Source organism: Bacillus rossius, chromosome 5, assembly GCF_032445375.1.
Source record: "Bacillus rossius redtenbacheri isolate Brsri chromosome 5, Brsri_v3, whole genome shotgun sequence".
Classification (NCBI taxonomy): domain Eukaryota; kingdom Metazoa; phylum Arthropoda; class Insecta; order Phasmatodea; family Bacillidae; genus Bacillus; species Bacillus rossius.
In genome coordinates, this window is record NC_086333.1 from 43,835,843 (window position 1) to 43,947,701 (window position 111,859).

The 111,859-nt window shown below is 37.2% G+C and overlaps 2 protein-coding genes across 3 annotated transcripts in view; one reads left to right on the forward strand and one right to left on the reverse strand.

The window, feature by feature from the left end:
* Nucleotides 1–3,037, reverse strand: part of LOC134531744 (5'-AMP-activated protein kinase subunit gamma-2) — an 810,162-nt gene extending 807,125 nt beyond the window's left edge. For both annotated transcript variants that reach the window (XM_063367618.1, XM_063367616.1), the window contains exon 1: nucleotides 2,571–3,037. The gene's annotated coding sequence lies outside the window, so the exon portion shown is untranslated. The remainder of the gene's footprint in view (nucleotides 1–2,570) is intronic.
* A 54,576-nt stretch (nucleotides 3,038–57,613) lies between these two features.
* LOC134531746 (polypeptide N-acetylgalactosaminyltransferase 35A) lies at nucleotides 57,614–109,924 on the forward strand. Its single transcript, XM_063367619.1, has 11 exons — nucleotides 57,614–58,461; nucleotides 61,983–62,121; nucleotides 65,624–65,790; nucleotides 67,731–67,861; nucleotides 69,891–70,135; nucleotides 80,248–80,365; nucleotides 81,956–82,108; nucleotides 87,276–87,518; nucleotides 89,558–89,659; nucleotides 94,144–94,275; nucleotides 106,716–109,924. The coding sequence occupies exons 1-11, from the start codon at nucleotides 58,065–58,067 to the stop codon at nucleotides 106,851–106,853; spliced, it is 1,965 nt and encodes a 654-aa protein (XP_063223689.1). The 5' UTR covers nucleotides 57,614–58,064; the 3' UTR covers nucleotides 106,854–109,924.
* Nucleotides 109,925–111,859: the final 1,935 nt, after the last annotated feature.

Consider the following 111,859-nt stretch of genomic DNA (forward strand, 5'->3'; position numbering starts at 1 on the left):
CTGTAAACAAGAAACAATTGTGCACGCACGCCACAGGAATGCGCTGGTTTTGTGCTGAAATTTAAAAATTCGATATCTCCTATAGTATTTGGAATTTCTAATCTCCGCCGCTTTTAATGAAAAGAGGAATTTGAAGAGCATATAATAAAGGTATTTTCGGATTTTTAACATTTTTTTTCGCAAATACCGCTCAACTACATATGAAGAAATTTAAAAATTCGATATCTCCTAAAGTATTTGGAATTTCTAATCTCCGCCGATTTTAATGAAAAGAGGAAGTTGAAGAGCATAAAATAAAGGTATTTTCGGATTTTTAACATTTTTTTTTTGGAAATACCGCCCAAGTAAATATTTACCCTTCAGCTAATATACTATAAAATAATAAGGTTGCGTTAAATTGGTTACACTTGAGAACGACGTTATTTGCCTTTTTCGTCTTTCGTTTATTGGATTTTGCGTTTCTTGGGTAGTTTATAAATTCGGCTTCAATGTTTACGGTAACTCTTAAAAAGTAAGTTTTTTACGCGTTGTGTAATTTTTATGGTACAAGGAATTGTCGAAGGTTGTGTTGCTTTTCAAGAAGGATATGTTTTGTCGCTTTTTTTTCGTGAAGTCTAGGGACCGCTTGCAGGATTAGGCAAGTAAAACCTAAGCAAAAACTTTGCAGGTTAATCGTAAGGAGAAATATTTTACTTTGCCTCAAGTCACGACTGTGCAAGTCAGCCTACATGTTTGCACTTGTTTGTGATTATAACTAACCAACAGTTGAAATTATTTTACAGTATTTCAATGTAGCCAACCTAACCAACCATAGACACTATTTTTAATTTTGTTTTGAATAGCTAATCTAACATAACCAACCCTCCACACTGTTTCGAACTATTTAAAATGTACTTAATCTAACTCACGATATCACAGATTTTTAGTATAATAATTCTGACATAACCACTAATTAAATTTGAATTACTTTAAAAGTGTCACAACGTCATGAATGATTCAAAAACATGAAGGAATATTTAAAAAAAAAATGAATTCCCCCCCCCCCCCCCCGATAGTGGCTCTCCTACAGAATAAACGAAGTACAGAATTACGACCTGTACGTTATTACGGCACAAGAGCGGGAATATGGCGTTTTGGACGGGAAAGTTTCAAATGCTTGTTTTGCACAATATTCGTCTGAGAAAATTACATTATGATACGCAAAAAATACATCTTCGGTATCGTCTAGAATAGGTATTGTTGTATTTAATATAGTATAATACAGTTACAGTTATGACTGCATACCATTTAAAGCTATTACTAGGATCAAAATTTAATGTTTTTCATGTTGTCTATTTTTAAAGATAACATTTAATGTAGCAAGTGAAATGACAAAATATTCGTATTTTTTTTAAATAAAAAAGCATAACTTTAACTTTGATAAATATGTGCGAGTGAGTTCGGGAATTTTTTTTCGGGGGGGATTAATTTTTTCTTTCATAAATTCAAGGTTGGAAGAGGACCGGCCACTTGACTGTGATCGATTTAAAAAAAAAAAAAAAATCTATTTTGCGGGATAAACAAGCAAGCACTCAAAAAAATATCAGGAATTTTTTCTTCGGTAAAGCCTCTGTTCACGAATTACTAAATCTTACCATTAACACACGCGCACGCAGAAATTACAAAATCACATATCCATTTTCTAATATCTCTTAAGAACCCTGAATGTTTCATAGAGAAATAATTGCAGGGAAAATAGGTAAAAAGGGACACGGGTAGTTAATAAATAACGAATAGATTAAGAAATATAACCTGACCTAGGCTCATAATGAAGAAATGCCAATTCCGCATGATTTCATTTTCTGTCCCCGTATATTATCCACATGTAAACTAGAAAACTATTTTCAGTTGCGACAGTAACTCAGGACGAAAAATCCTGCACAGTATGGAGTTGGCCTATTTATATCAGTAAATGTAGACCCACGAAAATTTAAAAAAAAAATAATAAATAAATAACATTCCATCATAACTTAAGGAACATTTTCCACCCCTCACCCCATATAAACCCACCACCTTCACCCCCATATATAATGCTATAATTGAGGTTCCCATTTTACGTCAGGGTACCGGTACAGACGCTCCATGTCACGTGCAGAGATTATTTTTATCTTTTCCTTGGCATGTTCTTAGACAGTTTATACACGGCTACAACTTCGACGCGAAGGCGATTCCTCTCGAAAGAATTTGAAATCGAAAGTGGTGTTTCTTCTTTTCCGTCCCTACGTCTGGGTGCGTGTGGCTAGCCGGGAGAAAGTGAAACGACAAAACAGCTGCCAGTTTGACACTAGCGGCGTGAGGTTAGGCCTAGTCTCGCACACGCAAGGAAGGCGTGGGAAGATGTGCGTGTATAATAAAATGTATGCATTTTACGGGCTGCGTTTATTCACAAATTAAGAAAATTTCCCAGCATTCTAGTAGATAGATAAATGCCCAAAGGCATCAATAGTTCATTTTTCGTCAATATATGCAATTTTAAAAATAGTGCACAGTATATCATACTTAGCAGATTATAAAATAGCATGCCTACTTACACGTGGACACTGTCTCCGCAAATCTAGGGTCCTTCGCAACCAGCTTGCTGCCACGTCTGTTGTAATATCCGTTATCCACAAACAAAAGAATAGAAAACAAATTTAACTTTCACAACAGAACCACCGCTATGATTGGTTAAAACACGTAGGCATGACGGACACTCGAAGGTAGGTTACTATTTTTGAAGAAAACACTTTGCCTTCCCTTTTGATGATAAACGCTGTCACGAACCGAATTGGTAAACAAATAGAAATAAGAAACACAAACCCGCAAAAACAGCTTCGTTCACTTGTCACACGACCCGAAGTAGAAACCGTATCGAAAGGCACACGTTCCGAACTGAAAATACCCGTAACAAAACCACGTGTAAAACTAAACGAAAAACGATCCGAAACTCGGACTGGGTACTCAATCCATTTCGCACGCACCAGCTGCACCACAACACTGAAGGAATGTGGCCGCTTGATGTGCAGCTCACTTGTTTACGTGTTGCAGAGTTGCGCCGCTTGAGAGCGCTGAGAGCGGTGCATGAAATGTTGCCAACCGTGAAAATAATTTCTATTCAAGACTCTTGTGTCACTTGAACGTAAACATAATCCAGTATGGTGTGTCGCATGGGATCAATTATTATACTATCCTAATAAAATATATTAAGTGTAATATACGTTGAAAACATACGAAAAGCTTTTTTAAATATTGTCAATCCGTATAATGTTACGAATTACAGCTTTTAATTCTCAGTCAATAAAATAACTAAGCTTATGTTTTAACGCGACAATATCTTAAGATACACAATTTAATAAATAAGAGAAATAATTAATGTTTTATTAGAATAACATAAGCCAGCGAAAAAATTATCTCTAAAAAAACTCTAAAAGCAATTCTACATTCAAGAAATTATAAAAATAATTTTTTTTTCAAACACAGTTATTTTAAATTTGAGTACGGTATTATTTCAAAAATAGTTCCCGCTAATATAACTTCGCAATAACAAGATAATTAAAAAAAAAATTAAACATTGCAAAATACCACATTAATTTTAATAGCTTAGCCTAAGTATGGGGGCTTTCACATAATATTGATCCTTAATTTTAATTTTAATTTTAATTTTAACTTTAATTTTATAGTTTAAATATCGTAATTAAAGTATTTTATTTTATTCTTGCAGATGGTTTTAAAAATGAACATGGTCAGTAATTACAAAAAAAAATCATCATAAATATGCATCGTATATAAATATACGTTAAAATGATTTTACGATATTATTCGAACGAAGTATATAGGTACACAGGGCCGCTGAGAGAATTTGTGGGCCCCTGGGCAGCTGGAGTAGTAGGCCCCCTTCCTTTTATTTTGCATAGGCTACCACTACTTCATACTACGTATACCATAAATATATATGGTATCGTAAAATTGCAACCTTCATTTGAACATACATGACGATTTCCTAGTTACGCAAAAAAAATAAAAGAGCATTTGCATGTATTATCTCAGTGCACTTTTACATTGTTAATCCCATCAAAATACAAATAATAATTAATTTTGATGAATATATTGCAAAAAAAATCTTAAATGGTAATCAGAAAATGCATGATTATATGAGTGTTTAAAATACATAAGTATAATGATTTATTCTGAATATAAATATTATTAAAATAATTTAAAGTAGTAATAAATTTTATTACTTCGAAAACATCAAACACATTGAACCACGTTCATTACATTGAAAAATTTGTAATAAATATTAATAATTTATGCAAGTTAATTTAATACCTTTAGTTCGATGCAAAATCATAAATGACATGCATTTTAAATATTAATGATAAATATTTTATATCCTACTAAAACACAACAATTCAAATGTCATATACTACCTATATAAAAATGTCTAAATTTAATAACACTTCAAAATAACACTACATTCAAAATAATCATACTCTGTAGTATATTAATTAACATTTTAAACATATAATGCATTTAAAAGGATTATGCTACTCAATAATATTGATTTACAAACAATTAAGTAGTTCATAAGTAATCACAACATTCTGTTTTCCGTGCCTTTTTCAAAGCAAAATCGTTAATTGCATCGTCGTATTTCAATGACCGAGCGAAATCAGGCTCTAAGGCAAGCAAGGTGAGCCCACTAATCCTTTCCTGAGACATGGTTCAGTGATGTACATTTTTTATTTCCTTCATTTTGCTGAAAGACCTTTCGGCTTCGGCAACTGTCACGGGAATTGTGCAGAACACTCGAACAGCGATACACACGTTTGGAAATAAACTATCCAATTTTAATCTCCGTAGTGTGTTTAAAAGCTGGATTGGTTTCAACTGGTTTGGACCAATATTTGAAACATGAATTGATTTTAGATGTATCATTTCATCAGATATCTCCATGACACCCCCGCCAGCCAGGGCCGATCACCGCATTCTTTACTTCAGAAGGGGGAGTCTAAATGGCATTGACCCCAAGTGTAGGGGTGTACGGGACCAAGCAAACCTATTGTGTCGTACCTGGCGTTCCCATTTCTGCTACTACGCAAGTATTTTGTTGTGAACAGAATGTTACAAGTACTGCTCGGTTAGGTTATTGGTTATCGACTGTAGTTTTAGGAACCCACAAAACACACACACACACACACACACACACATATATATATATATATATATATATATATATATATATATATATATATAGTACAAGATGTTTTAATAGCAGGAAAAAATGTTTTTCCAGCCATTTATTTTCCACTTTCCAGCCGGCGCCCGGGCCCCTAAGGCTACCGGGCCCCTGGGCATTTGCCCCTTTTGCCCCCCCCCCCCCCCCCTCTCGGCGGCCCTGTAGGTACATGCCTTAGTTTGATAAAATACTATGTTAAGGCCCCTACAGCTGGAATTTCAATATTCCTTAAAATAATATTCTTAATATAATAGTAAATATTTACTGGCCAATACTATCACTAAATGTATTAATACGATTAAAAGAAATTGATAAGGAAAAAATTTATTTTCAAAGAATTCCATTAATATAACAAGTTATTTAAATTAAAATGTAGCCTTATTTATATATGCCAATTTTATTTTTTGTACTTCTACCTAACCGGCATTATTCTCTTTTTATAAAGTTGTAGATGGCATAAAAAGTGATGAGGAACTAAATACTTTTTGATTATAATCACATATGTAACCAATTAACCTATAGAAAAATATTACGGATATACAATTAACAGTGAAAGCATTTTTAGTGATAAATCGGTTGGAAAAGAAACTGTAAAGAAAGGATGTGAATAGAAATAAAAACTTAAGCAAAACTCACAACTCAGAAAAGGGATCTATATCTTAGACTTATGTAGCCACAGTTACTAACTTCTACTTGGCTTCTGAGTTGAGGCCACTTCTCTATAATTAACGGTTTGCCCAATGTTTCGGCGTCCCTTGTTGCAGCATCTTCAGAGGTGATCAAAGGCGTACGCAGAATTCCATTTGGCGAGGGATGGGAGGATATGACCACTTTGCCCAATGTTTGCTTTAAAATTCTTTCCTTTTGTTAGTGTGAATGACAGATTTTTATAAATATTTAGGATTTCAGGTTGTGGGGAGGATACAGCCACCATATCCCCTGCGTGCCTGCGTACGCCCTTGAGGACGATTGCAACTGCTTTTGAAAATGGCCGCACCAAGGCACGCCGAAACGCCGGGCAAGCCATTAACCATCATAATTATCATAGACGTCATAGACAGAACATAAATTTACCTATTCCTCTATTTCATGAAACAATTTCACAGATATATTTAAATTTTGCTTCCAAAAAGTGTAGTTATTCTGCCTGAAGAATTGAAGGAAAAAAACCTTTTTCAAATAAAGAAATGTCAATTTTTGCTGAATAATTCAACTGATGAAGATATTTATGTAATATTTTATTGGGGTTTAATATACTGTAGTAGTTTATGTAATTGTACTTTTCCTATAACTATTATTTTTTGTCTTTTTTATACATAGATTTTTTTATGAAACAATGTTATACTTTATCTTATATTTAAATTAATTGCTATTTTTAACTCTTATTTTAATAAAATGTATATAAGATTTCTTTAATTATTTTTATTTAGGTATTTACTTGTCAATTTCTACAATTTTTAAAAATTTTAGATAAGTCAAACAACCGCACGTATATTAAAGTGACTAGATGCAGTTACACACAAGCTTGCTTTTGTGAGTACTAAATTGTCCTGTTTAATTTAATGAATTGTCATTAAAATGTAAATAAAAGAGGAAATAAAAAGTTGTTTCATATTATATAATTATACAGGTGTGGTCTCAACCCAGACGCTAAGGTTTAGTCACAGAAAGGAAATACTAGATAGACTTGAAACAAATTAGTTTTTCAATAAAGCATGCTTTTTATTAATTTAAAATCTGCATATACTAAACGCTGTTCACACGATACAAATAATATTTTATAGTTTTGACTTTGATTAGGATTCACGTCCATTGTTTTACAAATGTGTACGTGTGGCTGCTTCCAGTCAGCACTGGAATCAGCCTCCAAATGAAAGCCGGCTAGAGACAGTTTAAAATAAATCCTTAAACCACTAAATGTTTGTATAGGATTATATGTAATTTTTTTCTCACAAATAATCAACCTGATATATTCAGTGTATTATTTTCTTGTTTGTATACTGGCTTACTTTAATTTTTTCCCGCCAAATACGTCCATTAAAAAACCTGCAAACTTAAGCACAGTAATAGTTTAGAAGTTCGCTGAGAGTACGTAATTTTTTTTCTAACGTGTCATCTGAAATATGGACACACAGAATTATAGAAAATTATATAAATTATTTATATAAATGTTATTATATATTATTATATAAATATAAATAATAGAACATTAGAAGCAACAGCTAGGAAAACACATGTTGGGAATTCACTAAATTGAGCTATCCCCACCACTTTCCATGTTTGCGCATGTGACTTATTTATCTCAGCCGTTTGAAAACAGCTCAAAATATCATACTTATGTGTAAACGAAGAACATTGAAGAATTCGTTGAGGGTGGATAAGCAGTTCTGTCCTGTTTCTGTATTTAGTTTTGAAACTGTATTTAAAGAAAAATGAAAATGGCTAATACGCTTTTTTCAGATAATTTTTTAGGCATGATAAATCCTGTACGTATTCTTGAAAGCACTCAAAGTACTTAAATTACACTTTATTAATTTATTTATTCAATTTTTGTTCTGTAGATCCCATATGGAGATAAGGACTCCGGGATATAGAAAAGTCATTTATTACAAATATATACATATATATACAAACATACTGTACAAACACAAAAACTAAATATAACAGAGTACTTTTACATTTCAAAAGTAAGAAAGAGAGAAGAAAAATAACATGGTACATAAGAAATGATATAAACTCAAGTCTAAAGCTCAGAGCGAAGAGTTAGTTTACAAAACTCAATATTTTTCTCCTCGTTTTGTGATGGATTTAAATAAGATTTACCAGAGTTCAGTTTTCTTATCTGTTATTAGGTCAAAGAATTCTATCAGGGAGTAGGAAGGATGTTCTAACAGAACTTGTTTGATAGTTATTTTGAACATAGATAAATCGGTTATATTTGTGACATTTTGTGGCAATAAGTTGTAAATTTTTATGCCTTTTGGATTCATTTCACCGTCATTTAATTCTATATTTACCAATCAGCTTCATAGTTGTATTGTGTACGACGAGAAGACTGCAAACACTTCGATGTGCGAACCTTCATGGCGATCGGTCTAACGATGTTGGAGTTTATCGACGTCATACATGTATACCAACATCCAATTATTTATTTATATATTAGAGCAAATAAAGGTTTTGTTAGAGTGTATAAGCTATGGCAAGAATTGTGTGTCTTTTTTAATGTGCTGCAATGAACATTCCAGCTATATATTTTGGCAAATATTTAATTATATTTATTTATATTTTGTTTGTTTGCATATTTACATGTTTTTCTTTAATTAATTACATCATGCACAGAAATGGTTTTCATAAGCGAAAATGGCTGAACTTAAGTGTTATCGCTTTAATTTATCTTGTACTTTTGCTTCCTGTTATAACATGTGCGAAATGATTATTACAGGAAAGGTTTTATAAAGTGTGCTTGTACTGTCTCTTAGTATGACTATGATGATACTCGTCTCGTTTAGGGATTTAGGCTATGCAGGCAGTACAAATTTAAATTTATTAAAAAAGTTTGCTGAATTTTCAGGAAACGTTTTTTAAGGTATCTAAGACGATATTTATTTTTAGATAGATTCGAAGGAAGACTACCTATTGTAGCCGTTACCATGGCGCGACTTCTGGAAAAAAATTTATATAGTTTTTTGTTTAATGGTCCATAGACCCCAAAACCATCGTCAACTCAAAAGTGTGTGTGTGTTTTGTGTGTATATGTATGTGTGTGTACAATAATTGTATGGAAACAATAACTACAGTAATTTTGCACGAATCACTTCCAAACTGATACATAAAATAAAGTAATGTTTTTTTTTTATGAGTTCGTTAATGGGCAAAATTCCCCCAAAGGTAGAAATGGGGAAGGTTTTTTAAAATCAGAAAATTCGCTATAGCTCCTATAATATGATAAATATCGCATCTGTTTGAACGTATTATAACTCCTAGGAGTAATTCCAAAAACATTTGTACAAATAAATTTTTGATACGACCAACCATAACTACAAGAGGTGGAAAAAACAAGGGTTGGTGTACAAACAAATTCATAACTACCTTAGTAGGTACGCTTTCGAATCCGTTAAATTTTTGTAAATTGTATAATTTTTAACTATAATGTTTGTCTGAAACCATTTTTAATAAAACAAACCATTGCAGAAAAGGGATGAAAAATTAGGGTGGAATAAAAAAATCATAATATCCGTACCACGTACACTATGATATCCGTTATCGTTTATAGTTAAACCTTAAAATATTATCTACAACTTTTGATCGAAATATGTTTATATCCTACTACCAACCATTATAGCAAGAGGTGAAATAAAAAAGTATTGAAGGGCAAACAAATTCACAACTACCTTAATATGTTATAGTAAATCCGTTCAAATTGTTAGTAAATCGTCTAATTATTGTCTTATATTTTTGTCTGAAAAAAATGTTTGATGAAACTAACCACAATTTAAAAAAATTCATAATTTCCGTATCTTGTATACTATGAAAATCCTTTCTTATTTAATGGAAATCATTAAAATATTATTTACAACTTTCTTCCGAAATAATTTTTCATACGACTAACTATTATTGCAATTTAATAAGGGATTGAAAAAACATGGGTTGGAACAAAAATAAAAATAAAAATTCCGTACTATCTACACTATTGAAACCGTTCTTATTAATTTCAATTACTAAATTTGGTCTAAAACTTTGGTCTAAAGTAAATTTAGATGTAACCAGCATTACTAAAAAGGGTATAAATAACAAGGGGTAAAAGACAAAAAAATAATAACTTTTTTATTAGGTAACCTATCAAATCCGCTATAATTTATTGTAAAAAGCCTAAAAATTATTTTAAAATATTGGCTGAAAGAATTTTTGGTGAGATGATCTATCACAGAAAAAACATAGAGAGTTGAAGTAAAAAATATATAAACTTCCTTAATATTAAATTTGTTCGAATTTATTTTAAACAGTGTTAATATTATCCTAGGAAAATTTTTATACAACCACGTATTAGTGCACGGGATAAAATATAGTGTTTGATGATCTAAAAAATTAATTACTACTTCAGTAGGCATAATACTAAAAATCGTTCTAAACTGTTCAATGCTGGATGCATTGAGCTTAAAACATTCGAAATATTTTCGGTCCATGGAATATGAAAAAAAATTTATTAAGTTTTTTAAATGTTTCAGAAGTTTATAGAAGATTCCATAACATTTCCAGAATAAGAAAATACTTCGAAATCTACCTACGCCTGTAGGCTGTGCTGAATTATTTTTTTCCGTTTGGATCTTGGCTGTTTAGGTACTTAGCATTTAAATTTCTGACAAATATGAGCTAAATTTGTAAGGAAACGTTACTTTTTGCTTACAAGGGGATACAAAATAAGCCTTTACTGTGTATGAGCATACACAGTAAAAATAATTGTGTTCTTTTACAGAAACGTGTTTGAAATGTAGTACTTAAAGATAGTTTTCGTTACGAATTGTTTGTTTCTAATGCTGCTCAAAAACGCAGTAAAATGTTTTCAGATAAATCTTTTCTCTAAAGTAGCACATTAAGGCAGTTTTGATTCCACACTAACGTCCTTAGTATTTTTTTTATTTTATTTATTTTCTGTAACTTAATATCCACGGTGACATAATTTGATTGGTTTGATTTACTCTTCCTTTTTTCTTTATATGCATGATTGATATGCCCTGCTCAATATGCAATTCATATCTGAACGAGATTTTTTGAAAATTTGCCGCGAGTTCGTGAGTGAACAGTGATAAAGTATACTTACTTGTGGGACTGCCGAACTCAAGGTATCTAATTTTTGCTGTATATCTCTTTCTTATAACCACGATCCTTTTCGGTATAAAGGAGTGTTATTTCACCTTTTTAATTAATTGTCGTTTATGATCAGGGAAACCATGTGTTTTTAGTGTTGTTCATTTGAATCTCGTACAGTGGCGATTTGATGGATGGGTGACACATAAGCTGGCTGCCCTGAGCGATGCTGTGATTCAGCTGAAATTTTTCAGTGGAATGTTAATGCAAGGCCAACGACTCCTTGATAAGTAAGTTTCCCTCAGTTCCTGGGAACTGTGAAGGTAATCCTCCTGGTGAAGGGTGTATTTGATATGTGGCGAGGGGGGATAAGGGACAGTGCAGTTGCACCTAGAACATTGTAGCCACGCATATATCAGACATGAAATATCACATGAACCACGGGGAAGGAATTTGTCTTCTATTGTTTTGCAATTTTGAAGTTGTAGGGTTAGTGACGACATGAGATTTTCGTGGTTTAATTTTCTTGCATTGGAGAACCGTGTGGAAAGAGGTGAAGATGTCTGCGGTTATTGTTGATGTATCATTGGTATTGTCATTGGTGTGCCTAATTTAACAGATAAATTTAATGTGTTAAAATTTTGACTGCTTCTAGTTTCCCCGTTTGACCACAACAGTATGAGTAAAAACGTTTACGCGGGTAGCGTAAACGGGATAGCATTACGTGTCCTAGTTGTTTCTTGCTGTGATGGCTGTCCCGTTTTGTCTACACTGTTAGAAATTACGGCAAATTCATGGACTTTTCAACGAAGAATCAGCCTGAAATAAACGAAAGAGTCCTTCGCAATTTCAGATAACTGGTTCTTCTTAAAAATGAGTTACAGTATTTCATCTTGCACGTTTTGTTTATGTGGCATGAACCGGGTAAAAACACACGTGGAGGCAATACTTGTGACTGGGCAGTAGTCTGAACAAGTTTATAAATGATTTGCTTATTATACACCATTATTATCCTCGCGGACTCACGTTCGAAGTGATAACTTGTTACCCATAATTTCACGAAGCTAACGATGCATTTACGAATATCCCTGGGTAATTAGTAACTAGATATCTTCGCAAATTTAAGGTGAAATATTTTTTAACAGTATAGCTACCCGTGTAAGCGCTCAGTCAAACCAAACCCGATTTTTTTCCTTCTCTTCTTCCATACCCGTCTCGATAAAAAAATTTCATCAATAATGTGTGTACAGGCTCTAGATAATCTCGGTTATATATATATATATATATATATATATATATATATATATATATATTTTAATTTATACTTCTTTAGGCGCGTTATAAAATAATGAGGAGAGTGAATTTTTACGATGCGCGCACACCATGCAACGAAATTTTCACATGTTGAAAACAAAGCTACATATAAATTAAAATTATGTACGTGCCTTTAAATCTAATACTTTAGTGATTGTATTGAATACTGGTCCATATCATTAAAAAAACATTTATTTATTGTGAATATTAGTGATATAAACCTTTTAAATTGTACATTCGTGTGTATTCATATAAATGAGGTTATGTATCTGTAATTATAATTATTAGCATTATACATTATTAAATTATTATATAATTAAAAATAATAATTTAGAATAAACAATTATATTTATTGATCATTATTAATTTAAAATGATCTCGATTATTTTACAATATTAAATAATTAATTTTATACACGTGTTTATAGTAATATTGAATACTTAGTATTAATAAAAATATGTTAATTTATTTTCAATTTATACTTTAACAACCACAATTATAATCTCACTCTAGTCCTTTTATAATTTTATTTCTATTAATTATTTGCATGCAAAATTTAAGTTAGTTTTTTGTTACGCAAGTAAGTATAACTTCTAACGCGCGTACGTAAGTACATGTACCCTTTTTTTTCTTCGTAACATCTCGTTAACGTGATCACTACAGGTCGTAGTACACAGCTACTCAGCACAGCCATATCGATGAAGGAATCAATAATGGTATATTGCTATAACCATCTCAGCCTTTACATGAGACGGTTCTGGGAAAACATTGGAAGCCGAAATCACGATTTCGGATCAGGATCAGATCAGGATCCTTTATACGGCGAGTCAATTTTCCTACCACCATACCACCTCGCTCCCCATCCAAATTTGAATCATATATAAAAAATTTGTTCATTCCAAAAGAAATAAAAATACAAAATCAAGCGCACATTAATGCGATTTCAATACCCTCATTAGAAGAAATGAAATTTAAAAAAAAAAAAACCAAGGTGTCATACTTAATATCCACAACATAAATCGATTTAAAATACTTATATTTTCGTAACGAGTATCTGCACAAAGAATGTAAACCATGAATTTAATGTGATCTATTTTAATTTCGAAACCAAAACTGCCGGCACAATACACATAACATAAATTTGGCCAATGCTTATTCGAAAACCAAGATGGTTGACACAATAGGCCCTCCAAAACCTGACAAGACTACTCATGGGTACCCACTTGTGGACTCTAAATTACAAATTCAATATGTCATATGTCATAAATAGATTTTCAGAAACCTCTACAAAAATACGTACATTGACACACTTTGGACACAAAATGCTTATTCATAAAAGATAATGCTTGTCTCGAATTTATAAACCCCCTTTTCATAAATATGATGTCAAGGTCATCTCATTTACAGAAATTAAGCTCAAATTGATAAGAGGTCAAGTTCTAAGGTTAAAGTCTGTCCTAGAATCGGCTCTGATACACTAGTACTAAAGTCCAAAAAAATCTTCACCGAGTAACCTTGGCATTCCGTAATCTCATATTGAATAATGCGCGTAAATATATTTTAACATTTTTATTTAAAGAAACGTGTTAGTTTATCAAATTAATAAATCAATTAATTAAATTAATTAAATAAATAAATCAATTAAATTAGTTTATCAAGTTAGTAAATCAGCATGTTACGGAGAATTAAAAATCATACACTGAAAAGTGTCACGACTAGTTGATTTGTCTATAGCGAGTTTAATTTGTCTATAATGTACATTTTCTTTCTCTTTATGTGTTGATTGTAAAAAAAATTTGATAGTATACAACGACAAAAAAAAACATTCCAATTATGATGGAATTGTCGGAAACTCATTGCTAACATATTTAACATTTTAAATATTACTCATGATTCTTCCTTTACTGCATTTACTGCAAAAGCATATTTGAATATTCAGATTTCTCTAACAATATTTCATTTTTTATTAAATAAAAATAAGTGTCATTCTGGTTCCTGGAGCTTGAATGGGGTTAGTACAGAGGGGACAAATGCGTACGCGGAGAGGGTGATTGGAAAAGGTGGGAGGGGGAGGGATATTCTCCTCTCCCTCCAAATAACTAATAGTACTAACAATACTATCATTCACACCAACAAAAGGAAATAATTTAAAAGCAAACAGCTGACAGAGACGTTTTATTCCTCTTCCCCTTTCGGAATTGAAATTCTGTGGTCGCTCTTGAGATGGGATACCTGACTTAATGCAGCATTAATTTTTAAGTTAGTTAATTGAAGCAGTATAGTAAATATAATACTGCAGTTTGTTGACTGACTTTCCCCTCCACCCACCATTTCATTGTTTTCAACATGACTTGTAGCAAATGCGAGTTTAACTATACACCTGACTGACAGTTCTGTGTTGAAAAATACATCTCTGGCAACCACAACTTCTTCTTTTCAGGAATGTAAATTCTGATACGTTTAATATTTTATTCTTTTTCATAAATAAACCTTATTTTTCATGACCCATTTCTTGCATTTATTGTGTGGGACATAGACATATGCATTGCATCCAAGTTCTGAATATGAGATATTTTAGATCGCATCAAAGCTCAAAGATGTTTTACTTCTCTCTGATAATGTCCCTTTTCTACTTATTAAGTAAGTGAACGTTTTTACTGCTATGTCCAAATAGTCTTACTCAAGCTGGGTATTCTGGTCGATTCAAGAATCGTCCGCATTTCTATTCATTAAATGCAGCGCGATGCTGATACCTGCCCCATTTCAACCTAAGGCCAGAGGGCCCGTAATATATATTAATAGCATGACAACATCACCATCAGTCACGACCATGTAACCACTTATACATGTTGCGATGCGCCGAGGCTCCAGGACTAGACAGGTCATGTCTCAGGCAGCGCCACGTAGGAGGATCGCGTACTAATAAAAACAATCATACCGGAGCTATCATGGTAGTAATTCGTTAGTTAGTAACTTTTATTTTTGGTATAGCGTTCCCGATGGCAACAACAGCTGGGGTTTCTCTGTCGGGCCACCTGCTGTCTACCAGCCACGTGGCAACGATATGCCTCAAGAAAGAGTCTAAGGTATACCTGTGGACTAACTCGCAGGCCTGCAATTCAAGTTAGTTGGCACCCATCATCAACATCAACATCACCATAAAATACATTACGGCAGAAGGTGGCAGGTCGTCAATGGTTAACGATATTGGATAAGGTATAAAAGGGTATATGCGATTATTTGCAGAGAACTTTGTGCTGTATGGGGATGTAGAGGTGGGAGGATTGCAGTAGGACTTGGACAGATTGGAAGAATGGGCGGAAAGGAACGGAATGAGGATTAATGTGTGCAATAAAGGATGGTCCGATTAACCAATAAATAAATGGTGATTAAGAGAGATTATCATTGGGGGGGGGGGGGGGAGAGGTGACAGGGGAGACAGAAAGTTATAAGTATCTGTAAATAGTGCTCCAAGGAAATCTAGGGTGGGGAAGAGGTGGGGGAAGTTGTGAAGAAAAGCAGTAGGACTTGGGTATGCCTGGTTTGTACTAATGGGAGGAAGTAGTGTGCTGAAAGGGAAGGCCTAACACTTCTATGGTATATGCCATGCTCGAGTATGCGGAGATGGTGTGGGATCCTTGTACAGTGGTACTTGAAAGAGAATAAGAGAGAGTGCAGAGGAGGGCATCTAGGTTGGTGAAGGGGAAGTAGAGGAGATTGGAAAGTGATGCAGCCTCTTTTGTCAACCAGTGCCTCTTTTCTATCACCCCTACCACATGCCTTGTACTAATATTTCCATGATTTCCCCTATTGCTGATGTTAGACTTGCCGAGTAGTATAGGAATGGTGGTCCGGGCACAGGCTTCAGGCTGTGGTGCCTGGTGCCGACCGCCATCTTGGATTTGTGATGTCACAGCGGAAATCTTGGATGGCCTTGACCTTTGACCCGGCAGACATTATGGATTCACCATTTTGGATCCACCATCTTTAAATTGAGCGCCCCACTCACTTATGATGAAATTTTCGTCACAGCCACCATATTGATTTTTTTCTGTTCCGCTGGAGGCCACCATCTTGGATACCGTCGACTTTGTTTCTGCTGTTTGATCCTAGAGAGCACCGGTGTCGCTCTGTCTCATAACATAAGGTCGATGTTCCATTACCTACCATAGCTAATATGGTCCTTATCGATATATTAAATTTATATTTTTATGCGAAATACATTGGAAGCGGTGTTATTCGAACCATCGCAGCTCTGACCTCTAGGTTGGGAAACATACGCCTTTGACCACACGGCCATCGAGACATTTACCAGACTGAGAATTAAATAAGGTTTATATAAAAACAACCAGCATATTCGGAATTGTAATTTTTAATTTGAAGTAATAATAGAATCGCCTGTTTGAGGCAAAACCACCATATTGTATAAAGATGTACCTGTTGCAATTATCGTTACTGGTGCCATCTTGAAAATCTTTATTTACTATCCGATTTCAAAGAAAAAATTCTGAAATTGATAAAATAATTATTGATTAAAAATTAAATAAAATATTACTTAAAAATACCGTTGCACATATCGTTACGGTCGCCATCTTGTATTCCATAAATGTTGCATGTTTCGTTACACCTGCCATCTTGGTTGAGTATGATGTCATCGTTAAACATTTTTTTACGCCCACCATATTGGATTCTAGGTCGTTGCACTTTTCGTTACGGCCACCATCTTAGAAAACCGTAATTTTTATTCTAGAAATTTAGGAAAAATTTCAAAAATTATAATAAAATTGTATTAATCACATTTTAATAAAATACTATTTAAAAATGCACTGAGGCCTTGAAGTTCTCGGTTCTAAAACGGTAAGAGAAAAAATTAAAAAAAAAAACATCTACATATCCTCCCTCCACGAAAGTCACCGGCAGACTGACCTCCCACCACCAATACCAAGGTTTATATCATAAGCTAGTATGACATCACGTCCGCCATCTTATTTTCGTCTGCTGGAACCACCATCTTGTTTTCGACTCCTAGAGTGTGCCACAATCATGCTTGTATAATTTTTACCCGCTAGAGTGCAGCAATCATTTATTATTACTGTGGCACTCACCATCTTAACACTTGGGTGCCATCTTAGAATTGTGTATTTATTTAGCTAGAAATTCGGGATAAAAGTTCAAAATTCATTAAATAAACTTGCAATCAATATACTGATTGATTCGACCAGTTTCTGTCCTTGTTTCGATCCCTGGGCGTTACAAAACTAACATTAATTAAAAATACCACAAAAGTGAGTGACAAGTTCGCGAAATATAACACCGCAAGTTCTTTTACAAACATAAAATTTATTACATATATTATACACTACTACAAGTACAGAAAACACAGGCAAATTACTAAGGTATTGATAATTTCTCGAATTAAACAGTCTTCTTAGAGTACGAAGTAAGTCCTTTACATGACTTTAAATGTATTTTCAGTCTGTCAGACCTACTCATTGGTCCACCTTATTTTTCACATAGAGAAGAATTATCGATTTCATTAAAAGGACAGTAATATATTTCGTGATGTTTTGCACTTGGAATATTTGCTAATGTTTTGCCATAAATAAAATATACAGCTTGAATCTAATGTATGTTCATCCTGTCCTTTGCAAAACCACATGTGCCTTTTCAATTTACCATGGTGTATAAACTGTCTAGAACACACATTGCACTGATATTTAATGCGTTAGAGTTATTATTAAAATTGTGTATTACATAATCACGTAATTTCAAGTTTTTGATTTTGTCACAGTATGTACAGTTTGGTGATGTAACACCGTTGGATGCTGCTTCCTTTATTAATGTCACTGGCAATGTTGACAACCATTGTAACACCGCTTAAATATTAACTTCTGAAGCCTTCGAGGTCTGCTTTGCGGAAGATGTTACTCACGTCGAAATCTCCTGCTGTGCTGAGAGAGTAGGTGTAGCTGTTGACGACGTTGTCATCGGGCTCTGCACTGTTGTTGGTAGACCTTCCATTCAGGTCGGTGTTAATAGTGGTAATGATGCCATCGAGTTCTCATGAAAAGCTAGATACTGGTATATTATGTTATGCAAGTCTAACTATTCGATCCGCACGGCACCGCGGCCAGAGGTGAACTGAGGGTCCAGTCGTCTGAACCTCACTTAAATATTCTCATTGGTTGGTTCAATACATGTGTCAAAACAACAACCATGATATTATGCTTGCACTTAACTTTCTCGGAGAATTTTTTATAATGACGATGTAAGCTATCGAGACGTGAAATTAGTTTATTGCACTTGTTGCACTGAAATAGTATTCTTTGAGCATTACTCGAACAACCGCTTCTTTCAAGTCTACGCGCACTTGAATTGGTAGTGAATGATGCACCACAGTATTCGCACTGACGCGTTGAACGCTCGTCATTCATTGATGTCTGCAATGTTCAATCGATGGAACAGCACAAGTCGGTACCGTTATCACAGATTGCACCGATATGTCTGCAGTTGGTGGTACCGATGACTTCAGGATCTCCGCAGCTGTCGACACCACAGTCATTGAGCTCTCCGCTGTCGCTGTAGTCACTGTTGTCATCGTCGGTGTCATCAGCGTCCGCGATGTTGATGATAGATCGTTCATCATGCTCGACATTGGAAAAGTAACTAAATCTCACGAAACTTACTGAAGAGAGACAATCTGTACTCCACCACGGCCAGAGGTGGACTGAGGGTCCTGTCATCTGAACCTCACTTATATACGCGAAGCCTACTGGCATACTACACGAGTATTGACTTTATTTAAATTATTTTTTTATAGAAAAGAAAGCGCATTTGGAAGCACAATCACAAAAAGGAAGCACATTTGGAAGCACAATCATCGAAAAGGAAGCACAATCGGAAGCATATTCAACAAAAAGGAAGCACAATCGGAAGCACATTCAACAAAAAGGAAGCACATCTAACGAAAATGACACACATTTTCATGAACATTCAACTCAGTAGGTTGCGTTCGTTAATTTTACGTTAGGATACAATGCCTCGAACAGTCATTTGCTCCAACTGTCTTTGACTCCAACAATCAATGATGTCAAAAGTATTTGACATCAATGATATCAAAAGTATTTGACTATAAATAGTCTTAGGCCTAGCGTTATTTGACTACAAGACTAGGAGGCTACGAAGATACGAGACTGCAGGACTACATGTCCACATGAATACTTGTCTACGAAGCTACAAGTCTACAAGACTCCAATTGCTGCATTTGTCTTCGGCGGAATTTTCTGTTTGCCCCCAACTGTTCCAGCAGCATTATGTTATAAGATTACAAGGCTACTTGGTTAAGTAGCTACAAGTCTACGAGGCTCCAAGGCATCATTTCAACGCGACTACGAGCCATGAGGTTACGAGACTACGTGATTACTAGTCTAAAAGGTTACGAGACTGCGATGCTACAGGACTACGAAGCTTCCAGAACACACGGTTCGTGGCTATGAGACTACTTGGCTCTAACGGACTACAATAGCACCAGTCATTGGTGAGAGTTAATTTATCTCATGGAAAATAACGTGTTTAAACTAGTGTTGATTCTTTTCAACAGATTACACCACATGTTGCTTAAAGGAAAAAATTATTTAGTTCTAATGTGGGATGCGGGATGCTCACTAACGATCGCAAAAGAAGGATGGCTTAGCTAGACACCAAGGAGAAGGAAGTTTTTCTTGCTTGTTAGTGATTCTCAGATGTCTCAGATCTTATTATTTGACTGAGTAATGGGTGATTATTTTTTGAATTCCATCCGGTAAAAATACTGCAAGTGCTGATTTAGTAGCAGAAATTCACTAATTAAATGTAACTCCGATAAAATGTAAGTAATGTCTCATTAGGTAAAAAATCCTTCATGCAGATATCGGTTTCTCAGAAATAGTCAGAATCACTTGAAGAAACCACAGGAATAATCAGGAACACATGGAGAAAACCATAAAAATATTGACAAGAATAATCGGGAGCACACGGAGAAATCCATCACAAGTTTTCCTTAATACCAGAAAATTTCAGAAAGAAAAATGATAAAAATGTAATTGAAAAATAATTAATTATAAATATAAAAAACAAAAATATTAAACAAATTACAAAAACAGCTTTTGCCAGCTTGTGAACTTCTCCGTTGTTGAGCAAGGATAGAATTGTAGCACAAGCCAGTATTATTTGTAATTTATTTAATTTTTTGTCATAAAAAATATTTACTGATGCTGAAGAAAATGCTTTGATAAATTACATTAAAAAGTAGAAAAAATGAAATGTGGTTTATCTAAAAAAAAAAAAAAAAAAAAAGCATGCGAGAGTTAGCATACAAGTTTGTCTGTGCGAATGACAAAAAATATCCTGAGAATTTGGATGAGCAGCAACTAGCTGGAGAAGAATGGATGAGGGGATTCATGACGTAGCACACTGACCCCGAGACCCACTAGTATTAGCAGAGCTACAAACTTCAACAATTCAAATGTTGGCACTTTCTTCGATAATGCTGAGAGCGTTCATAATCTCTTTGGACCCATTCCACTCAATTTCAATTGGTATTATGACGAGACGGAAGTGTCTACAGTCCAAACTCCAAGGAAAATCGTAGCTTCAAAAGGAATTAGGCATGTCGGAAGTGCAACTTCTGCCGAACGTGGTAACCTTGTCGCACTCACTACAGCAGTCAACGCAAGTGGTAACTATATTCCGCCAATGTTCGTGTTGCCCCGAGTGAATTTCAAGGACAGGATGTTGTTTGGTGCCGGGGTCAGCTGGTGCTGCTGCAGTCTCTGGATGGTCCAACAAAGATTCGTTCTTATAATTTTTATTGCATTTTATTAAATTTGTAAAGCCCTCAAAAGAAAAACGTTTTCTGTTATTCATGGATAATATTGAGACTCATCTGAACATTAAAGCTCTTGACATGGCATCTAACTCTGGGGTGGTAATCATAACATTTCCCTCAGCACACCTTCCACAAATTACAACCCCCAGACTTTTCAGTGTATGGGCCTCTGAAGTCTCGTTATAATCACTTAGTAAGTGCATGGCTTGTCAACCATCTAGGTGAAACGTTCGATATCTATGCAGTAGGAGATGTTATGGGTAAAGCATTTCCATGTGCTTTCACTCCTACCAACATAAGTAGGGAGAGTAGGCTGGTACTGGGACCGATGTAAACATAGAAATGTAAACACCGGCCCCAGTAACAGCCTGGGGGCCGCCATCTTGTTTCATGGGGGCCGCCATTGTTGTTGACATTGGCTACCAGGGCGCGCCACCGGGCGCCGCCATTGTTGTTGACAGTGGTTACCAGAGCGCGCCACCGTCTGCTGGAGGCCGCCATCTTAGTTCAGCCTTTAGTTACCGGAGCGCGCCACCGTCGCTCCGAAGGCGGGAATTGTATACAAAAAAACCAGGGCGCTGGGTGGATTCGATCCCGGGGACGCACCAACGTCGTGGTTACGAGGCGCACGCCTTGACCACTATACCACGGACCATATGAAGTATTGGGAATTAAATAACGAACATATGCTTTAAAGAAGCTATGCTTAAAAGAAGCTATGTCTTTAAAATTTCGAAAAGCACCCACCATGTCTTTAAAATTCAAAAAAGAAATACTAGCTATGCCTATAGACCCCACCACTCCACAACCGCTGCCATGTTGTATGCCTAAAACAATTGACGCCATGATGTATGCTTAAAGCAATTAATATTATGCTTAACCGCCATGTTTAAAATTCAAAAAAGAAATACTAGCTATGCCTATAGACCCCACCACTCCACAACCGCCGCCATGTTGTATGCCTAAAACAATTGACGCCATGATGTATGCTTAAAGCAATTAATATTATGCTTAACCGCCATGTCTTAAAAAATATGCCTATAAACCTCCACCACCCCCTAAAAGAAGCAACCGTCATATTATATTCGAAAATAAACATCTCCAACCCCCACTACAAGTATGCCTAAAACCCCCGCCAATATGCTTAACCGCCATATTGGTAAATTACAAAAATTAAGCTAAAATCAATTACCGCCATATTAGCTATGACTGAACCGTTAAATATCGAAAAAAATATGTCTATAAACCCCCCACCCCACACTAGACCACGGGACCAGATGAAGTATGGGGAACTAAATAACGCACATATGCTTAAAAGAAGCAAACGCAATGTTGTTAAATTTCGAAAAGAAATAAAACACCGCTATGCTTAAATAATACAGTCATTCTAGCTATGTCTATAAAACCCCTCCAACCCCTCCACTACAAGTATGCTTAATCGCAATGTGTAATTCCCAACCACCATGTCCTTAAAAAATATGCTTAAATCAACCACCGCCATATTAGCTATGACTAAACCACTCCAACCCCCCACTACGAGTATGCTTAATCGCCATATTTAAATTTCGAAAAGAAATAAAATACCGCTATATGTAAATTTAAAAAAAAATACCGTTATGTTTATTAAATTACCGCCATACTAGCTATGCCTAAACAGTTAACATTCGAAAACAACCCGCCATGTTTCAGTATGCTTAAAAAAACACCGCCATATTAGCTATGACTAAAACAAACATAACCTCAAAAATCCCGCGCAGAGAGAGCGAGATGTTGTCCGCTGGAGCGTCAACCATAAACTGCGCAATTATAATCCCCACATCATATTATAAGCATAATAAAGGCGCAATGTTGTATGCTTAAAACCCCCGCCATACTAGCTATGCCTATGCCGCCATGATGTAAGCTTAAAACACACACACACACCCCAAGTATGCCTAAAAGAAACCCCTGCCATACTAGCTATGCCTAAACCGCGAAATTTAAATTTCCAACAGCCATATTTAAAGTTGGAAAAGAAATAAAATACCGCCGTGTTTAAATATCGAAAAGCAAGTACCGCAACCCCACCACCCAGCATATGTTTAAAACAAACACCACCATACTAGCTATTACTAAATACCTGAGAGAAACATAACCTCAAAAAGGGGCCATACCAGCTATGTCTACCCCATCCCCACCACCAGTATGCTTAAAACAAACACCACCATACTAGCTATGACTAAATACCCGGAGCAACATAACCTCAAAAAAGGCACCATACTAGCTATGTCTACCCCACTCCCACCACCAGTATGCGTAAAAGCCCCGCCATACCAGCTATGACTAAAGAAACATAACCTCAAAAATCCCGCGCAGAGAGAGCGAGATGTTGTCCGCTGGAGCGTCACTCTTACACTGCGCAATTATAACCCCACACATCATATTATAAGCATAATAATGTCTTTAAAAAAATGCTTTAAGTAATAAGCATAATTAAATTATATAATATTAGGATAGCATAGTTAGGACCCCTGCAGTTAACACGTAGCGTTAAGTAATTAGCTGCGGCACGATTGACATAAGTTACCGAGGTAATAAAAAAAATAGCAAATAAGCATACATAAAATAAAAACTCACCGGAACGCACCCCACCCACCCCGGCGATATGTAACAAATAAAAACGCAAACGAAAAGATATACTACTTTTCGTTGTCGGTGCTTCCAAATGTGCTGCCTTTTCGTTGTCGGTGCTTCCAAATGTGCTGCCTTTTCGTTGTCGGTGCTTCCAAATGTGCTGCCTTTTCGTTGTCGGTGCTTCCAAATGTGCTGCCTTTTCGTTGATGGTCCTTCTATTTTTAATGTTGTTTTGACTCTAGTATTATTGTAAATGATTCTTGATTTGACTAGCGTATTATTCCATCCGGTGCATGTGCAAGCGAGTCCTATACAGCAGGTCGCTCAGTTTGTTACTGTCGACGACGGTGTAAGGATCACCTAGATTATTTCATCCGGTGCATAAGTCGCGTAATTACCTGTTCTTGAGAACTCGAAGGCATCTTTACCGACTTTAACGCCGAACTCGATGGATGTTGTACCATCGTCTACGGGAACCTTGACGTCAGCGACGACAATGGTGGAGCAGATCTCGTTGGCAACGACGACGACGTCAACATTGGAGGAGATTTCAACAGATGTGATACCACCAGCAGAAGAGACTTTAATGCCGGTAGTGCTGGCTGTGTAGGAAAACTCGACGAACTTCGTTTCGCCCTCGATGGAGACTTCAATGGATGCTGATTTGACAACTAGCGAACATCGGTGCTGTTACTGCGACAAGATTTTCTCAAACAACAGCAATGCTCGGCGACACGAGAGGAGCGAATGTGTCAAGAACCTATATCGTAAAATGTTTGTTTGTGAGAAATGTCATAAGCAGTTTGCCAGAAAAGATAATATGAAAACGCACATGAAGGCATGCAAAGGTCCTGCTGTGCGGCAGAAAGTAAAGGTTTCGTCACAACAACGATGCATCGATGTGCATAAGAGAATGCCTGGAAATGGTACTACTGTTGCAACGCCTGTATCTGGATCGGGTCTGAAAGGATCGTCTTCATCACCACGGTATCCTTGCAGCTACTGTGATACGTCGTTCGCATTTTCCCATGATGCACGAAGACATGAGCGGAGCAAATGCACGAAGAATCCTTCTCGCATGAAGTTTCGATGTGATGAGTGCCTTAAATAGTTTACTCGAATTGACAGTTGGCGACATCATGCGAAAAAATGTAAAGGTGGAGTCTGTGCTCATACTGCTGAACTACCTGCCGACATTTCGACTCCTCGCTTTAGATTGGAGACACGAAAGCGTACAACCAAAAAAACAGATGCCCAGCAACCGATTGTTATGACGTCTAAAACATGGAACTAAACCTAAGACTGTGTTCGGAGCATTACAAGTGAACGATAATGGCTTCTACTTGGCGCAGTCTGCATTTCGTGGAACGTTGAAAGACTACTATTATCTAAATACGTTCGGTGAGTCAAAGGACATTTGTAATTTTCTTGACGATATCAGACAGAAGATAATCAATCAGCTTACTGATGATGTAGCAAAAAACGGACCTTTGAAATATAACTTGTGGTTGGACTGTATATATGGAAAGCCATATCCGTTCGATGACAAAGTGAAGAAGTGTGCATTCAAGACATCGGCTGCAGTAATTTACAGTTCTAACGATGTGAAGCAAACTGTTAAATACGGTATCCAGAAACTCTGTCAAGAAGAGGTGGACTATGTCTGTAAAGGTTCTGGCTGGACTCTATCTAGTATAAACCGATTGGAGCTAAGAATTAGTCATTTCACACCGCTGCGGAACTAAATGATTATAAGATTGCTGGCTTTCGTAAGTGATCCTGTAGTAGAATATATATTAAGTAATAAATATTATGTTTGTGAAAGAACTTGTGTTGTTTTTGTTTTTTTCTCGAACCTGTCACTATTATGTTAAATTGTTATTTTTTTTTTTCATCGTCCAGAATCGTACCAAGGACCTAAGTCGATCTAATTAATCAGTACATTGATTGGAAATTTATTTAATGATTTCTGAACTTTTTCCCGAATCTCTAGCATTAAAATTATGAATTACCAATATGTTGGTGTTGATGGCTTATAGGATGATGATGACAGTAGAGGTTTTAATGTCTCTTTAAGAATGTTGAACATGGAATAATGAAATTATTATTTTTTTACATCAAATTAAACATTATTGCATCGATCGGGTATCGAACCAAGGACTGAAACTGATCGAATCAATCTGTAAATTAATGAGTGATTTATTTAATGAATTTTGGAATTTTTCCCGAATTTCTAGCTAAATAATTACACGATTCCAAGATGACGGCCAAATGACAAGATGGCGGGTGACACAGCAATAATAAATGATTACTGCACTCTAGCGGATAAGAATTAAACTAACATGGCGTCAGCGCACTCTCGCCGACGATAACAAGATGATGATGGCTACCAGCAGACGAAGACAAGATGGCGGACATGACATCATACTAGTTGACCTTGTTATTGGTGGTGGTAGGTTAGTCTGTAGGTGACTTCCGTGGTGGAAGGATCGGTCAACATTTTTATTTTTTTTCGCCCTCACCGGGTTCGAACCGAGGACTCCGAGCTCCGTGTCGTTAACGTATGTTTTTTAAATATTTTTTATTAAAATTTTATTAATTGAATTTTTTTATAAATTTAAAAAAAAATCATTAAAATCTGATAGTAAATTTAAAGATGGCGGGCGTAACGGAAACTGCAGCGGTGACGTCATAATCCTATAAATGGCTTAACGTTGGCTTGAGTTAAGGATGCTTAAGCCAGTTTTAGGAATGTTCAGCCGCTGGGATTTTTAAGGAATAAAATGGGAAATTTTCCCTCGAAACGGGAATTTTTCCCTCGAAAACGGGAATTTTTTTCTTAAAACGGGAAATTTTGAGTCATTTTGAGGCATTTTTGAGGAATTTTGAGGAATTTTTGCCGTCGTGACGTCACAAATCCAAGATGGCGGACACCGGCACCGGCACCACACCCTGAACCCTGTTTCCGGAGCCCCTATTATATACTACTCACGAATAAGCATAGTTAGGACCCCTACAGTCAACACGTAGCGTTCAGTAATACAAAAATAAAATGTAGCTGCGGCACGATCGTCAGAAACAAATTACGTATGTTACCGAGGTAATAAAAAAAATAGCAATTAAGCATACATAAAAAAAACTCACCGGAACGCATCCCGCCCACCCCGGCGACTTGTAACAAATAAATATAAATAAACGTTGAACAAACGACCGTGTAGGGGAGCTGTAAGCCTGTTCGCGCACCGCAAATAAGCATACATAAAGGAAAAACTCACCGGAATGCACCCCGGCGACGTGTAATTAAAAATAAAAACGCAGACGAAAAGATATATTAAAAATAGTAACACCTATATACGCCGTGTGGACAGCAACTCGCACAACCGACAGCGAATAACGATAAGTAAATTTATAAAATATATTACAAAGCGAGAGCGCACGTCTGTACTCCGTAGACGCACTCCTCAAACTGTTTTCAAATTTCCGGTGCGACGAAAGCCACCGAGAATGTGAAAGTTTTGTTTGTCGACCCTGGCCCGCTGTGTGCTATAGTAGCTTGCAGCAGATTTCACGGAACACAATAAAAAACGTACAGCCCAGTGATACATGAAACCGCCGAATGCATGTGACAAAAAAATTACCATAAATAACAAAAAAAAACATTTAAAACATAACAAAAACAATCAAAATACACTCACAAACGCAATACAGCGCAATGCAGTGTAAACTCCCACGAAATAATACTCGCTTATTGAGACACCATGATGCAAAGAGTAAAAAGACATATACGTAAATAGGAAAAATAAAATAAAAACGCGGAACCGCGAGAAAAACAATTTAAAACAATCGACAGCAAAAGCAAGAAAGGTAATAAAAATACTAATTCAGTTACACATTGAGGAAATAAATAAGGACGGACCCCCAAATACCACTAGGCTAAACACAACCCATAAGTAAATCACAATAAACCAAAACCAGAATTTTAAAAAAATCTATCTACGAGAACAATATTATAAAACTACCACACTCTCCAACACACCAAATGGCATGACCCGATAAATGACAACACAAATAAATATCAATAACCATAAATACCTACATAATCAAAATATGTTATTAAGCAACCGAAACATACACCACAGCCCACATAAGGCCTCGCGAACGAACGGCACAACACCAGAGACAAAACATGCTAGCCCAGCTAGTATACATTCATTAATAAATAAAATTCGTTATAGTATTTGTGTAGGCAATAAATAGGAAGTACAAAGCGATATAGCCACAAGACGTTATTAAATATAGTAATAAAGTGTATGTATAGCCAGTAAATAATATATATATATATATGTAAGTAAAACGTGTTATACCCTGAACTAAATACCTGCAGGTTTATACAGTCAAACTTTGTAGGAATATAAACATAAGTCGTTTTAACGGTCTCTGTAATACATATGCTTATCATCAGCTCTGACTAATTTATCTTTCATATAAGTAAACTAGTTCCCGGCTATAAACATAGCATGTTATTTTAATAAACTATGTATCATTATAAAATAGTTATACCATCATTATTAATTAATCACACAAAAAATAATAAGTGTTATCCATCCTTCCCTTTCGCTCATTACATAGAGTGTGGTGTTCTAAATATGGAGTGAAAGAATATTATATGAGTCATGTTGTAAATGCTTATAAGATTATTGTTCACTTCCCATCAAGGCTAGATAAAAAAACAATCTCTATATATGGTAGATGAATAAACAGAGACCAACTATAGACTTCATACTAGTAAATAATAATTAAGGATATATCGGGGTAAATAAAATAAATAACCTATATAAATACACCCAATAAGCATAGGAAGCTCTGGCGTTAATAACAAAACGTAAAATAAAAGGTTACTGGTTCAGGTAAGAATATATATTCTACTACTATGCATTCCATTAAGCATAAGAAGCACTATAACCCCATTCCGACGAAACCAGAATAGAACACACCAGTAATGTTTGTGAAAGAACACACGATGATATTCATATTAATAACCACTTAGCCAAAATCGTTTACAGACATAGCAAACACCGCTTCGGCGATAGTCCAGAAAACACAAAAATTAGATCTGCCTTCCCCAAGAGACCGCCACAGTCGCCTCGGCGAACCTAGTGAGGTCACCAGTAAGTAACTTACACTTGCCGGAGGGCAGACGGTAATAACACACACGCAGCCGCCCCCGAAAACAAGCCTCCAACAAGAAAAAAATAATATATCAAAATATCTAAAACAAGAAGGATGCCTTGCAAACTATTAATTACACCACCCATGCCTTTAAACCATATATCGTGAACGACGAAGCCCGACAACGACTTTCAAATGACAAGGAGTAAAGAAGGAAATAATAATTACATGTGGTGTACGAATACTCATTGCCCACCAACTATATACTACCTACTAGTGCTAATCCATGTATTGCCAGACATAAAATATCTTTACATTAAAATAAACATAGTGTCAGGATAATACTAATAATAAGTATTGAAGTAACTGAAGCGTGTACACAAACAAAACTGTATAATTCTCATCATAAACGTTCCTTGAAATTCTACCATCACATATATAATCCTTTAATATTATCATAATATAGTTACCAAAAATAACAAGTCAACTCGAAAAAACCAAAACAACGCCTACAGGCATATTGCAACCTACATCGAAACGATCATAAGACTCAAACCCAGAAACTTCATAAACCCACAGAGATGGTCAGGAGAAATTACATTTCATATACTACAGATGCTGTACTAAAAAGACACATGTATGCCAATAAGAACAGGTGTAACCGCCATAACTGAAAGTATTACATAAAAGAAACAATACAATAAATATCACAGCCTCAAAAAACATAAGACAGGAGAATGAACCAAAAGAGAAATTTCAAAAGTCTAAACTGAACAGAAAATTAGGTAAATATTGACGTATACACATGAGAGTACAATTAAGTATAAATATATATTTAAAAAAATACACTACCTAGCGTAAAAAAAAAAACGCATTCAGAAAGATCAGACATCGCTTCCCCAACACAAAATGTTCGATGGTAATAGTCACAATCCCTAATAACATACATGTGAAATAGAAAGAGTTAAAGACACAGACTTTAAAAAGAGAATCACTCGTTAAAGACGTGTAAAAGTTAAAGGACTAAGCTAAATGAATATAATGAAGCGTGCGACAAAACACGTTTCCTATACTAAATGTCACATCCCAAATAAATTAAATTCATTATTTAAAAGAAAAAGGTTATTTTTTTTGTTCACCTAACCGAAATCTAAGTTTAAAAACCCATATGGAAGAGAGATTCCGCATTATAATTAAGTATATTGAAAGGAATTGCGAACTCTTGTTCGCACAAATCAATTTAATTATGTATGTTCGCACACAAGTTGAGAAAAAATGGATTAGTGTAAGAAATTTGATGTTTGCTCAAGTGCTATGTAGTGACAAGAAACGATAAATACGGAATTATGTATATTTAGATACCAACCATACAATTATAACAATTTAAATACGAAACATATAAAAAAATCCTCGGGTATGTCGTATATCTAGAACCATACTGTCACCACTAGTTGCCTGTACACATAATGAAGTAATAATAATAAAACATCCAGTGGTTACAAACATAAATATTACAAAAATATGCACTTAACAATGACTTAGGTTATCCAGAAGCATATAGATATAAATATACAATTAAAAAGCAAACCAAATTACCAATAATATGGAATCACTTCAAAAAAGTAAACAAAGTTCAGACATTTCAAACACAGAAAGGTGAAAAAAACGCAAATAGATCAGTAAGATGAAGCTTCAAAGACCAATTCCCTCGCGGATGAAGGATGATAATCATTGCAGTAGCACACATTGTACCACATATGTATCGAAACACAAGGTTAGATCGTAACACACACACACACACACGACTTCCAGGATGTTTCCACCATCATGTTTGGAACCTTTATACTTATTTTAAATCTAAATTTACATTGATTAACAACGAGAACTGTAATATATAAACAACAGCACCGATAGTAGCTAAACACAACACACTTAATAGAATATTCTCCATCACTTTCACAAACCCATATAAAGACCTTAAACTCTGCCGGCCACCGCAGCGGCCGCAATATTTTTTTTAATAATATTGTTATGAATTAATTTTTTTAATAATTAAATTTATGTTTATTTGTAAATTTATGTTTATTTTTTGAAAATTATCAAAAACTAATGGTTAAAAACAGAGTCCTTTTATAATAAAAAAAATGAATAGATTTTAAAATTTATTATTAAACTATTTTTTTTAATTAATTGAAACCTATATGTTAATTTGTTAAAGGAAATAAATTTATTTTAAGAATTTATTATTACAACTACTTTGTAGATAATTGCTTCCTGATGATGGCGACTGCAATGTCGACCGAAACGTCGGTGAATTTCGCATTAAACTATTTTTTTAATTAATTGAAACCTATATGTTAATTTGTTAAAGGAAATAAATTTATTTAAGAATTTATTATTACAACTTTTTAATTAATTTAAATCTATGTTGATTTGTTGATTTATTATCAAAAACTTATGGTTATATGTGGATTCATTTTATAGTAAAAATTAATATATTTATTTAACATTATTTTAATGTTTTATCTCACATTATTTCATTACCATCGACCGACAAATACTACGTTTTTTTGTTTTCATCGTTTACTTTGAGATATTTTTCCTTTAGGGTTCTTTATAAAAGATGTTGTAAAATATTGCCGCCGCTACGTAATGATTTTCCAGAGTTGACACACACAGAATTGAAGAGCGTATTGTTTCCATTACTCTAAAAAGTTTTCAACCAATGTGTTTGCTCGCGTTAGCACTATCGTTCTATATTTAGATCACTTGTTATTGTGTTTAAGCGGAGGTATTTGCCTTTTGCTCGGGGTTCGTATCCCATCCGGTGGGTACGAGTGGTTAGTTCTGTGTGTAAATGTGGCGGACGTTGCTGTGAGCCTGCGAGTGTTCTCGAGTTGCTCTAGTTTCCCTCTCAAAAGCGGAATGTAGTTGACGTTACAATGCATCGGTGTGGGGGTTATCTCTAAGTTAATTGTATCAATCGTGGAATTTCGCAACCAGTATATAGAGTGAATAAGAGAGATAAAGAGAGAAAGAGAAAGAGAGAGATATGAAGAGAGAGAGATATGAAGAGAGAGGTTTTGTAGGTTTTTCATTAATGGTTTTACAATTGTGAGTTAGCGCACATACTTTTTAATAGTTGTAATTAGATTTATTTTTTAAATACATTGTAATTTTATCCTCCTAATTTTGCTTCACAACGATTATACACTAAAAGATTCCTGTGAGGTTAATAAAAGTATATATATATATGTATATATATATATTTTTTTTTCTTAATGCATGTGGCTGTAGAGATGAAATTGATGGTACTATCTTCTTTCCACCCAATGGTGCTATGATGAATATTTGTCTGTGTGTTCGCTAGCTTTTTTTTAATATTTATTTTTTCTAGTTCAATTGTGATATGTGCTTACTTTCATATACAATGCTTGGGATGTAATGGAATTTTCTGCTTCATTGGGTTAGTATTGAAAGGGTACTTTGATAAATATGTTTTGAACTTTGTGTCTTGTATAGTATTTATCTATCATTCATGCATATATTCGTGTGTCATTGTATCTCGGTGAACTTATGTTTTGTGGTATATGAGTGTTAAGTTGGCTAGTGCGATTTCTTACATTGTATGTATTTAAGGTTTAGGAATAGCTAATGTTATGTTACTATGTTGTCTTCCGGCCTGTTTTCACTTAAACTATGAGATTGCTAGCCTGGTTTAACGTACATGCTTGATTTTTTTTAGATGCGTCTTTTACAATAATTACATATTGGTTGCGCAATGGCAACCCCTTCTGTCTGTGAAGGACACGTCTGGCAACTCGTGCTGGGCTGCGGTGGCCGGCAGAGTTTAAGGTCTTTATATGGGTTTGTGAAAGTGATGGAGAATATTCTATTAAGTGTGTTGTGTTTAGCTACTATCGGTGCTGTTGTTTATATATTACAGTTCTCGTTGTTAATCAATGTAAATTTAGATTTAAAATAAGTATAAAGGTTCCAAACATGATGGTGGAAACATCCTGGAAGTCGTGTGTGTGTGTGTGTGTTACGATCTAACCTTGTGTTTCGATACATATGTGGTACAATGTGTGCTACTGCAATGATTATCATCCTTCATCCGCGAGGGAATTGGTCTTTGAAGCTTCATCTTACTGATCTATTTGCGTTTTTTTCACCTTTCTGTGTTTGAAATGTCTGAACTTTGTTTACTTTTTTGAAGTGATTCCATATTATTGGTAATTTGGTTTGCTTTTTAATTGTATATTTATATCTATATGCTTCTGGATAACCTAAGTCATTGTTAAGTGCATATTTTTGTAATATTTATGTTTGTAACCACTGGATGTTTTATTATTATTACTTCATTATGTGTACAGGCAACTAGTGGTGACAGTATGGTTCTAGATATACGACATACCCGAGGATTTTTTTATATGTTTCGTATTTAAATTGTTATAATTGTATGGTTGGTATCTAAATATACATAATTCCGTATTTATCGTTTCTTGTCACTACATAGCACTTGAGCAAACATCAAATTTCTTACACTAATCCATTTTTTCTCAACTTGTGTGCGAACATACATAATTAAATTGATTTGTGCGAACAAGAGTTCGCAATTCCTTTCAATATACTTAATTATAATGCGGAATCTCTCTTCCATATGGGTTTTTAAACTTAGATTTCGGTTAGGTGAACAAAAAAAATAACCTTTTTCTTTTAAATAATGAATTTAATTTATTTGGGATGTGACATTTAGTATAGGAAACGTGTTTTGTCGCACGCTTCATTATATTCATTTAGCTTAGTCCTTTAACTTTTACACGTCTTTAACGAGTGATTCTCTTTTTAAAGTCTGTGTCTTTAACTCTTTCTATTTCACATGTATGTTATTAGGGATTGTGACTATTACCATCGAACATTTTGTGTTGGGGAAGCGATGTCTGATCTTTCTGAATGCGTTTTTTTTTTTACGCTAGGTAGTGTATTTTTTTAAATATATATTTATACTTAATTGTACTCTCATGTGTATACGTCAATATTTACCTAATTTTCTGTTCAGTTTAGACTTTTGAAATTTCTCTTTTGGTTCATTCTCCTGTCTTATGTTTTTTGAGGCTGTGATATTTATTGTATTGTTTCTTTTATGTAATACTTTCAGTTATGGCGGTTACACCTGTTCTTATTGGCATACATGTGTCTTTTTAGTACAGCATCTGTAGTATATGAAATGTAATTTCTCCTGACCATCTCTGTGGGTTTATGAAGTTTCTGGGTTTGAGTCTTATGATCGTTTCGATGTAGGTTGCAATATGCCTGTAGGCGTTGTTTTGGTTTTTTCGAGTTGACTTGTTATTTTTGGTAACTATATTATGATAATATTAAAGGATTATATATGTGATGGTAGAATTTCAAGGAACGTTTATGATGAGAATTATACAGTTTTGTTTGTGTACACGCTTCAGTTACTTCAATACTTATTATTAGTATTATCCTGACACTATGTTTATTTTAATGTAAAGATATTTTATGTCTGGCAATACATGGATTAGCACTAGTAGGTAGTATATAGTTGGTGGGCAATGAGTATTCGTACACCACATGTAATTATTATTTCCTTCTTTACTCCTTGTCATTTGAAAGTCGTTGTCGGGCTTTGTCGTTCACGATATATGGTTTAAAGGCATGGGTGGTGTAATTAATAGTTTGCAAGGCATCCTTCTTGTTTTAGATATTTTGATATATTATTTTTTTCTTGTTGGAGGCTTGTTTTCGGGGGCGGCTGCGTGTGTGTTATTACCGTCTGCCCTCCGGCAAGTGTAAGTTACTTACTGGTGACCTCACGAGGTTCGCCGAGGCGACTGTGGCGGTCTCTTGGGGAAGGCAGATCTAATTTTTGTGTTTTCTGGACTATCGCCGAAGCGGTGTTTGCTATGTCTGTAAACGATTTTGGCTAAGTGGTTATTAATATGAATATCATCGTGTGTTCTTTCACAAACATTACTGGTGTGTTCTATTCTGGTTTCGTCGGAATGGGGTTATAGTGCTTCTTATGCTTAATGGAATGCATAGTAGTAGAATATATATTCTTACCTGAACCAGTAACCTTTTATTTTACGTTTTGTTATTAACGCCAGAGCTTCCTATGCTTATTGGGTGTATTTATATAGGTTATTTATTTTATTTACCCCGATATATCCTTAATTATTATTTACTAGTATGAAGTCTATAGTTGGTCTCTGTTTATTCATCTACCATATATAGAGATTGTTTTTTTATCTAGCCTTGATGGGAAGTGAACAATAATCTTATAAGCATTTACAACATGACTCATATAATATTCTTTCACTCCATATTTAGAACACCACACTCTATGTAATGAGCGAAAGGGAAGGATGGATAACACTTATTATTTTTTGTGTGATTAATTAATAATGATGGTATAACTATTTTATAATGATACATAGTTTATTAAAATAACATGCTATGTTTATAGCCGGGAACTAGTTTACTTATATGAAAGATAAATTAGTCAGAGCTGATGATAAGCATATGTATTACAGAGACCGTTAAAACGACTTATGTTTATATTCCTACAAAGTTTGACTGTATAAACCTGCAGGTATTTAGTTTAGGGTATAACACGTTTTACTTACACACATATATATATATTATTTACTGGCTATACATACACTTTATTACTATATTTAATAACGTCTTGTGGCTATATCGCTTTGTACTTCCTATTTATTGCCTACACAAATACTATAACGAATTTTATTTATTAATGAATGTATACTAGCTGGGCTAGCATGTTTTGTCTCTGGTGTTGTGCCGTTCGTTCGCGAGGCCTTATGTGGGCTGTGGTGTATGTTTCGGTTGCTTAATAACATATTTTGATTATGTAGGTATTTATGGTTATTGATATTTATTTGTGTTGTCATTTATCGGGTCATGCCATTTGGTGTGTTGGAGAGTGTGGTAGTTTTATAATATTGTTCTCGTAGATAGATTTTTTTAAAATTCTGGTTTTGGTTTATTGTGATTTACTAATGGGTTGTGTTTAGCCTAGTGGTATTTGGGGGTCCGTCCTTATTTATTTCCTCAATGTGTAACTGAATTAGTATTTTTATTACCTTTCTTGCTTTTGCTGTCGATTGTTTTAAATTGTTTTTCTCGCGGTTCCGCGTTTTTATTTTATTTTTCCTATTTACGTATATGTCTTTTTACTCTTTGCATCATGGTGTCTCAATAAGCGAGTATTATTTCGTGGGAGTTTACACTGCATTGCGCTGTATTGCGTTTGTGAGTGTATTTTGATTGTTTTTGTTATGTTTTAAATGTTTTTTTTTTTTGTTATTTATGGTAATTTTTTTGTCACATGCATTCGGCGGTTTCATGTATCACTGGGCTGTACGTTTTTTATTGTGTTCCGTGAAATCTGCTGCAAGCTACTATAGCACACAGCGGGCCAGGGTCGACAAACAAAACTTTCACATTCTCGGTGGCTTTCGTCGCACCGGAAATTTGAAAACAGTTTGAGGAGTGCGTCTACGGAGTACAGACGTGCGCTCTCGCTTTGTAATATATTTTATAAATTTACTTATCGTTATTCGCTGTCGGTTGTGCGGGTTGCTGTCCACACGGCGTATATAGGTGTTACTATTTTTAATATATCTTTTCGTCTGCGTTTTTATTTTTAATTACACGTCGCCGGGGTGCATTCCGGTGAGTTTTTCCTTTATGTATGCTTATTTGCGGTGCGCGAACAGGCTTACAGCTCCCCTACACGGTCGTTTGTTCAACGTTTATTTATATTTATTTGTTACAAGTCGCCGGGGTGGGCGGGATGCGTTCCGGTGAGTTTTTTTTATGTATGCTTATTTGCTATTTTTTTTATTACCTCGGTAACATACGTAATTTGTTTCTGACGATCGTGCCGCAGCTACATTTTATTTTTTAATTACTGAACGCTACGTGTTGACTGTAGGGGTCCTAACTATGCTTATTCGTGCTATCGCTATGGCATATGTTATCTGGTCCAGTACTATTAAATGGTGATCTACGTTTTTTTTTAACTATGCTTATTTTTATGTATTTACATTGTTATAAATTTTAACTATGCTTATTACTTCAAGCATATTTTACGTTACGTTTCTCGCTCTCCTCTGTGACTTTAAAGATGTCGGTGTGTATATGTGGCACTCCATTTAGTCTTAGCCAGTATGGCGGGGGTTTTTAAGCATGGCTGCAAATGATTTAGGCATAGCTAGTATGGTTGGGGTTTCTTTTAGGCATACTTGGGGGTGGGTGTTTTAAGCATACTAGGAGTGGGGGTGGCAACTATAGTTTATTTTTTTTATTACCTCGGTAACATACGTATTTGTTTCTGACGATATTGCCGCAGCTACATTTTATTTTTTAATTACTGAACGCTTCGTGTTAACTGCAGGGGTCCCTTAATACATTCCTGGTCGCACGAGCGGGGCTCTCAGCACGGTGTTTGTACTCGACGTACAGTAATGCTTAACACATTGGCCGAGAGCCGATTACTACACATTGTTTGTATAATATTTATTTTTTACTTGACGTAAAATAATAGTAACTATGCTTAATACTTAACTTTCTTTACATACTTTTAAGTTTTACCTATGCTTATAACACTAAAACATATTCGTGAGCGGGCCGCTCCCGCTTTGTAATATATTTTATAAGTTTACTTATCGTTAAATGCTGTCGGTTGTCTACACGGCGTACATAGGTGTTACTATTTTTTAGTATATCTTTTCGTCTGCGTTTTTATTTGTTACATATAGCCGGGGTGGGTGGGGTGCGTTCCGGTGAGTTTTTATTTTATGTATGCTTATTTGCTATTTTTTTTTATTACCTCGGTAAATTATGTCAATCGTGCCGCAGCTAATTACTTAATGCTACGTGTTAACTGCAGGGGTCCTAACTATGCTATCCTAATATTATATAATTTAATTATGCTTATTACTTAAAGCATTTTTTTAAAGACATTATTATGCTTATAATATGATGTGTGGGGTTATAATTGCGCAGTGTAAGAGTGACGCTCCAGCGGACAACATCTCGCTCTCTCTGCGCGGGATTTTTGAGGTTATGTTTCTTTAGTCATAGCTGGTATGGCGGGGCTTTTACGCATACTGGTGGTGGGAGTGGGGTAGACATAGCTTGTATGGTGCCTTTTTTGAGGTTATGTTGCTCCGGGTATTTAGTCATAGCTAGTATGGTGGTGTTTGTTTTAAGCATACTGGTGGTGGGGATGGGGTAGACATAGCTGGTATGGCCCCTTTTTGAGGTTATGTTTCTCTCAGGTATTTAGTCATAGCTAGTATGGTGGTGTTTGTTTTAAACATATGCTGGGTGGTGGGGTTGCGGTACTTGCTTTTCGATATTTAAACATGGCGGTATTTTATTTCTTTTCCAACTTTAAATATGGCTGTTGGAAATTTAAATTTCGCGGTTTAGGCATAGCTAGTATGGCAGGGGTTTCTTTTAGGCATACTTGGGGTGTGTGTGTGTTTTAAGCTTACATCATGGCGGCATAGGCATAGCTAGTATGGCGGGGGTTTTAAGCATACAACATTGCGCCTTTATTATGCTTATAATATGATGTGGGGATTATAATTGCGCAGTTTATTGTTGACGCTCCAGCGGACAACATCTCGCTCTCTCTGCGTGGGATTTTTGAGGTTATGTTTGTTTTAGTCATAGCTAATATGGCGGTGTTTTTTTAAGCATACTGAAACATGGTGGGTTGTTTTCGAATGTTAACTGTTTAGGCATAGCTAGTATGGCGGTAATTTAATAAACATAACGGTATTTTTTTTTAAATTTACATATAGCGGTATTTTATTTCTTTTCGAAATTTAAATATGGCGATTAAGCATACTCGTAGTGGGGGGTTGGAGTGGTTTAGTCATAGCTAATATGGCGGTGGTTGATTTAAGCATATTTTTTAAGGACATGGTGGTTGGGAATTACACATTGCGATTAAGCATACTTGTAGTGGAGGGGTTGGAGGGGTTTTATTGACATAGCTAGAATGACTGTATTATTTAAGCATAGCGGTGTTTTATTTCTTTTCGAAATTTAACAACATGGCGTTTGCTTCTTTTAAGCATATGTGCGTTATTTAGTTCCCCATACTTCATCTGGTCCCGTGGTCTAGTGTGGGGTGGGGGGTTTATAGACATATTTTTTTCGATATTTAACGGTTTAGTCATAGCTAATATGGCGGTAATTGATTTTAGCTTAATTTTTGTAATTTACCAATATGGCGGTTAAGCATATTGGCGGGGGTTTTAGGCATACTTGTAGTGGGGGTTGGAGACGTTTATTTTCGAATATAATATGGCGGTTGCTTCTTTTAGGGGGTGGTGGAGGTTTATAGGCATATTTTTTTAAGACATGGCGGTTAAGCATAATATTAATTGCTTTAAGTATACATCATGGCGTCAATTGTTTTAGGCATACAACATGGCGGCGGTTGTGGAGTGGTGGGGTCTATAGGCATAGCTAGTATTTCTTTTTTGAATTTTAAACATGGCGGTTAAGCATAATATTAATTGCTTTAAGCATACATCATGGCGTCAATTGTTTTAGGCATACAACATGGCGGCGGTTGTGGAGTGGTGGGGTCTATAGCCATAGCTAGTATTTCTTTTTTGAATTTTAAAGACATGTTGGGTGCTTTTAGAAATTTTAAAGACATAGCTTCTTTTAAGCATAGCTTCTTTAAAGCATATGTTCGTTATTTAATTCCCAATACTTCATATGGTCCTGTGGTATAGTGGTCAAGGCGTGCGCCTCGTAACCACGACGTTGGTGCGTCCCCGGGATCGAATCCACCCAGCGCCCTGGTTTTTTTGTATACAATTCCCGCCTTCGGAGCGACGGTGGCGCGCTCCGGTAACTAAAGGCTGAACTAAGATGGCGGCCTCCAGCAGATGGTGGCGCGCTCTGGTAACCACTGTCAACAACAATGGCGGCGCCCGGTGGCGCGCCCTGGTAGCCAATGTCAACAACAATGGCGGGCCCCCATGAAACAAGATGGCGGCCCCCAGGCTGTTACTGGGGCCGGTGTTTACATTTCTATGTTTACATCGGTCCCAGTACCAGCCTACTCTCCCTACTAACATTGTGAAGGGGTTCAGGATTGAAGGAATTTTTCCTTTTGATAGGGATTTTTTTTTCTGACGAAAACCCTCATATGCCACAGATAGACCTGCCCCGACTGCTGGTATATCTTCTTGTAAAGTAACTGTAAGCCAATCCAAATGGGCCTACTAATACTACATCAGATATTTCAGTAGACATACAAGAAAGCAGAAAAACTGACAAAAGTTAACTGAATGCTCCAGGCTCTTCTGTGCAGTTAATGATCCTACAGAGTGTATACCCAGGAATAGTAAAGAGGTAAGCTAAAGCATTACTCTTCGCCATATCCCAAGGCCAAGGCAAGAGAATCTTCAAACAAAGGAAGAATACAAGGAAAGACAATTATTGCGACTGATTACCTGGTAAAGCTTGAAATAAGAATGAATAAGAATGAATTAAAACAAAAAAAATATATATTTGTAGGTAGTGTCAAAAAAAACCATCCTTAATGCAAATTCAAAAAGTGTGAATACTAAAAAAAAAAAAAAAAAACCTCAGAAAGTAGGCCAACGAAAGAATAAAATGTCAGTTCAGAAAAAGCATCTTCAGGGATCATCATCATCATCATCTGAAGAAGACGATTTTGTCCCCTTCGTTGAAATTGATAGCAGTGAAGAAGAGGCTTGTATTTTTTTGTTATGGAACTTTTAAAGAGGATGCAGCAGGTTAACAATGGATTCGATGCACATCTTGCAAACGATGGGCACATGAATTATGCGCTGATATTAGAACCTTTAGGTGGAAAGACTATCGTTGTGATTTTTGTAAATGATAATCAAACCTTTATTTTACACGAAAGAAAAAAAATGACACAGACATACTTTAAAAAATTGAGCATGTAGCTTGTGTAGCCCATACATGTAGCTTGTGTAGCCCATACATGTAGCTTAATACATATTGTAAATAATGTATAATGATTTATAAAATCATATTTGTATTTGTAGAACTGAAAACAGTATCCTTCACTTATATTTTAAAGCTATTTCCGCCTGTGTTTCAAGGTACAAGAGGGTGTGTTCAGTGATACATTACCATGTTGTACCACAGAACACTTACCATGGCATAATATAGAATTTTTTTGTTATTTAACAGAGATGTAAAAAAGTTAGAAAGTTGTAAAAGGATCTGCAATAGTTATTTCCATTTTTTCAGTTCAAAAATTATGATTAAAAATTAAAAATAAATAAAATAAAATCAGGAACGTGTTAAATGGTACAACAGTGTCCCGTACATATTCAGAAATGTAAACACCAAACATTTCAGAAACATTTCATTAAAAATTTACATCTAAGGTAGTTAATTATTAGGTACTTTTATAAATGTAAAAATGGGTCAACAATCTCTCATGAACACAGCAAACACAAAATATTAGTAAGCACTGATGTGGGCTGGTCTCAGCCATCTTGGATTCTAGAACTTTCTGCTATCTTGTTTCCATTTGCGGGATGCATGGAGTTAGGAATTGTCAGGACACGTCATATTGTGACATAAGTGAAGTCTGTTTTTAACCTCGCCACAGTTATATTGTCCCGCCAAAAACATTTCGGAAATGGTGCTTAACAACTTCTGATGATGTTATGGTAAGAATGAATTAGAATCTCAATCATTAAAAACAGTCACTTTTTTTTTAAAAAGTCTTTTAAAACTATTTCGACACTGAAAACGCTACACTTCAGCCATTGTTTTAGGTGTCTTAACCAATATGGTGTAACAATCAGATGAAGGGGGGGAAACGGCTTTACACACTTACTATGTAATAATGCAGATGTGGCCACCCCCTGACGATGCCACCATCTTTGTTTCTGCTGTTTATTTTTAGCGTGCACCAGAATCGCTCTGTCTCATGCATGTTAAGTTTGATATTACATTACCCACCAATGTTGTTATGACCCTTATTCCTAGCGTGCACCAGCATCGCTCTATCTCATGCATGTAAGATTGATGTTACATTACCTACCAATGTTGTTATGACCCTTATAGAAATATTAAAATTAATTCTTTTTACAGAATTAATCTGAGGAGAGGTGATTCTAACAATAACAGTTTGGGCCTCTGGTACACAAAACTAACACCTTTGACATACAGCAGACCAAGAATTAAATAATAAACAACTGATCCTCGAAGTAACGCTCTATTTCATTCCAGGAAAACAAAGCGCTAATCAAAACAGTGCTAATCGAATACGTTTTTTCCATAAGAGTGCATGTTAATCAAAATAATATGTTTTCCTATCATGTAACTGTGTCTTCTGACTATCATTTTAGCCAAGATGCTGCTTCTGTTAAAATTTATTTACAGTACAAGTATATGTCCAAATACATTTGAAGTATATTTTGAAATTAAACAACCTAAAATTAAATTCAAAAAAATTCACATACCACTTTGTTTAGGTACATCGTAGGGCTTCGGCATAGCATTCCTAAGTAGACGCTAACAACATTTCTGAGTTACAGAATAATAATGTTATTAATATAGGGTATATATTTCAGTTCTAATAAGAATTTAAAAAAAATGCAGGAAACACTTTCTATTAAGATACCCGCGGGTAATACGGCCTGTCGGCTAGTAAGGCAGAACGTAACAGCAATCATATTTAAAATGGCGCTCGCGTTCAACTGACACGCACGCACACTAATTAAAAACAGTAGAATCGCCTGAGTGCCACAAACGCGCGATCCCCCGCTCCCCGCCGCCAGTGTTGAGCCGGAAGTCGTGCGGAGAGGTCGCGTCGCGCGAATAATAAAAATCCATGGAAAACAATCGTAAGTATTTTTACTGATTTTACTGCTAATTATGTAAACATCTGCTCTATTTATTTTCAAATTCACGTTATTTTTATTCTTAGAGTTTAAATTTGGTATTGCTGTGTAAATATTGTTTATTTTATTTTTCTTATGTATACGTGACAGATGGATATTAAGTCCTATCATGTTGGGTCATAGGCCTTATTAGCCACCTATTTTTTTTTTTTTTAAATTTTGATACCATAAATTAAATGCTTAAATGTATTACCAATTTAAATAATAAATTTTTGATTTATTTTTTGTGCATTATTTAGTTACTTTTTGCTTTATTTTGTTTCTTTTTACTTTGTTTTCAGTGTCAACGACCACAATGCCTCCCAAACGGGCATAATGGTCTGAATAAAACTTGGTGTCGGCTGTTAGAGCAATACAAAGGGGTACCCTAAGCATATATAAAGCTGCAGAGAAGTACAAAATCCCTGGAAAAACCATTAGAAACCATCTACAGAGTGGCAGCCTAAAAAAAAAAAAAAAAAAAAAAAAAAAAACATGTAGGTAGAAAATACATCAATTACAGAGGAACTCAAGTCACGAAGGATCTTTTTGAGAAAAAGTAGAAATAAATAAAAATAAACATTAGTTGCACTTAGAAATCAGCCCCTACAAATAATAGATATGTTTCTCCAACTCAAAAAGTGGGGTACTGTAATGCCTGTGAGCATGGGCGTAGATCCCGGGGGGGCCAGGGGGGCCCGGGCCCCCCCTGGAATTAATGGGCCCCTCCTTGGGGGGGCCCACTTCGTGATTTTAAAGTTAATGATGTACACAACATATATATCAGATTATTATTTACAACGACGACAGACACTTTGACATGCTTTACATTCCTACCTTCGAGTTCCGTAGTTATTTTCCCCTACCCCTTCTGCGAAAGCCATGGTATGGAGTTTTCTAGTGAGAACTTTGAAACCCTTAATTCCTAGAAACCGTTCATTCCAAAGGACGAAGCTAGGGTAGGGTTCCTTTAGCATTTCCTCCCCATTGTTACGCACACTACCTTGTCCTCTGAAACGACAGTATTATAGGTTTCAGGTAGTCTGTTTTTAAAGTGGTTTTGCTCTCGTGTGCGCCAGTCTTCTGCTTTCTTGGCAAACATCAACATGGATAAGTTCGTGACGCGGAAGACACGGAAAACAGAATCTGATTCTCACCTGGTAAGCTTGATTGTTTTATAAGTAGTGATTATTATTTAAGTAATATATTTTATTTAAGTGATTATGTAACGTTATTTTTCCCAGGAAATAAACAACTTAATACTTTAACAGTAATTATAACAGAATTTAGTTTATTTACGAACTGAAACTTATATACCATTTTCTGGAATTTTTTAGCTCATCTCCATTATGTAAGGCTAGCTGCTCTGTACGTTACATGTGAATATACAGGGAATAATTTTTTTCCTCGTCAATATGGAATTTAAAATCACTCTCCTTTTATTATCAAACGATAATTTTCACAATTCATGGCCGATAACCACTTTATAACATTTTTTATTTGATAACTGCAACACTGCACGAGTAAACAGAAGTAAGAGTGAGAAAGAAGTATTTAAACGTTACATATCCGTATTTAACTTAATAAGGAAGCAAACGCGTCTCTTTAATAACTAATCAAGCGGCATATTTTAAATAAATAATTCACTGCCAAAATACTGATTATACTAAATATAAGCCGAGAAATGTATGTGGTTCAATTAGCTGTAGTATAAATTTCATAGTTCTATCTCCGATATTTAACATTTGTGTCTTTAAGATTTTTTCTTTTTTACCTGGTTGATGGCTTTACTAAATAAAATAGTCTTTAAGGGTTTTAATATGATTCGATCGTTAATTTTATGTTGATCCGTTTATTAGCTTTGGCGCTTTGGGTTTTTAGGGCGCATCAAACACTGTGAACAAAGAATTTTACGAACAGCACTTGAATCGCAGTAATAATGTGATGTGGCATAAAAAAACCCGACAAAGTGCGAATCGAACTCGCGCACGAAGGGTTCCGTACCATTATCTATAAAAACGGCAAAAAAAAATCATGTCTGTTGTATGGGAGCCCCACTTAAATATTTATTTTATTCTGTTTTAGTATTTCTTGTTATAGCGGCAACATAAATACATCATTTGTGAAATTTTATTCTGTTTTCACTGGTGAAATTGCTCTTAGTTATTCCAGCTTCTTCATGCGAAGTTGAGCGCAGCTTCAGCGCTCTGAAACGTCTGAAGACACGGTTAAGAAGTACCACGACTCAAACCCGTCTCAACTCAGTGACTGTGTGTCATGTCCACAAAAGTCGTTTGGATGAACTTAGTTTACATGAATTAGCTAAAGATTTTGCTTCAAGATCTGAAATTAGAATAAACACTTTTGGAAAATGGTAATGTATGGGTGGGGTGTTATCTATTTGCATTATAATCACGTATAATATTTTTATAGTTTTTTTCATGGATATTTTATGTATTTAGGTTAGCAAATTATTCAAACATGTTTGAGAGATCACTTCTTATAGTCATTAATTAATAATTACTAAAACATATGTTGCTCTGCTTTATTGTTAATATCACGTAAAAATAAAGTGTATAACATACGAGCTTATCATCCAGAGAAGACTTGTTTCGGTTGACCTCTAGCGCAAAATTCTTAAACCACAGAATTCACGGGCCCCCCCTGGAAATCCTACAGATTTGCGCCCATGCCTGTGAGGAGTACAGGATGGCTGACATGAAACAATGCAGAAGATGCGCCAAATGGTATTATTAGGAGTGTGTCAGTTTATCCAGGGGTGCCCACAAAGGGGGGGGGGGGGGGGGGGGGGGGGGTAACGACGCAGACTGCGTCATTAAAATTTCAAGGGGGGGGGGGGGTGGTTAAAAGACGAGAAATATGTATATATAATTTACATAATTATAGCTTCTAATGTGAAAATACGATTCTGGTGTTTGATAATTGAAAGGGATCTTGTAAATCAAATTGGCAACCCCGCACTTTCCTCAACAAAAGCAGTTTGGCATCTGTCGGTTCAGGATGGAAATATTACCTGATATGACCAAAATTATTATTAGAAAATCAGTTTTAATTAATGCAAAATGTGATAAAATATAATACTAAAAAAGTATAATATTATAAAATAATTGAGTAAATCATTTAGAAAATGGCATAAAAAAATTCAGGGGGGGGGGGGTGCATCATTAGTTTAGGGGGGGGGGGGGGGTGAGTCACAGTGTTTGGGGGGGTTGGGCACCTCTGGTTTATCAGAGAAAGATGCTGATGCTTTTGAGTGACCTAATGATGAAGAAATTTAATGATTTGTTATAATTATTGCACATGAAATAACGGCATTTACATTATTATTGACCTCAAGTAAAAGATTTCGTGTATGATTTGATTATTTTGTCAGTTAAAGTCATAGGCTTTATTTACCTGCCATTGTAAAATATGAGTTCTTTAAAAGGTTTATTTTGGTTTTTGTTTATGGAAGAAGATGACATTTTAAGTTTAAATGTTGTTCCAAATATTCTGCAAGAGTGATTAGTAATAAAACATGTTGAATTACAATGATATGTTTGATTTTATTTAAAATCTCCCTTAGCTAATCCTTATTACCCGTCGGTACTTTATTAGAAAGATAATTGAACTTTTTAATGTAATTCCCGACTCTGTTTTTTTCTTTTACTAAATGCGTACCTATCTACAATGATTTGCCACAAGCGCAATTGCCATTAGCGTATCCTAGTAGGTTCTTAGGTAAACTAACCCTGAAAGCTTCTAGCTTTTCTTTCTAGAGCTGCTTCTGACATGTGGGATGGTGTAAAATAAACAATGGCTGAACACAGGGGTGTCGTCGAAGATAAATATGCAATGGAAGCGAAAAGCTATTAAGGAACGAGTAAAAATTATTTTTGATTCATCATATTAATTATTCGTGGTACAGTATTTAATGCTACACAAGTGCCATTGTGCGCACAGGGAAATAAAAATTCAAGTTTAAGAAAACAGCGCTACTTCGAATCTATGACTGACTACTTCAAATCATGCCAAATATTGACTTCGTTACTTCAATATTAATATTATTACGATTTATGTTGGGAAGAAATACTGGGTTAGTAAGGGATAGCTCAATTAATTAGTAAAGTTTTATTTAATACTAATTTCTACACTATAAATTTAATTACTGCACTCAATCACTCCATAAAAACTAGTTTTACACTGATCATTGAAACACTTTTCCACTGGATCTTGGCTCGACAGTGGCTCGCTCTTCAGTCCACACCGTATCGCTTCCTCCGCACACTCACCCACACTGTGCTGCAGTACAGTCCTCAACTATCTCTCGTTGCACCCGACTGGCTCGCCAGGCCTTCTCACAGGTATCGCCTCCCGATAGGTCCGGTTCGCTCACCAAGGTCTACTTGCCCTCTTCACCTCGCTCTCGCTGATCGCATATATGATCAATTGGTATCGCCAGTACCACTCCCGAGGGAGAGACTCTCTCCGCTGCTTCGCTCCATGCTTGGAACTCACTCAGAACGATCGTGGAAGCCTGCGACGTCGCTTACATACCCGTGGCGTCCTTCTCGAAGGGACGAGAGCGGCTGTTACATGTCGCGTCATCCCGGGCCGACCCGACGCCCGAAACACCCAGAACAGCGACACTCATTCACATAACTCCTAGCGACAGCCTCTGTAAGCCCAGAATTCCCAGGCCACTAAAGGTGACAATAGCCCGAGGCGGGACGGTGCGCGGGGCAGTGGAGGGGGTTGGGTAGCGAGGACCCTTGTAATCCAGCTAGGAACTCTTGGCAGCCAGCACCTAGTGGCGCGCGTGGACTAGGAGTTCAGTCAGTTCGTCTTTCTTCACCACCGAGGCTAAACGCATGTTCCACACCATGGAGCCCCTCAGCACTGACCTCTTTTTTCCGCAATAGTTTAAGTATAAAATCATTTTTTGTCGACTGTGTGGCTAGCCCCACTGCTTGCACCAGCCGCTTAACTTAATCATCTATGCCCGCACAAGGGACTTTTTCTTGTAATATGTAATATTTGCCTGGTCATGAGATGCGGTCCAGGCCTTAAGTAATAGACATTACATCATGAGAAAGACATTTGTAACTTCGCCTGCATAGGACCACCATGTTAGTTGAACAGTTCGCCCACGACTTTAACATTTAATATGACTCAAGATCTTTCCTTGCCCTCCTTTGTATCCTGACGCCATACCTCCTGCAGTAGAAAAGCCTGGTCATCCATCACCCCACCAATACCAGATCCCGCTGGCAGAATGCACCCCTAGCCCTCACCCCAAGTCAAATACACAACTACGCAGACGCGGAAAAGAAGTAACCAGTGTTGTGGTAATCGGCAATTTGTTGTTAATTATTCTTCAAATCCCATGTATGCTCGTGCAATGTGCATCAACCCCTTTAGTGCCCACAAGGGATAGTGCATCATACAAGTGTGTTAGCCCCTTAAGGGCACCCTATGATGTGTACACCAGTGTTTCCCCTTCCAGCCTAGGGCCTATCTTAATTCGTAATTATGCTTGTTCACACCATCTTAATTTTCAACCCATCTTAATTATATTTATGGAACAGTTCAAAGCAAACAATGACAGTCTCCAGCTTGACTAATAATTGTATCTTAATCTTAATGTAAGATTCAATCCAAAATTTTTAGACTGCCAGCCACTTAATTTGTTATTAAATTTTTTATTCAAGGAATTAGTTTAGTTTTTAGTTATTAAGTTTGACATCGTGCGGCCGAAGGCCACCCCAAAGCCCAACCTGCAACCGCCAGTACTCAGCTTCGCTAACGGAAAGCACCCCTAGCCATGGCCCACCTGAGTCAAGTGAGCGGACCGCAGCCAAAGGTAGAGAATAGCGAACCATTTTAATTACACATGCAACGCAGTCCCTGTGCCTACAAAATTCCCCACACAATAATTAATTAATTAATCAGAAACAAACAAAAGCCCCTAACTAATAGAGTGCGACATAGGAGTGCCCGGGTCACTCACACGTATTAAGTAAACAATACGTGTGTGAGTGCCCCCCTTGCGGCCTTCAGCCTAATTTAAATACAGCAACTAATTAACATCAGTGTGCAACCCAGTGCTTACATAATTGATTAGCCCCAGAGCGGTTGACAAGAGACAGACAGTCTCTGGTGAGACGTTACAAATTCAAACTTTATTACGTGAAACACTAAATTGCAATTATTTAAGAGAGTATTTTGTCATAACTTGTCATGCCGTCACCCGCGGTCTTGGCTTCGAGACCTGGGCGGGGCCTAGTGGGAAGTGGTGGTGTGTGGGTATGTTCCGGTGGGCGCCAGGCTAGCACAGTCGCTAACCAATGGTTTTGGGCGTGGATACTTTCTGCCCCGGCGTGGACCACTAGGCCTTCGGCTGTGATTGAATTTAAGAGGGGGGTTTTCGTAGAGCTAATTATCCAGTACTCTCCTTACACAATATAGTACACTGATCCCTAGCTGGAGGGGGCAAGCAACACTACGGAAGAACACAATTGATTACGCTACTGGGTTTTATTCGGGGCTGACCCCTTTTACGCTGTGAGCACTGAGTTACACGTTACAGTTCACACAATTTGAGAGGCACTATACTTTACATTATACACTTGAAAGTTCCGCCCTTACGCCATGTCCACTCATAGCAACGGGGGGAAGGGGGGGTGATTGGGGGCGGCCAATCCCGTAAGCTTAGTTCTTAGCAGCGGCCAGGTCACTTGTGTGAGCCGCGGTCCGTGTTAAATTACTTGCGAATGCCCATGAAGTTAGCATCGGCACTTGTGTGCGCGATGTTATTACTTGTAGTAAATTAGGGGCGGGAGTCGGCCCGTACCGTAAATAGACACTGCGCGGTGGACCGGAGTCGCGTCGCCCAGTTTAAGTTGGAGCGGCCGGGTTAAGCCCTGCACCGTAAATGAACGCGGACGCACACGGGAAGCTGAAAAAGGAAGGTTTGGTTAGTGACTATATTTACCAGCGTTACTTGGTGGTTGCAAAGCGACGATGGCTTCCCGTGACACTGAGGACGTCCGGCCCGGTTCGCGAGTAGTTCGATACTGGCGTGCTAGCCTTGGCGCAGGGGAGAGGTAGGCTGATCCCGCGTGCCAAAGTTCGCCGTTTACTGTTATATTTATTTAAATATAACTTAAAGCGATCATAACCACTACAATGTTCACACAATAATTACTAAGGCTTAATTCTAATGGCGGAAGGCCTATAATAATCGTAGTTACATTAATTGTATTTAAATGTACTTAAAAGGAAGGAGAGTCAAGTTGGAGACTGTTTGTTAGTTAACCAACTACTCCAGCAGTTACAGACAAGTTAGAATGGGGGGGGGGGGAAATGATGATGGAAGAGTCATTTAATTATTTTAGGCGGAAGGCCGCAAAGGAAGCACTTGCTACGTGTGATTTCAAGTTCCCCACGGAAGTAAGTGGCACACTCCTACGACGCACTTTTCTTGTGAAGAGTTTGTAAAAATTAGGGTAATTCCTGGGCTCCCTTAATTACTCGTCTTTACGCGAGGGGCACTCGAGCCCTCAGTAATTACCGCAATTTACCTTTGTGGTACGGAGTGGCGGGAAGCTCACTTGACTCCGACCGGGTGGCTAGGGGCGCGCTTCGTTAGCGGGACTAAGTACGGGCGGTCGCAAGTCGGGCTTGAAGATGGCATCCGGCCGGACGACGTCAGTCATTAGTAATAATATTAGGAATTTTAAGCGGCCTTCAGCCTTTTGTAAACATAGTAATTTCCGAATAACGGAACTTGGGAAACTTTGGCGCGAGAGAACGGCCGAGCCCTTCCCTCGCGCCAGGGTCACACGCCAGTTGAGAGCAGCTCGCGGGCCGGAGCGGACGTGCGTTCCACGGGGAGTCATCACCCTTTGTTCACCGACCGAGTACTACTGGAAAATATAGTCATTTAAAACATCAACCTTTTCTTTAAACTCCCCGTGTGTCCCCGGTCCTTTTCCGGTATAGGGACTAACCCAGCCGCTCATTAATAGAACTCCCCGCACCAGTGGTTACGCGGGGCAGTTCAACGTACGGCACGGGCCGACTCCCGCCACCACAGAACTTTAACTAAAAGCCGTGTGCACCGGCACCGGCCACAACGACACTTCGCTTGTGAACCTGATTTAGCCTACCGACCGCGGCCCACGCAAGTGGCCCGGCCCGCAACGTAGAGACGATTTACGGGATTAACCGACAAACAATCAAGCTTCCCCCCCCACCCTCGACTGGCGTGAGGGCTTGATAAGTAAACACACGTAGAGGCACGCATGTGTCCCTCTTAGATAACGTGTGGAGTGTAATCGTGTACGTAAGAGCACCACAGTGTGCAGTTTTTTCAAGTGTAATCGTGTAATAGTGTAACCAAAACTTCTACGTGTTCCGACGCCTTACTGGCAGTCATGTACCGCCGAGTAGAGCTCGCGCCCAATGTGATGAACCAGTGTAAATCGTGAACAATAAAACGTCCACCCCGCACCTCCCGTGCGCGACGTGCGACCCGTAAAACAACCAGAACCGTGTATGTAAATTAACATAAACAACCCAACCTAATCAGGAACCAAATTCCATCACCGCCAACGGTTCTAGCGGGCCACGCTGGGGCAACGAACCCACGACCATCACACGGTTAGACACCGAGCTAACCTGGCGCCCCCCCCCCCCCCCCCGGAACAGAAATCTCTAAAAAAGCCAGCCACCCCGCTAGGACTTGCGCCCGACATCGAACACGAGACCGCGGCTGACGGCAAGTTTCACATAAAATTAGTTTTAGTTCCTATTAAGCAGTTTGAAGGGAGGAGGCTCTGTTCCTCCCTCTCATGCCACTGCCACCTTGCGGCAGTATTTAGCCTTCAACAGGCCACAGTACAGGGGATGCATCGTCCTACAGGGGGCCATCACCATTGTTTTCACTGACTTCAGTACTTCTGGTAATTATAATTCCTAAAAATTTTACTTTTTCCTCTCTGCATGTCCCAGGACCATTTACAGTGTAGGGCTTAACATGGGCGTCATTAGCTTCACCCCCTGTGTGATTCTTCCTCCATATGTTCCAGAACTTATGGCACTGGCCGACACCAGCCCATCGTTTTATTTAATAGTAAAGCATACGTCTGCCGACATCAACAGACTTTTTAGTTACTAATGTGGATTCGATGCTCACCATAGCCGGGCGGAGTCTATAGTTAGTCCAGCAATTTGACAGTATTGGCCGACTCCAGTAAACACCTCTGCAAGACTGTCGCCAGGTCTCATTTAAAGTAACGTAAAATGCCACATGTATATTTTAATACTCAATAACATCATGTAATTATTAACAAATCATTTTTTGTCTCATCCAGTGTATTTGTAACTTTGCCAGTCAACACCATTACAGTGTGATGCAAACACATAACTTGAACTGCAGTGTGTTTGATTAGTGTATTATAGCATATTATTAATGTAACGTATTGCAGTCACCCGGCCTCTGTAGAAGGCCCGGGAAGTACCTGACGGGCGCTACGGACGTTGGGGTGCTGCTGTTGTCCGGGGGGGGGGGGGGGGGGGCGCTAGTGGTAGTGGGACACTAGGCCGTTGGTGATGGGTCGCGGGTACGCTGCCCCCGCATGCCCCGCCAGGTACGCGGCTGGGAATCTACTCTGAAACTCCCTACTTGGCTGTGAGGCCGCTCGGCTGTGCGGATGATGGAATGGTGCGGAATAATCGTAGACGACACAGTTTATATTAAATTGGCTTTACGCGGTGGCAGAACCGCTACATAAGCTAGGATAGTGCGCTATGCGGCGTCTGAGCCATTGTACCATTACACTAACACACGCTGATTACAAAACAAAACACGACACTAACATAACACTGTGAATTTTCCGCGGCAGTCTCGCTGGGACGTGATTACTAGTTCGCTGGAGACAGCCAACGCCGAAAGTTAATTGTCTTAGGAGGGCTCAATGACCGTGGTCCTAAATGCGATTTTATCCTTACGTGAGGTTTTAGCCGGCCGGCGTATGCGCGGTGATCTTAATGAAAACGAGTTGGCCGGAGTCGGCCAGTGCTGTAAATTGCGTGGTCCGCGACGCGGTGCGGAATCACCAAGGAAAAGGTCGAGATAAGCCGGGTCCGCGAACTACACGCCTAGTCTACGTGAGCAGCAATGAATTAAAAAAGTGTGGTTATTAAATCAAGTGCAGAGTGAAAGATCGGTGGAACATAATTGAAGGCTACTCACGTACACACATCTTGATCCGGCGTGGAGTGGTTGGAGAATTCCGAGCATGGCCGCCTCGCAAGGGCGGGAAACTTTCACCTCCTTTGTGAGTCGGTGCCAATATTTATACCAACTTAATTTGCTCTATTATAAGCTTAAACACATTCCAGGTGCTCAATTAAAAGGTAGCACCTGGTAATTGGGTGCTTAAGGCTTAACAACTGTTTTATAGTATTTAATTATTTGAATTGTGGCATCAAGTTGGCAACTGTAAATTTATATACATATTGTTTCACTATGGACTGTTTTAGTTAGATTTCTCTTAATCTGACTCGATCATTGTCACTGGCACTTTAATTTTGGCCAGTGGCCGCGGTGACTGGTAATGAGGTTCGTTGTCTACTACGTGCGTGCGGTGCTCGCACGGAGTAGCTACAACACACTTGTTTAATGCCTGTGATTTAATAATCATGTTCTAATGTCTTGTTCATTAATTGTTTTATGGGGTCGAGCCCCTGTGGTTTCGTGCTCTGAAGTTTATTTGAGTCTAGTGGGGTCACGCCCGAGGCGCTCGCCTGACTCATTCCTGCTGGGCTATGGGTGCGCTCCGAAAACGGGATCTGGTACTAGCAGTGCGGAGCACGGGCTTATAGGCCATGGTCGGGACGACGTCAGTATTATTTAACGAGACAATTTTAATTTGTAAGTGCCCTGTTGTCCTGATATCGCAATGCCTACACTGCGAACTGCTGCCAGCCTAAACAGCAATAAACACATGTTTTCCTCAACAGCTTCTATCATTCAGAGCACCTTTTAAGCTTAACCTGTGATGTAGAATGCCTAATATGTATTTTCACTGCGTATTAAACATCAGTCACTGAGCCTAGGGGCCGATCTCTTACCAATATACAATATCCAGGTAACTTACGTAACTTTAAACAAAGTGACGGTTTAAAACTGTTCGTTTTCCAAAAGCTGCATTCATAGCTCCTTGTGCAGCCACTTTGCAAACTGTGAGTGTAATGTTAATTTGTTTGTGTAGTGCTTAATGTTACCTGTTCTTTCATTTGTATTGTGTTTGAGTGTCTACCATGTTACTTGTCACGAACATGACATGTCAGTAAGACTGCACATTCGTATAATAACACGCGGACCTTCATGTGGCATAACAAATGGGCACACACTCGTTAACACTGCCACACCCCTGCTTTACTTGTAATAGTATACAAATACATGCTCTAGCACCAATACAATATGGGTTGAGTGCTGTGGTAGCACCATGTAAAGTGTTACCTCTTTTGTAATAAATCAACATCGCTTTAGAGTTACTTTATTTCAATAGAAACCAATCACTGCTGTCACCAGTCACGTGGCCGGAACCCTGCTCGACAACTCACCGGGCACAAACTATTAGTTCAACCACAAGTCAGCACATACGACAGCACAATATAAGCTGCGACAAGACCTGGCTCATTGAATAGGACATGTCCCAGACAGCATATGTACAAAAGACCAGTTTGTAATAAATTAATCATTACTTATTTTGTGACCTCTTTAGCATAAGTGCCCCTGGTGGCTACAGCAACCAGAGTTTCTCTGCCAGGCAGCACCTGTTGTTTGCCGGCCATGTGGTGACATAATGCCTTAAGCAGAGACTCAAGCCTTCCTGTGGACTAGCTCACAGGACCTGAAAATAAAAGCTAGTTGGCACCCTCATCAACTGGCACAATACAGCAGGTCGACAACCTTCTGGCAAACTTCATTATGCTGAAACATGTTTGTCCCGCAGGAAACATCAATTTGTGCTACTGATATTTTCATTCTGGCAATTATTAGGTATTCATCAACCTTAAACCTGTTTCTTCAATACTCTCCATGCATGCCTTGGCATTTTTGCGGTATCGAGCCTAACCCGATCCCCTTAAACTTTATATCGCCACACGATCATGCCGCGAGGTTAACTCCTTCCGGGAGTGTCCGAGTCCAGAATTATGTTTTAATGTATAATTCGCGCTTTATGTCTGCTGGCATTAACAAAGACTATTAAATTAACTTAAACGTAGATTTACAACCATAACTGCTGAGTCCAATACATGATTAAATTATCAATGTATGGGATTTGTAGCCTGTAATAACAATCCCCCATCCCTAGTAAGACCGACTCTAGGACACAGTAATTAAAGCTAGGAGTAATTAGCATAACATGTTGCAGTCGTCTGGGTTCTCGTGTTCGAGACCGGGTGTGGTTCCTAGCGGGAAAACTGGCTCTTAATGAAAATGTGTCCGGGAAGACACCAGGCTAGCTCTGTGTCTAACTAAAGTTGGGTCGGTGGGTGCGAATGCCCCTGCGTGGCCCGCTAGGACCGTCGGCGATGGTTGCGGTTGGAGGGGTCCCTGACTGCTAACATGTCACAGGCCCTGTGCAGCATAACACGCTGATTCCTGGCTGGGTTAGGGAGACTCACACAATAACACACACAAATTCGGTTTTGTACTGTCGGTGACACGTCGCGCACGGAGTGTGCGGTGTGGACGTTTTAATCGGTTCGAACAATTACAATTATAGTTTACACTTACACTACATACATTGAATTACTCTACGAAATTACATTAAAATAACACTGAGTGCTCTGACGCACTGTCACTAATCTTAAACCTTCACGCCAGTCGAGGTTAAAGGGGAGGTCAACTGGAGGCGGCCAATCCCGAGAATTGTTAATGCGGTGATACCCGGGTCCACCAGTGTGGACCGCGGCTCGCAGTTAAATTAGTTGCAAGTTCTTTGCATTGTTGTTGCCGGTGCCTGTGCACTCGACGTTTAACAAAAAGTCATTGTTAGCGGGAATCGGCCCATGCCGTATGTCGAACTGCCCTGCATAATGTTTAGGGCGGGGAGTTTATGCTTAAGCGGCTGGATTAGGCCCTACACCGTAAAAAGGACCAGGGATTCATGTGGAGTTTATGCAACGAAAAGGATTTGAGTTAAAGACTATAGTTACCAGTAGTGAATTTCAGTGGAGACAAAGGATGATGACTCCCCGTGGAACGCACGTCCGCCCCGGTCCGCGAGTCGCTCGGTACTGGCATTTGCCTTTGGCACGAGGGGAGGCATCAGCCAAAGTTTCTAAAGTCCCGTTATTCGGAAATTATTTCAATAACAAGAGATTGAAAGTGGCTCTAAATACGTACATTAAATAATAAGGATTTACCTAATTTGCAGATACTCTCTAAGAATTAGATGTAACATGTTTACATAAATTAAGTTAAAATAATAGGAATCACACCAGAGACTGTTCGTCACTCGTTGACTGCTCCAGTGGCGAGTTATACACAAAAAACGGGGAGGTTCTATTTATGTTACACAATACTAAAATTAATTTAGGCTGAAGGCCGCAAGGGAGACACAAATGTATTAACGTAATTTCTCACATGAGTGATCCGGGCACTCCTAAGTCGCACTTTCCTTGGGCGGGGTTTTTAATAAAAGGTGGTGTTACTATTAAATCGTGTCTGATTTCTAACGAACTGTGGTCGAGGTGGCTGATTAATTAAAACATGGCCCTTGATTCTACCTTGTCCTCAGAGGCTCGCCTAACTTTGGTGGGCCGTGGCTAGAGGTGCGTTCCGCTAGCGGGGTCGGATACTGGTGGTTGCAGGTCGGGCTTTGGGGTGGCCTTCGGCTGGACGATGTCAATGTAATGTGTTTAAGAAGTAACAGTGCTACTTTTCGGTGCGAACCACATTTATGTTAAGTGCGGTTTTTGTATTAATAAAACAAATACATTGGGGACTACACTATGTTGATGTCCACTTTTAAGGGTCCCGAATTTTAAGCAAGAAGACTCTCTCCAAGCAGATCCAAATTGATTGAATTTTTACTGCTTTTAAATTGAGAATTTAATGCAGGGTGAAAACTTAGTCATTTTACTCGCTACTAAGAAATTAGTATCCATTTTTTATTTGCTGAATTAGTTGTTTTTGCTCGCCTGTGAGCTTGTGACATAGTTCGTACAAGTAGTACTATAGAGTAAATAAAGGTACCTATAAATATTGTCTTACATGCTTTATTTGATAACTTCCTCCTTGTTTTGTCTAAAATTGTCATGCTGGAGATTCTAGTTAATAAACTTGAAACTTTTTAATATTTATGTTGAACAAAAGTATCTAAGTTGATCTTTAATACTGTATTTTAGCTTTGCTTTACGGATAAAAGAGAATAATTGTCTATATTATAATAATTACGCTGGTGTAATTTTAATTACTTACTGTTAGTTAAACAACCATCTAACCAAATACATTATCATGATTGATGTAACCAACTTAACTTCTTTTGCAATAGAGTTGCAGTGAAAACAATTTTTTGTGTAAATATTGGCAGTTAAGCTTTGTTGTGTTTAAAGTGTTTATAGTCATGTGCTCTGTGCTGTGTATTGTTTTTTGAATTTAAAGTTTTTTAAGAATTTCACGTAACATATGCTAAGAACGAGTTTATTGATTGAGCTGTATAGGACGTTTTTTATTGGAATCCATACGAATTTGAATCGTTAAACAGTTTCGGTGTGATTTATGTTCACAATCCGAGTTTTTATATAATTTTTTACTTATCGTCTATATTGGTGGCGAAGTTAGGCGATACGTCTTTTCTTTCACTTAACCAAATTGAACATTTACATTTCTGTAGATTAACATTGCATGTGAAAAAATAAAATAATAAAGCATAGCAAAATAATTTATTTATTTAAAACAAACTAGAATGTAAACTAAAATACAAAGATAAAAGATAAACAGAAAACTTATTATATAATAATATATTGAAAGAAGGCCATGGCAACTTTAACTCGTTACAACTCATTCATTTTTGGAATCGTTTTCGCATCAGCAACGTGGATAGTGATTTTGTATTTGTATTCAAGACTGACGACTGAACCCATTCGAAAATTGTACCCAAGCACAGCATCAGTTATATATCACAACAACAATGTGCCCTTTGGAGAGTTAATTCTCGAACCACATAACCTAAATAAAGATATTAAACAGCAGTACAATTTGGATAGCAATAATCTTGTTCCATACAAGGATAAAGGGAAGAGTTTATCCTATCAGAGAGCTAAGTACCTGAAAAAGGAATACCTGAAAGAAAAATATTTAAGAAGTAAATACAGGATTAGTGAAAATCTTATTAAGCAGTTGCAGCCTAAATTTTCGAAGTCAGATGGTCAAGGTAATGGTTAATTTTAACATGTCATGACTGGTATGTTCTCTATCATGTATTCAAGTTTATCCCTTGATCTTGAGTGCATGATACTAGGTATCTATTGAGGCTATGGTACATGATGCTTGTTGTTTTAATTTAGTACGTTGAAAGATCCTGGCCAAACAGAAACATTCAAATATCACATTACAAAGAAATTATGGCAGGTCTTGAGGTACCTTTTTGGTAATATTCTTACTGTGTGGTTTTTCCATGATTAAATTCAGAAATTTTTTTTTCAAACACTACAGACGTTCCAATATTTACCCTGAAATTAACATTTCTATGGTCTTACTAGTTTCTGAGAAATTACCGTTAATAGGTTACGTTACAATACCTGCGCATTGATATGGCTGCTACCAACAGTATGGGTCTGTGTGTATATGATGTGGAGAACTTTAGTTAAATTATGAAAATGGTCAATTATGTTAGGTTATCTACATTAAAAATAGTTCAGAACAATGTGGACGGTTGGTTGGGTTAATGTAGCTTAATAAAAAATACTGTGAAATCATTTGAACAATTGGTTGGTCATGATAGCTGCATCTTAAATTGATAATTCCTAAGCATACATTAACAATATTTTTCAGTATTTTTCATGTTGCTATACTAACCTAACCAACCATCGACAATGTTTTGAAGTATCCCAAATTGCAGGTGATAGTCAGGCGCAGGTCGAAAATTTCCTTCACATTAAAGTGTAAGTATCTTCTGTTCTGATGTAGTCTGTCTCGCAGGATAGCAGTGCTGGTTCGATGGTAAATTCACCTAGCTGCTGGAGTTTTGGAAGTTTTGGCAGATTTGTGTAAACTTGGGAAGCACCTTGTTGTCCCTGGATCTTTACATGAAGTCCAGAGAACTAAGAAGTTTTGACTTCTTCTGTCTCAGCTGGTCGAATTTTTTGGCCAAGATAGCTGTATCCTCCCCATAGAGGTTTGTCAATAAAGATCGCAGGCAGGCAGATTCCAGACAATGGCCGTAAAAGTCTCCGATCTTTATTGCTTTGTACAATTCTCAAGCTTGCTGTAGTAAATTCATTGTGTGTGCAGCAGTGTTATGATCAGCTTTTTTACCCCTTGGGAATTGGTTGCTTGCCCGCTGTTCTAGACAGGGTGTCGACATTCTGGAAAACAGGGAAAAGTCAGGTAAATTGAAATGGTCAGGGAAAGTCATGGAAATTCTTCAGTGATAATAATTTAAAGGGAAAATATATGCTACATTATGCCATCAACCAAACTACGAAAGTTTTTTCCCAGATGGTATTTTAGTGCATAGTCAAAACACTCTATAAAGTGATATAGAGTGGTTCTAAATAGACAGTTGTTTTTAAAACTGTCTGAAAACCATTTTATTCATGCGAGTGATAGCGATAAGTACCAATATGTTTTCTGGTACAGCCGAGTGCTTGAATTCAGGTTATCTTATGTGGCATGCAAACATTACTTATCTTTGAAATAGTGCTAAGTGAAATGTTAACTACAAGGAATGTTTCAAACATAATGTTCATAAATTTTTTTCCACAGCTTTTTTACAAACAGAAAAATTCAGTGTTATACTAAAATACAATAGTTTGGCTGTTTTTCCACATAGTCGCCACCAAATCTGATACATTTGTCGTGCCGTGAAATCAGTTTTAAGAAACTCTCTTGGTAAAAATCAATGCCCGATAATTTCAGGAAGTTCTTCTCAGCCTATCACGCCTCGTCATTGCTTCCAAACGGGAAGTCTGTTGGGGCAAGATCAGAGCTATAGTTTGGGTGATCCAGTCTTTCCCATTCCAGATGATGAATGTGTTCTGCATTGTCCCTTGCTCTGTGGGGTCTTGCAATGTCGTCCAAGAACAGAACATCTAGACTCACAAGCTCTGGTCTCTTGAATCAAATGGGGGACTTCAATTTACTTAGTGTGTGGCAATAGCATGCCACATTAACAGTCTCTGCAGTGAGTAAATCAAGCACTGTCTGCATAATCTTCCCTGAGGTCTGTGGTACTTTGAATTTTTTTGTGGCGGGTGAGTAGGGATTTTTCCATGACACTGAGGCAGACTAGGTCTCTGGGGTAAAGTATTACACCCTTGTTTCATTGGCTGTGATGATCCTGAACAGGAAGTCATTACCCTCCTGTTCGTACCACAAGTGTTAAGAGGCTTATTGCCAGTTTTGCAGTATTGTGATCAGGGGTGAGGTCTCTCAGCACCTATCTCGCTGACACCTTCCGTTATGCCAGCTCTGCTCTCACTCCTCCCGTCGTGAATTCAGGAAAGTTTGCCTTTTGTTTTGGAAGTGAGTTTTATCACTTTATAAGAGAGCTTTTCTGTAAAAAAATGTCGCAAAGGTTATTTTTGGAATGTCCCTTGTACATTCAAGCTATGCTTTACTATGAAACAGGAATTAAAACTATTGAAAGAGCATAAATCATGAGTTCAAGATTTACGTTTGTTAATGTTTAGTAATAGATTTCTTTATCTAATTTGTTTAAAAATAATTTCTTAATAGTTTTTATTTTGTGAGAAATGTATAAATGTTGTATTATTAGTAATTAATACAAATGTGGGAGAATAACCAAGTTTTACAGCTTCATTTATCAAGCACCCTTTTTACCTTTAGATTGTACAGAATACTTATATGATGGCTCTTCATGTTTTGTGATATTTAAAAATAGTGCATTTACATTGTTGGCTGATAGTGCGAGGTAGGTTAAAGAGTACCTGACTGTTGGCAGTAGTGGATTGTGTACAAGAGCACATGTTGCACATTTGAGGTATAGGAGAGCGAGAATGCAAAAGGCAACACTGGAATGTGTTTCAGATGCCTTCTTTGCTTGTTTCATACTGTAGCCTGTCACGTAACTGCTCTTTAGTTGACATACCTAATGATTGTAGATAGTCTTCAGTGCTTTCACGTATTAACCACTGCAGGACAAACAGGAGCGTATGCAGTATTTTATTTTCACAGTTTGGAAGGGGGGAGGGGGAGTGATAGAACCACTGCCTGCTGTTTTTTTCTTTAAAATTTTTTACATTTGTTGGTGGATTTTCGGGGGAGATGTAACACCCCTCATCTCTGCCCTTGAGTGGAAAAGCATAATTGTTTGTTATAGATTGCAAGAAATGTTTGTATTTAACATGCTCTTATTAGGAAAGGGAAAGTAACTGAGTAACTACATGTGTGAGGTCATTATATGTGTCTGTCGATGTTTGATAGGCTGGTAGCAAAGTTCTAGCACGCTGTAAATTTTACCTTTTTAAAATTTTTTGTGGTGTTTATGTTTTGTTGACAGTGAGGTAATTAGAGACCCACAGTAGCACAGAACAGGGGTATTGGGGCAGCATTCGGCCATAGTTTATAGTGAGGATCCATCCCAGCATTTGACTGGCTTTATCTCTGGGGCCTGAATCAGGGCGACTGGATCTGGAATGCACATCCAGTTGCCTTATCACCACACAGTCACCGTGCTCTGTGCAAGTGCTGATCAAGCGTGTGGTTGTTCAGGTGTCGAAGAGCTCGGAATGATACGCACCCCGGAAGAGCAACAGCTGAAGTTGGACGGCTATAAGACTCACGCTTTCAACGTCCTTGTGAGTGAGCGGCTTGGTCCTCGCCGCGACATCCCGGACACTCGTCACCACCTGTAAGTACGGTCCTGTTTCTCTTGTCTCTTAAGGGTTTGGCGTGCCTGCTTTATGTGGTTTCTTGCTAACAAAGAAATGAAATACATGTGAGAGTCATCAAGTAAGTCACAAAAATTATTTAAATATAGCTTGCAGTGCTTATCACTTAAAAATGGTTATTATTATTATTTTTTCAGTATGATATCTACTAATATTTATGCACTCATCCTATCATTTTATCAGTGCCCAAATACCAGCTCAATAAAATTCTTCGGGTAGCTGTTCAGCCACATTAGGACACACTGCTATTCTAATGTACAGTCATATGTAAAAATGCTAGCTAATCAGTATAAAATGACTATCATAATTTGGATGCTGCTGCTGAGGCATTGAAGGGGGCTCTAATGTTGACCCGAGTCAGAAATGGTAGTCATAGTTGCCAAAACCAAAATATGCGCAGAATGAAATAAATGTAAACTATGTAAGACATCTGAAAGGGAAGACTTAAAAAAATGGTACACCCAACATTTAACACTGTGAGGCAAAATAACTACAAATCACAACACCAGTATGTATTGAACTTGGGTATAAATGCAAACTAAGACTAGAAATTACAATGTGCTGCAGCATGCCAAAAAGGTAAGAATTATCAAAACTGTTCATTTGCTGTGTTGATTTAAGCAGTACATATTATAGCTTTACAGTGTTTTCCAAAAGGATTACTACACAAAAATACAAATACAATTTTTACCAATAAAAAAGATAAAGATAAAACTACCATAAAAAGGTCTGATATCAGTCTTTCAAGCTCAACTGTTTTGCATAAGTCTTACTTAAACACTTAAATAAGAAACCATACAGTTAGAAAATTACAAAATACGTAGTAAAATTTAAAGTTTCTCCTTGGAGCCATAACCTTGTTGTCAACGAAAGAATTTGTCATGACAGGTGGTAATAATTATAGCTACCTGGGTAATTTACTTCTTAAATAAACCTGTGTTTTTCTTACAAGGTCAAGCCCAAAAGTATTCACTGTTAATGTGCGGCGAAAATAATGTAGCATACTGTTAGCATGCAGATATTTCACAAGAGAAACACAAGCAAATGCTTCAACACTCGTGTAAAAGTCTGTCTCAGACTACACATATAGAGAGACAAAGCTTATTTACCCAACTCGAAGTCAATTTAAAGTGTTCTCCTTTATGCTAGTGTTTACTAATTCGCAAACTATACTTCCATAGGGCTGAACTATAAAGTTTGTGAAACTATAAAGAGTACCAGTAGCACCAAAAGGAAGCAAACACCTGCTGATGTGCAAATAGATTTATGTCCAACCATAGTATAGGCACAAAAAAATTTAAAAATGCCAAAATTTGCTTGATGAGTTCCAAGAGGATTAAAATAGCAGTCGAAACAGAAGCCAGTTCGGAAATGCCCACAGTTATAATCAAAATGGCAGTGATTGAGAATGACACACTTGCTACATTTTCACTGTGTTATAATACAGCACCTTTTTGCCCAGGTCACAGCTTGAAAAAAAGGGCTAGCAAACAAAATGCTTAAGTTTACCGTCGAATGTGTGGTATATCAAATTTGGTCACAACACATGCCCAGCACAGCATGATGCCTGGCTGCAAAGAGCATGAGGTCATTGCTTACTTATAGAAAGGTAGTGACACTGCAGTTTTCTCAGTTCCTCCCCCACTGGTCAGGTTCAACTTCTTCATTGTAGAAACAAAGTCGTGGACACGACCACAGCCCATGGTATTCACATATCGGCCACATTTGTCGGAGTTCTGTGCGCGGCGAGCGCCGCAGCTAAAGTTTTAGCTCTTAACGCCAGTGGTGCCATGCGTTGTCATGGAAACAAACACACACCAAGGTCCATAGTTTCGGTAGGCTGACAGCTGACTCATGAGTTAACCAGTACACTCCGAAATGAGGAAAAAGGTTCCTCTCAAAACTAAATTAATCAAACCAAAAGAATTAATTAATTTAGTTTGTAGAGGAACCTTTTTCCTCATGTCAGAGTGTACTGGTTAACTCATGAGTCATCTGTCAGCGTACCGAAACTATGGACCTTGGTGTGTGTTTGTTTCCATGACAACGCATGGCACCACTGGCATTAAGAGCTAAAACTTTAGCTGCGGCGCTTGCCGCGCACAGAACTCCGACAAGTTAAACTAATTAAAACTTAAAACCACAGCACGAGAGACACTGAGGCGTTTAGCACACCTCACTGCCATCTATTAACATTTTTGGAAAGTACTTGCTACTACATTATCGAGAGTAACAATCAATACAGAGGCTAGGTGTTTGAATTTCAGTCCACCATTTATGATTTTGGATTTTACGAGGTTTTTTTGAAATTTCAGGCAAATGCAGGGAAGGTCCTTTACAGTAGTCCATGGATATTTCCTTCCCTGATATATTTGACCTGAGTTGTTTATCATGGACTCTAATGAACTCTCTTAGAATTTTTTGTGGCCTTTATTTTATATCAGTTTTGGTGAATCATTAAAGCCAGCTTAATAAACTATGCAAGTAACGCAACATCGCACCAATGCAAAATGCAACCAACGTAAGAAAATTGTGGTTCTTAATAAAGCAAAATAGTAAATGTTAAAATAGTAAAACAGTGGAAAATAAATTAGTACCCTGGCTTCTTTTGATAATTAATATTTATCATGAAAATAAAATAAATTTTATATTATTTGATTTGAAAGTGTTATTTTCTTTCACTGTGTAAAAGTTTAAGTTTAATCATGATGTATACAGCAAAAAGAACATTGTGGGCTTCTGTGCACAAAACATCTGCATTTTTAACCTTTTTCAGAACACTTTTTTCAAATATGGCTGTCAGAAGTTGGAAGTTAAACAATATATTATTTAATTTTCATTGCCTTATTGCACCTTGCGTAGTTGATCAATCAACATTCTAAAATGTGGTTGCTGAAGATTTTGGATCTTACTTTCGTAGGTATTTTGTAAACTAGGCCCAACCATATCCAAATTGCTTTTCAGGAAATTAGTAGTCCAACGGATAGATATTTCATAATTTTATCTTTATATTAATTTTTTTTAAACTGTCTCCTTAGTAGCTAAATATCATCTTAAGAGGTCGTTTTAATAAAACCTGTAATGATTTTGCTGACCGTATGTTTGGCTTCTTATTTGGTTTATATGTTTATTCACTCATCTGATACCAAGGTGATCTGGGTTCGATTTCCGGCATGGTCCAACACAGATTTTTCACAAGTGGGGAATGTAATTGACATTGCCGTTAAGCTGGCAGGTTTTTTTCGGCTTCCCCTGTCCATTTATTACGTCAATGCTTCATTCTAAACTCATCACTATTTGTAGTCCCTAATGATCTCTGTATCGATGAGGAATTTTTAAGCTTTAGATAATTAATTAATTAATTCATTCATTTATTCATTCAGATCTGTAGCTGTAATTATTGGTATGGAATAAAGAAGGTAGATAAGGTATAGACATAACTTGGATTTCTCTCTTTTTTAGGTGTCAGAAACAAGTATATAGTAAGAATTTGCAGACAGCAAGCGTTGTCATCTGCTTCTACAATGAACATTTCAGTACTCTGATACGAACGGTGCAAAGCATTTTGGACCGGACTCCTAAAGAATTACTCCACGAAATAATTTTGGTTGATGACTTTAGTGATTTGAGTGAGTATTGGAAGCCAGCCAACACTTTGTTCAAGTTAAGTTGATTCTGAATAGTTGATTTTGTGGTACATGTTGCTTGCTCTTTTAATTTAGTATGTCAAAATATCCTGGAAATAGCAAAAACTTGTGATATAACATTGAATTATGATCGTAGGTTGAATGCAAAAGGAAAAATTTTTCTTGACCTGTCGTGATTTGTACGAATAGTGATATTTTTGTTTGATCAAGATCTTTTGACATACTGAATTAAAACAGTAAGGATCAATTATACAGTATCATGCCATCAGGATCAAGGGATAAACTTGGATACGTGATACAGAACAATTACCAATTGTTTTATATTACAGACTGGCAGCGTTTGTTGCATAGCATTCATGAAAATGATAACACTGCAAACTGTATTGTGCGAAAAAAGATTTTACTGTCAGTTGTCTAACTGTTATGTTAATTGTGGTTAAAATGTGTTTTGATTAATATTTTTAGTTTGATATATTTGTGTTATCTTGCAAAGTTGATTGATGAGCTAGGGAAAAAATGTTTGGTGGAACAGTGAAAACAGGAATAACCCAGGAAAATTATGGAGAGTAAGAGCATGGGAAATTTTATAGACGTATCATCACAAGAATCTTTCAAGGGGACAGTATGTACAAGATTTTTTTGTTGAGTGTAATTCTCAGTTATTTATTTGCTTCAGTCTACATAGTGTCCTTTTCAGGTTAGTAGGAGTGAATATTAGCTGCTTAGCTTTCAAAAGCCTTCTCGGTGATAACTTATTATATACATAGGGTCTATATCCAGGTAGTTCTTTAAAGAAATCTTAGTGACTGTGAAATTACTTCAAATAGTTTACCTCATTTAATTTAAAATTAAGTAGAACTTTACCGAATGCTGCTTACATTTTTGCACATGAATTAGATTTTATTAATAATTTTTTTTAGATGATTATATATTAATATTTTATATAGCTAAGTTATTGTGTATATTTATGTCTGTATTTTTTAAAGATAACATATGACATAATTTTTAGATATATTTATTTTAAAACTAGATATTAAATGTAAAGAAAACATTGTTGACCTAATCAACAAACCTTGTAACTCCGAAATTGTGAATTTTTACATTTTTACATTAAGTTCCTCGCAATTATTTTTCTGCGTGTCCTCTCCAAGTGTTATAATAAAAAATTTTTTATATGAAATACCATTCCCATTTCAGCAAACCTATAACAGGAGAAAGTTTTGTATGAAATACGTACCATTCCCATTTCAACAAACCTCTTAACAAATAATGTAAAAGGTTCATGTAAGCATGAACTTAGACCCGGGAGAGGGAGATTCAGGTGAGCTCAGGCCCCTCCTGGAATTAAGAAGCTCCTCACTGAGGGGGCCTGCATGCACTTGCAAAAACGTGAATGTAAAACGGGTTTGATGTCAAAACTATGTCTTATGGGAAAACTTATTGTATATTTTAAAGTTTTTTTGCTTATTGCATGCATGCAGGCCAAAATATGGGCAGTATACAACATACGAGCACCTTATCCAGAGATGACGTGTCTGTTAATCCCAATTGGGCCATGCGGCTCCCCCAGGAAATTTCCACGGGCCCCTGTTGGGAACCCTACAGATTTGCACCCCTGCATGCAAGTATTCATTCCAGTAAGCAGTTATAAGTGAGTGATTATCTGGGTTTACATTATCAATATTCTCAGGGAAAAGTAAAACTAAAGAGTTAAAATGTAACAATTTGTTACAACTAATGGTTAAGATGGAGTTTCAAGTTTATGTTTTTTTTTCTCTCTCCTGTAAATTTTGCATTCTGGGAGTTAAAAGGTTTCCAAATCAGCCCGGCGATATATCAAGTGCATGCAAAATTTAATGATTTTATCTTCACATGAACTTGACGTTGTGTCGAAGTTTTTGAAAGCCCTCGTGAATGTTTAGGTGGGTTGCACACGCAAGTGAAGAGCTACGTAGCAAGCAACTGGCCGGATAAAGTAATGCTGCTGAGGACCTCTAGACGGGAAGGCCTGATCAGGGCCCGGATATTCGGAGCCAGGACTGCTACTGGAGGGGTAAGAGAAGCATCTGCAAAAGTTAAGGAGCAGCGTGAGAAGGCAAGCTGTGCTGCCTTGTTCTGGAGCATGGTGTCTTCAGGTCACAAAAGTCAGGAAAATATCTCGAAACAACCAGTAATTTTTCTGGAAGTCATAAAACTTCAAATTTTCTGCAGCCTTTTTCTGACTTGTATTTTTTTTTCCACTCCTTACTTAGTTAATAGTCGCACATTAAAAATAAACATTGGAGACTGCTCACTTAAATCATGTGGAATTTATTTCTGAATAGGTTTTAGCTTTTTAACATCAAAATCAGCATGTTATGGCAAATATTAGATCTATTTTGAATTATTTTTAGTTATTCTTATTTTATATGAAAAAAATGAATCTGTCATCTAAATGTTATTGTAAGGTCCTGAAAAAGTCCTGAAATGTCTTTAATCTGGAATTGTATGGTTCAGTACATGCTGTAATCAAACTCCAATCGAGCGACTCACATACAAATTCCTGCAGATGGATCCTGGCTGCCAGCATTTTTAGTTTGCTCAGAATTTATTGTTACTCTCAGTTTTCATTGTTTCCTATTTTATAACGGGTTATATTTCACATTTTACATTTTACATTTGGTATTTCCGTTAAAACTGTATTGAAGTTAGTAATCCGCCAGCATCACTAATATAGCATGGGCACTGTCCCAAATGTGCCATATTTAAGACCTTACACAGATGCAGTGTTGAGAGATGTACAGAAATCTGTAGCATTGCAGTGATAGTTGCTGAGGAAAGCCAAGTGTAGTCTTGCCTTAGTTGTGATACATTATTTTTCATTTTTCTCCATACATGAAGGGTTTTGAATGCTGCCTTACAGAAACTGATGATGTGTTTTCACTCTAGTGGTATAGCCAGCCAAAATAAGGTTGTAATTTTTCATAATACTCCAATGAAGAGAAAGATCTTCTGTTTGCAACAGCAATAAAAATGGGTGGAAAAAACAACTACATTTAATCCTTACCCCGCTCCCCCCTATAATCCTGAAAACCAAATACACAATTGTGTGTTATGTATGTCCATGTTAAAGCTTGTACCGTAGATATGTACTGCTGATGAACAAGTTCAACATTGCTTTATCATTGTGTGTTTTTTTTGTTTGCTAGGATTTTGTTTTCTGCTGTAGCTTTGTTAAGAAGATATAGATAAAGTAATTTGATATTTTGTTTCATTGCAGTAATATATTCTTTTTTTTCCAGCGGTGCTTTATTAAAAAAAGTTACTTGTAAATTTTGTGTTATCTGGTGCTGTACTTACAGTATTTCATTGACTTTTAATATGAAATACCTGTTCTATTTCATTGTTTGTTAGTGTGAGTTTAAAACTGAAAAATAAATTTTAAATAACAAAAGGGACTAATTTATTTTTGGATAGACACATTTATATAAATAATACCAATAATTAATTATTTTTTTAGTTAAAAAAACTTAATTGATACCCTAAAAATGATGTGAGATATTTATTTAAATCTGTACTAATATAATTTGTTCATTTAATGTAAATACAGCACTCATAGATTTTGTTTTAAGAAATTATATATATGTAATACTTTATGCCATTCAGAATTTATGAACAACTATCCTAAATCCCCACATTAAAAACTTAAAGTTAGGTACAAATTGTTATAAAACGCGGGGTGCTATTTCGCCAACTACCACTGTGAGATTATAGCAAACCAACTGCCTGAAACCTGCATTCATTGTGAAGTGAGAACCATAAATAACTGCATGGATAATGATTTTTCGAGAAAATTCCATTCGTAAAATTGAAAATAAGAGCTTTAGTGATAAAAAAAAGTAATTTTTTTAATGTATAATCATTTGGTTTCAATAGAAGATAATATGTTTCAGATTTGTTAGTTAAATCAGAACAGAACAGTTTTGGTATTATTGTGAAAATGCTTTGTGCATTCTCAGACACACTGTGGAGTTGGTTTTACACCCTTGTAGCATCCCAGGAAACTGGACAAGCAAGACAGATCCGAGAAAACGTGTGTGCAGGTGTTGGTGTTCCTGGACAGCCACGTGGAGGTAAACGTCGACTGGCTGCAACCTCTGCTCTCCCGCATCGCTGCGACACGCACGAACGTGGTGATGCCCATCATCGACATCATCAACTCGGACACCTTCGCTTACAAGGCCTCCCCGCTGGTGCGGGGCGGGTTCAACTGGGGGCTCCACTTCAAGTGGGAGAACCTGCCCTTGGGAACCCTAGCCACGGATGAAGATTTCGTGAAGCCTATCAGGTAAATTGACGCTTGCCCGCCCTCCCTATATTAAATATCATGTTACTTTACGTTATAATTAAACCCAAAACGAGTTTTAATAAGTTCAGAAGCAATTCAGGGAAAAATATGTTTCGGCAATAGGCCTACTCACGTGATATGCGGCGACGAATCTGTGCGACGTCGTAGGTTATAAACAAAGCGACAAACAATATAATAATTCATTAAAGCAACCAACCATCTGCGCCCTTTATTTCTCACGTCGCTATAACCACACATATTAATGTACTGCAGAATATAATTGTAAATATGGACGAGTTATGTACACTATATATATATATATATATATATATATATATATATATATATATATATATATATATATATATATATATATATATATATATATATCTTACATATAAAATTCTCGTGTCACAGTTTTCGTTGCCATACTCCTCTGAAACGGCTTGACCGATTTTGATGAAATTTTTTGTGCTTATCCGGTATCTATGAGAATCGGCCAACATCTATTTTTCATCCCCCTAAATGTTAGGGGTAGTCCACCCCTAAATTTTTTTTTTATTTCCAGTTTTTGGTAGGAAATCACCATGGCAACGGCTGTTGCTTTGTTGATGCTTCATTCGTCTCTATGGCAACGGCTATTTCATTGTTAGTGCAGTCCTCATCACCGTTGAAATTTTGCAAGTGGTAGTGGGAGAGGGAGGTGTGGTGGTAGTGGGAGGGGGAGGTGTGGTGGTAGTGGGGGGTGGAGGGGGAGGTGTGGTGGTAGTGGGAAGGGGAGGTGTGGCGGGAGTGGGAGGGGGAGGTGTGGTGGTAGTGGGGGGTGGAGGGGGAGGTGTGGTGGTAGTGGGAAGGGGAGGTGTGGCGGGAGTGGGAGGGGGAGGTGTGGCAGTAGTGGGCAGGGGTAGGGGGAGGGTGGGAGAGGGACCGCCGACGCCGAGCAGATTTTTTCGCGAAATATGCCTGCCCCTAATGTTCCTTATGTTACGCAGGATGACATTTTCCGAAAATTAGATCTAATGGGTGGTTAAAACCAGGCAACAGTGGGTACTTTGTCTGCATGAGAACAGTATTTTGCATTGTTCATGCCTTCTGCGTCTCCATGGCAACGGGCATCGCGCGGCAGTGGCGTACCCACAACGAGGGGCATGTATTATGAGCGGCGCAAGAGTGATCTGCCTGTAGACTGCCGTAGCGAAGTACGGGTACATCAGTTGTACGTTGCGTGCACGAGTCGGGTAACCATCGGTGCTATTCATTTTCTCTCCGGTACATTATACAGCATTGTAATAAATTTTCACTGAATTTTTTTTTATTTACCATTACTATAAATGGGAGATGTGGCTTAATTTTTTTCCATTAGTACCTATAGCCGTGCGAAGCCGGGTCGGGCAGCTAGTGTGTGTATATATATATATATATATATATATATATATATAAAAAATTAAGTTGTGAAAGCAAGTTTAAATACTTTTTAATGCATAGGATTGAATATATATGTATCTACATATAATTATTTATGCCACATTTATCTTTTGTTTTTAATTATTAATATCTAGTTTATACTTCCACCACCAGGGCAGGGAAATTTTGGCGAGATTCATGCGCGCGCATCTCATCCCTTCCAAAGAGGAGTTAGTTCGCCCCTCCCTTCTTTTTCTTCGTTCCCGCGCATTTCTCCCTATATAAAGACGAGGTCATCCACCTGAAAGTCAGTTGATCGGCCCGACGGCCAGTGAGGCTGGAATCCGCCCACTGGCCATAGGACGATCATAGGGGGAGCAGCAGAACGACTGGCTATCCGTCTTCTGCAGCTCGCACCCCTCCTTCGCGAGTCAGGCCATCCAAGGACCTATCTCGGCCTAGGGAATTTGTCTCCCCCCCCCTTTCTTGACGATAGGGTGTACCGTGTATAAATTCAGTGTATGTTGTGAAAGCCGATGCAGGCGATAAATTGAACTGTTTGGACATTCAGGTCAATAAAAGTTCCTTGTAAAATCCGACATTTTCAATTAATAGCCTAGCCCCATCCCTCACCCCACTAGCTAATCGCCTTCACCAGCCAACTGCGAATCCTGCCGCAAGACCAGTTTGACCTCCTCCACCCCTGCTGGCTCTCTGTCAAGAGGGCTCGGTGCGAGAGGAGTTCAAGAAGGATCAAAATTTTCTGGCGCCCAACGTGGGGCCCGACCAGCAGTTCGACCTCCTCCGCCCCTGCTGGCTCTCTCTCAAGAGGGCTCGGTGCGAGAGAGGAGTTCGAGACAAGAAAGACGCAACAACGTGCAACGTTAATTATGTTGAATGACTATGTTAAGGCCTCCATCTTAATCTGGCACACACATACTGTGTGCAGAGTGTTTTTTTTTTTTTTTTTAAAAAACCCACACTATGTTTGAAAACTGCTCAAGATATCCTAGTGGTGTCTGTTTACGAAAAGCATTTAAGAATACCATGAGGGCGAATTAGTAGTTCTGTCTCTGCATTTTGTTTCTAAACTGTATTTTTAGAAGAGTAAAAATGGCTAAAAGTTGTGTGTGGAGAATAATTTTTTGGTAAAGATACTTGAAAGCACTCAAAAGCCTTTCATTATACATTTATCTTTATTTATTCTTCATATAATGTGGTTTGCTATGCTATGGAAACAACTTAAATCTCAAGTTGCCCTATGTATGACAGTCCACAGCGTTAGAAACACCAGCGAGTGTCACACTTATCCCCTAACACAAATACACTCCTGACGAGGTGGGCCCCTTAAACCATTTTAAAAGTAAAGTGCACACAAATATGAAACTTTACATGCTTGTATTCTGTCAGCTTTGCCGAGGGGCCACTGTGGTTGAATGTTAAGATCATTGGCGATTCGGATTCAGTTCCTGGGGGAAACATCCCTAGACTTTTTTGAATTGACATAACCTGGCAGACTTTGCTGCAGTTGTTGGGGTTTCTTGGGGTACTCCTATTTCGTCCTCCAAAGCATTTCATAAACCTTACATTCTCATCTCATTGCCCCACATCGTCTTTAATAACCTTGAGGTGGTCGGTGAGATTTAAGTTCTATTTCATCATCATCATCATCATCATCATCATCATCATCATCATCATCATCAGCTAGGACAAAAATGATTCTGTAGGTAAAGTAGAACATTGATTATCCAATTACCAATCAACCAAAAGCATCCCAGTTGCCAAATTCAATTTTGTGTGTCATGTAGTTCCGCTAGCGGGTGTTAGTGTTGTGGCAGTGCAGCACTTCCCCTTCCAACCAGCATGCATGAGCAACCTCACATCGTCGGTGGCGTGTGAGCCTTCCATATTGCTCCTATAACACTGGTATATGTTTTTCCGTAAATTATAAGTTATCCTAATACCCCCAGTCCTGAATTGTTTTGGATAATCAATGCTCTAATGTAATATCCCTAATAAGGAGAACTAGAGAAAGACAATAAGTGTTTTTACATGTACACTAGAGTCCCGTTATAGCGAGGTGTCACGGTTCCGGGTTTGATCCTGGCTATAACCGAATTGGACAGATTTTGGCCCCCAAAAAATAAAAATTTACCGAAAATAGCATAAAAATTGTGTTTAAACCTGTATAATTGGAAAATAACAGGTTATATTAACGAAATCTTAATTTCTGTTAGCAGATGTGTGAATTCTCTTTAAAACGATACCCCATAAGTACGGAAGCGATCACCGATTGCGTCAAAATAACCAGAATATCCTACCACGCCACGTAAGTATAGCATCTCAGCCCGCGGCCGACGCAGCATTTTCCTGCTATCTATTGTCGAAGCGGGCTGTCTGCTGGCGGCCATGTTGGTTCGGGATGTTGCTCAACAGGTGGTGCTAGTGTAGCGCGACAATTTAATTCCTTACAAAAAAGCAGGAGTGCGGCTGCTGCAACGCACGTACGCCTCAAACGAAATAGTCGCTGGAAAACTATACTTTTTTCATTTAAAGAAACCTGTCAACTTTTTTAGAAAATAAATTTGGGATTAAACTCAAACCATCACCACCCCTTTCCCGGACAGATACCCCAAGAAATGACCGAAACAAAAGTTACAAGAAAACTGTCCTAGCGATTCGGAAATAAATACGGTAGTGCTTACTAGAGGTGTAAAAGTAACGAAAAAATGCGTACCCGTATGTATTCGTTACTATAACAATTAGTACTCGTTACTATCGTTACGTTACTCCTGATACCGCATAACATGCTATGTTATGTTGCAGCAACGAATCGAGTCGTATTGCGTACGCGTACAGTATGACGTCGCGTAAATAATAATAAATAGAATATAAACAATTAACAATATTTGATAATTAATAGTTTTTGTTAACCAAGAAACAATTAAATCTCATTAGAGTGGCTTTTTAATATTATATCTTTTAAGATAACAACAAAAAAACTTGAAAATACACGATTATAAAAACAAAAACATACATATTTCTAATTTGTAAAAAATACTTTCTTACGTTGTTTCTGTTCCAATCTCAAACTTTGTCTACACACGGCACAGATAACTAACGGAAGTTTGATAAAAGAAAGAAAGGACGGGATTCTATTTTTAAACCCACGCACTTAGGTGGCAACTGACTGAAGAATGTGACAGGCGTCAACGGCAAGATGTCTAGTGGCGAGCGAGAGGGGTGGAGATAAAGCAGACAAATAACAAAAGCGCGCTTCAAGCGATCACGCCGTAAATTCCTCAAAAATACCTCGTTATAGCCTTGTTCTCGCTATTACCGTGCTCGCTATAATGAGATTCTACTGTATTTAATTTTGTGTATTATCACTGTTTTCTTAATGTTGACTGTTTTGTATTAGGATAGACTACACTGGGAGTGAACTTGATGCAGGTTATGGCACACATTTCTTAATGCTCTTCACCAAATATTTTATTAGAACAGTGTAGGAAAGTCATCAAGAAAACAGGAGACACGTTATGCAGTTCATTCTAGCAGCAGGGCCTGATCTTACGCTATTAGTGCACATGTGATAAGGGTATTTTGGCCATTAAGAATTTATTTTTTACCAATATTTCTGAAGTTGTGGTTATTTATCATGGCTGGAAACATTCCTACAATGTTTGGTTGTAACAATTACAATGTTGCTAACTGCTCGAAGTTGTTTTTGAAGTTAAAATTCTTTAGGTGCGTAGGTGCCAAAGTTGTTGCGTGTTGCAGTATTAACGTTTTTATAATAGCTTATGTGAACATCAGTGTGCCAAATAAATCTCTGTGATAGCAAAAATGTTCTGAAATACATTTTATAAACTGTAAGAGTTACACAAAAAAATAGTCGCAACTTTAAAAATACGTTTTAATTTTAGGATTATACATTGGTACTCATAATTTTCCCCAGATTCATGATAGATTTAACTAGTGCCACAGTATTATGCGTGACTAATGTACGAAAGCACTTGGGGTCGAATCATGTCTGTTTCAATTTATGTATCTACAATTTCTTAAATGACTCATTATTACATTTTAACACCATAGTTAAAGAAAATTACTTGTTATTGTTTAAGTAATTTTTATTGCAATAACTTTAATGCACAACCCAGTTTGTTGGTTTAGTTTTTTTTACACTAGGTAGGCATGTACATTTATTTTTTACTTACAGTGAAAATAAATTTTATAACATAATCAAAATGATTGTGTATATGCAATAATGTGTATATACTTAAATATAAAGAAGAGTTAATGTTTGTTAGTTTGCATGTTTTTTATACAAATGTAAAGTTTTATTTTGAACTTGAAATTTTACACACTTGACCTTCAAAATAAGTAAAATATCATTGTCTACATAAGATTCCTGAAAAAATCCCCATTTCCCTTTCCCACCCTTTAAATCATAATTTTGGTACTTCCTGGTGAAATTTTGCACAACTGCCTTTTAAAATAAGAATAATATTGCCATTCTCATCTAATTGAAGTAAAAAAGTTAAATATTGACAATATTTATTGGTTTTAATTATTTATTCTTTTTATATATATATTTTATTGAAAGCATTTTGTAAATATTTAAATCGTAATTTTATAGAGTTGGTGCTCTTCTAAAAATATGATATAAAATTCTGAAAATTGAATTTTTGAGGTCCTATTATTCTATTTGATGACTGATAAACAGCATTGCAATATTTCAAGAAGCAGTTGATAAAGTTATGTTAGCTACATTTAGAATGCTGTAAATTGTTGTAAATGGTTGGGTAGTTTAAGTTAGTGACATTATAAACACTTGACTGTGTTTCTGGGAATAGTAGTACTCAAAAATAAAATTTTTCATGTTTTTTTTTTCTTCAGATTAGCTTACATTCTAGGAGATAAACTGTTTTATCATGTTTCATGAAATTATTTACAAAATAAACAATTTACAAAAATTCAGTTTTAAAGTTAAGTATGTTTCATTGTTAAAGATGTCCTTTTGACATCATGTTTAAAGTTAGGTAATTTTTCACGATCTTTAAGTCAATATATTTTTTTTTAGAAAACTTGTTTGGATTATGAATACATTGTTTTTATACAATTGTATGGAGTATGGATTCATTACTGTATGATAACAATATTTCACGAGAGAAAATTGTGTCGATATCGCCCATTGTAATACAAGGGACTTTCAATTTTGCGGGCGTTCTTTAGGACAAGCCATTAGGATTGCTGCAGTCAGGTTTTGCCAGCATTCATCATGTTAAAAGGCATGAGTTTCTTATATTGTTCTACTAAAATATTTGCATTCCTTCACTTACGGTACCTAATGTACATAAAATAATAAAGTCAGTCATAAGAATATCTCCAGTATGGGTCATTCCTAGCACTTACACATTCTAATTATAATTTTTTCGAACAGGCACTTTTTAATAGGCATTTGATGGCCCTTGAACAGTTTTAGGTTCATTATAATACATCCTGTCCTGAACCTACATGACTAACAACTGACAAATGCATTTCCTTGTTTTATGTTCATTATTTATCACAGAATTACCAACTCCAATTATAAAAATCTATCAATTGTTACATTTCAGGACATTTGCTTGCAGGCAGTGTAACAAATTTGTAATGCACCCTACGCTTGTTGGGGAGGGGGGAGGGGACACAGGATTAGCCGTCAATTTTGTAGACTAAAAAAAGTTTGAAATAAAAGGGTAATAGAAGATGAAATTATACAGTATCTACTAATATGTTTTGATTTTACGTATTATCAAAAGTCGTGTATTAAATGGTGATCTTTATTGCTCAATGTCCTGTGAGTTTACACTGCATGTTTGCAGAGATCATGAAATTAAATGTACACTTAAATACTGGTAGGTACATGGGTTGGAGTTACCCATTTTGGTATTTTCCAGCAGACAATTATTGCAGGTTTTTTCACTAACAGTCGTGTAATAATTTGTAAGCATAATTTTTATACTCTTTTCAACTATAAGTGATGCGTTAAATCCCAATTTTCTCGAATTCTAATCTCAAATTTGAATCCCAAAGAATAATTTGAATATATCTACGTATATATCCCTCGAATCTGAATGTAGGTCTCAAGGATCAAAAATAAAATAATGTACTAGAAAAGAAAAAAATATTAACTATGGTGTTGAATCATTTAACCCTTTAAATTTTTGTTTCTTGAACTAAGTTTCCAGAATAAATAGTTATTGTAATTTTATTTATATAATTACATGTTAAAATTACAATATCTTGGGGAATAGTAACTGGATAGTTTTGAAAAGATAATTGACTTAGTAAACTTCAGAAGTTATGAGTGTTGAATTTTTAATTTACTTTATGTCCTCTAATATTTTTCTTAAAATCTTTTTCCTCAAATATCAAATCCATCCAATACTAAGGATTTTATGGTATTAGAGGATTTGATTGGCCTAGCATTAATCCCGACCATGGGATAACAATAATACTGCAATAACTTGAAGACTTCCCCTTCAGCCATGCTGTCTGGTCGAGAGACGGTGTCTAATTTCGGAATTTGTATAGAGGCCAGACGTGCGAGCACACGACCATAAGGCCTTCCATCTTTGTAAAAGCTGATCTACTTTCACCCAATGTTTGTCGAGAGTATTGGGAATCTTTTTTGGTTTTGGCCCCTAGCTGAACCTTCTTGGCCTATATGGCCATTTAGCTTAAGTTTTTTTTTTTTACTTCTGAAAGGGTTTTGCCGTTGGCTTGCGTGAAATAACCTAGCCCAGCCAGATGCTGAAGCACTCTAAACTGATTACGTTTATGTTATTTTCTTAGCTTAAGCATCGCCATCTTTCCGTATAATTGTTAATGATTTTTGCGGTGTGAAATAGTTAATGGCCTGCAAATTCACTGACGTGTGCCACTTAAAATCAGTTGCTATTGGTTTGTGCATTATTGCTCTTTTCCCGTTTTCCCCATATAACTTTCTGCCCTGTAGCCTAGGGGAGAACCGCCTAAAAGTGACCAGAAGCATTGAAATGGTATAGGAAGGGGAAGGAAGGAGAAGAGTAGTGGAGGGGGGAACAGATTTGGAGGGAAGAGTTGAGGGAGGGGAAATGGTGCAGGAGCGAGAGTAACAAAGTTGATATAGGCTCAACTGATTTCATTTAGTGGATCTTTTTTTTTGGTGTATGGTTGGAAAAGACATTGAAGCATATGATTTACGTATTTTAATACATTCTACATTGTTAACTCAATAGTAAAACAAAAAAGTGAAATATTTATAATATTTATTTATTTATGTATTTTTTATTTACATTTTTACCATGCACACCAACAGTCAAAATACTTATAGGGTGTGCATGACATAAAAACACAAAACACAAGAACAGGATACAGACATTGTACGATGGACAAGTAAACAAATAAACATATAAACACATTAACCCTTCTAAAATTGTTAGTTAAATATAATAGAATAATGTAAGTATAATATGATTCTTGACAGAATAACATATATTAAAAGTATATAAAAATGAAAGTTTAGGGTTGATATAAGAATATAAATGGCAATTGGTTTCCATAAGGCAAAAGTTTACATGTTTGTTAGAGTAATATGGTATCTTGAAATTTAATTTTTGTTTTAATAAGAAACTTTATCAGCTTAATATTTTTTTAAAAATTTTATCATGTTTGTTAAAATTTGAAATCAGTCTAAAAACAATATCATCATTTTTGTTGAGTGTACATAAAGTTGAAACACGGTGACTATTGAACTGGAGAACTCTGTCCTGTATTGCCAAGAATATATATATTTACAATTTAATTTGGAATTTTAACAATTTTTAATAAAGAGAGACACTCAAGTAAGCTCTAAGTTTAGAAAGTGAAACTAAATTAGGTTGGGGCAATTGTGTTAGTGTGATAAGCTTAATTAATTTGTTTTGAATGTTTTCAATTTTTTCACAATCACATGTATTAATATTGTTTCAAACTACTGAACAGCAATATAATTTAGACCTTATTAATGCTAGATAGAGTTAAATAATAGAATCGGAGTTAGTGGTATAACAAGTGATAAATTTAATTAAAGCTAGAGTTCTTTGTGAACTTGTGATTAAGTAGTTAACATGCCGATGATAATAATAATTAGAATCTAAAATTACACCAAAGTATTTTACTTTCCATGATTCAAGAGCAGTCATTGGTCCCAACATAAAATCATAAGACTAAAGAAAAAGAGAGGTTTTTTCTTTATTTAATTTATTTTATTTGGAGCTATCAGGAAGAAGAATATGCATGTTCTCATTTATTTATTTTCTTTGTTTGCTTCATAGTGTGGTCATTTGTTTTCTGGTTTTATGAACTGGAAAGAAAAAATATTTTTAGAGCCTCATTCATGAAAACTGTTGCTAGTCTTTAAATGTAATTGTGTAGTGTCATACATAAATTTTTTACAAAGTGTAAAGTGTGTCCGTGATAATATTACTTTGAACTAGCAGTGAATCCTATTAACCAAGAAGTAATATGAATTATGAGAGAACTGAAAAAAAATTTATGTGTCATTATATTTACAATTTTTGGTGGGATTTTCTAAGAACAGTAGCAATGAAGCTCTATGTTTTTATGACATTTCAATCAAGACTTTTCTACTGCATTCATTGTGATTGAGTAGGTGATTGAATTTTGGGATTTTTTTCTTTCAGGTCTCCTACTATGGCTGGTGGACTATTTGCAATTGATAGATTATATTTTGAAGAGTTAGGAGAGTATGATTCTGGAATGAATATTTGGGGAGGAGAGAATCTAGAGATATCATTTAGGGTAAGCATAATTTGTATGCAGTATTAACCTTAATTTTTTTCTCTTCAGAGAAAACTCTCAATTTTTATTTTAAGTATATTCTTTTTTAATGTTGTTTTATGATGTTGCATGTTATAAACCATTCAAAGTGATCTTTGTGTTATGTGTACCTGGACCTATTCTTTCACACATGACAAACTACAGCAGTCACAGCTCAATTTTAAATACACATTGATATGTGATTTTTAAGATGTAAGAACCTGAATAAGTTCATTTGATGGGAAACCTTAAAATAATGTATCTACTTGAATGCAAGAAGAGGGCTACATGTTCCTCTTTAATCAAGAGAAAATTATGTTTGAGTCATATGAAATGGGAATACAATGAAATATTTTTTAGGACCTACATATTTTTGTGGTTTACAACCAAAGTGTTAATATGTAAAGAAATCAAATCAAAAATTTTAGAACTGAAGCGTGGTTAATATTGTTGTCATTAATTTTTAACCTATCTTTTATAATCCATTTTAAACTTTAACATAAAGAACACCTGAATATATTATAACTTGCTTCTTATGTTTTTGTTTGCTTGCCTAAACAATACACTTGAGTTAATGTCATTGAAAATGTGTTCATTACCTTCTGTATACTAAATTGCATTTTGTTCATTTGCATTAGTGTTTGGTACATTCATAGAAAGATACTCAGCAAGACTTCAATGCTGCTGTGTAAAATATTTTTCTGGAATAACCAGTGAGATTTAGAATGAGATAGGTAACATAATGTCACAGAAATATTTTTTTTTCTTGAGTGATGGCGATGGAGGCAACAAAAAATAATAGGTAAGGAATGGTTCCTACGAACATCCTGGCAAGAAACTGTGAGGTTTTTACTAAAGTAATATTGTTGCCATTGCTTCGGTTAAGTGTAGGTTGGAGAAAAAAGCTTAGAAATTATATACTCTTCGAAAATGATAGTATTTCTTTTTGTCAGTAATTTATAAATCTTTTCTTTACTCTTCTGTCTGAAATCCTTCAAAAAGTAGTACAGTATAAAACATTTTTTTTTGAGCCACAGGTGAAGCTATCCTAAAATTTAATTTTACAATCCCTAAAAAAATGTACATTTGGTGCTTTATAAATTCGTGTACACATTTTTGTAGGAGATTATTCTATTTTGAAGCATATAAATTTTTTTAGGAGTATTTTGCATATACTAAATTTAAAAACAACGGACGGATCATTGTGAGTCCAGCGCCTGAGAAGCACTTAGAGTCTTCCCTACCATGATCTGTAACACTGGAGGAGATTAATAAAATGTCTGGGACTGGGTATAGTAAAAATTTACGATTGTGTTACTGTAATTGTAAAAACGTTTAACGAAACCAAGTTTATTTTTATTTGATTTAGAAATTATATTAAAAATGTGATCAAATTGGGTAATAGTTTGGCTAATGCAAACCTTGTTATTGCATAGTTACAAAAATATGGGCCCTTCAGGTTTGTATTTATATACTTGATAGTGAAGTTCTCAGCGTATTGCATATTCACCGCAAGGCCGTTCCCCCGGCTGCTGCCCCCGTGCAAGCTGTGGTTGTGGACGTGCGTTGCAGATCTGGATGTGTGGCGGGAGCCTGGACATGATCCCCTGCTCCAGGGTGGGGCACGTGTTCCGGCGCAGGCGGCCCTACGGCTCCCCGACGGGGGAGGACACCATGACCCACAACTCCCTGCGGGTCGCCCACGTCTGGATGGACGAGTACAAGGTCACTGCCTGAGGTCGATTTGGTTGCACGCGCAAGAGAGTAGCTGGGTTATTTTTGCGTGGTCTTGTTACGTTCCAGATCGGCTCAGCAATACAAGCCCAGAAGAATAACAGGACACTTTAATCATTTGAAAAGTTTATGTTTATAAGCAATGATTTTGAAGTTTGGTTTTGTTTTAGTTTGTGTAATTGTCGACATTGAAAAAAAAAATATTCCCTTAGGATATTTGCACTAAAATGAAAGAGTTCTAAAGCAGTCTTTTATTATTATTATTCTTCAAAACAAAAAAAAAAGATCACAACTTACATAACGGTTCCAGACGATGTATCACCTATTCACTGTAGTGCAGACCTGCCAACTCTCATGATTTTGGTGTGAGGCTCACGATTTTAAGGTTCATCTCACGCCCTCATGCCAAAATATTGTTTCCTCACGATTTTTCGGGGCTCCAAGATTTTGTTTGTAAAAGTTACAAAACAAGATTTACGAAAGCTTACAGTAACGAGTTTCCATCAATACTCGAGTCACGTAAAGGAAGCAATTTTGCGTTTTGTAGCATGTGCCGTGCTGATTTTTCTATCTCGCATAGTGGAAGAGGAGACATTGTGAAACATGTCACTACAAAAAAACACAACTAACACGTGAAGTGTATTGCTTCCAATAAAAAAATTAATTTTGCTGTGAACAGTGGTAAATAGTGTTACACGAGCAGAATGTTATTTTACATCTTTTTTAGTTGTGGCCCTGCATGATCACTACACGACAGCACTAAATTTTGTTCAACTATATTAAATCTGCAACCTATAATTTGTTGAAATAAATTTTGAAGCAGAGACCATGTAACATATGTACAGGTATGTCACTTAAATTTAAAGATTCTCATTTGTTGTTTTTTATATCTAACCTGTATTTATGGGCCTGAAAATTTTTATCGAGGACCTCATGATTTTTTAAATTTGAATGTTGGCAGGTCTGGTAGTGCGTCGCTTGATTAACCAAAAAAAAATTCAAGTCCCTTGGTTTTTATTTATTTTAAGCCTGGCCCCGACCATCAGGCCTGAAGTTGGCTATTCGTAGGGGTATGCGAAATTCACATTTGCAATGATTTTTTATGAAAATTTTGACATTTTAAAGCGAATAATCATGAATTTGCAATAAAATCATTTTTACTCGAATTTTAACATTTTAAAACGAATAAACCCGATATCCACATTATAGGATACTATTTTTACGCCAATCTTAACGTTTGAAAACAAATAAACCCGATATCCATAACTATTTGATTAAACTATGCTAAAAATACGTACTTCTGATGAAGTCCGTAACATAGGCCTAACCTGGTGCAGAATTAGTAAACACAACACAGCCGCCATAATTCAACTAGAGTATGATGCGCTGCTTCCTCTCACACGCGAACATGTGACGATGTTTTTAGTATTTATGGTAAGAAAAATGGCGTAAACATGTATAGAGGCGAAATTGAATGTTTTGAATAACTTGAACGATGTAAGCAAAGACATGAGTATAGTTTGATACACTTAAACACAAAACATCAAACAAATATGCAGTAGCTACACTACACGTCATTACTCGCTTAGCTCTCACAATGATGCAATCAGCAGCAGCAGTGCAGCTGGCAGCCGGTAGGCTGCGCGCGCAGTCACGCTCACGCACACTCACACGAAGTCACAACAAAACAAAGCTGTTTACGGCCGTGCCCGTGCTTGGTTGAATACGACAAACTTGTAAACGGTATGAATTGAACTTGCGTGGCGTAGTAGTTGTGCCCTAGTACTTACGTGGCGTAGGCCTACATACTTATCCGAAGTAATAAATATTTTTAACGAAAATGTGTTAATTTACCGTAGTTACTTTTGTTGACAAAAATGCCGAAACCTGTAGTGACTGCCAAACAACGGGCCGGAGAGTTTTCACAATATGGTTTGTATGCAAGCGATGAAAAAACCATTTTCTATCATTTTTGTAATGTGTCTGTGACATGGGACCGCAAAGACTCGTGCGCAAAGCATATTGGCAGTGAAAAACAAAAGAAACGGGCAACAGAAAGTGTTGCTGAGCAAAGTGTAAAACGGCAGTGTTCGATATCTGCATCTTTCAGTAACATCGCAAAGAAGACAGATTTCAAGACTAACTTCATCAAGGACATCACAGAGGCTTTCATTAAAGCAAATTTACCTTTACAAAAACTTGATAATCCCAACATTAAGAAATGGCTTGATAAGTACATAGAAGGAGCTAGTGATTTGCCGAATGCACGTACTTTGAGAGAAAGCGTGGAAGACTTGGCACACCAGCGAGTAGAAGACCTAAAGAGAGTCCTGAAAGAGAAACGAGTGGATGTGTTTTGTGATGAAATGACAGATAGTATGGGAAGATGTGTGTTTGTTGTTTTATTTAGTTTTTTTGTTGATGATTTTGATAAGCCACAAATTGTTGTGGGTGTTTTACATTTTTTAGCTGCAGCTAATGCAACTACATGCACAAGAGCAATTGCTGATTCCTTGCATAAGTACGACATCAAACATGACAATGTGAGATCCTTAGTTACGGACTCTGCAAGGTACATGGTCAAGTGCAGCAAAGCTTTGGAAATCATTGTTGGTGATCATTTACAGTATGTGCAGTGCTGGCCACATAAACTCAATCTTGTTGGTGGGGTGTGGATCAAAGAACTGTCCGAGCTGAATCTTACAGTTGTTAAAGTAAAGAATATTTTTTTAATACTAGGAAGAGGCGACACCTGTACGCAAGTTTCCTAGAAGAGAAGTACAGGGAGAAACGACCTTTGTTCCCCATTCCTGTAATTACTAGGTGGAACTCTTGGTTCACATCTGGTTTTACCTTGCAGATTATTTGCTTGATATTGCTGACTTCTGCCAAAAAGACGAGATCAAAGCGCTTCAGAATGCTGGTGTAGAATACTTCAGTGCCATCAGCAAACAGCATCTGGCAGTTGTTCATGTACAAGCAATTTTCGTAAAGGAGCATGCCAAGGAATTGGTGGATTAGATGCTAAAGTTGGAGGGTTCATCATATCCAATTTCATATTTGCTACATGGTGAACTGGAGCATCTCAAAGAATGCTACACAGCTGTTTCAAATGGTGTTTACTTTGATAACACCCAAAGTGCACTAGAGTCTCTTGCCCCAACTGAGGCAGCAGAAGCAAAAACAAAGAACAGTTTCACAAGCCCAAGCAAAGTTGACTTCTTTAATGGCACAGGATCCCAGCACACACACCTTAAAGTATTGGATCCAAAATATATCATCCTAGCAACAGTAAACCCAAGCCTGGTTAAAAATATTAGAAATATTTTTGGATTTACTTCACTGGATACTGAAGAAATAACTTCAGGTTTCTGTCAGTTGCAAGTGGCACTGAACCAGCAGGTTTCAGAAAGTAATTGCCCAGACATTCTCACAGCTTTGAGAGTTGTGAAATTAACGAGGCCAGATTTTGCGACCAAGTGTTTCGAAGCGATTTGGTTCCCTTGTGCCAATGTTGACTGTGAACGGTTCTTGTCTTCGTACAATACAGTGTTGACGGATAGAAGAACAACACTCACAGAGTCAAAACTTGCAACAATGGCCATATTTTCTTTTGAAGATTTGAGCTGTGAATAACTTAGTGAGCGTAGCCTACTTACTGTGTTGTTTTTAATTGATATTCATTTATTTTAAGTTAACTTTCATTTTAAATAGTGTTTGCTGTGTTAAGTGTTGTAATAATTTTGAAGCAGTAATGTCCCAGTTTGCCAATGGTTTGAAGTGAACAATTCAGTGAGTACAGTAAGTATTTAAATAAGAATTGAGAAATGACTTCACACTTCTCCAAATACTGGACATTCAATTTCAATTATACCTTTTTAATGTCATCTTTTTTAATATTAAGTAGTTAGTATTTGGTGTGTATTAAGTGTTAAAACAATTTTCACGACACTTGAGATATGAAATTGGTATTACTGTTATCCATTTTGGTAGTCAAAATAACCTCCCTTTCAGAGAAAAATAACACCGATTTTCCAGAAAAATAACCTCGAATTCTGTGAACAAATAAACACGAAAAGTGCATACCCCTAGTGGCGAGCTGCCGACGATGCGGCCGCTTGTAGCGACGATTGAACGACAACTAACTTGCACCACACAGTTACCTTCTTTTACAAAGCTTGAAACAAAGGGAGGCAATCCCGTGGGCCAACTGACCAATCACAACACAGTATTCAGTACCTAACCATATAAGGAAAAATACTGGAAAAATATTTGAGTCTAAAAGTCTGGGGAGACACATCACACCACGTCAAGGCTTGCTCTGATTGGCTGGCAAGACAGCGCCCAGCGACAGTTTCAGTCTATTGCTGCACAGTCATGCGCCAGTGTGCTGGGTTTTTCCAACAACGCACTAATTTGAGGCGTGAAAAATAACTTAATGTTGCGCTTGTCTTTCTTTCGGAACCTTCTAGTATGTTCTAGAATGTTACAGTCTTACTACCCAGACTATACTTTAAAATTTGACAAACATAATTAATACACATGTTAATTTTAAGTGATAAAGTAAATTACACTGAAACAAATAATAAACACACTAAATTCAGCTTTATATAGAATCTAACCCAACTCAGTAATAATATTAAAACACAAACAAAATGACTTAAATTACTATAGATAATAGTTGAAACATAAGTCCCAAATAATTATAAAACATTCAGAAAACATCAAATAAAAAATTTTCAGTCAAAAGTGTTATTGATAGTAGGGGGCAGAAATCCTGGGATGTCACAGTCTTCCAGAGATTTATAACAGCACTAGACAGGTATTCAGATGTTTTTACTTGGCCACCTAAATATGGTAGTTTTACTCATAAGTCATAACCTAATTAAAAAAAAAAAAAAAAGAATTACAAAGACAAAAGTATTTGTATGGTGATATCAAAATCAAATAGTGACTTACTGATCTACCTCTATTACAAAGAATTTGGTTTAAAGAATGTATCTCAACATTTTCTTAAAGCTATTTCCTTGAATATATGTGATTTCAAATTAGATTTGATTTTCTGGCAACTAATTAGAATTTTCAGGTAATTTGGAAACATTTCCCTGTAGTGTAATGATTTAACACGGGTAGTGAGGTTTGATTATCTTCCTTGCAGGACTTCTATTTCCAGCAGCGGCCGGAAGCAAAGAGCATGTCCTACGGCGACGTGAGTGAGCGGAGACGCCTGAGGGAGAGGTTGAAGTGCCACACTTTCAAGTGGTACCTGGACAACGTCTACCCGGAGTTCACTCTGCCGTCAGACGACACGGAGAGGTTGAAGAAGAAGTGGAGCGCGCTGGAGCAGAACGAATTCCAGCCGTGGCACTCCAGGAAAAGGAACTATGTCGGCCAGTACCAGGTGAAAGCTGCGACGCATTGTGTGGTCCACCTTAACTCACAATTAAATTAAGTTGCTGCAATTTCGGAAGTGAAACTTATTTACTGAGGGGGCTACAATTTTCGAGCGTTATGAATATTGCAATCGCATGAGGGGAATAGTTAGATACGTGGTGGGGGAACCGGGAGAGTAGGAGAATCATTAGGTAGAGGAGGAGAAGGCAGGGAAGAGGAGTATATTTGCATACAGGCATACTTGCAAACTCTTTCATTTGCATACTCGCACACTTGCACACTTGTGCACTTGCACAATAGAATAGGTAATTTAGTGATTGCGACCTCAGCCAAAGAAAATTACATTTCCGATAATAATACAATAAGCAAGAAGTTTCACTTCTGTTGTGCATGGACTCCACGCACACACTTTTTTTTTTGTTATTTAAAATTAAGTAAATTAATTGGCGTTCATAGCATTTTAAAGCTTAAGGAATTTCACAATCAGTGTTGCCTTTTATTTTTTACTTTTAAAAACTTGTATTTTATTATTTGACTAACATAATGTAGACAGCAGTGTTATTAAAGTCGTACTAAACACAACTACGTAGACCAGGATATTGTGAAAAAAATTGGCAATGACATACAGTAAGGAACCATACTAGCATTTTTTGGAAGTGATTTTTGGAAACCACGGAAAACTATGGACAGGACAGGATTCGAACCCAGCTCCTCTAGCATGCAAGCCCAGTATTTTATCACTCGCCACTTCAATCCATTTTAAGGACATACATCTATCTTTAGTTATTGTTGTTACTAAGCATGTTCTTTAAATTTTGTTAATATGCCCTACAAGCAGTTTAGAGTGTTTCCGAGTTCAGGTTATGGTGGCAAAAATGTGCCTAAGGTTCGTTAATTGCAATAGGGGTACTACTTATCTTAAATTTTCTGGCCACTCTTCTGGCACGATCAAGTGTATGATACTGACATTCCATCAGTCCGTGTTGATTTTGGCACAGATGGTGTACATATCATTAAACCAATAGCCATTCAGTTTCCAGTGAAACACACCTATGATTCTGCTGAAGGCGAATTTTGTCATTAATTCTGAGTTGGGCATCTACAGTGGATAAAATGCTATGCTGGACTGTAGATTATGGGGTTGTTTATTTGGGATTGCGTCTCTTGTATGCCGGGCTGGTTTATGTAGCTCTTAGTCGCATTAAGTCACTGGGTGGTCTCCAAGTAGAAGAACTTGATTGTTCTAAGATAGCAAGGAAAGTTCCATGTAATGTTGATGCATTAGCTTAAGATTTAAAGCACCCTCTGGGCATATGTCCCAAGGGGGCCATGGGGCCCCGGGCTCCCCTGAAATTAAAAACCCCTCTCTAAGGGGTATCTGCCTACATTTACAAAAGTGTGACTGTGAAACGTGTTTTTTTAATGTCAAAACTATGTCTTATGGAAAAATTTCTGTATATTTTAAAGTTTTATTCTTATTGCATGTATGTAGGCCAAAATATGGGTAGTGTTCAGCATACGGGCACCACATCCAGATATGACGTGTTGGTTAACCCCACGTGCAATATTCTCGGGCCACGGTTCTTCCCCCCTGCCCTCTTAATTTCCGTGGGCCCCACTTGCGAATCCTACAGATTTGCACCCCTGAAGCACCCCATTACTATTTTTAAGTTCATTATTGTTATTATGTTCATGTATTCATTTTTGTAATGACTATATCTTAAAATTTTCGAAATGAGTATATCTTAAGATTTTTGTATTGACTGCATCCTAAAATTAGTGATAGAAAATCTATTACAAATCACATTGTTATTACTGATAGAAAATTTAAGGCAAATTATATCAAGCACCCCACGTTTTTAGGTATACAGAGTTGTGCATTATTTTTCTGTTGAACAAAAAACATAAATTTAAATTAAATTTTTTAATTTTTAGTTCATTCATTGATAAAAACAGGGTTTACTTAGTTTTTTCAAACTACAAGTTTATTTTTTCTAGCTTTACAATAGTAATTAAATATTTTAAATTTTTTTTTTTTTTTTACAGTTGCGATTGTCAAATTCTTCCTTGTGCATCACAAGTGAGAAAAACATAGACAGTAAAGGATCACCCCTTGTTCTGAAGCCATGTCTTCGAGTGAAGAACCAGGTATGTAGTACTAATAACATAATTTTTTCAAGTTTTTAATTTTATTTAAATCATTGCTAGATGTTATGCGAATCCATTTTGTACTTTACTAATACACCTATCCCTCACTTAACACGACTAATTCGTTCCTAAAAATGCTCGTGTTATTCGAAATCGCGTATTCTGAAGCATTAGTTTCCATAAATAACAAGGCTCTTATGTTTAATGTGTTCCAAAATTGTGTAGGAAAATATACTTTACATCATTTAAATGGATTGAATAACACTAAACAATAAATATGTCACACCATTTATCTTTACATGCCTCTCATCGCACATTGTATAACAAATACGACACCGTGTAACGGGAGATACGTGGTTATGTACTTAATCGTCAGTCGGCTGGCTGACTTGCCCGCCCGGGCGTGACCAACTCACGTCGCGTACCTTTCCAAATGTAACGTACTGTAACGTTTTCCACCCCCGACTCACGTTTGTTCGGGCGCCATTGGTTGTTGCACAACTCCCCAACCAAAGGGATTTTCCAGCGGTTCAGTGGTTACCGAAAAATGGCTACACAAGAGTTTGTAGCATCACTTCCACTCAACCAACTCGCAACACGTTGATCCAGTCCTTTTGCAGTCTCGCTTCCTTACTCCTCCCCTGTGCACCTTACACCCACGTTTTTTCACAGCATCCCCTCCTCCATCTTGACCTTCCTCTTCCTCAGTCCTCTCTTCCGCCGGCAGTCCGTATCCCTCCGCCACACTCCAAATGAGGGAATTTGACTTCACCACTGTTTAGCAAGCTCACTTATTCTAACAAAGTCTAATTTCAGAAAATGTTTAACCACTATTATTGACGTCCTACAAGTTAGTTCACACGCAAAAGTTTCAAGCTAAAAATAAGTGGATCAGGGCGCAAGAAAGTAGTTCCTAGCCAATAACAGCCCCCTGGCTGTAGACAATACTGCTATCAAAGTTGGAAAAAAGTGGCTTAACTGCCATTTTATCAGGGCATGGGGGTAAGCTGCAGTCCACCTCACAGTACGGCTGTGCTCGAAGTGACATTTCGTCTAAAGAACAAATATAGATTGGCAGTGGAAGCGCCAGGCAGAAAACAGAACTAAACACATTACCCATAGGGGCACAGCGCACGCACAACCAAATTTATGATTAACCTCCTTAAAACTTGGGAAGGTTATGTGGATCGTGATCACAGGGTAAGAAAATAATAAAATCTTGTTTGGTTTATATAGGCATTTACTAAATCATACGTAATGATTTTGCAGCTGTTGTTTTTGTCTTCACAAAAATTATCCAACTGAAGATGACCCATGGCATTACAGCCGAAACAAAATACCAAGAAAATTGTTTACCTTCTTTGCTATATTTAATACATTAAATTTTGTTAAACAAAAAACAAAATGGGGAGGCCCCGGGGCGAGATATTATACATAAGTAACAATTGTTATACTGACTGAGTCTTAGGTAATTTGGTCTCTTAACTTTACAGGCCATAGAATATTGAGCGCGCAGACTCTTCATAAAACAAATTATAAAAAAATTACATTTACTCGTTAAATAAATAAAAAGTGTCCAAAAACTGGTTGTTTAGAATTATAAATTATTTTGTGGTTTTTCCACTCAGGGGAAAAGACGTTGAAAGCTGGAACTCTTGAGAAATTCTCCGATTGCAGGAAGCGATGAATTTCGGTGAACTAACTCATGAACTGCGCATTCGGGAGTTGAATTTGGAGCGGAATTTCTCGCCCTAATTCTTGAGCCCTGTCTGTAACCAGTATTCCCATCAAATTAGGTTGGTTAACAGGCGGCTGATGTTGGGCGAAGTTAAGCCCAGGTGAAAAGCAAAAGGAAAAGTGTGTGTGGGGTGATAAAACAACTTACCTAAGCTGCGGGGTGAAGTAGATCAGGTCAGTCCCTGGAAATGGCCAGGTGACACGTGACGCAGAAGTTCGCGGTAGTCATGAAGAATAATAAGTTAAGACAAAAAACTATTTCACAAACTAAACTATTTCGGGCAGCTAAAAGAAATTAAAAATTTAGTGCTAAGGCACATGGCCTTGTCGATAACCAACTACATGCTTTAGAGAAAGCCGTTCACGACTTTTCAGAAGCGCGTTGTCTCGGGCTGCGAAGAGAGATCCGCCCTTACCGTGTGCTGCCCGCCGAATCGTTAAAAATGGCGCCAACTCGCCTAATTAAAACTGCCTTTGGTCGCCTATCCAGGGGAGGTGCTTCGGAAAATCCGAAGGGAACCCGAAAGGTTCCGATTGGAGTAGCCGCACTCTAGCGCGTCCTGGCGAGTGCGCACGGAACTACAAGCCCTAAACGACCTCTCGACTTGGATGCAAGTCGATCCTTAAGGCCTGGCTTGGATAGGAGGGGACTATGCTGTTCTCTGGCGGAGAGGCAAGGGAGCATGCCCGGTAGTTGGCGAAACTCCCGCAAGATGTCGTGAGGATGCAAGACGGCGGCCATCTGGGGTGCGAGGGGCTGTGGCCATCCCGGGCATTGGCGCGACTGTGGGTTATGACCTGTGTGGACCAGAAGAAACGGTGGGTGGGGAGGGGGGGGGGGGGGTTAGGACCGGTAACTGACCCGGCTTGGGAACAGGCTGGTCCGACACGACGATGCGTGTTGTTGGGCTGATGAACGGAACACCGTTTCGTGAGAGGGACAGCTAACTTCAGCACAGCTCCGAGAAGAGGAGTTAGCATCTTTGGAAGCAGAGAACAGCTTTTTTAGTCACGCTACCGTCTAGGGTGAACAGCTCGACGCGTGACGCCTAGCAGGGTCCAGACGAGATGATCGCTGGCCCAGCATGTCGCCAGCAAACCTCAGCCTTAATCGCTGGGAACGGCGTTGGAAGCACTAGACTACTAAACAAACTAACCTGTTGGTACACTCGACTGAACAAATCTCAATGGGGAATAAAGCAGTGGACATCATATGGAAGATAAAATAAAAAAATTTAAAAATTTCGTAAAATTAAGTAAATCGTACATTTGTGCCTGAAAGTAGCACTGAAACGGCACACAAACCATCCTTTACTGACAGTGAAACCGATATTACTATCCGGATAATTACTTTTAATTTTTAAAAAATTAAATTCCTTATTCGCATATCACCACCTAGTTTACACCAATCCTGTCTGGCCAATGAGTATTTTTTTCATTGTAACATTCATTTAACAACCATTTCCACGTGAATCATCTGTTCATTTCTGCTCTGGTATCTAATGTCAAATATATTCCTGCTAGTTGAACCAACAGCATCAGACTTATATAAACTTTATTCGTATGATTGTGCGCACATTTGACTTGCTTAAAACTAAAGTGCGACAAACATAAGCGTGGCCTTCATGACAATCTGCGCGTCGTAATACTTCTAGTTTTGTCTCAAATACTTGAACACGATGCATTATGACTTATGAGTAATCAATCACATGCAGTTACCGGCAGCTGAATGGGCAGACGTGGCTTTTGCCACTGGCTAGACTGAGTTCACGGCCCGATTTGTGGCCAGGCGACAACGATACGGCACGGCGGCATACGCACGGACTTAAAAACATTTGGTTCTTTACACTCCATAGCCGCAATTTAACTTGCCGTAGCTGATGTAAGTACAACAGCCGATAGCGTAAATATATCTGCACGCTCATCTGTTCCCCCTTGTTTTGCTAATTGTATCCCACAGCACATCTGTTGTTTACAGAAGTTGAAACAGACTTTGTACCGTCGTGCTCGACGTTTTTTTTTTCCTGCCGAGATTTCGTGCTAACTGAAATTTACAGACGTGCTATTCAAGACTGGGGCAGTAAAATTCACATCGCGCTAAATGAATTTGCGCAATCTGAAGACGTGCTAAGTGAGGGATAGGTGTATTAACAAAACAAAACAATTTTATTCATTACTGAGTAACAAAGCTGGGTTTTAAAAAGTGTAACTGAAAATATTTGAAATCTGTTTGAAATCTAGTTTCCTACTCATTTGTCCCTTTCTGCCACTACATGAAATTATCATTAATTTTATTTTAGTGTAGGAACAAGTTACGTTCGTAAAATAACAAGTGTTTCTAGTGGCATCAACACTCGGTATGCAACATCTGGAACTAGGCAGGCATAAAGTTCACACATGAGTGTTTTGTTTTTTACTCCTGAATTACGTCACTACCACATTAAACACTCAATATAATGTTTGTGCAACCTGGAAAATCATTTTGTTTGGAATTTGTAGTGTTACGGAAGCGTGAATTCCTCAAGTTTTTTTTTTTCCCCCCACCGTAGCTGGCTAGTTTTGACTACCATAACCTAACATTCCCGGGTGAGAGTTCAGAATGTCTTTCGGAATTGTGTACTGATTGCTATTTTTTGAGGTTGGCAGCTGTGCACTTGTGAAAATGAGGGAACTGACTCCGCTGGTAACGGGAACCGGGGTCACCTCGGTGGGAGGCTCCCTTGTGAAGGAGCGGCCATGTGTTGCAGATGTGGTTCGAGACGGACAAGCAGGAGCTGGTGTTGGCGCAGCTGCTGTGCCTGGACGCGGGGGAGCAGCGACCTCGCTTGGCCAAGTGCCACGAGATGGGGGGCAGCCAGGAGTGGAGGCACCGCGGAGAGGTCAGTGCTGCCGTCGAGCTGGGCGAAAGACCAGGGCTATTCTGTCAGTCTGTGCTTCGCTGACCGCACGTATTTAATACAGATTTGTAGCTTGCGTGTGTGCAGATTACTGAGGAAGTAACAATTGAAATTTTGTTCTTCAAATTATTCAGAAAAATTAATGATTTTCTTGATGTCATGTCCGATGAAAACTTCACTTAAAATTGAACGTGGGGCTCTGTTCAAGATGAATTTAGTTTTAACAGCAAACATTCCGACTTTGAAAGTTGAATAACGTGGGTTGATAAACAAAAAAAAACTCAGATTCATGTTGCACCAGACCAATTAATGGATCGCTAACTGCTTTGATGATTTCATAAGAATATTTAGATTTTAATTCTTAAGTTTTTGCTGAATCACCTGTCAGAAAAGTATCTTGTTTGTCTTGAATAGAGTATAGCTTATATAAACACCACCATTTTTAACGATCAGGACACAAGTTTATCTCACAACTGATTCAGCATTTCTGAAATAATCATAATCTTGTCTGCAGTCAGAGCTCTTTAAACTGGCATTCTTCAGGTGAGTGCATTCTGTAATACAACATCAACCAAACTGCTTAAATTTCAGATTTTTTTGGGTGGATCGGGTGTTTGCGGACCTTAGCAGCCAGAAATTTTTCATTCTAATACTTGTGTGTATTTTTCCTTGCATTGGACCTGCTTTTTAAGTGTTTTAAGTATTGTTACGAACGTTAGCAAGGCCGCGTCACGCGCAGGTGCACGCCGTAACATGAGATGTGCCGTGCGCACCTGGGTCGCCGCTTTATCTCCCTCCAGCCCTCCATACTCCCCGCACGGCGCCCTGCCTTTGACACGTAACTGACACTGGACAGCTGGGAGTTGCGCGAGCCGCCGACACGTGTTTTCGAGATATTTCTGCAGTCGGGACGGCTCGCGATGACGCGACAGGCCCTGGCCGCTCTCGTGAGTTCTGGAATTGCGCTGGGGCCTATATATATGCCCGAGGACGCGAGTCTGAGTTGAGTGTGGAGTGTTCAGTCGGGAGTTCTCCCGCGGCGGAGTTTCCGGGCGATAGTGCCGCAGGTGCGGCAGAGTGGCGAAGTCCTTGGATGAAGATCCAGGGCAGGGAGTGAGTGAGTTCAGTGGAGTCGGGAGTTTTCCCGCGGCAGAGTTTCCGGGCGATAGAGTCGCGGGCGCGGCGGAGTCCCGAGCGAAGTTGCAAGCAAGGAGTCGAGTGGGATCTCGGCGAAGGGTGTGACGGCGACGGCGGAGTGCGGCGACGGAGTCCCGCGGTGGAGACCCACGAGGGGTGCTGCAGCGAGAGTTGCGCCAGAGGTGCGACCCTGCGAGGTGTGTAGAATGAGTGACTGGGGAATAGACATTTCTTTAAGTGTAGTTAATTATTTGCAATCTTAGAAGATTAATTGTAAGTGACATAAGTAGTGGAAATAAATAAAACTGTGTGTGTGATAAAAATCTTTAATTGGGCTATCCTTTACGAACCCGCGGTAAATCTTAACAGTATCATTGTACTGTACATTAATTTTTGAAGTGAAACTTTTTTACAGGTTGTAGAGTAATATCAGAATCACAGGATAACGGGAATGCATAGGTAATGAAGTCAACGTGTGTAAGATACGTAATGAGTATTGCAAAATGGTGTGGGGTTTAAAATAAAAAAGTTTTGCATTGAAACATCTTTACAGCCAGTTATAAATGGTAGCAGCAGCAGCACATGATTTTCTATTCTTTTCAATAATTTATGTTAATGTTTGCATATTTTTGCATTCTTTTGCAACTCGTATTCTAAACTCTCAACTCTGAAGTTGAATCCAGTGTTAGAATTATAATTTAGAAAATCTGTATAGACTTTTCCAGTACGGTTATGTATCATAAATAACTATCATAAACCCATTAATTAATTCTTAGATTCCATTGAAGAAATGGACAGACACTAGTAAAAGAGTACCCGAAACATTTCATTTTTAACATGTGTGGCGGCCATGCACCCATGTTTTTCTTAGGTATTTCTATTTCTTCAAACTGTGTTGACATTTAATAATCGGGGAAAAATAGACAATTCAGCACAATCACTGATACGGTTTGGCTGTGGTCAGACATGTGCTGGATTCAAGAGTTTTTACTGTATTTAGGTTTTCATTTTAAGCTATGCCAAAGAGTACGTAGTATGGTCAATCACAGGAGGTCTAAGGCATTTTATGTCAGCCAATTACATTTAGGCCCTCTTTCCATTTGCTGTTGTAGGCCACTAGACGTCAAATCTCTGTGTAGGTTCTGTCCTGATGCTTTTCGGAGATGCCTCTCAATACAGATGATGCTTTCATGAATGCAGAGCAAAATGTTAACAACGTTGGGACGTCAAAACTAAAAAGCCAATGCAGCCTACAAGATAAACGGCTTGTAACAGCATGCAATTTTTTTCATGCTATCTTTGCATGTGTATGCTTGATCCTGTACGATGTTGCACAGTGAAGGAGTTGGTGGAATGGGAAGACATTGGACTTGCATTCCAGAGGACCTGGTGTAAGGCCACTTACAGATTGAACTTATACATGTAATTAGATATTGTAAAATATGATTAAAAAGTTTCATTGCAAAATGTAAAGATAGATCCAACGTGTACCTGGTGCCCCGTGCCTGCATGCAGTTGGTGCCTCCCTTGTGGGTGGTGCCTGCCATGTGGCCAATGCCTGCCTGTATGTAGTGCCGGCCCTACATTACAGTACCCCTACCATTTAGTCTTTTTTTTTGTTGACCAGTCAGTTAGTCTTATGTTTTGTCTATTGTGTATCTGTATTTGTATTGTGTCTATCTTTAAAGTTAACTTGCTTTAGTGTTGACGGGCATGTTACAAATAAAGAAAAATGTATACAGGATTATTCCAAATTTTGTTTTATAAAAAAATTTTATTTTTTGTATTTGTTGGGTATCTGCAGTTCAGATAATAATGCGTTGGTCAATAAGTACTGATTATCTTTTACTACACAAAATAAATAAACTGCAATGGCTGCGACATACACACATTATTCGGATAAAGGGGGGAAAAAAAAAACATGAGTGGGGATACACCACTAGAGTCAAGTTAAAGTTTAAACAATTTACAAACCAGCACTTCCCTCAAATTGTTTGAAAGTAGGTACAAAAATAAAACTTTCAATTTATGACATTAAAAAACAAACACTCATTATAGGAATAAGCAAACAATAAACAAGCTTTGATAATAAACACATGGCATCATTTAATACCTAACATATTGGTAGACATCACTTAAGACCTAACATATTGATGAATTGGTTATGTTTTTCTCTGGTTAGGGGCTTTGTCAAGATGTCTGATATCATGTTGTCTGTTGATAAATAATTAACAACAATAGTTTTGTCTTTAACATGCTCCCAAAAAAAATTGATGCCTTATACATATCTATATGTTTTATCTTTGGCTGGTTAGATTGTTTTTAGCTAGATGTATTGCCCCTTTGTTGTCACAATACACAATGGATGGCTTGCGTTCATGTTTGGGTTGCAGTTCACTGCTCAACATTCTAAACCGTGAGACTTCCTGAACAGTGAAGCTGAGCGCAATGTATTCAGCTTTCACTGTGCTCAAGGCAACCATTCTTTGCTTCTTACTAGCCCATGAAACCAGTCCGCCCATGAACTTGACGCTGCAGCCAGTAATTGATGTTATTATTGTCACTCGCTCAATCTGCATCGCTGTAGCTAAGAAACTCAGGGTTCCCTTTTTTATGAAACACCTTTCAGGTGTTCACCCTCATGACAACAAGCCTATGGCATTTTTGTCAGTGGTTGTAAATTGACTTAAATATTTAACAGCACAAGAGATGATGTGTGGGCGAGAAACTTGGGACAGGTACAGGAGACTGTCAATAGCTTGATGGAATGGTACTACTGTCTTACCATAATTCACATTTTCACTATCATGTTCCGTACCGTTTTGCAAAGGGTCCCTAAGGGTGGTCCCGGCCTCCAGTGGGGTTGAGACGGGGTTGGAGTCCGACATGCCAAACTTATGAAGCATGATGTCTATATAGTTCCTCTGTTCAATAAAGAGTTGTTCATTTTCTTTGTCCCTATTTTTTTCATACCTAGACAATTTTCTAATGGACTGAGGTTTTTCATGTTGAATTCTGATTCTAATTTCCTCTGGACTTGCCTCTGAATTTGCAGTTCATTTGTGAATATTATAAGGTCATCAACATATATGGCATATATGAAGACACGAGGATCTGCTTTGGACTGTCTTCGCCCCATCCCTGGACTTGGTTTATACGACGAATCCAGCACCTTCCGCTTTGTTTAAGTTAACCTTTTTGAGCCGCCAAAACTTGCCAGGAGGCCTTCTCTCGAGCTCTTCTGGAGGTTGCACGTATATGACTTCATCTAAGTTGCCATGTAAATAAGCAGTTTTCACATCCATATGCTCTATCTCAAGGTTTTCCTTTACTGCCAGTGCAAAGAGGTATCTTAGCGAGGTGTGTTTAATCACCGGTGAGAAGGTGTCCTCATAGTCTATACCGACCTTCTTTCCACAATCCTTGTATTTAGGTTCTTTGGAGTCTGAATTTTTAATTTTGAACACCCATTTTATTTGAGTGATTTTGTGCCATCCGGTAAGTCCACCCATAAATTTCATTACTAACAAATAAAGATAGTTCTTCATCAATTACTTCCCTCCACTTTGCAGCTTGTGGACTTGTCAAAGTTTTCCCTGGTGTGAGGGGGTTGTTTTCTTCAATGAAGTAAGTCACAAAATCTGAATAGGCAGCTTTAGGCCCTGGGGTACGATGATATCTTATTAACTGTTGAGGACTGGAGGTTTCTTCAAGGTCATCATTTACTGTGAACCCCTTGAAGGACTCTTCGTCTGAATCTGCAGCTAAGTCATTGATTTCCCTGTATTGCGTAGATTCTAGTTCTTGAGACATAAGTTGTTCATTATCACCAGCAATTTGTGCGATGACTTGCCTTCTCTCACCATTGCTGGCATTTTGTTGAGCATATTTTCTTCTAAGAACACAATGTCTCTGCTGATAATCACTTGTTTAGTCATCGGATTGATGAGGCAATAATGTTTCGTATTGTCACAAAAACCAATGAATATCAGTTTCTCAGATTTGGGGTCCCATTTTTTTTTATCTTCTCTCTTGGAATTTGGGCCATGGCTTCACAACGGAAGATCCTGAGGTAACTGAGCTTGGGCTTCCTTGAATACGAAGCTTCGAACTTGTATTTCCTTCAGTTGCTTTCTTTGGGGTTCCTGTTGTTATTTTGGACAGAAGTCGCTACAGTTTCGGCCCAATGCATTTTTGGCAGTCCTGCATCTTTTAATTAGCACTGTGCCTTTTCAACAATTTTCCGATTAGCACGCCCCGCAACCCCGTTCTGCTGTGGTGAAGCTCTGACGGTGCATTGGTGTCTAATGCCCTTCATTTTCAGGAAACTGCAAAACTTTCTGTTTACAAACTCTGTCCCATTATCTGAGTGCAAGATTTTTATTTTGTGACCCTTCTGGTTTTCAACAAGTGCACAGTATTCTTTGAACACATCACAGATCTGATCCTTTGCCCTCAGGAAATACACATTTGTGTACCGAGAATAATTATTTATGAGGACAAAAATTTCTTACTGCCTCCAATAGATTCTGTCTCCATGAGAACACATAAATCAATATGCACCAGTTCCAAGGGTTCCTTTGTTCTAAAGATACTTTGTTTGAATGGAAAACAAGTTTGTTTGTCTTTGACACAAACTTCACATGGGGCCTTGCTTGTCTGCAGGTTCTGCACTCCATCTGCCAATGTTTTTAACAAGTTCATATATTTTCTGTTTAAATTACCTAACCTGTGGTGCCATAGATCTTCAACATAAGTGACAGCATGAGAGGATTGTTGTTTGCTTTAGTATTTTTAGCTTAGATTTGGACACATAATTTCCTAACTTATTTTTTGTCAAATGCACTGTTGCACACAAAACTAAATACCACTCAGTTTCACTGTTTTCCAAGTTTGTTAATGTCACGCCTCGTCACTCTCACCTGATGACTGAGGGTGACTCGTGGGTATTTTGGTTTCAGAAGGTAAAATAATGATTTCGTCCAGACATTAGTTTCTCTGTTTTGATTTTACTTTTGGTTATTTGTCATTATATAATATAGATATATAAGTTGATTAACAGAAAACATATACAGGGTGTCTACTGACCCTGGAAAACCTGGAAATATCAGGGAATTTTGTAATCAGGGAATAATCAGGGAAAAATCAGGGAATTTTTTTAAAAATCAGGGAATTTTTGTTTGGTAGGTTGTAGTTGGCAATACGTTTTTTGTTTATTGATCAGCTTGCATTGACGTGGCATCATGTGTATCCCCTCCCATTTTTATTTTTGAATGGCAAATAACGAACAGTTCCCACGTCCAAATTCTTTTATTTACCATCGGATTCGGAAGTGGCATCAAATCACGTGATACAAACTGGTTCAAGATGGTCTGTTATCCTGCTGACGTGACGTGCTGCAACATGTGCTTCCCACGTTCAGATTATACCGACAGGTGCATTTAATTTTAAGTATCTATGGATGCCCTCAACGTAAACTGGACATTTTTGTTAGCGTTGAAAATACATATCACAGACACTTTTGGTGAAGATTCAACATCGTTGCTAGAAATTGGTAGCTGTGGGCTTCATACGGTCCATGGTGCTTTCAAAACTGGAATTTCTGTTACACAATGGGACTTTTTTAGTTTTTTGAGGCACAGTTACTATTTGTTTAAGCACATATCTGCAAGGAGGGCAGATTACATTAGAATAACTGGATCAGAGCTTTTTCCCAAGAAATTTTGTGCAATCAGATGGAATACTGCAGTTGCTGAGCGTGCCATGAAAACGTTACCCACCTAAAGAAATTTGTTAGTGAAGTTTCTATTTCATCTCTCTCTTTCAGTGTAGTGAAATGTGCTCTTGAAGATAATCTTCTAAAAGTAAAATTGACATTCTTCCATTTTTTGGCATCAGAGCTGGAATTGTTTCTCACAATGTTCCAAAGTGAAGCACCCATGGCACCTTTTCTCTATGATTCACTGGTTTTATTAGCTTTGGCAGGAAAATTTTGAAACCAAACTACTGAAGAGCTTTAGGGAGAAACGCAATGTATCTCGATTGGATGTAGATAACCAGGAAAATCTATTGACTGCTAACAATATCAAGTTGGGTTATGCAGTACGCCATGCCATCAAGAAAGAGAAAGTACCAGAAAAGTCTGTCCTGTTACAGAAAAATGATAGGACGTGTCTAAAGGTTATGGTAAAAAAACTTCAAGACAAAAGTCCCCTGAAGTACAATCTTACCAAGGGAATTTCCTGCTTATGTCCGTCTGTGGCTTTAAATTCGGGTGTGAGGAAACAGCGTGTGAAGTACAGTTTAGAATGTTGTCTTCAAAACAGGTGGCTATCAGGACAAGAAGCTGATAACATTGAGTGATCATATCAGTTGGTATGTTCCTTGCAAGATTCTGCAGCACTGTTCTCGTCTTTTTCTCGAGAAGACGGGCGCCTTGATCACTTGTGGATGCTCATTCTTAAGGCATATACAGTAGCTTCCAAAACAGGTCTTCTAAAGTTTGTGAGGATGGTGTTGGTACTTTCCCATGGAAATGCATCATTGGAAAGAGGATTTTCAGTGAATTCTAATCAGCTGACTGAAAACTTGCAGGAAGAAATACTGATTGCACAAAGACAGATGTATGACTTTGTTCAACGTTCTGGAGGTGTAGAGCAGTATGTAAGAAATGCTAGTTGTAGGCGTAAGGAAGCCCTGCAAACAAAACAAAAAGAAAAGGAAGCTACAGACAAGAAGAAGGCAGAAAAAAGAAGAGTTGAAGAGGAGATCAAGTCATTGCAGTTGAAGAAGGCTCGAATGTTGGATTTGGCTCGTTCTGAAGTAAGTGCAATAGACGCAAAAGTTGAGTCACTGCGAAATTGATGGGAGCTTCCTTTTACTAATTTTTTTTGCAAAAGGAAGTGTGTGAAATATTTGTAGCAGCATGTTTTATTTGCCATCAATTGAGTCACTTTGGCCACGTTTGGAAGAAGGTAATTTTTTTACTAATTTAAGTCAGTTGAAATACTTTGAAACCCGTCAATGTAAGATTATGCAATTTTTTTCAGTTTCTTGGAATGTCGTAATTGTGTTAAAGAAAACCTGGAAAAATTCAGTTTTAGACCTGGAAAACCTGGAAAAATCAGGGAATTTAATTTACTAGATCTGGTAGACACCCTGCATATACAACTTGGATTTAAGATCACATTAATAAAATAATGGGCCGGCCATTATTAACAGTTGTATAAGTTGTTTAATAATATTTAATTAAAGTTCGTGACAATAAACATTTTAAATAATCGTAGTAAGCTTCTGCATTTCTGATCTGAGAAACGTCGTGGTTGGTTGCTAGTCCGAAAAGGTTTTTTAAAAACTGAAAGGCTGGCGCTTTGAAGATTGTTAGATGAAGTGGACAGCTGACTAGACATCAGAGGGCATGAGTCATCTGGCCTCGTGGAGACTGATCTGGCCCTTGGAAAGGGCCCGGTGCTTGTACCCTGGTACTCGGTCCCTGGTCCGGCACTTGGGCCCTGTCAAAAAGGGTGATGTCTTCCAGGATCTGCCCGATGGTTGAGCACACGAACGCACCACGAATGATTCATGATTTTTTAAAAAAAATTAATTATCTGCAATGACTACTTTAGCTAGATTTACGTGGACCGACTAACAACACTACCATGGTGGGAATCATCCCTTGTCTAATCTGATCACATCTTAAAGAAAAACAGAGAGGCATTCCAATGATGTAGATACTAAGCAGTCAGTCCCGAATCTTGGGGCGGCCGAGACTCGTAATTAAAAGCGACGTTAACGAAAGAAAGTGGGGAAGGTTTCGGCTCTCGAACCGAAAGGTTCCGAAGATTACTGAGGTTCTTGTTGAGGAAAGGCAGACTTCGATATCTCAAAATTGGTCGTACTGCCCAATATCAGCGCAACCTACTGAGGTGTGGCTGAACTGAGTAGAGATTGACTCGCACGAGTCGGCTGGTAGCAGCATTGGGCTTATGGAGAGGACTGAGCCAGCGCTCTGGTGGCCTAGGAAGAAACTACGGGAACTGTTTAGTGTGGGAGACGCCAGAGGACAGGCGTTCTGCGGGCGTTCAAACTCCCGGGGGAAGTGATTCGCAAAACAACCGCTAGGTGGCATAATTATGTACTTCATGTACTACTGTCATGGCCTTGGGGAGAGGCCGACCCTGGCCGGGGTTAGTGGCCGGTCATCGCTCTGGACCAGTGTTCCCAGGAAAACTTGGAGGGGGGGGTTGTGCTGCTGATGACAGTGGGAAAGGTGGTCTACAGGACCCGGAGGCGTGACTAGACTTTGGCGAAGATGATTCGCGATAATGTCAAGAAGTGCTCGTGTCAGGCCAGGTCTTGGAACTGGCCTGTCCTGAGAGCTTGCAGGGCCTAGTAGTTCTCGTCACGAATCAGAGGGGAATTACAGGAGACGTCTGTGCGCCAAGGCGGGAATAAAAATGATCGCCCTGCTGGGTCATTGAATTGTAGACAAAATCAGATCTAGGGCTGGGAAAACTTGGGGAGACAAGTCTGACAAAGGTTAAATGGGAGTGTACAGGAGGAGGAACAAATTTAAGTTCTTGCAGCAAAGGAATGACTGGTGACATTATTTAATTTAAAAAAAAAAATTCAAATTTAAAATTGTGCCAAAAATACTAGTTGGTGGCACATTAACATACATGCTAAAAATGCATTGTTGGTTTCATAGTCAAAATCACTAACCCTTGTTCTTTCATTCCCCATTAACTTGACACGACAATCTGCAGCAAAATGTCCCGTCCGGTTGCAGTTGTAGCATTTGCGAGGCACTGTTTGCAGTTTGTTTTGTTTGTTATGGTTCCATGATAATCGATTACTGTAGAGTTCTGTATCAATATTGGATGATTGAAGTTGACGTCAACTAGATTTTACGGCTTGTAGCAATTTTATTTTAATGGCATCAGCTGTAATTGGAATTCCTGAGCTCTCCAAGGTCATTATCATGGGTTTGTACTCTTGCGGGAGACCTGCTAGCAATAAGGTCCCAACCCATTTATTTATCAGATATCTCAAATTTAATATCACGTAGGTGTTGGGCTGTTGAAGTTATTTCATTCACATACTCTTCAACTGATTTGCAGTTATCTAAGCGAGTCAAGATTAATTGACGCAACAACCCGACTTTCCGAGTGAGGCCAGAATCTTCAAATAGCATTTGGATCTTGTCTCATGCTTGCTTTGATGTTTCACATTTTTTATTGTGGTGGATTAAATCCTTCTCTACCAGTAATGAAATCTCGGCTAATGCCTTGCGACCTTATCTCTCGCTTCATGTACCTTGATGTTTCCTTGGTCGTAAACCTTCTGGTCTTCTAAGATTAAACAAAACTTTCATATGAAATTTCAAAGTTGCATAGTTTTCATGACCTTTCAGTATTTCCACGAAGGTCAGACTGTTCAATGCCATGATACCACGATGCGAAATGTTAATAATATATGCACTCCCGCGTCGACCAAACTCTTTAATCTGCACTGATTGACACACCTGGGCCCATACCTTTGTTGGGTGTATGCAATTTAGATAATAATACATTTGTCAATAAGTACTGATTATTTTTTACTACACATGATAAACATCACACAAACAGCAATGGCAGCGACATACACACACTAACTGGATACAGGGAAAAAGACAGGAGTGGGGGGATACACCACGAGAGTCAAGTTAAGGTTTAAACAGTTTACAAACCAACAGTATTAACTCTGGAAAACTGGCCAAATCGCTTATGGGGCATGGCCATGGTCCTAAACGAGAAGATTTAAGACCAGGCATTAGTTGAGAAAATGTGTTATTTAAATTACTTTATCCATGGTTTAAGACAGGGTTTTTTGTGTTGAAGGCTTACTAGATGTTGGGTTTATCTAAGCAATGCTAATTTAAGCCTGTTGTTACAGGCAAGAAACAAAGCAAAGCTTTTAGAATTACTTTTACCAAAATAAAGCAAAGCATCTCTTCTGGTGCTTTTCTGAAGTTAAATACATTGGCTACAACTCGTATTAAAGTTAACATAAGGTGGTATGGTTGTGTTTTTGCTAAGTATGTCTCAAAAATAAGAGCACTTTTCTGACGAGTAAGTCTTCAAATTTTTACTTTGACAGCTGAATATTCTTCTATAATTTTTCTGAAAAAAATTTCTGGTTAATGGTTGCTTGCCTAGTTCTTCGCAAAACAAAGTTTACTTAACTTTATTTAATGGAATTCTTTGTATGAAATGAGAGTTTAATGTCCTAAAAAACTATCATTTAATGGGATAGACTAATTGTAGATACAGTAAAATTTCATTATTCCAGCATGTTTAGGACCACGACCACTTCGGATTAGGCATCTTACCGGATTATCGAACATGAACATAGTTTTATTTGGAATACCACTGATGATTCAAAATCGGGAATATTCTCTGAAGCTAATTCCTGGCATAGTAAAGCATTTAATCTCACAGTGTTGAAGTATTCATTATGTCCATTTAGTGATTTCTTACAGAACAGTTGGATGATTTGTTATAGAAACAATTAAAAAAAAAAAAACCTGTACTTCTTCCTAATAAATCAATGCTTTGAAAGGGCATATACAGTCTATCTCATCATCAAAGAAAGCATAAACATGGTGTTGTTCTGAACTTATAGCAGTAGAGAGAGTGAGTGTAAAAAAAGAAGCCATTATGCCATGATTTCGCATGCGGACCTACCTTCAAAGCAGGTGGTGTCATGGGTAGTTACCGGAGTCATTCTAAACCACAGAGACCTCAGTCTTTAAAATGATTACATTTTTAATTTTTTTTTTTTGCCATACCCTGACACATAAGTTAAGGGTAGTGTCAATAAAACCCATACAATCAATCGTTGTTCAATCAATTTTCATTTATCTATTTTTGATTGGATTTTTAATGCCAGCAGCCTCCAGAAATTTTTAACATGAGCAGTTTGATCAGTTTGGATGAAAGAATGCTTACTGAATGTTATTGACTTGTGTAAAGCAATAGCAAATTCAAATACAAAATCAAGAGTTAATTTCAGAAAATCACCTTATTTTTATGTGACCTATAGAAAAGACTGCACACAGCAAGAGCATTGTACAGACCTAAGAAAAAGGTGATGTGAAATATACGAAAGTGTTGGGTCAGGGGATGTGAATAATTGTTTCTATTGTTTTTTTCCCGTATATCTTCTCTTCTCATATTGAAGCCCAGGTAGTGCACATTTGTTGTGTACTTATTGAATGTGTTATTTTGTTGTTTGTTGGGAAGCAGAAAGGGACACCCATTTACAACATGGCCGCGGGAACATGCCTGGGCGCGCAGGCCATGGTCAAAGATTCCCTGGTGACGATGGAGCTGTGTGGTAAGCCTACGCTTGTGCAGTGGGACATTGTTAATGTCAGCAGGTGACGTACGAGGTTACTGCTGAACAGGAAATAAGTTCGGTACTTCTTCCATAACGTGCATCTCATTATGTGGGACGGACAACATCACTCTTGTCAGTTCGTTACCAGTTATCAGTGTTCATATTTTCGCAGTTTAATCTCATCTTGAATATTAATTTGAGGTACTCGTACTGTTTACAGATTTATTTTGACATTTTTGTTTTACTAAATCTGGTTAGTTGGCAGTTGTTGTGTACTCACTATAGTGAAATCTCATTGCAAGGTACCTGAAGAAAATTTCAAATATTAGTATTTAGTAATTAACATAAATTATACTAAAGTATTATTAAATGTAAAATGTCTCGAATGCATTGGAAATACTATACTCTTAAAACTACTGAGAAGTACTCTATAAAGTTTTAATTGACGTACGTACTTTGTTATGAGATTTCACTGTAGTTTTGATTATTGTGTCTTTAAATGTTACGTATATCATGCTGATAGTAATCTGTGATTTATGTCTTAGATAAATGTTATTGAGAAGAATTTAATTATTTGGTGTATTGTGAACTTGCTAAAATATTCTATTTTCAACATAAGTATATGTTTCTAATAGGGATGGGCAAATCAAATCCTCAGATACTTTCAGATTCTTAGTATTTGAAGGATTTAATATTCGAGGAAAAAGATTGAAAGAAAAATATTAGAGGAAATAAAGTAAATTTATAATTTCAACACTGACAACATCTGAAGTTTACTATTTCAATTATTATTTTTTTCATACCTATCTTTTTAGCATTCCCCAAGATTGTGAACATTTAAAGTGTTACATAGTTTAAATCTTTCATTTCTTGTACATTATATAATTTTTGACCCTTGAGACTGAGATTTTGTTTTAAGGGGTATATTGGAAACACTCTTAAGGATTCAAATACGAGATTCGGATTCAATAAAATTGAAATTCAACCCTTCACTAATTTGTAATCACAAACTTACAAATTTGGACAGTTTTAAAAAGAAGATATTTGTAATCTTTCTACCATAATGAGTGCATACTAATTATTTAACAAGTTTGTGAAGAACTTTGCCATCATGGTTTCTGCATCACACACACTAATTTTTTTGTCCTATCTTCACTTTACTTTGCTTTATTTTACTTTGTTCTACTGTGTACATCATTGTCTTCTTTGTGGTAGCTTGCTTGTAAACTGTTGTCATTCATGTTTGATCAGAGTCAACTCTTTATTCAAAGAACCTCTGGAAATAACAACACTCTCGAAACATGAGCTTTTGTTTTTGTTAATTGTAGAAAATTTGGTTGAAAAAAGTTAGAATTTGAAAGGAGTAGGTTGGAATGTGTCTTCGTTGTGTTTATTTTGGGGTGCTGCGGATAGTGATTCCCTTTGCGAGCGCTCTACTGTCCTCAAACACATGTCATACACACAAGGTCACCGGCCGGCCGGATTGAAAATGAGTGGCTTGTGCTCACATTGCTGACTGTGAGAACTGCACAGTCCTAGGCGTGTACACTCGTACATACCCACACAACTTCAAGGTACACATTCCTGAAACTGCTGTCCAGAAGGCATCATGCTCTTCCTTCCAGTGGTCGCCAATCACAATGCTGCAGCCTTCTCCACTCATTTTGCAACCTTCCACTTCCCTCTAAACCTCTCCCCTTTTCATAAAGTTATGTTCATCCTTTCCCAGGAGAGATGTCTGAAGGAGGCGTATGTCTTTTTAAGCATGAGAAAAATAAAACAAAATTTGATCAACCTCAGTGACACCCCATCAATATCGTTGCAATAAAATTATCTAGAGAAGATGATTTGTACAAAATTTTACTTTCTATTATGGAGTCTTGAGCATACTACATACATAATTAAAATCCTGAACATCTGGGGAATCGAGAACAAGTCAAGGACTGTTAATGTGTTCAGGAATGTGATGGTGCAGTAGTGGTCGGCATGGAGGCATTGCCAGCTCATATATTTATGCCACAGCTGGGCTGGTGGGACAAGGAGTTTATTCTGTAAACTATTCCCAACAAAAGTAAACACTTTTTATTGATGTTTAATTTTTTTGAATAATTTAAGATTTAAGCCTCTGATCACAATCATATGCTGTTTAAGCTTACTATTACATTTTATATGTTGGTTAAGCTACACTAGTTTCATTATTTAAAGTTTTGTAGCTTCTATTTTCGCAGTTGTAGATACTGCTAATTTAATAGTATTTTCTGTGGGTAAGTGTACTTTTCAAAACTTTTCTCTGTTTCAAAAATTTTCACTTCATTGCCTGTAATTTTATTCTCACTGTCAATATTGGGACTTACTTTCTGAAGGATGCCATTTTTTTATTACTTGTACTTGTAGAAAGCTATCAAAATTAACAAAAAAAAAAAAAAGAAGATATAAGCTTATAAAGCATCCATAAAATAATAAATATAGTGTTTTAATAAACATTCTAAGTACAAAACAGAAGCTGATGTCTATTTTTTGCTACATTACAAAAATATATTATTACGTAGTTGGTTGTCTCCAATTAGTTAAGATAAACTGTGTTGCTTTTTCTGTCTTCGTTGAACATGATCAATCCATGCGACTAGAATGAGTAATAATTGTACTATACATTTGTAAACAGAATGATTTTCAAGCATATTATGTTGACTTAAAAAAAAAAAGCCAGATTTCTTTACTTTGGCAAATTTTTATTTAACAATTTACATTTGGACACTTTCTCCGGAATGTACAATATTTTATTGTGTATTTTCCTGGATGATCTCATTTATGGTAAATTTTTCGTTGTTGTCTTGCTGAATGCCCTACTTAGAAACTTAAATCTCTGTTACCAGAAATTTACATCAAAGGGGAAAAAAAATCATTATTATATAGCTTAAAGTTAAAATTCTGTCTCAAGTTTTTGCGTGTGTGTTGTGACTGTGTTAATGATATTCTTTATGAATTTGTATTACATTTACTTGATTAGATATTACTAATTTTTCTTGTTTTCATATATCATTTATCAAATTTTTTACTGGTGGACCAATAATGAAAATAAAGATGACATTGTCAATAAAAAAAAAATATAATAAAATGGGTACTGGTATCTAAGTAATCTAAATGTTTTTCTATTAACTTATCTTGTTGGACCTAATGGTTTTTCAGATTGCAATTTTTAACCAGTTACAAATTTAGTTTCTGGTTGATACTAATATCTTTCAGCTAAGTTTTTACTTAATACTTAAGCCTTAGTATGTCAGATTACAAACACTTAACTAAGGTGTTGGACTTTGTATAAACTTTAAATTACTAATACTCACTGCTCAGCTATATTGTATTCACCAGTAAAATGATAATTTGTAACTGTTGTAAATCCTGCTATCAGGCCTGTGTGAACATTCAATTTTTAAAATACAAATACTTTATTAGTCATATTTGATTCAACTTTTAATACTTCAAAATATTGAATATTCAATTGTTAATGAAGTTTAGTGAATATTTAATATTCATATATCATTGACTGTGCAATATAAATACCCAGTTTAGATGTTTTAATGGGACCACAATGTGAAAATTATGAACTATACTTAGTATGGTGTACGACTGAAAACACAGACTATTTTTTTAACATTTTAAAATTGGAAAAAAAAAAATATTTGCATTAGTTTCATCACACATGCCAGTAGTGGGTAAAAAATAAATAAAAGTTTATGACCATGGGCTACCACAGAAAACAGGGGCTTTCTTTTGCTAGGGCCTTCAAAAAAGTGTCTGCGATAGTTGCAACATTGTATAAATCAATAGCCACAATCATTCTACCACCATGCAACACAGTAGTAGCAAATTACTTGCTGCATTTTATCTATTAAAAAACAAAAAACATGTGAATAGATAGTACCCTGTTTTATCGCATAATGGTCGCATGCGCGTAATCGTCGCAACCATATTTTAGGCTGTCAAAATTGGGATAAAAAAACTTCTCTCGTAAACGTCGCATAATGTTTTTGGTCCCGCTAGTAGATGCCGAGCGCTTTGTGTTGGTATCTTTTCCATATAAAACAATGTATTTTAAAGTAGACATCTAATATTTATTCGGTCATTACCACTTACTTAATAAATTAACGGAAAAATACGAAGTTGTTTGACGTGTAAATTTTCTTATAAAGACGTTTTTAAATGTTATTTCCTTTATCTGATTGTCTGCGTCGCCGAGGTGTAGGTATAATCTAAAATTTAATTTCGGTCATTACCACTTATTTATTTAATTAACGGAAATACAAAGTTGTCTGACGTGTAAATTTTCTTTTAAAGAGGTTTTTAAACGTTATTTCCTTTATCTGATTGTCTGCGTTACCGCGGCGTACCGCTTATAAAAATGTAGCCAGCGCATCATTCATGTTTGGTGATGTTGCTTCCCGTATAGAGCGCGCGCATATAGTTGAATATCAATATCTCGCCGATTGGATGCAACGCGCACTCTCTGTCAGGTGCCGAGTTAACTACATTTGATAGCCCGCATTATTTCGTGGCAAGTGTGTACTACGACACGTTAGTTCACGTCAGATTCAAGTGGCTTGCATTCGCATTAGAGTTTTGGTTTTTCTATTTAAAGTTGAAGAAAGGTTTTTGTTTAAGGAATTATTAATATAGATTGTTTGGCGTGCTCTTGTATACTCCACCTTTTTTTAAATAAACGTACTTTCCATGAACAGATTTTGTTTTTATGAATAACTTTACCTAACAAAATTTTTTTTTCCCGCATGATCGTTGCACCCTTACTTTTAAAACTTGATTTTAGAATAAATTGTGCGACGATTATACGAGAAAACACGGTATTTAAAATGGGTTTATGAGCTCATTTCGTCACTATGTATTTTTGGAATAAAGTTGTATTAAAAACTTAAGATTTTTTATGAAATGGATTGGATTTTCCTTTATTTCATAGAATATGGTTTTTGAAAATTTTCTATGAAGATAAGTATTCTGGGAAATAAGGCAAACAACAATATAAGTACAATATTGGTTAGGT

What these genes read in the sequence shown, in the direction of transcription:
- LOC134531746 (XM_063367619.1), top strand. Translation starts at nt 58,065, where the DNA reads ATGGCAACTTTAACTCGTTACAACTCATTCATTTTTGGAATCGTTTTC. An exon ending in ATCTAGAGATATCATTTAGG is followed by an intron (nt 80,366 to 81,955) that starts GTAAGCATAATT and finishes CGTGCGTTGCAG; the next exon opens with ATCTGGATGTGTGGCGGGAG. An exon ending in GTCTTCGAGTGAAGAACCAG is followed by an intron (nt 89,660 to 94,143) that starts GTATGTAGTACT and finishes CATGTGTTGCAG; the next exon opens with ATGTGGTTCGAGACGGACAA.